This window comes from Pongo pygmaeus, chromosome 19 (genome assembly GCF_028885625.2).
Source record: "Pongo pygmaeus isolate AG05252 chromosome 19, NHGRI_mPonPyg2-v2.0_pri, whole genome shotgun sequence".
In the NCBI taxonomy this organism is placed as follows: Eukaryota; Metazoa; Chordata; class Mammalia; order Primates; family Hominidae; genus Pongo; species Pongo pygmaeus.
The window spans coordinates 10,645,407-10,788,993 of record NC_072392.2 but is presented as its reverse complement, the minus strand read 5'-3'; the positions used below and the strand labels follow the sequence as shown (position 1 = coordinate 10,788,993).

Sequence of the window (143,587 nt, the reverse complement as noted above, 5' to 3'; positions counted from 1 at the left end):
GTCCAATTCTGAGGTGCTGGGGATTCAAATTTTACTACATGAATTTGGGGGCAATGCAGTTCAGCCCATAACACCCCTTAATCACAACTCAAAGTCCCTTTTGCCATGTATGGTAACCTACTCATAAATTCCAGGGACCTGGATTTGGACATCTTTAGGGGACCATTTTTCTGCCTATGACAAAAACCTTCACCTTAATGCCTCCAGCAGTATATACTCAACCTGCCTCAGACTGAATTCCTCCACTTCCTTCTTCTGTGTCGCCTGTCTCAGGAAACGACACCACCATTCAGTACCATTTGGCCAATTGCCCAAGCCAGAAATCTGGTTTTCTGGAGGAAATGTCAGAGACAACTACTTGCCTATTCAATATCCTTTTCCCCCATCTTCTTTGGTAATAAAACCTCTAGTTTTTTTGAAGGCAGCAATATGCCCGGCTAAAGTATGATCCTTCCTAGATTCCCCAGCCTCCCTCATGACAGCAGTTGACCAATGAGATGTGTCTGGAAATCCTTAGGTGGAGGCCAAAAAAGCTCTCCGTCTACCACAAGCTCTTCACCTGCCAGATGCTGCTGTTCCTTCACCCTTGCATCTTTGGATGCAGACTCAATGACTGGAGCTGCAGCTGCAATCCTGGGACCACTAACTGACCTTGAGAATAAATGCCATTTTCAAGGAGGGTAGAGCAGAAAGTTACAAGATGCCTGTGTCCTTCATGACATCCAGGGAGCAACTGGACTGCCCAACCCCAGGCTTCTCTTACAGAAGATAAACATAAAACTTTATCTTATGTAAGTCGCCATTATTTTGGGTCTGTTACTTGCAGCCAACTGCAATTCCTACTTATGTGACATGACTGGGAGAAGTTATTTTCTTCTTCTGAGTTTTGAATATGATTTGATTAGGTTCTGAACTGATATACTTAGAGCAAAGACTCTCATAAGTAAGTTCTGAATCAATGACATTTTATATTTGTCTGTCATCTATTTCAAAGCATTCCTCAAGTCTCTAAGGAAAGAGAAAATAGAGAAAAAAGTCAAAGCATCATGACTTTGATGGTTCCAGTCCTCTTCCCCTCCTACCTCTGAGGCTGCAGGAACTTTCTCACACCAGACATCCAGGTGGTAGACAGGGAAGAGTGGGGTTCACACAGGGCACCCAGCTTTCTCAGTGGCCTCTCAGGCTGGCCCACCCCTTCTAAGAGCTGAGGCAGGGGTGGGTGGGTGAAAGAGGATGGTGGGGAGGAATTGTATTGAAGGAGACACTGCTCTCTCTCTCTTTTCCAGGTCTCAATCTCTGCAGTTGTCAAAATTAAGATTACCTAACCTTACCGAATATACAGCATCATGTATGTTTAAGAGTTGACTCTGGGCCGGGCGTGGTGGCTTACACCTGTAATCCCAGCACTTTGGGAGGCCGAGGCAGGTGGATCACAAGGTCAGGAGATCGACACCATCCTGGCCAACATGGTGAAACCCCATCTCTACTAAAAATACAAAAATTAGCTAGGTATGGTGGTGTGCACCTGTAATCCCAGCTACTTGGGAGGCTGAGGCAGGAGAATCACTTGAACCTGGGAGGCAGAGGTTGCAGTGGGCTGAGATCGCACCACTGCACTCCAGCCTGGGCAACAGAGCAAGACTCTGCCTCAAAAAAAAAAAAAAAAAGAAAAAAAAGAGTCGACTCTGGAGGCGGCCCACCAGGTCTCACACCCCCTCTGGGCTTCCCAGCTGTTTGATAGTGAGTAACTTACTTACTACAACCTGGAAGAGGGCCCTCACCAAACTCCAGCCAAGCTGGCTCCCTGATCTTGAACTTCCAGCCTCCAGAAATGTGAGAAATAAACGACTGTTGCCTATAATATAAGCCACTCAGTCCATAGCAGCCTGAACTGTAACAGCAGCCTGAACTGACTAAAACAGTAGGTATTCAGTAAAATGCAGATGTTGTTATTATCTTTGTCATAAGAAGAGGGAATCTCAGGCTACAACCATAATGCAAGAATTCCCAAATCATCCGGAAAAATAGCTTTACGTTTGAACATGTAAAACCATATATAGACTCTTTCGGGTAGGACATAGGGACTGTTGTGGGGTGGGGGGAGGGGGGAGGGATAGCATTAGGAGATATACCTAATGCTAAATGGCGAGTTAATGGGTGCAGCACACCAGCATGGCACATGTATACATATGTAACTAACCTGCACGTTGTGCACATGTACCCTAAAACTTAAAGTATAATAATAATTTTAAAAAAAAATTCCAAAAAAAAAAAAAATAGATATCTGATTTCAAACAAAGGCTACAACATTTTGGCAACCAAGCACAGGGTCTTACCCATGACATTACTGTAATTATTAGAGATCCTCTTAAGACCCAGACTAATTTGCACACGCACATTTTTACTTAGAATTTTGCTCAGAATCCAAGTAAGAACCTCACAAAAGTCGGGTAAGAACTTCGAGTAAATAATTCTGGGAGCAATTGCCAAACTCCCCTGGTGCCTATGCACAGGCAAGAGGGAAGAAGAGGCCAGTGGAATGTGCCTGCAGGAATTGCCATCCCCCAAGGGAGAGGGCGAGGCTGCTTTCTGGGACAGGCGGGGAAACCAGACTAGCAACTGGCACCAGGCATGACCCATGGTAAAGGCCAGAGCAGCTGCTTTCAGGTTCACCCCAACAAACAGATGAAAGGGAGCGGGGCTGGCCCCTGGGAGAGCCTGTGTGTGTGAGAAGAGACAGGCCAAGATAGGCCTGGGTGGAGGCCACATGAGCTGCTGGAGAATGAGGAGTGGCTGCTCAGTCTGGAGGAGGAAGGGCTGGCCAGGCTTTGAGGCTGACACCGATGTGGGAAAGGCATGGGATGGCTTACAAAGCCTTCTCCCATAAGGCCTCTGAAAGACCACACTGTTCCATTCATCCACTCAGTGAGTAGCTGTGGAGCACCGGAGCACGGCCTCAGTGCTGAGCTGGGTCCTGGGGAGAGGAAGGGTGTGAACAAAACAGACAAAAGTTCCTGCATTCTAGAACTTCCCCCTGCCAGAAGCAGACAGGCCACAAACAAGGACACCATCAAATGAGGAAGATGCTGTCAGAGAGTGATGAGGGCTGTGAAGCCGAGAAACTGGGTGAAGGAGAGAGACGAGAGGGGGCTACTTAAGATTCTGGCTGCAGGAGGCCTCTCTGGTGAGGGAGCATTTGTGCTCAGACCTGAATGAAGAAGAGGCAGCCATGTGAAGATCTCGGGTAGAACATTCCAGAAGAGGGAAGGGGAAAACAAGGACAGAGGGGCTCCCAGCAGAGAGAAGGCAAGCAGTGTGAGTTGGAGACCACATCTCACCTCTTTCTACCTCCCCTCTCTCCTCTCCACGCTGCCAGATGAGCCTTGTCGGTCCACCATGTTGGTCTGACTCACAGCCCCATTGGGTAATGCCTGTCATTTGGTTGTTCTCGATCTCTTTGGTTCACATGGCTGAAGGGTGTTCTGTTCTGTTTTTTTCTAATTTCTTATGATGTCTAGTAGCTTTTAAATCAAGTTTGTAAATCAAAATACAGTGAAGTTGTAGCTCTACAAAATGAATAAATTCTAGAAGTATGCTGTACAGCATGGTGTATTGTGCGCTTAAAACTTTGTTAAGAGGGTAGATATGACGATAAGTGTCTCAGGAGGCACCATTAGCACCCAGCTTTGCAAAACAGAAAGCTGGTAGTCCACAATAACCCGTTCCCTTTCCCTCATCCCACATTGCATCCACCACTGTGTTCTGTTGACTTCATTTCCCTGCAGGCTCTCAAATTGATCCACCTCTGTGGAAAGAGAGGTTTCTTCACTGTCCTCACCTTCCTCCTATCAGCTCAGCTGCAACTGTGCTTGCTGCTTGCCACACTCTCCTCTGATCTCAGCCCCTTCCAATCTGTTCTGTATACAACAGCCTCCTTAAAAAAATATGGATTGCTTGGGTGGGTTCCAAGTCTGCTATTGTAAATAGTGCTGCAATAAACATGCGGGTGCATGTGTCTTTATAGTAGAATGATTTATAATCCTTTGGGTATATACTCAGTAATGGGATTTCTGGGTCAAATGTATCCTGGAACTTAAAGTAAAATTTAAAAAAAAAAATTTTTTTTTGAGATAGAATCTTGCTCTGTCACCCAGGCTGGAGTGCAGTGGCACGATCTCAGCTCACCACAACCTCTGCCTCCCGGGTTCAAGCGGTTCTCCTGCCTCAGCCACCCGAGTAGCTGGGATTACAGGCACACACCACCACGCCTGGCTAGTTTTTGTATTTTTAGTAGAGACGGGGTTTCACCATGTTGGTCAGTCTGGTCTTGATCTCCTGACCTCTTGATCTGCCCGCCCCGGCCTCCTGAAGTGCTGGGATTACAGGCGTGAGCCACTGCGCCTGGCCAAATAAAAATTTTTAAAAAAAATTTAAAAAATAAAAAATAAAATATGGATCACATCCCCTACTGATTAAAACTCTCCAACAGCTTCCCAACACTCCTAGAAGAAAGATGTTAGCACGATTCTTTGCCCCTTCCTCCTCTCTGTCCCAGCCACACGGCAGGGCCATCTACCACCATCAGTGCTTTCATACACTCCTGCCTTACCTGGGAGCCTCTTCACACCCCTTTCCCTGGCCTCACCTGCTCATCCTTTGAATCTCAGTTCCAACAGCAGAGCCTCAGGGAAGCCTTTGTCAGTGCCCTCTTTATCACATTCTCATAGATCGTGGTCTTTCACCTCTGACTGTTGATCTCTCATCTCTGTCATATTTACATGTTAATTTACATGATTAGTTCATGTCTGCTTTTCCACTGTCTTTTCCTCCCTCTCCCCACTTTTTTTTTTTTTTTTTTTTTTTTTTTTGAGATGGAGTCTCGCTTTGTCGCCCAGGCTGGAGTGCAGTGGCACGATCTCAGCTCACTGCAAGCTCTGTCTCCCGGGTTCACGCCATTCTCCGGCCTCAGCCTCCCAAGTAGCTGGGACTACAGGCGGTTCCCACCACGTCTGGCTAATTTTTTGTATTTTTTAGTAAAGACGGGGTTTCACCATGTTAGCCAGGATGGTCTCGATCTCCTGACCTCATGATCTGCCCGCCTCAGCCTCCCAAAGCCTCCCCCCACTTTAAGCTCCCTGAAGGCAGGCACCATATTCCTCTTGCTCACTTATACCTAGCTTTGCACATCTTTAAAGATGTCTTGGCAGCTTAGGAGTGCTGGACCCCAGCTCCACTAGGAGGTCATGGCTAGGGAGGCAGTTAGGCCTGAAGCTCTGGCTCTGAAGCTGTGGGTGGAGCTGCCTGGGCAGGGCCTCTGGAACTTGGCACTAGGCCTGGCTGCAGCAGGAAGGGGGTGACAGCCAAGACCTCTGGCAGCTTAACCTTGGAACTTTGCAAGCAGGCTTTGCACCTGATTGCTCCTAGGGCGATCCAGTGATGCCAGAAAATGGTGACAGAAAGATCGGCTTTAACGCCTAACCCAGCTGCTCTCGTGGTGGTGATGCCTCAGGATTTCCATCTCAACACCTTGTACAATGTGCCCAGCAATGAATTGGAGCTGAGTGTCAGCAGAAACAGGCAGCAAAAATAAACGGGTGTGGAAGGGACCCACATTCACAGTAGACCACTGAAGCGCTGGATTCCCCTGTGTCATAGGACTTCAAGGTATTATTGTGGAAGCAATTAATTTGCTTTGATAGGAGGTAGCTGGGAGACTACTTCCCCAGAAATGGGAGGAAGGAAGAGAGGAACAGCACAGAGGCACTTTGAGTAGAGCTGAGTAGAGTTGGGGAGATTTGGTGAAGCAGCCTCAGCTTTTACAATAAACTGGGAGTGTCCCAGGAATTATAAAGAATGAATCTACTCAATGAACACCAAGGTGCTGGGCTACCAAGGAGAAGGAAGAGATGCTTGTACTGAAAGGGATGCCCAGCCTCATGAGGGGGGCAGATAACTAAAAAACTACTTGAATCAATGTAACGAGGACTATTATAAAAGTAAATAGGAATCCAGTTTTCACTTTAGGATAAGATAACTATTATCAAGAAAATCGAAAACAACCAATTTTGGTGAGGATATAAAGAGACTAGAACCCTCCTAGACCACTGATGGGATTGTAAAATGGTGCAGCCACTGTGGAAAGCAAATGGGATCCTCGAATGAGAATGGGTTCCTCCAAAAATTAAACATAGGCTGGGCACGGTGGCTCATGCCTGGAATCCCAGAACTTTGGGGGAACGAGGCAGGTGGATCACCTGAGGTCAGGAGTTCAAGACCAGCCTGGCTAACATGGTGAACCCTGTCTACTAAAAATACAAAAATTAGCTGGTCCTGGTGGTGCACACCTGTGATCCCAGCTACTCAGGAGGCTGAGGCAGGAGAATCACCTGAACCCAGGTGGCAGAAGTTGCAGTGAACCGAGATAGCGCCAGTGCACTCCAGCCTGGGCAACAGAGCGAGAGTCCGCCTCAAAAAAAAAAAAAATTAAACATAGAATTACCATATGATCCAGCAATTCTACTTCTGGGTATATACACTCATACCCAAAGGAATCAAAAGCACAGACTCAAATGGATATTTTTATACCCATGGTTATAGCAGCATCATTCACAATAATCAAGAGGTGGAAGCAACCCTAGTGTCCATCCACAGGTGAATGGATACATAAAATGTGGTAAATACACGCAATGGAGCATTATTTAACCTTAAAGGGAAGAAAATTCTGACACATGCTACAACCTGGATGAACCTTGAGGACTCCATGCTAAGAAAAAGAAGCCAGTTACCAAAGGACAAGTATAGTATGATTTCATTTACATGAGGTAGGTAGAGTAGTCAAACTCATAGAGACAGAAAGTAGAATGGTGGTTGCAGGGGCTTATGGGAAGGGAGTCTGGGGGGTTAGTATGTAATGGGCACAGAGCTTCATTTCAGGACAATAAAAATGTTCTGGAGGTGGATGGTGGCGATAGTGGCACAATGCGAATGCATTTAATGCCACTGAACTGTACACTTAAAAATGATTAAGGCAGCAAATTGTTAGTCACATACATTTTCTACAATTAAAATAAATAATTTTTAATTAAAAACTTAATTAAAGGCCAGGCACAGTGGCTCATGCCTTAATCTCAGCACTTTAGGAGGCCGAGGCAGGTGACTCAACTGAAGTCGGGTGTTTGAGACCAGCCTGACCAACATGGTGAAATCCCATCTCTACTAAAAATACAAAAATTAGCCAGGTGTGGTGGCGTGTGCCTGTAATCCCAGCTACTCAGGAGACTGAGGCAGGAGAATCTCTTGAGCCTCTTGAACCCAAGAGGCAGAGGTTGCAGTGAGCCAAGATCATGCTACTGCACTCTAGCCCGGCCTGGACAATAGAGTGAGACTCCGTCTCAAAAAAAAAAAAAAAAAAGAACGATTAATTAAATGGGAATAAGAGTAAGAAAGAAACTAACTTGATTCTCTGAGGATTTGGGAAACAACTGGCACAAGGATGGGGAAGAGGAAAGGGAGAGGAGTGGTATTTGTATTTAATGCCCGTTAGACAGCAGGACCAGGTTCTAATTGCAGCTCTGTTACCTACTTGCTGGCTGAACCTAGGCAACTCTCTTAACAGCTTTCAACTCTGGAAGAGGAACAGGACTGCAGGGAGGAAAAGGAGATGCTGGATGTAGATTGATGTCCACTGTACATAAAGTGCAACACAAATGCATGGAAATATTATTATCTGCTGAAAGGGGGCAAGGTTACCAACGTGCAGAGAAGGAAGGTGATGAGCAGCAAGGAAGTGGTAATGGGAGGATGCTTTTGAGATCTGGACGGGAGTCATGAAAGTTTAGGTCAGCCCAGTGGGGAATAAGATAGGAAAACCAGAAAAGAGGGCTAGAGTTTCCTGAGCTGGAGGGAGGGTCCTCGAGCGTGGATTACAGAGGTCCAGGCAGCGCACTTTGGGGAATTCTTATAAGACCCTGTGGTAGCCTAACAGAGGAGGAATGAAGAGCTCTGAAAATTATGAGAGGTCACTAAGATAAGAGCGAATACATTTCTGAAAATACTGACCCTAAGTCCCACACTGAGAAAAAAGAGGAGTAAATGAAGATTGACTGGGGAGCATTGATCAGGGTTAACATTTTTCCAAATTCTGGCACTATATCCCGGCAGTATGGGAAGGGATTTCAGTTGGCACACAGGCTCACGTTAAAAGGCATAGCCATTTCAATTTTCATTCAATCTTTCCTATGACTTCCAGGACAAAGCCACTGGTTGGTGCTATTATGTTTTATGTACCTCTCTAAACTTTGTGAGTCTTGGGTCTTTATTTGAGAAAGAGAGCAATTTCAGTAGGCAACAATGTCTAGCTTGGAAATCAGCAAATCTGACCTGCTGCCTGGTTTTGTAAGTAAAGGTGTTTTGTTTTGTTTTGTTTTGTTTTGTTGGAGATGGAGTCTCCCTCTGTCATCCAGGCTGGAGTGCAGTGGTGCAATCTCGGCTTACTGCAACCTCCAACTCCCTGGTTCAAGTGATTCTCCTGCCTCAGCCTCCCAAGTAGCTGGGACTACAGGCATGGGCAACAACACCCAGTTATTTTTTGTATTTTTAGTAGACAAGGTTTCACCATGTTGGACAGGCTGATTTCAAACTCCTGACCACAGGTGATCTGCCCACCTCAGCCTCCCAAAGTGCCGGGATTACAGTAAAGTTTTATTGGAATGCAGCCACACTCATTCATTTACATATCATCTCTGGCTCTTCCACCATGCAGTAGTCCGTTTTCATACTGCTATAAAGACATACCCAAGCCTGGGTAATTTATAAAGGAAAGAGGTTTAATTGACTCACAGCTCAGCATGGCTGGGGAGTCCTCAGGAAACTTACAATCATGGTGGAAGGGGAAGGGGAAGCAAGGCACCTTCTTCACAAGGCGGCAGGAAGGAGAAGTGCTCAGCAAAGGGGGATGAGCCCCTTAGATCTCGTGAGAACTCACTATCACAAGAACAGCATGGGGGAAACTACCCCAATGATCCAATTACCTCTACCTGGTCTCTCCTTTGACAGTTGGGGATAATGAGAATTATGTGGATTATAATTTGAGATGAGATTTGGGTCGGGACACAAAGCCAAACCATATCACACTACAATGACAGTGTTGAATGGCTGTAACGGATACCAACAGGATTGCCTGCAAAGCCCAAAATGTTTACTATCTGGCCCAATACAGAAAAAGTTTGAGTACCCCTGGTCTGATTTAACTACAATTGTTTTGTGTTCAGTGTATTTATTCCCAAGTACTTTCTGTCTAAGTCACACCAGTTTTTCACTGATGGTGACAATAACTGATTGCACTTTTAACAAATCCATTTTTTTTTTTTTTTTTTTTGAGACGGAGTCTTGCTCTGTCGCCCAGGCTGGAGTGCAGTGGCGCAATCTCAGCTCACTGCAAGCTCCGCGTCCCAGGTTCACGCCATTCTCCTGCCTCAGCCTCCCGAGTAGCTGGGACTACAAGCACCCGCCACCATGCCCGGCTATTTTTTTTGTATTTTTTGAGTAGAGACAACAAATCCATTTTTAAAAATTAACAAAATAATACAATATTAACAAATGAATGTAATATTCTATAAGTAAGAGACATAAATTGCAGGGAATGGTACACTTATACAATAAGTGAGGCTTGATAAACACTGGATTATGAGAGTAGGGAGCATTGAGGGATTTGAGGATGGTGAAGATAAAGAGTCATTTTGGTAGAGGTAAGGTGATCTGAAAGATAAAATAGGTCTGGGAAGGGGATATCATGAAAATAAAGGATTTGTACCCATCAAAGAATGGTGAGACAGCACTGCACGTCCTAATAGATTTAGTGAGGGTAGTATGGGGAGGCCAAGGGACAGGCAGCTGCAACCAAGTGAAGTCGAGGTTGGTAAAGGGGAGAAAATGATGGTGCCAGAGAATCATGGATGGATGCCTTCCAACCTGGGGTTTTCCTTACATAAGCATCATGGCAGAAATGTAAAGATTCCCAGTGGCAACCACAACAATAACACTTGTCCCTGTTTACAGAGTGCGAGTTCTAAGCACTTCACACCCATGCACTCACTTAAGCCTCACAGTAATCCTGTGAGGAAACTGAGGCACAGAGAGGGTAAGTGACTTGCTCAAGGTCACATAGCAGGTGAGTGGCACAGCCAGGCACTCTACTAAGCTCTGAAAAGGTAGGCAGGCCTAATGAACAGGCCGGCATGGCTAGACCCGCCCAACATCTGAGCCTGCCACCCAGGATGTGACTGGGCCTTTGTCATTCATGGAGTCAGGTCTGGGATCTGTGACGCTGGGTCAGCTGAGCACCTGGCTAGTCCATCCTGGTGTCAGTCGGCTGCCCTTTAGGATCCGGGTCATGAAGAGGCTGTCATCTGGTGACATCATGGATGAAAAATTATGATGACTTTGCCAAGGGAATGACAAGGTCTCAGATGCCGAGAAGAGGCAGAGCTGTGAGACAGCAGCAGAAAGACAAACCTCTCAGAGGCACAGGGGTGGCTGCAGCCCCAATAGCCCAGCAAAATCGCAAAAGGACAGAGGCAGAGGGGCCCTCAGTGACCAAATTGGAAGTTGCAGGCCAGGGGCTAGGCATCCACCTGTGCCTTCCACACCATGTTATGTTTCAGAAAGCAAACGTCCAGAGGAGTGTAACAGATGCCTACTGTCTTATACTTCCCTGTTTTTGCAATTTTTTCTGAAATTATTAAATTGCAATATAATCTGAAATTATACCATTCATGTGTTAATTATTGCCTCCACTCTTAGCGTATTATCTCTGTGACATTAGGTCAAGATCAAGATCATACTTGATCTTGATCCTGCTGCCTGACCCATAGTAGGTGCTAATAATATTGGTTCAATTTAAATCCCACTTCAGCTCAAACTTCAAAATGTGTAGGGGTCACTTAGTGTTACCCACTCATGGAGAATGAGCACCTTGGCTTGGTGAAAAGAGGGGACAGCAGCCAGAACCCAAGCAGGGTGAGAAGACCCTACCTTCTCAGCCTCTCACCCAGGGACACAGACATGGCCAACAGCATCTCCGTGTCGCCAGGGGAGACGGGGAGGGGTTGAAGCATTTGTCTTGGTGTCTGGTGGCATGGTGGGCCACCTTCAGTGGGGTGCTGACTTTGCAATTATGTTTTTTCTGAAAACTTGGTTTGAGAGTCTAAATTTTCTATCTATACTACTAGCTAGAAATCAAAGGATGTCCAAATAAACAAACAAACTTTTTAGCTGTTGCTATGGGCTGTGGTTGAATTCTGTCCTCCCAATTCATATGCTGAAATCCTAACCCCCAGTAACTCAGAATGGGACTTTATTTGGAAGTAGGATCTTTGCAGATCTAGTTAGGATGAGTTCATACTGGAGCAGGATGGTGCTTCTTATAACAGGGGAAATGTGGACACAGACATGTGCACAGGGAGAACGCCATGTGAAGATAAAGGCAGAGATCAAACTGGTGCATCTACAAGGCAAGGAACGTCACAGATGGCCAGCAAACCACCCGGAGCTAGGGCCGAGGCCTGGACCCCATTCTCCCTCACAGCCCTCAAGGGAACCAACCCTGGAGACACCTTGATCTCAAGACTTCCAGGCTCCAGAACTGGGAGATGATACATTTCTACTGTTCGAGCCACCCTGGCTGTGGTGCTTTGTTACAGCAGCCCTGGCAAAGCATGCAGCTATTTCCAGCTGTGGATCCAGCCTTGGTAAGTGAGCAAGTCACAAAGGATCTCTGTGAGAAGAAGAGGGTGGTGGTGTTCTTCTTGCTAACGGGAGTGCAGCAAACTGCTCTCTGATCACCTGCCCCTCATCCATGCCTGCCTCTGCCCAGGCAGTTTCTGGTTCCCATACTTGGAGCCACCCTCCCTACTCACTTTCATCTCCCTTTTCTTTCTAGCCTGCCCCACTCCAGAGCTCCAGACTCACCTGGCTTTGCATCAAACGTCCCAGTAGGTCTCTCCCAGCTGTGCAAATACCAAGGCTGCCTCAACACACAGGAGTGGTTACTTTGGGAAACAAGAGTAAGAAAGATACACAGGGGCAGAGGTGGAGAGGCACCTCACAGCCTGGCCAGTCACCTGGAGTGGGGCCATGGTTAGCGATTTGCCAGAATGGCCAGGTATCATGAGAGAGAATGCAGACCACAGAACTGAGAGTATGACGTGGCCCATTTCTGTAAGGAAGAAGGATGTTTATGGTTCTGGGACGCATCCTCCCAAGGATGCGTCCCAAGGAGTTCATGCTAATTAGCTCTGGATACTGAAATAGCAAGTGGTTTCAATTTTCTTCCTTTTGCTCATAAATAGGGCATAGTATTTTAGCAGGAAACGTGTATGTGAGTGTGTTTGTGTGTGCAAAAAGAGTAATACAGTCAGCCCTCTGTATCTGGGGGTTCCAATGCTGCAGATTCAACCAATCATGAACCTAAAATATTCAGAAAAACCACAAATATAAATAATAATGCAACAATAAAAAACATGAATAAAAACATAGTGTAACAACTATTTACATAGCATTTACATCATATTAGGGATTATAAGTCATCTAGAGATTACTTAAAGCATACGGGAGGATGTACATAGGTGCTTTTTTGTTTGGGTTTTTTTTTTTTTTTTGAGACAAGATCTCACTCACTCTGTCTCCCAGACTGGAGTGCAGTGGCATAACCATGGCTCGCTGCTGCAGCCTTGACCTCCTGGGCTCAAGCAATCTTCTTGCCTCAGCCTCCTGAGTAGCTAGGACTACAGGCATACACCACCACCCTGGCCAATTTTTGTATTTTTTGTGGAGACGGGATATCCCTATGTTGCCCAGGCTGGTCTCAAACTCCTGAGCTCAAGCAATCCGCCCGCCTCGGCCTCTCAAACCTCTGGGATTACAGGCTTGAGTCACTGCACCCAGCTGCGCATAGGTTCTATATAAGGAATTTGAGCATCTGCGGATTCTGGTATCCCCAGGGGTCCTGGAGCCCATCCCCCACAGACAACAAGGGACAACTGTACTGAAAATCTTGAGTAGATCCAGAACCTAAGGAATCAGCATTTACCTGGATGCTCAATGTCTATGTCGAGTGAGGCTGACCTGAAGTGCAGTAGAAGGGGAAGCTTTCTTTGTTATCTGCTTCTCTTTGACCCAGCGTGTTAGGTGGGACTACATTGACCAACCATGCCGGTTGACCCAGAAACAAAGGATTTTCCAGCATGCAGAAATTTTAGTGCTAAATTGTTGTCCGTGGTGGACTAGAGCCACACACACAGGACTCTGCAAAGGGACCTGGGAACCTGTATATGGCTAGACCGGGACTCATTAGCCCGGCCCTGTGCAGACACAGCAGCAGTGCTTGTCTTGGCACTGGGAAGAGGCCATTGCTGTCCATCAATAGTTTTTCCCAAGAGACTCTCTCCTACACAGGGAACAATAAATTGAAAGAGTCATGGCTTCCCCAGCAATGCGAGGTGTTCCTGTAGGTACCTGGCCCCTTCCGAGGACCTAGTGGGACAGGAGGCAAGTACTGAGACGGAGATTGGCCTCAGCTACTTCCCACTTTGAGATGCTCCAGAATGTTCACCCGGCTTGGTTCAAGTCTCGTGGCGTTTCAGATCCTAAGAACTATGGTTTAGGTCATCCCCTGCCACCTTCCCCAAAATATTTTCTGAAAGTTTCTTTCTCATCCTGGCTTATTTTACACATAGAAAAATGAAGGCCGGGCATGGTGGCTTATGCCTGTAATCCCAGCACTTTGGGAGGTGGAGGCGGGCAGATCACCTGAGGTCAGAGTTCAAGACCAGCCTGGCCAAGTAGAGTTTGAAACCCCATCTCTAATACAAATACAAAAATTAGCCAGGCATGGTCGTGGGCACCTGTAATTCCAGCTACTCCAGAGGCTGAGGTGGGAAAATTGCTTGAACTTGGGAGGCAAAGGTTAAAGTGAGCCAAGATCACACCATTGCACTCCAGCCTGGGCGACAAGAATGAAACTGTCTCAAAAAGAAGGAAATCAGATCCACCTACTTATTCTCACCCTCTGGGGAAGGCAAAAGTGAGAGTGTAAATTATTTTCTTCATTTATCTGGGGAAACTGAGGCCCAGAGAGGTTTGGTGCCTTGTTCGAGCCTCCCTGTGAATCAGGGACAGAGGGGTAGCTGTCCGTAGCCCTACCAAGGACTGCCGCTGCATTTTCCTCATTTGATCTTCACCCCCACACCCACTGTGAGTAGCCACAGGGATAAGATCGCTCCATTCCATGCAGAAGGGACACAAGCAGTGTCTGGAAGGGCTTACAGAGTCATCTATCATGAGAGAGAAAACGAACATAAAATGAGTTCATGTAGAAAACACAGAGGCAACAGGCCCTGGAAACATCCCTTGACTTTTGCCTGGGAATTGCCCTTTGATCCACACAGAATCCACTGCAGGAAGAGGCCAGAAGTTTCTTCTCACCCTGTTGTCTTCTCTCTGTCCCCTCTCTGTCCACTCTGTCTTTTCCATCTCTACCCCTTTCCTGCCCTTATCCTTACTGTCCATTATCCTAGGGAGCTCAGATCCTTCTGTCTGCAGAGTGAGGACTCTACAAGGAGGCAAATCTTCTCTTGCTAATATGGACCAATTCTTACAGCAACACTTCAAAATCGATTGATGTTACAAACTCTTGTCTATATCCTTTACATAAAACCTTTTCCCCCAAGGAAGAGAGTAGGGCAGAGAGGTGAAGAGGAATGGAAACTCCACCGCTCCACCCCACTATATTAGATGAAGCAGCTGTGTCTCAGTAACAGGGCACTCAGGCTCTCTGGCTCCCAGGGGTTAGAGAAAAAGGCACAGAACAGCCCCTCCCCCAGAATCACAGGACCGCCAGCTTGGCAGATGCATCCAAGGGCACCCTGACTCCTCTGCCATGTGGATTGCAGGTCCCAGCGACGAGCAGCCCAATTAACAGTGATGTCAGACTGTTTGGGTCCAGATCATTCCTGAGCCACGAGACAGTCAAGCAATATCCTGCCCCACTGGCTGCCGTGCTCATAAAGGTAGACCCACGTGTACTTCCCTGTGGCTCCAAGACGCACCAGCTCGCTCATTTGCTCACACCCAGCAGGCAGAGAAGGCAGCAGCAGGCAGGACCGCCACCCTCCCATGCAAATCACCCCTGGGAGTGCAGCTGGGCTCCTCCCGCTCCTCCTGGGCAATGTTCCTGGGGAGTCTGTGGGGAAGATGCCATCCAGGGCGCTGTGCACTCTTCCTCATCCTCGCCCTCCTGCTGGACGCAGTCGGCCTGGTCCTTTTGCTGCTGGGGATCTTGGCCCCCCTGAATTACTGGGACTTCTTCGTCTACACAGGTGCCCTGATCCTGGCTTTCAGCCTACTGCTCTGGATCATCTGGTATTCCCTCAACATCGAGGTGTCTCCTGAAAAACTGGACGTGTAGTTTCGCCATGGGAAGAGGAGAAGAGACGCAGGTGCTGTATGCAGACATGTCTGTGAACCTGGGGCCCTTGGGCAGCAACGCGTTGCAGCTTCCACCTAGCAAGCCACACCGGGACCAGGTGAGTGCGCACAAGAACTACCTGGCAGGGTGGCCGGAGAGGCTTAGACAAGCAGGGGCAAGACCAGGCCTCCTGAGGCCGTATGAGCAAATAGCCGGACACTGCACCTTGACTGGGGATCCTGTGGCCTCAGGTCCTGCTGGGGTGGCCAGCCAAGAGGACGTGGGGCAGGTGTTTTCTCCTCTGGGCCCTTTTCCCTGCAGAGGCTGGAAAGAGAGTCTCAACAGCCCCTTCCACCCCTGATACGCCACGAACAATCCTGGCTTCCAGGCACAATGGGAAGTTATCCCTTTAGCTTGGAACCTGGGGAGAAAAAGACCCCATCTGGGTTCTCTGTTGGGAAGAATCTCTGCTGGGGAGAAAAGTCTTTAGCACGGGAGAGGACGGAAAGTTCCCCAATGACTCTTGTGCCCTTGCACGCATGAAGGGGTGTGAACTGGGCTACAGTAAAAGCAAACAGAGCAGAACCACCCAGAACGGCCCCTCTCATTCACTTCCTCCCTGCACCTGCCCAGATGGGATACATGAAGGGGGGTAGGGACTACTCGCCTCCGTGCCCACTCAGTGCACACACCTCCTCTCTCTGCAGTGTTCCCACCCCACCCTCACTCACACTCACACGCAACCAACACATGTGCCCAGCCAGTCTCCAAGACCCAGAAGTCAAGAGAGTTTGGCTTCATGGATTTCATCCGCTGAGTTGCACGTCACAGCTCAGTCTATTGCGTGCAACCAAAGAAGCAGAGAGTTGTAAGATTTTTTCACATCAATACAGAGTCCCAGAGATAGAGTGGTCTGGTCCTTACAACCCTGAATTAGAGATGGACAGCTGTCTCCAGGGGACTGAAGTCAGAGCCATGGTCCATTGGGCAGCCATACCCTCCTCCCCAGGTGGGCCCAACCTGCACGCAGGTGTATCCAGGCACTCCAGTTTCTTACTCCCTTACAAGAAGTAAGAGCAAAGGTCGTTGCTGAGTTGAAAGAAGGAAATAATAATTGTGTCTTTTGTGGGGGATTACACCTGACTCTCAGAACTCAGAGAAAAGAGAAGCAAATTGAAGAGGTCTCAGTAGAGTAAGGTAAGCCCATACCTAGGAAATGATGTAGAAAGAGATGAGAAGTCAGTCCCACTCTGATCTTCAACACTTGTTAGCTGGGTGATGTTGGCCAGGTTGCACACTCTGAGTCTCAGGATTCTCATCTGTAAGATGAAGAGAATATTTCTGGCCCTTATTGCTGCAAGGATCGAAAAGAGATAAGGCAGGGAAAGGCTGTACAATTGATGTGGTTCTTACACCAGATGTCACGCATACAAAACACATAATCTGGGATGAGTTAACTGACCCAAAGTCCAAATGTGAAGTACCTTGGTGTCTCTCAAATTGGTAGTGATGGGGGTCAACTCACACTTTGCATCAGGAAACTTCAGAGCAAAAAGGGTCCCTGGTTTGTGTGCTGGTAAGTTGGAATGTGTCAGGCACCGTGCAAGACACTGGGGATAAGAAATGAGACACATGGACCAGGCACAGTGACTCGCACCTGTAATCCTAGCATTTTGGGAGGCCGAGGCGGGCAGATCACTTGAGGTCAGGAGTTCAAGATCAGCCTGGGCAACATGGTGAAACCCCACCTCCACCAAAAATACAAAAAATTAGCCATGCATGGTGATGTGCACCTGTAATCCCAGCTATTCAGGAGGTTGAAGCAGAAGGATTGCTGGAGCCCAGGAGACACAGGCTGCAGTGGGCAGAGATTGCACCACTGCATTCCAACCTGGGCAGCAGAGTGAGACCTGTCTCAATTTAAAAAAAAAAAAAAAAAGAGACACATGACATGGGGGCTCTACTCTCAGGGAGTTTACCATCAGGTGAGAAAGACAGACACTCACCAAAGATTCACACTTACAGAAGTACAATAACAAAGTCAGGTCTGCTCTAGGAAGGAGAGGAGCATCCTCCCACAAGAATATTCAATACAGAAACTGACCCAGAAGATGGAGTCAGGGAAGGCTTCCTGGAGGAGGTGATGTTAGGCTGAATGCCAAAGGAAGAGTGGGAGGTGAATGGAAAGTCTTTCAGGGAGAGGCAATGGCTTGGGCAAAGGTCCTGGGATAACAGGAAATAAAAGACGACAGGGAGATTGAAGGGCAGAGAGCAAATGTCGGTGAGGGTTAGGGCTCTGTGGTAGACAGAGGCCAGATCTGGCAGGGCCTTGAGGGCCCTCTGAAGGATTTTGGTCATTACTTGAAGAACGATAAGAATCCACTGAGGGCCGGGCGCGGTGGCTCACACCTGTAATCCCAGCACTTTGGGAGGCCGAGGTGGGCGGATCACGAGGTCAGGAGAACGAGACCACAGTGAAACCCCGTCTCTACTAAAAATACAAAAAATTAGCCGGGCACAGTGGCAGGCGCCTGTAGTCCCAGCTACTTGGGAGGCTGAGGCAGGAGAATGGCGTGAACCTGGGAGGCAGAGCTTGCAGCGAGCCGAGATCACGCCACTGCACTCCAGCCTGGGCAACAGAGCGAGACTCCATCTAAAAAAAAAAAAAAAAAAGAAAAAAGGAATCCATTGAAGAGATATAAGCAGAGGTAGGGGCCTAACGTAATTGGACCTGTGTTTCCAAGAGACCACCCCGGCCACAGTATAGATTATTATGGTTATGATTATTACCAGCTGAAACCCATTTAGGGAGCCAAGACAAGTACCCAAACAACACAGAGTCCCCAGTGTGAGGCTCCGTGCCCTGAACAGCCTTCCCTCGTTGAACAGAAGTTCAATAGCCCGGCGTTGAAGAGCATGGGCCATACCTAGACTCTCTGGCTTGAATCCAGTTTTATTCCTTTCTAGCAACGTGACTTGGGGCAAGTTACTTCACCTCTCTGTGCCCCATTACTCCAAATATGTAAAATGGAGACGGTGCTAATAATAGCCACTACATCATAAGGATGTTGCCCAGATTAGATGGATTAATATTTGTTCAGCACTACGCAAGTGATGACTAAATAAAGCGTCAGTCACGATGCAGGTAGCCAGCATATTACAGAGGGTGAGGTCCTGACACATTATGATCAGTTCTAATGGCAATGTACAACATTAGGATTTTTCGGTAGATATGAGACTGAATGCTGCTCCAGAATGCTAGAGTTTTGTCCTGGTTCAAAGAAATTTTGGAAGTTTTAATATGTTCTTTATTGTATTCCTTACTGAACCTCCATCCCCTGACACATTTCAGGGATGGCCCAGAGTGACAGATTCGTGTGTGCTGAGACCTGCTTTTCAGGACGTTGCTCACTTATGGGGCTGCCCAACCCTCCTCCACCCCATGGCCTTGGGCGGGTCATTTTACTTCCCTTTAGAGTTAAACATGTGGTTTCCGGCTGGGCACGGTGGCTCACGCCTGTAATCCCAGCACTTTGGGAGGCCGAGGCGGGCGGATCACGAGGTCAGGAGATTGAAACCATCCTGGCTAACATGGTGAAACCCCATCTCTACTAAAAATACACAAAAATTAGCCGGGTGTCGTGGTGGGCACCTGTAGTCCCAGCTATTCAGGAAGCTGAGTCAGGAGAATGGCATGGACCCAGGAGGCGGAGCTTGCAGTGAGCCGAGATCGCGCCACTACACTCCAGCCTGGGTGACAGAGCGAGACTCCATCTCAAAAAAAAAAAAAAGAAAAAAAAAAAAAAGATGTGGTTTCCAAGGGAGGTTTCAAACTGTGTTCTGCCAATGTCCCTGGAAGGGAATTGGGCCTGGGGTGAGGGGCAGAGTGAGGGGACAGGAGTCCAGCAGCCCTACCCACCCCATAACACACATTTCACCCAGAACAGTGGAGCTCTCAGCAGCTTTGCACATTAAACTGGCATGTAAAACTTCACATGAACACAAGCTTCTGACGCCAAAAAAATATTTGAAAAGCAGCTCGTCTCACTTCCCCTACAGCCTACGACCTTTGGCCTATATGTCAATGCCAGACACATTCACGATTTACGGGCGGATTGTAACTGGCTTTGCCAGCTCTCTCACTCTCAGAGCGGGGTAAAAGGAAAGAATGTGGGCTCCCTGCATTCAGAGCTGATGCTAACATTCCTAGCTCAGGCTTCAGAGGCTCTGTAAGATGAGGTTGAGGCCGGGCACGAAGGCTCATGCCTGTCATCCCAGCACTTTTGAAGGCCAAAGCCAGAGGATCACTTGAGGCCAGAAGTTGGAGACCAGCCTGGCCAACATAGTGAAACCCCGTCTCTACTAAAAATACAAAAAATAGCCAGGCATTGTGGCTTGTGCCTGTAACCCCAGCTACTTGGGAGGCTGAGGCAGGAGAATAGCTTGAACCCAAGAGGCGGAGATTGCAGTGGGCCAAGATCATGCCACTGCACTCCAGCCTGGGCGGCAAAGCAAGACTCCATCCCCCAAAAAATAAAAAAAAAAATGAGTTTGATAGGACCTGCCCCGACCCTGCCCCAGAGATGAGGAGGTCCCATGCCGGGTCAGGACAGGGCAGGGGCCTGGCTGCCCCGCAAGCCCTCCACCCACAGCCTGTGTGGTTCTCTAGAGACAGAGGGCAGGGTGGCTGCTAAACCTCAAAGGCACCCCCAGGAAGTTTCAGGGTGAGTGGCTGATTTTTATAGATCAACTGTGCTCCAAGAGAGACAGGCTGCCGTTTGATTTTATCACCTGGTCGCTGTATTTTCAGATTTTTTTTTTTTACTCCATTTTCCACTGCTTAGTTATTTCCTGCAGATAAGGATAAGTCCCCAGGCAAAGTCAGAAGAAGACTCTTGTCCTTTTTTAACAGGGTGTCCAAGACTACACACCCAAACAATACACACACACCAACACCTTGCACACGTACACACACATCCCTCTTCTACTGCACGTGTTCATGCACACACAAACACACCCCCCACACACTCACATCTACCACACACACACACCCAGAAACACACATTCACAGAAACAAACACACCCACTCTCACACCAACCAAAGCCAAAAGGCTCACAGCCTTGAGCCTTGGAAAATGAAACTTGTTCCTCCACTTCAACTTTTTCCAACAGGCAGCCTCTCCCCTCTGCCCACAGAGGAGGCCAGTGGAGTTGCCAAGTCAGCTCAAAGGTGAGCCTGGTAAAAAGCCCTCCTCTCCTGCTCAACGAGTCTGTGCCCCATGCAGACATGGTGCCAGGGCTGTGTGGAGGAGCAAACATTTCTCTAATCTCTCCAAGGATTTTTAATCTAAGGGGAGAGATAAAGCATGTGCACGATACTTCACAAAGTTTCCAAGGGAAAATGCATTGCGGGAGATAAGCACAGTCTTGCCAGGGCTCTGAAAGCTGAGAGGAGGCACAGAACCTCCTGGTTGGGGGAAGCGTGCCGTGTGTGGTTCTGACTGAGCTGCTAAGGAACAGGTAAGAATGTGACAAGCAGAGATGGCACAGGGACAGCAGCGGTAGGTGGTGGGTAGGGGGGCAGTCCAGGAAAAGGAAGGACTGCAGAAACGAAAGAATTAGGGTGTCTAGGAAAAGCTGAGCAGGCACATTTGCCTGGGGGCTGGGGTCTTCTGTGCTGGCTGTGCAGGACTTTGAACACCAGGTGAGGATTCTGACACTAGGCGAGGAGGGAGGAGCCTTCAATGGTGTTAGATACTAGAGAGCAGCATGATCAAGCTTTGCCTGTAGAAGAGTAACTAAGCGTCCTGTGCAGAATGGATGAGAGAGAAGCAGCAGAGAGACGGCAAGGCCATTCAGCAAGCTCAGGTGGCAGGTAATAAAAGGGCTCAAGCTGAAATGATGGCCACGGAGGGGAGGGGAGAAGAGCAGAGACTGCATGAGTGGAGAACAGCCTGTCCTGTTCTACAACAGGTCGGGGGTGGCGTTGTCAAAGACTTCAGAAAGCGCCCCTGGGGCATGGAATGAGGGAGGTCAGAAGCAGGCATGAGTTTGTTTAAAATGATTCATTTTCTTTTGAACATGCAGAGTTTGATATGCAAATCGTATATGAGCAGAACTACCTAATTGGCATTGAAGGTGCAGATTTTAAACTCAGAAGAAAGATCAGATGTGGAGGGAGAGGTTAGGGGTTAGAGACATGTGGATGAGATTACAGAGGGTGAGGATGTAGAGAGAAAAGGGATTGGGAGAGTGAGAAAGGAAGGAAGGAAGGGAGGGAGGGAGGGAAGGAGGGAAGGAAGGGAAGCAGGGGAGGAAGAAAGGAGAAAAGAACACTAAGATTCACTGAACCAGGCCCTAGGGTTGCACATTATCCCATTTCACCCTATCAACAAGGCCATGAGGAAAGTATTATTATCATCATCATCATTATTATTCCCCTTTCTTACAGATAAGGATAATAAAGTGTATGGAGGTTAAGTAACTTGCCCAACATAATGGAACTAGGCAGTGATCGAGCCAGATGATTGTAAAACCAGGTATATCTGACCCTATGGTTTATGCTCTTTCCATAAGACCAGGGGTAGGCAACTACAACCTATGGGCCAAATCTGGCCCACCTCCTGTTCTTGTAGATAGTGTTTTATTGGAGAACAGCCTGGCTCATTCACTCTCATATTATCTATGGCTGTTTCATGCTATAGTGGCAGGGCCGAGCAATGGTAACAGAGACCATGTGGCCTGCAGAGCCGATGACATTTACTACCTGGCCCTTTACAGAAAACATTTGCCAGACCCTGGCCTAGTCACGTATGTTTCCTATAGGAGCCAGGTCAGAACCTTGAGCCATGCCTGCATGTGGGGAACGGGAAAAGGAAAGCAGATGGAAGAGCCCAAATGGAAGTTCCCAGTAATAGTAAGGAAGAGACGTTATGCCAATGGCAAAGAGGACAAAGAAGGACAGTTATTAAGAGTGAGGGGAACTGACCATCAAAGTGCTTCAAAGCCAACAAAAAAAGGCTGAAGCCAAGGAAAGGCAGTTAGGCAGATCCGGCAATGTGCCTTTCTCAGTAAATGGTGGAGACAGAAATCAGATGATGCTACTCATCGGGTGGCTGAAGATGGGTGAGGAGTGAGTGCAGATTCATCTTCAAAGTATTTGGTGATGAGATTAAGAGGGTAGGGCAGTCACCTGCTGGCATAACCCTGCTAAGGTGGGAATTTTTAGAGAAGGGATGTAGAACATTGAGCAAGACAGTAAGTGGAGGAGAGAAAGTCAGCAGAGAGGAAAAGAAGATGCTGAAGTGATAGATGAAGATGAACCGTGATCACATCCAAGGTGGAGGTTGAGGCAGAATCCAGAGAGCAGAGAGAGGTAGGCATCAGCTTTGCCTGCAAGGAAGGGTAAGGAGAGGGAACTCAGATTTGATGAGAATCTTGATATTTATTAAGCCAATCACTTATTTTCATGATCTCATTCAGTGCTTACAACTCTGTAAGTGAGGGATTCAAATTTCCATTTTCCAGGCAAAGGAAGCTGAGTCTCATGTGGTTTCAGGGCTAGCCCAAGGTAACAGTGCCATGGAGAGGCTGCTCTAGGATTCAAACCTACATCTGGCAACTTCAAAGACTATGCTGGTTTCACCACACACAGGCTTGAAATTGATGGATTTGGGTTGGGGGCTGATCCATTTTATCTTCCTTTGTTCAATACAGGTCCCATCTGATGGAGGAGACTCAATTCAAGGAGATGCCCTCCCTTTACAGCACACCCTTTAACAGCATCCAGGAGGAATGAGAGGCTGCAGTGCTGAGGCTTTCAAAGTACTCACAAGGATGCCCGAGAACGGCTGCGATGCCAGGCTTCTGGCAGGTTCCAGGCTCCATCACAAGCCCAGCATCCCTGCACCAGATCTGACATCACTGCTGCTGTGCCAGCTGTTTATGAACGGCCTGAGTAGCTAGCAGATTTTTATGGCAGGAGCCCTGCCGGGGGCTTAGACACCAAAAGAGAAGTCTCATCCTCTGCAGTTCTTCTTGTGAATGTCCTTTTAGAAAAACAATTAGAACCAAGCACAAGCCCCAAAGTCCAAATGGGATCTCCTGCGAGCACATATCAAGCAGGATTGTTGCTATTTCTCCTCACGGGCTCTTTGGACAGACTGTGTGAGCTCCTGGAGGGTTCCACTATATCTACCCTTTGATACTGACTAGTTGGCTCATGGTGACATATTCCAATGTGTTGATTGCAAACATGAACGTACAGCCAGTGCTGTCTGCGGGAAGACTCTCTCCTCCTCAGTGGGGCCATACTGTGCACTATTAATGCAGCCCCACTTGTTTGCACAGCCTGGCCATGCAGTGGCTCATATTGAGCTTTTAGCCAACTGAAACCCCCTGTGCGTTTTTCTGACAAGCCAGCTAGGCCTCTGCTATGCTGTCCTTGTGTCTTTCATTTGATGACCTTAAGGGCAGGACTGTTTTTATCTTAAGTTACAGCTGGTCAAGTCCAGCCCAAGGACAGCAACTCTGAGGGTCAAGCCTCATAGGCTAACCAGAGAGATGTGCCCTGCTTTGTCACCCACCAGAGCCCGACCTGCCCCACTAATTTATATTTCCCCTGGTCTCAGTTTGTACTTTTTATTTATATTTCGCCCTGAAAGTGTATGTGTCTCCTATAAGCTGCCTCCGATCTTTCATGGTACGAGGAGGTTACCTAAATAAAGGAGATTTGGCCTTTGTTTTTATGCAACAGGACACATTTGCAAGTCTTCGTGATCTCATAATAGTTCTCCCAGTTTTAGGATATCCTTTTCCCATTTGTTTAACCTGCCTTGGTGCAAATCCTGTAATTCTGCACTCAGTACAGTGCCTCCAGGGAAGGGACACGTAGAACACAGTGTGATAAAGACAGAGCAAGGATGGGCGTGGTGGCTCATGCTTGTAATCCCAGCACTTCGGGAGGCCAAGGCAGGTGGATCACGAGGTCAAGAGATGGAGATGGTCCTGACCAACATGATGAAACCCTGTCTCTACTAAAACTACAAAAATTAGCTGGGGGTGGTGGCGCACACCTGTAGTCCCAGCTACTTGGGAGGCTGAGGCAGGAGAATCGCTTGAACCCGGGAGGCAGAGGTTGCAGTGAGCCGAGATTGTGCTACCGCACTCCAGCCTGGTGACAGAGCGAGACTGTGTCTCAAAAAAAAGAGACAGAGCACAGGTTATCCTGACACCATGAAGTCTTCTGGCATCTCTGTGCTCTGCCACCAGCCTACTGTCTCTGAATTGGGCTGGACTCAGAAATCTGAAGAGCTATCAGAAAAGAACATTTGGAATTAAGAAGAAAGATCTCTTTCCTATTCAGAATCTCCCCCAACCACCTTCACTTGTAATCCTTTCCATCTTCCCAGTTGGAAGTTTCTTTCTATGTCTGAGCTGACTATACACTGTGAGGGGCCAGAGCCTCTTACTTGGGGTTCTAAAGTTCAGGGAAGGAAAAGTCGCATGTAATCAAAATCACTCTGAAAAATTCCTTGGGAAGACATTGTGTTGGAGGCCACATGACTTCTCTTAATGAGACCAGCATAGTTGTTTGTTTTGTTTTAATTCTAGAAGTGGAACCATTTTCTGTTTTCTTTGGCTGGGTACCAAATGCAGTCATTGGCTCTTAGTAGAAGCCATATGGTTCAAAATATGCAAATCTTGAAAAACTAGGATCACACTTAGGCCAGAGCACATGTTCACGTCTAAGAGAGACTGAAGGAGCTCAGAGTGGCTGGACAGCAGATTCCGACCTCACATGTCACACTCACTCTAGGGAGTCTCCCGCACTATTTACATCGTCGTCTCTCACACTTGGGCTGTTAGTCTGCAAGTTAAATGCACATATGGTGGTTCTCCATATAGAGCATTTGTTCGACCCAATTAGAGGCCATGCTGCTTGGCAGAATGACTATAGAATAAATCTGTGATAATAGGAGTAAGGGGTGAATTAAATGCAGTCCCCGCTGATTACTTACTAGTCTTTAGATTAGCCTGCAGGAAGAAAAGGGAGGCCCACAGAGGAGGATTTCCTGGAATTTATCATTGACCACCCAGCAACCACATTTAAGAACTGAAACTGAGAGGGCCACCTAGACAGTGCATGCGGAAATTGCAGGGCAATCCCTCCAGGGCAAGGCTTGCTCCGTACCTGAGCATCTACAAGGACACCACTCAGAGAGACTCCTTACAGTACAGAATTGGAGGACATGAGCCCTGAAGCCATCTTTTTTTTTTTTTTTTTTTTTTTTGAGAAAGAGTTTCTTTCTTTCACCCAGGCTGAAGTCGAGTGGCGCGATCCTGGCTCACTGCAACCTCCGCCTTCTGGTTTCAAACGATTCTTCTGCCTCAGTCTCCCAAGTAGCTGGGATTACAGGTGCCCACCACCATGCCTGGCTAATTCTTTTATTTTTAGTAGAGACAGGGTTTCACCACGTTGGCCAGACTGGTCTCGAACTCCTGACCTCGAGATCCGCCCGCCTCAGCCTCCCAAAGTGCTGGGATTACATCTTAAAAACCACGGAGCCACGCTTATCCAACTGTATGCAAATCGCTTGGGGATCTTGTTAAATGCACATTCACTGTAGCTCATGTTGTAATCCCAGCACTTTAAGAGGCCAATGTTGGTGGATCACTTGAGTCCAAGAGTTTGAGACCAGCATGGGCAACATGATGAAATCCAGTCTCTACAAAAAATACACGAATTAACTGGGCATGGTGGCACATGCCTGTAATCCCAGCTACTTGGGAAGCTGAGGCGGAAGGATCACCGGAACCTGGGGTAGTTGAGGCTGCAGTGAACCGTGATTGCGCCACTGCACTCCACCTGGGTGACAGAGTGAGATCCTGACTCAAAAAATAAAATAAAAAAATACAGAGAGAGATTCAGATTCAGTAGGTCTGGGGAGGGGCCTGAGACTCCACATTTCTAACAAGCTCCCAGGCCGTGCTGCTGCTACTGGTTCCTGAGACACTTTGAAGAGAGAGGCTGTCAAGCAACCCCATCATTTCAGGGATGGGGAAACTGAAACCGCAGGTAAAGCGGCTTCACCAAGTTCAAGCAACTGAAAAGTGACAGATCCAGGTCTGGAGCCCAGGTCTCCAGGCTGCCAATAAAGGCCTCTTTCCTCTCCATAAATGGCTGACTGGCTTCTCCCAAGCCCTGCTGAGCCTCAGGCAGAACAAGCAAGGAAGCAGGTCAACAGCTGTGGAAGTGAGGCATGCTCATACTGCAGAGGAGTCATGCACCTTTCCCCCTCGGGCCTCACCCTGGCTGTGCCGCGTGCCCAGGAATGAGCAGGCCTCCACGCTGCTCTGTGTCACTTCAGATGCCACTTCAGATGCGCTGAGCCCATGGGTGCCCCTCACACAGGGCAGGGAGCGAGGAGGAAATAGGAGGGGCCACAATGCCACCAGGCAGCTCCACATTGAGCCGGACTACATCTGATCTGGACTTGTCCTCCCAGAAAGCTCTCCACCAAAGGGCTGGGCATGGTGAGCCTCCTACTGTTCCCCAGGCCCACCTCATGGCCCCTTCTCCTTTTCATTCCCTCTGGAGGCAATTGGGCCTTTTCAGTGACCTGAACTCTGTCCACCCTGCCACTTACAGGCTGAGTGACTATAGGTAGCCCTCTCCTGTTAGGAGGTAATAATAATGACATCACAATCACAAGTGATCCAGCGCCAGTCTTCAGGACTTCTGCAGCCTCCTGAATTGGCAAATACCTGAGAAGGTATCATGCCTCATGTCTGTAATCCCAGCACTTTGGGAGGCCGAGGCAGGTGGATCACCTGAGGTCGGGAGTTCGAGACCAGCCTGACCAATGTGGAGAAGCCCCTTCTCTACTAAAAATACAAAATTAGCCCGGTATAGTGGTGCATGCCTGTAATCCCAGCTACTCAGGAGGTTGAGGCAGGAGAATCGCTTGAACCCGGGAGGCAGAGGTTGCGGTGAGCCAAGATCGCGCCGTTGCACTCCAACAGCAAAACTCCGTCTCAAAAAAAAAAAAAAATCAAAATGTAGAGCTGTAAATCTTAGGCCATCACCTCCTGATTCTAGGGCTATAAACCTGTTGTTTTCAAAGGTATTTAAAGGAAGGTTTGCCATAACGATCAAGTCCACATTTCTCACAACCTCATCCCCATGGCTTATTGCAGAGACGACCAACAGGACCCACAAAACCAGGGGAAGGTGGTCATACTAGGTGGAAGGGCAGCCCACCCCCCAATCAGTAGCCTCGAAGCCCCTCAGATTGAACTCATCTCTCAGTGAAATTACAGTACGATTGAGGAAGGGGAGCTTATCCTGGCTGGATCACAAGCTGACCAGCACCGTTGAGGCAGGCTCAGAAATGTATTTGCATAAAGGATCGAAGAGCCTCCTGGGTAAAAACAAACCCTAAGGGTACAGGGAGTCAGGCAAACAGGCTTGGCCTAGTAGCAGAAACTTCACGCGGGTATGTTCAGCTTCCTTTACCTTCCAACTGTGTTTGTTCTCAGAGAAAAAGGGCTGCAAGAAGGAAGAGACTGAATTGCAGAGGAAACATACTCTCTATGATACTGGGATATACATCTCAGCACTTGAAGGCATCCAGCATACACTTGTGTTTGTTCCTGGTAGACAGAGTAATAATCTGGTGGAAAAATAAAACAATAGATGCCAACTAATAGCTGACTGAAATTGTTTAAGAGCTGAATCAGTTCTTCCAAGACTCCCAGAAGTTTCTTGGCAGGGCAGGCACACAAGGGGAATAGGTGCTAGCCGGGAAAACAAGGACAACAAAAAAGCCATTTCTTGTCAGGGGTATTGGGAAGAAAGGCTCAGAATACCAGAAGCTGAATATGAATCTGGGAATACCACAGTTTGCTGTGTGAGCCAGTGCTATGCACAGATCCAAGGACAAAACAAAGGGAATGGCCAGAAGTGGGTGCCTCTGACTTTACAGTAGCCACATGGTTGCAGGCTTATATGCGTTCCTTTATTCAACAGATGGTCACCTTGGGCCTCATTCCAGCCTGGGTCCCAAAGACTGCCTCAACTGGAACGTGGAAGGTTCCTTAGCATTTGACATTGATAACTTTTAGAAAAGGAAGGGAGAAGTAAGGTACAGATTCCCACTGGAGCCACCCTGCCATCGGACATCTCTGCCATACCCCATACTGCACTGGTCTGTGTGTACCCAAACCCCCCAAGTCAGCATGCAAATAATTTGAATGCCATTTCTACACACTATTTTATATGTTAACACCTTAAATGCCGAATTTGGCCCACCTCTGCTTTCCAAGTTTCGGCACCCAGTTTACTATTATCTCTTTCTTTTCTTTCCTTTCTTGTTTCTCTTTCTTCAAACTGGCTGCGTCTGCACCAGCCCCAGCCCTCGAGAACAGCTCTTACCTATTTCACCCACTTCACTTCCAGCCAAAGCCACAGGCTTATCCCACAGTGAAAAGGACAGAGGCCGTCCATCAAAACTTTTTTCTGTGTTGGGCATACACCCAACTCACACAGACTCAGCTTGGATGTCCTCTCACCCCTTGACCCCATCTTTCTGACTAATCCCCTCCACTCCCCATCAATCTGGGGCTCTGTGGGCCTCCCTTCCCAAGTTCACATCTACCTCCCTGGCTGCAGCTATTCAGAATCTGAACTCTGACCGCTGCCCAGAACCTCTCACTCTGAAGAAGAGTCCAGGGCTACAACACCCAATGCCAGGCCTCTAGCTCCCTGGGAACAATAGAGCAGTGATTCTCAAAGTGCAGTCCCTGGACCAGCAGCCTCAGCCTCCCCCAGGAGCTTGTTAGAAATGTAAAGACTTCAGCACTCCATAGAGTGACAAACTCATCCCAGTTTCCCCAGGACTTTCTTGGTTTCAGTATTGACAATTCCACATCCTGAGAACCCTGATCAGTCCTGGGCAAACCAGGCTGGCTGGTCATCCTAACTTTATCCTAGACCTGCTAACGGAGCAGCTACAGGGGTGGAGGTCAGCAATGGGTATTCAACAAGCCCTCCAGGGGATTCTGATGCCCACTCAAGTCTTAGAACTTCACCTTAAAGGGTTTTTGATACTGAACTTGTGCCTGCCTGAAGGCTGCCCTCTGGGTGAACCCCTCTTGTCCATCTTCTCTCTGGGTACAGGAAAACAAACCATGTCACTTGGAGTCCTCCCAGACTGCACCAGCCCCAAGCAGCTCTGTCAGCTGTGAAGAACCTCAAGTCCTGTCCAGCTCATACCGTCTTAAGTCACCTGCAACAGGTGTCCTCGCCAGCTAGGGGGGTGTGCTCATTTTTCCTCCCATCTCTTTCACATTTCAGTTTTCAAGAAAATCTAGTTTCCCTTTGTTTGGGGAAAAAGTCAGGTGGGATGGGGGAGCTTGCTGGGCCTGGTGTACAAAAAAGGAGGGAAGAGGCAGGAGAGGGGTCTGGGTGGGATGGGGGAAGGGTGAAAGGTACTGAGGGAATGGCGTTGATGAAGGGAGGATTAAAAGAAGGCTGGGATGGAGAACAGCGGTGGCAAAACCACGGAAGACAGAAAGTGAGAAATGGGAAAAGGTTTCTCAAAGTGCAAAGTGTGGGTCCAGTGGACCAGCCGCGGCAGCAGCCCCTGGAACCTTGTGAGACATACAGATTCTCAGTCTCACCGCAGACCTACTTAATCACAAACTCTGGGACTGGGTCCCTGTGTGTCTGCAATTTAAAAAGTCTTCCCAGCCAGGCACAGTGGCTCACGCCTGTAATCCCAGCACTTTGGGAGGCCGAGGCGGGCAGATCACGAAGTCAGGAGATGGAGACCATCCTAGCTAACACGATGAAACCTTATCTGTACTAAAAATACAAAAAATTAGCCAGGCGTGGTGGCGCACGCCTGTAATCCCAGCCACTCAGGAGGCTGAGGCAGGAGAATCGCTCGAACCTGGGAGACAGAGGTTGCAGTGAGCCGCGATCACACCACTGCGCTACAGCCTGGCGACAGAGCGAGACTCCGTCTCACAAAAAAAAAAAAACAAAAAAAAAAAGCTTCCCAGTGATTCTGATGCCAGCTACAGTCTGAGAACCACTGGGAAAAACAACTGTATTTCTTTAAGCAAGCACCCTGCTCCCCTTGAGGCTGGATTTTCTCATTTTCAAATTTCTGCTGGTCACAGTGGCTCAGGAGAGAGATGGGGATTCTCCTGATGTGGCTTTCTCAAATAACACCTCTTGCTGCTGGCCTAAAAACTTCCTGAGTCACACATGGGGACAAATGGCTGTGACACCTGCCTTTCCCTCCATGGTTCTCGCTGTGCCACTGGTTCCGCCAGCCTAGGGCAGCTCTAGACTGGGCTGCCTCTGGTGCTGTGTCATTTCCAAATCTAGTCAATATCAAAACCCTCCTTTATAGTTTTATCTCCTCTCTCTCTTGTCTTGACATAGGTTGTCTGCCAAAGAGACTGTAATCATTAAGGAATAATTAATTCATTTCCCCATGATTTATTAATCAAACATATCCATAACCCCATAACTGGGTATACAAAAAGCATAAAACAAGTGTATTATGATTTCCATTAGAGTTTTTGAAACATTTAAAACAATCCATTACAATTTCCATAAACCCCTGGGGATCTGGGAGGAACAAATGAAACCAGACATCCAGATCTCAAAGGCCTGTGTGAACAAAGGTAGCAAAAGACGCAATTAACTAAATGCCTGTTGGTGCTTGTCACTCTCCCCCAACCCTCAGCTACTCAGGACTTTGTACCCTTTCACAAACCCCACCCCTTCCCTTTTCTGGGAATCCCCAAGTGGCTTCTCATGTGGGCTGACAAACACACCCAGTACTAACTCAGTGGGGTCTGTGGGCTGGCTGCTGCTTTGCCTGTCCCCAGCTGCTCAGCCTTTCCCAACCTGGCAGCCCCTACTAGACCCCACCTCCACCTCCTGCTTCATTTTTCACCATTAAATTCACCATACGGCTTCATTTTTCACCATTAAATCCACCAGAAAATGCCAGACTGCGTGGCAGTGTGGCAGAGTAGGGAGGCAACGCCCGGTGCCCCAGCGGTCCCCTCTGTCACAGCAATCTCAGCGCTGTGCTGCTTGGGCCACAGTATGATATAAGGTGCTAGAAAATTATATTTCCCATGTCCACCGCCAGGGCCCTGCTCACACAGGAATTCATGGCAGAATGGAGCTGGGAGGCAGGTGGAGCAATGGAGACCATATGCTCAGGATCCCTCTCCCCATCCCATGACAAAGGCTTTGCCCCTGCTTCTGGCTGGAGGGGCCTGCCCTCTCCTTGCTTGGGACACTTGTCAATCAACACATCTTAATGACAGAGGAGAGAAGAATCAAGACCTGGGGATGGAGCTGGGAGAGGCCGGCCTCGAACAAGGAATATCTTGAAAGCCTCTTTTTATCATTAAAGTGTGTATGAATGTTACCTTTTACTCCATCATACACTTGTGTTTGTTCACTGTGTTTTAAATGTCCTCAGATCTTTAAGTGTAATGGCATCGTTCTACCTGAGGATTTAACTTTCCTCCGGCACAACGATGTGGACCCCCAGACAGCCACACAGCACAGCTGAGAAGGAATTCTCATGGCTGGCAGCAATTCTCTGTCATAGGCTGGGAGGCTCTTGATTAATAAGTTTAAAATTAGTCAGGGCTCAAGATCAAGATGCACTACTCTATTTTATTTTATTTTATTTTATATTTTATTTATTTATTTATTTTGAGATGGAGTCTCGCTCTGTCGCCCAGGCTGGAGTGCAGTGGCGTGATCTCGGCTCACCACAACCTCTGCCTCCCAGATTCAAGCAATTCTCCTGCCTCAGCCTCACGAGTAGCTGGGATTACAGGCACCCGCCACCATGCCCTTCTAATTTTTGTAATTTTAGTAGAGGCAGGGTTTCATCATGTTGGTCAGGCTGATCTCGAACTCCTGACCTCCAGTGATCCACCTGCTTCGGCCTCCCAAAGTGCTGGGATTACAGGCGTGAGCCACCACACCCAGCCGAGGCACCACTCTTATGCAAGCTTCACGTGAGAAAGCTGAGATGTACAATGACTCCGGGGTGTAAAATGACTCACCCGAGGCCACGGGGCCTGGACTGGAACAAACACTTTCTGACTCCTGACCTACTGCTCTTTCTGCCATTCCGTTCTCTCTCTCTGAGTGAAAGCAAAAGTCTGGTGGTGAAACAAGGACCTCCTCTACCACTAAGCCAAAGCACCTGGTCAGCCTAACAGGGGAATGAGGGTGTGTGCCTGGGCAGCCTCTGTGTACCTCTTCTATGGAATGGGAACACTGATGCCAGAACTATAGACTCCAGAGGATGGCTGTGAGATATCTGCTGGGTAGTAACACCCATATAAGGCTTTGGAAACATGTAAGTGTGGAACAACGTGGGTTGTGGCTCTTGATTCCCCCGCTGGGAAGGCTCAGGTGAAGCTTTGCTCATTCTAACCTTCTCCATCCTCTTGCCCTGTTTACTGCACTTCAGCAGACACACATGGTGGAGCGTGGGGAGCTCAGGGAAGCCAACTCTGTAACGAGGAGGGCAAACACCTGGCCCATGAACCAGAGCCACCTCCACACATTCCAATGCCAATGTAAGTCATCAACATAGGATCCGTACTTCTGGGCACCAGCATGGTCTCCATCCATGACTGCAGAAGCCACCACCAGGCCATTGAAATTGGCTCCAGAGGCCGGGCGCGGTGGCTCACGCCTGTAATCCCAGCACTGGGAGGCTGAGGCAGGTGGATCACCCAAGGTCAGGAGTTCAAGACCAGCCTGACCAACATGGAGAAACCCCGTCTCTAGTAAAAATACAAAATTAGCCAGGCATGGTGGCCCATGCCTGTAATCCCAGCTACTTGGGAGGCTGAGGCAGGAAAATTGCTTGAACCCAGGAGGTGGAGGTTGCGGTGAGCCGAGATCATGCCATTGCACTCCAGCCTGGGCAACAAGAGCGAAACTCTGTCTCAACAAAAAAAAAAAAAAAGAGAGAGAGAGAAAAGAAATTGGCTCCAGAGATGAAATCATTTATCTTCGCTATTTCTTAGAGTTCAAAAAAGCCAATTCTCAGGTGTCAATTATGCAGGTGAACTTAGACCAGCTGCCATAGCAAGGGAACACCTACAAATCACTCCTCCCACTGTAGCACAAGTGATTCAAACTGGGAAGAGCCCTGATTAGTTTGAAACTTATTAATCAATGTAGTCCTACATTCCAGGCATAAGGCTAGTATTTGTACTGTCCTTCATTCCAAATTCTTCTCGATCTACCTTACATGGGGAAAGTCTTCGTGCTTTATAAGCACAACTTTTGAAATGGGCTTGGTAGACCCTGTATTAAAGTAAAAAAAAAAAAAAATACCATTCTCCCCATAAGCCAAAGAGGCTTAAAAAGAACTCAACTCAGAGAAGATCTAGAGATGGAATTAAAGGGTAAAAGCACAAAAGGGTAATTAAAGAGGTGGATTATTTGAAACGGGCAGTTAAATGCTTCAAACCTGAACCAAACAGGCAAGTTGAGTGGCTCAGGGTTGTGTGACTGTAACTTACCTTATCTATAAATAGATCCTACTCTGTATTATAAATAGCTTTACACTTGAAGAGCTTCTGAATGTGCCGTACTGGAGCAGATGGGACTGGGGGCCAAACTGAGGGACGTGGCAAAGGAACCAGATCATAAATCCAGAGTCCTACCCTCCCTGCATACATACACATACTTCCAATTTCCTAAATGTTGAAGGCAGAATAAGAGGCATGCGAGAGACATCAGTGAAACTCCAGCAACAGGGGATTTAATTTGGAGTGTAGTGAGGACTTAGCAAAGCATAAAACCCCGTAGTTTGGAGGAAATCTCCACAAAGTTAAATGACAATAGCTGACTTGTCCCTCTTGCAAAGTGTAATGCAGTTTCCCCTTATTAATGCAAACACACACACACACACACACACACACACTCACCTGTGGTTCCTCTCCCCTTGCTGGTAACCCTCCACCTTGATATCAGAGTCAACTGAGGAAAGAGAATGCTTTGTACTAGAAGTCAGACCCGGGTTTCTGTTTCAGCTCTGCAACTTGCTGGCCAAATGACCTTGTCACTATACCTTCCTCGAAGGCTCCAGTTTCATCTGTAAAATGGGCTCTTATAACTATCAAGAGATACAATACATACAATAATAACTAACATCTACTGAGGGCTTACCATGTGCCAACATAATTTATTCCTTATCGTAACCTTACTTGTCACCAGTTGTAATCTCAGACAAATTTCTTAACTTCTCTGGGTTATCTTTTTATGATAGATAGAAGATTACAGTAGTGACAAGTAGAGATGGAACTGGAACCAATCAATCTGACTCCAGGGCACTTTGAAATCTATAAAGAAGACTACAGTTGTAGGCCAAAGATGGAAGGATGTCTGAAGTCAGCACTTCTGAAATTGTGGCCAGAGTACCTCACTGAAATGCAGATTATTTTCTCCCTCTCCAGACACCATATTGCTGTGTGGCAGCATCTGCATTTTAACAAGCCTCATCAAGCGATTCTTATATAGAACAACTCCAGAACTTCTGAATTACGATTAGACCCTAAAGATTCACTTCTGGCTAAGATGGAATAACAAAGACTGGATTTATGCTCCTGCCTGAAATAACAAAAAATAAATTAACAAACAAGACATATAAAATGACAGTTTACAAAATTGTGGAGGCTGGGCATGGTGGCTCACGCCTGTAACCCCAGCACTTTGGGAGGCTGAGGCAGGCAGATCACCTGAGGTTGGGAGTTCGAGACCAGCCTGACAAACGTGGAGAAACCCTGTCTCTACTAAAAACACAAAATTAGCCTGGTGTGGTGGCGCATCCCTGTAATCCCAGCTACTTGGGAGGCTGAGGCAGGAGAATTGCTTGAACCTAGGAGGTAGAGGTTGCAGTGAGCCGAGATCACGCCATTGCACTCTAGCCTGGGCGACAAGAGTGAAACTCTGTCTCAAAAAAAAAAAAAAAAGTGTGGACATCAGGCAATGAAATACAGTGATAAATGAAAGATGGGAAAAAAGAGATTAGCCCAACCGTTGCCCCAGCTTACGGCATTAGAGAGTTTCCAGACCACGGTATAAGGAAGGGGAACATAAATGGAGGCTGGAAGACTCCCCGAGTTAAGAAGGAAGTGATAGCCCAGAGAGAAGAAATCAGCTACGGTCTGAAGGGCAAAATATCAGATAGGAGGAGAGAGCTGCACAGACAGAAATCTGCAGAGAATCCCAAAAGATTATTCAGCAGAGTACTGATTGGCATGTGTGTGTGAGGAAACTATCCAAGGCTGGGAAAAGAACCATGGAAACGACTGGAGGGGAAAGTGGAAGGTGTTCAGCAGGAGTAGGAAGGATGCCTGGTCCAACAAAACACTATAAAATCCCACGTGGTACATGCATTAAGTGAAGTACTCAGTACTTAGTAGTGCAGAATAATTACCCCTAGACTAAATGCTACTCTAGTCTTGCATAACAAGTCTAAAAACAACTCCCCACCCAAAGGATTAAACTATTTCCAAGTAATTTAGTTGTGTCCCAGGACAAAGCTCCAAGATGTTTACAGAAACACAAAAATATCTAGCATCACCAAACAAGTTAAAATTCACAATGTCTGGCAACCAAAAAAAAGATTACCCTGCATGCAAAGAAGCAGGAAAATGTGACCCATAATGAGAAGGAAAATCAACCACAAGAACCTGAAGCAAACTATACTAAGGTACATCATAATGAAATTGTTCAAAACAAATAAAGGGAGAAACTTGAAAGCACCAGAGAAAGAGAGAAAGATATGCTACAGAGGAACACAGATAAGAATGGCAATGTATTTCTCATCAAAAACAATGTAAAAAAGAAGACAATGTAGCAATATCTTTAAAGTACTGGGGAAAAAAATGACAACCAAAATTTCTTTACCCAGCAAATATATTTCTCAAAACCAAAGGCAAAATAAAGATTTCTCAGATATTCAAAAATTAGAACAATTCATCACTAGCAGCCCCACACTACAGAAAATAATAAAGGAATTTCCTCTGGCAGAAGTAAAATTACAGATGGAGATACAGATCTACACAAAGTAATGAAGAATAGCCAAAGGGTAACTTCTTGGGTAAATACAGAAGATTTTTCCTTATTATTTAAATCCCTTTAAAAGATAAGTAGATGTTTAAACAAAAATAAGAGTAGTATATTGTGGTACTTATAATATATGCATAAACCCTTCTATATCTATATCTGTATCTATATATACATCCTAAATAAGTGAAAACTAAATAACACACTTTTTTGAATTCATGAGTCAAAGAAGAAATAAATAAGAAATTAGAGAAATTGGAAAGTATTTTGAATTAAATAAAAATGATACACAGTTTATCAAAAGTTGTGGGATGCAGCTAAAGCAATACTTAGAGGGAATTTATAGTTTGAAATGCTTATTTAGAAAATAACTTCTTGAAGCAACAACCTAGAATCCCATCTTTTAAAAAATCAGCACAATTACTGCAAAAGAAACCCAAATGAAACAGAAGAATGGAAATCAGATCAGAGCAAAAACCAATAAAATAGTCGATTAAAAAAATAGAAGAAATCAATGAAACCCAAAGCTGGTTCTTAGATAAGTAAAATTTGTAAACCACTAGCCAAACTGATTAGAAAAAAAAATGAGACACAAATTACCAATATTAAAAATGAGAAAAAAATAAAAATGAGAAAGGTGACATACTGAAGATTCTGCAAATAGTAAAGGATACTAAATGAATATTATGAATAATTTCATGCCAATAAATTAGATGAATTAAATGAAATAAACAAATTATCTGGAAAATACAAACTATAAATGCTTATTCAGGAAGAAATAGATAACTATCAATAGCAACTATCGATAATAGTAACTAACTATTGATAGTTATCTATTGACAATACTTAACTATTGATAATAGATACCAGAATAGCTCTCTATATATTAAATAAATTGAATTTGCAGTTTAAAGCCTTCTGAAAAAGAAAAGTTCTTTACACTGAAAACTATAAAACATTGCTGAGAGAAGTTAAAGAAATAAATAGATAAATAAATAAATAAATGGAGAGACATATGATATTCATGTGTCAGAAGATTTAATACTTTTGAGATGTATTGCTTTCCAAATTGATATATAGATTCAAACAATTCCATTAAAAATCTCAGCAGGGTTTTTTAAAGAAATTGACAAGTTCATTCTAAAATTCACATGGAAATACAAAAAACTAGTACTACCTGATTTCATGATTCATTATAAAGCTGTATTAAATAGGATCATATGGTATTGGCATTAAGAAAGAAAATTAGATTAATTCAACAGAATAACAGTCCAACAATAGATCCACACATATTTGGAAAACTGATTTTTTACGAAGATGCAAAGGTAATTCAGTCAAAAAAGACAGTCCTTTCAATAATTGATATTGAAATAAGTAGATATCTACATTTTTAAAAACGAACTTTGATTTATACCTAACACCAAATACAAAAATTAACTCAAAAAGAATCAAACACCTAAATGTAAAACCAAAAATATGAAACTTCTAAAAGAATAGCAGAAAATCTTTGTGAACTGGGATTAGGCAAGAAGTGGTTGAATATGACATCCAAAGCATAATCCACAAGAGAAAAAAAATGATGAATTTGACTTCATCGAAATTAAAATTTCATTTAAAGTGTCTCTGCCAAAGTCTCTGTTAAGAGACTCAGGAGTTTGAGCCCAGCATGGGCAACATGGTAAAAACCCATCTCTACAAAAAAAAAATACACAAATTAGCCAGGCCTGGTCACATGCATCTGTAGTCTCAGCTGCTTGGGTGGATGAGGTGGGAGAAGGATCACTTGAGCCCAGGAGGTCTAGGCTTCAGTAGATTATAATCACGCCACTGCACTTGAGCTTGGGTGGCAAAGCAAGACCCTGTCTCAAAAAAAACAACAAAAAAAGAATGGAAGAGGAGATATCACTACAGATCCTGCAGACCTGAAAAAGGTAGTAAGATAATATGAAATACTATGAAGAACTCTATGGACATCAATTTGATAATTTAGAGGAAATGAACTAACTCCTTAAAAGTCAAAAGTGACCACAACTCATCCAAGTTTAAATAGATTATGTGAATCATCTTTTTTTTTTTTAATTAAATTTGTGGCTAAAAACTGCTTTAAAAGGAAATCCTGGTCAGCTGCAGTGGCTCAAGCCTGTAATCCCAGCACTTTGGGAGGCCGAGACGGGTGGATCATGAGGTCAAGAGATCGAGGCCACCCTGGCCAACATGATGAAACCCCGTCTCTACTAAAAATACAAAAAATTAGCTGGGCATGGTGGCAGGCCCCTGTAATCCCAGCTACTTGGGAGGCTGAAGCAAGAGAATTGCTTGAACCCAGGAGGTGGAGGTTGCAGTGAGCCAAGATCGTGCCACTGCACTCCAACCTGGGTGACAGAGCGAGACTCCATCTCAAAAAACAAAACAAACAAACAAAAAGAGGAAATCCTCAGGCCTAGATTTTTACAGGAAAATTCTATCAACCATTTCAAGAATACTACAAATTTTACACCTCTTCCAGAAAATAACAAAAGGAAAAAACACTCCCAAATCTTTTTATGAGACCAACATAAAAAGATACCAATGCTATACCTTATACCAATACCAGACAAAAACAGCATAATAAAAACCACAGACCAATAGCATTCATGAGCACAGATGCAAATATGCTCAATAAAATATTAACAAATTGAATCCAACATACAGAAGAATAATCCATACCTTGATACAAATGCCAGACATAAACAGCATAAAAAAGTGATAAAACCACAGACCAATAGCATTCATGAACACAGGTGCAAAAATCCTCAATATAAACATTAACAAATTGAATCCAACATACATAAGAATCATCCACTATGACCAGGTGGAGTTTATCATAGGAATGCAAAGCTGGGTTAGAAAAAAATTCTTAGACATGGCACTGAAAAAATGATCTATTTTTAAAATTTGATAGATTGGGCTTCATCAAAATTAAAAACATTTTCTTTGCAAAAGATACTGTAAAGACATGAGAAAACAAGTTATAGACAGGGAGAAGAAGATTTTTAAATCACGTGTCTCAACAGAAGACTTACATCCAGCATATATAAAGAACTCTCAAGTTTGAGACCAGCCTGGCCAACATGGAGAAATCCCGTCTCTACTAAAAACACAAAAAATTAGCCAGATGTAGTGGTGGGCACCTGTAATCCCAGCTATTCAGGAGGCTGAAGCAGGAGAATCTCTTGAACCTGGGAGGCAAAGGTTGCAGTGAGCCGAGATTATACCATTGCACTCCAGCCTGGGCAACAAGAGCAAAACTCTGTCTCAAAAAATAAAAGTAAAAAAATAAAGAAAGAACTCTCAACATTCATTAATAAGAAAACAATGACAACAAAAACAAAAGAATTTTAAAATGGGCAAAAGAGTTGAACAGACCTTTTAACAAAATACACCATATGGAAGGTGAACATGTTTAACATCATTCACCATTAGAGAAATGCAAATAAAAGCCACTCCGAGATATCACTACGTGCTTGTTAGAATAACTACAATAGAAAATACTAGCAATATGCGTGATCCAAGGAGTAACCAGAGCTCTCATTCAATGCTGGTGGAAACAGAAAATGGTACAGCCACTCTGGAAACCAGCTTGACAACTTCTTATAAAGTTAAACGACATATTCCTTACCAGATGACCCAGGAATACCAGTCCTGCACATATACCCTAGACAAATGAAAAGTTATGTCCCCACAAAAACACCAACGTTTATAGCAGTTCTGCTCACAACTGCCCAAAACTGAAAATTCAATTATGAATCAATAAACACACTGTGGTACATCCATACCATAAAATACTACTCAGCAAGGAAAATGAATGAGTTCTTGATACTTGCAATAACTTGGATGAATCTCAAAGGCACTAAGATGAGCGAAAGAAGTCAGTTTCATACCGTATGATTACAGAACATGTTTGAAAAGACAAATCTATAATGATGTGGAACCTCTCGGTGCTTACTGGGGCTTAGGGTTGGGGTGGGGATATGATCACAAAGGCATAGCAGGGGAGAGGTTTTTGGGGTGATGGAATTCTCTGCATGCCGACTATAGTGGTGTTTAAACGTATCTATGCATGGATTACAAGTCATAGAACTATTCATTCTCTGAAAGAACGTCAACTTTATTAGATGTTAATTTTTAAAATAAAATAAATTAAAAACTCAAGTTGTTTAGATTTTGTATTTTCTGAACTCTACAAAAGGGTCTTTACATGTGGGCCACAGCAAAACGTCTTTGAAATATGCTTTGTCTCCCATCTATTTACACAGTCTGTTTGTAAACCTGTCTCACACTTCATTTTCAAATCCCTCTATCTGGTGCTAAGGGGGATTAGGGGACTAGGAGCCTCCCACAATCTCATCCCTTCATTCATTCTTCAATATTGACAATAGGCATGCCTGATGTCAAATGCAGTTTCGAGTTCCTCACTGTCAACTTTTCCAACCTCCCACGCTTTCCATATGGAGAGCTGGAGCAGGCTACTGTCCCCAGCCTTCCCTTCTCTCCTGTATCCTCAGTCTGCACAAATTCAAAAGAATCCTTCTGGTGAAGCAGGACCTGCAGTGGGTGTGGAGGGACAGTGGGCTAAGCCAGCATCCTCTTCAGACAGCATAGGGAGAGCAGGATTTAGAAATCCACCTTAATGTGGAATGCGTGCATCCAAATGAGTCCTTCAAACAGCCAAACTGAGGCTGGGCGCAGTGGCTCATGCCTGTAATCCTAGCACTTTGGAAGGCCAAGCGGGTGGATCACCTGAGATCAGGAGTTCGAGACCAGCCTGGCCAACATGGCGAAACCCTGTCTCTACTAAAAATACAAAAATTAGCTGGGCATGGTGGTGGATGCCTATAATCCCAGCTACTTGGGAGGCTGAGGAAGGAGAATCGCTTGAACCCGGGAGGTGGAGCTTGCAGTGAGCTGAAGTCGCACCACTGAACTCCAGCCTGGCGACAGAGTGAGAATCCATCTCAAAAAAAAAAAAAAAAAAGCTCTAAGGTGATTTTACTAGGCAGTCAGATTTAAGGAGCTTCCCTAGGTCAGGGGTCAGCAAAACTTTTCCATAAAAAGCTGCATATTAAACATTGTAAGCCTCGCAGGCCACATACAGTCTCTATCACTACTTCTTTTTTTTCCTTGTCCTCTTCCTCATTCTCCTCTTCTCCTCCTTCTCCCCATCTTTCTTCTCCTTGTTCTCCTTTTCTCCTTCTCCTTCTTCCTCTTTCACAATCTTTTTAAAAATGTTAAAATCTCTTCTTATCTCATGGGCAGTACAAAAGCAGGCATAGTTTGCCGACCTCACCCTCAGTCAACAATTCTCTGACATTAGTCTTTGGACCAGAGATGAGCAGACTTGGTGGAGAGCAGGTAAACAGGCTCTCAAAAACAAAAGCCCTGGCCGGGGCCGGGTGCAGTGGCTCACGCCTGTAATCCCAGCACTTTGGGAGGCCGAGGTGGGCAGATCACGAGGTCAGGAGTTCCAGACCAGCCTGGCCAACATAATGAAACCTGTCTCTAATAAAAACACGAAAAAATTAGCTGGGCATGGTGGCACGGGCCTGTAGTCCCAGCTACTCAGGAGGCTGAGGCAGGAGAATCGCTTGAACCTGGGAGATGGAGGTTGTGCTGAGCCGAAATCACACCACTACACTCCAGCCTGGGCAACAAAGCGAGACTCCATCAAAAAAAAAAAAGCCCTGATTTGTAACATTTACTGATATCGTGGTGTAAATACTCCCACTGTGCTCAATTTCAAACTACCAACATGTTGTTATTGGACACAGAGTTGGCAGAAAATGCTCAGAAACGGCTCTCACCAGCCAGTGCCAGCCGCCTCCAGCACGTCACTGTATTGGAATCACCTGGGAAGCTGCTTAACAATACACCCCTGGAAATTCTGGTGCTGCCAAGTAGGGGAAACACTGTCCTTGGTTGCATGAGGAAAAAATAAATTGATGGAATCATTCTCCAAATGTTTGTACAAGGCACTGTGCTAAACTTTGGGGATCCAAAGGTGTACAACATACGTCACCAACCTCAAGGAGGGCATAGTCTAAAGGAGGAGACTTTACAAACAAACAGGCATCCACAAGATTAAAAGAGACTGTGACAAATAGGCTCAGGCACTATGGCAACCAGAAGGAGAGGCACTTACCTTGGGCTTGTGGTCAGGGAAAGATTTGTTTAGGGAAATGGCACGACTTAGAAATAAGAAAAAAAAAAAAGATTGTGTGACCAACCATCCATGCTAGAGCATTCTCTTTTATTATTATTATTATTATCATTATTATTATTATTATTTTACTTTTTATCAAGTGCTTTTATTGCATTTCTCTAGATGAGCATTAGTTTTTCTCCTAAATTATTCTGTTAATGTGGTGAATTATAGTAATCAATTTTTTTTTTTTTTTGAGATAGAGTCTTACTCTGTCACCCAGGCTGGAGCACAGTAGTGCGATCTCGGCTCATTGCAAGCTCCGCCTCCTGGGTTCACACCATTCTCCTGCCTTGGCCTCCCAAGTAGCCGTCTCAAAATAATAATAATAATAATATTATTATTATTATTTTGAGACGGAGTTTCACTCTTGGTGCTCAGGCTGGAGTGCAATGGTGCGCTCTTGGAACACTGCAATCTCCACCTCCCAGGTTCAAGCAACCCTCCTGCCTCAGCCTCCCAAGTAGCTGGGATTACAGGCACTCACCACCATGCCAGCCTAATTTTCGTATTTTTAGTGGAGATGAGGTTTCACCATGTTGGCCAGGCTGGTCTCGAACTCCTGATCTTAGGTGATCCGTCCACCTTCGCCTCCCAGAGTGCTGAGATTACAGGCACCCACCACCATGCCAGGCTAATTTTCGTATTTTTAGTGGAGACAGGGTTTCGCCACGTTGGCCAGGCTGGTCTCGAACTCCTGACCTCAGGTGATCAGCCCACCTTGGCCTCCCAGAGTGCTGGGATTACAGGCGTGAGCCACCATGCCCGGCGAGCATTTTCTAAAAATCCCACCTGAGGGTCATCTGACTATCTTTTATGCAATGTACCTTTATTTGATACATTCTTGGTAAGGGCCTAGACATAAAATAAAAAGTTAACTTTTATAAAATTGATAAAGCCCTTTTTTTTTCTGTCCAAGAAAGAAGTATAAAGATAAAAACTGACACTGAGACCTTCTAATTCCAGTATCATTGCATTCTTCTTCTTTTTTTTTTTTTTTTTTTTTGAGACAGAGTCTTGCTCTGTCACACAGGCTAGAGTGCAGTGGCATGATCTCAGCTCACTGCTGTCATTGCATTCTTTATCTACCATAGCTAGAAAAAAAAACTAAGCAAAAATGACAAGATCTCCCTGCCTGGCTCCGTTCACCTGCATCACAAAACCTTGGCTATTTCCCACAAACCTAGACTCTTTAACAAAATCATCTTTTCCTTGACTTTTGCTATGCTGATATCTGAAGATTTGCTGTGACCTTTGGGATTATGAGGATGATATGAGAAGTACGTTTTTCACCATGAAAAGGTTAATGTAAACTTTATGAGTTGGTCATTTTGCAGTTATTTTTTTCTTTAAATGCTCATTGTGTTTTGCATTCGGCAAGCCAGCCCTTCTGAAAAGACTGACTCCTTGACGCTCGTTACAGATAAAAGTTTTCTTTCATTTCCTAAATGCCACCATCTATGAGTCTTTGAGATAACTCCAAAGGTTACTTTTTATTGCCTGGTTAGGTATTAACCAGTTTTACACTGAATTTTGCAGTCTTATTTCAGCATTCTTTTTTCCTTTCGCTGTATAAATCCCAGCTCCTCATATCTTCAAGGAACTGGTTTTTTTTTTTTTTTTTTTTTTTTCCTGCTGATTCTCTCACGTATCAGTCAGCCTCAGCTGTGTAACAAAGTATTCCAAAACTGAGTGGCTTAAAACAAGAAGCCTTTCTTTATTGATGATTTTGTGTGCTGGGAAGTTCTTCTGGTTGGGGTGGTTAATGTCTGCTGGTCTGCTTACACATCTATAATTAGCTGGCAGGACACTTGGAAACTTGGGTCTAAAATGCCCTCACCTGTATAAGGGACAACGAGTCCCTGTGTCTCTATCTGGCAGACAGGTCTGTGGTTTTTATCTGCTACTTGCTGGGTTCCAAGGACAAGAGCAAGAGTAAGCAACAACATGCAAGTACTTTTTGAGTGTCTGCCCATATTTTATTTGTCATGGCTCATGGGTCAAGGCAAGTCATATGGGCAAGCAGGGTGGGAAGCTGTAGACACAGGGAGGTGTGGATAAACTGAGGACCATTACTGTAACAGCTCACCACACCTCACTCATGAGTTTAATAAACTCATTAAACTCATTGTTAGCGTGTGCTAACAAAATACTTTGAGAATTATGCATTTACAGGATGAAGAGATGACCAAAAGGAGCCCTATAAAAAGAAAGGAGTGGGGAAAATGAAGGGACAGTGAAGGGAAGGGTGTTCCCAGCAGCAGGAATAGCAAGTGCAAAGTCCTAGAAATGGGGTGGGCCACGCCTGCTCCAGAAAGCTGCTCGCTATGGCTGGAACAAAAAGAAAAGCAAATACACCTTGATTTAAAACTTCGGTTTGTTGTTTTTTTTTTATACGGAGTTTCACTCTTGTCACCCAGCCTAGAGTGCAGTGGTGCAATCTCGGTTCACTGCAACCTCTACCTCTTGTGTTCAAGTGATTCTCCTGACTCAGCCTCCCGAGTAGCTGAGATTACAGGCACCCGCCACCACGCCCAGCTAATTTTTTTGTATTTTTTTAGTAGAAACAGGGTTTCACCATGTTGGCCAGGCTGGTCTCGAACTCCTGACCTCAGGTGATCCACCTGCCTTGGCCTCCCAAAGTGCTGGGATTACAGGCATGAGCCACGGCACCCAGCCAAAACTTGGGTTTTATTCAGATTTGCTTTTATTTAAACACAAAGAAGTAGACCATCAGTGGCCAGAACATTGCAATATGAAACTTAAAAGGTTGTGAGATTAAGACCTGCCTGCCTTAAAAAAGGAAGATCTGGTCTTTGGTGATTTCAGGTCAAGTCTAAGGGGTCATCATGGTCTACAATGAAAAGAACAAAGCCAGGCGTGATAGTGCGTGCCTGTATTCTCAGCTACTCGGCAGGCTGAAGCAGGAGAAGTTCTTGAGCCCAGGAGTTCAAGGTTGCAGTGAACCGTGATTGTGCCACTGCATTCCAGTCTGAGTGACAGAGCGAGACCCTGTCTCAAGAAAAAGAAAGAGGCCAGGCGCGGTGGCTCACGCCTGTAATCCCAGCACTTTGGGAGGCTGAGGCTGGCGGATCACGAGGTCAGGAGATTGAGACCATCCTGGCTAACACAGTGAAACTCCGTCTCTACTGAAAATACAAAAAAAAAAAAAAAAAATTAGCCGGGCACCGTGGCACATGCCTGTAGTCCCAGCTACTCAGGAGGCTGAGGCAGGAGAATCACTTGAACCCAGGAGGCAGAGGTTGCCATGAGCCGATATTGTGCCACTGCACTCCAGTCTGGGCAACAGAGCAAGACTCCGTCTCAAAAACAAAACAAAAAAAAGAGAGAGAGAAAGAAAAAGAAAGAAAGAAGGAGGGAAGTAGAAAGACTTGCCTCCGGAGAAAGGAAGAATTTCTCAGAAATGTAAAAGGACACTCCAGAAAGAAGGAAAGAGAGAAAGGCAGGTGTTATGAGAATGGATTGACAGAGAGCTGGGTCAAGATCCCACAGAATTTGCTCAAGAAGGGGAAGGGTATGCAGTTGGGAAGAAGTGAGGGTAGAGGGAAAGGGCGAAGAGGACCTGACAAAAGATGGCAGTCAAGGATCTTGTTCCAGAGTCCAGAAGCTACATGGGGTCCTGTCTACACTGGGTCACCACACAAGCTCTTCCTCCCACTGGGGCCCATGAGGACCTTGCTTTGACAGCATCTGGCATTTAGCAATTTGCCCAGGGTCCCCCTTCCTTGGTTTCTGAGCACCTCACCTGGAAAACCCACTCTCTATATTCCCATAAAGCTACAAGAAAGGATAGCTGGGAACCTGGTCTGCTTGCGTGACCGTAGGGTGAGAGAAGTCCCCTCCTTCTAATCCTTTTCTCTAAGGCCTGAGGGAGTGAAGATGAGATGGTATTGAGTCAGCTAAGGTACCCCAAGCTCCCTGCTTTTAGAAGATTTTATACGAGAACATGAACCAGCTCAAACATCCAGTCTCGTCCCCAGAGGCATTCATTGTTCATCGTTTCATGTGCATTGTTCCAAAAAGTTTGTTTGTATTTATACCAACTGACCCATAACATCGGCAACTGTGTATTTCAGATGTGTTTTCAAACACTTAGAAAAAGAGAAGAAAAACAAACAAACGATCTAGACTCTTAGCAGAAAATTGGGTAGCAGTCCCCGAGTTGGTTCTATGAAAATATTGAGTAATTTTATGCAAAATAACTTGTACCAGGGGTGAGTTTCAACGGCAGGGGAATGAATGATTTGGCTTAGTTGCCAAAGTCACGCTTCCCTAATTGCAGAAAGAAAAAGTGTCAGTCAGCTTTTACAATTCCCCTCCTTGACATCTACATCCGGCTTTCCTGATCACAGAAAGGAAAGAAAGCTAAAATGGCTTGCAAAGAATGGGCCCCTGGGAGCAGAAAATGAGATTCTCTCCTTAAAAGCAAGGGGGAGGGAGGAGCAGAGAAGGCCAGATTGACAGAAAGAGCAGCTCAAGAGCTAATTAAGTCTGCAGAGGAGCCAGATAGGCCTCCTCCCTGGTTCACCGCCAGCAACCAAAGCTTTTTGATGTTTCTCTGAAATCTGAGTGGGCAGGCCCAACTTCAGGCCCAAGAAGGATTTTTACTACAAAGGCCAGAAGAATCAAGAGAGGTGGAACATAGGAAGGGACCTCGGGCAGAATGAAAACCACCATCTGACTGCACAAAGATAGTGTGAGAAAGGCATTTACACTCTCACCTTAATATCTAAATGGTTATTTTAGTAAATTATTTTACTTTTATTTTTTTAAATACCATGTCTCACTCTGCTGCCTAAGCTGGAATGCAGTGGCATGATCATAGCTCACTGCAGCTTCAAACTCCAGGACTCAAGGATCCTCCTTGTATACAGCTGGGGACAAACAAGAGCAAGCCACTGAGCCCCGCCAAACTATTTTAACCAAACGGAACAGGAAATTGTCGTCAAATGAGATCTTTGCCATCCATGCCATGAATCAGGCACCCCCTAGTGTCAGCTTCTGGAATTACAAGCATAGGCGTTCTTGGCTTTGGCTGGTCTTGGGAAAACTAAATCAGAGTAGCAGGATGTGCCCCTCAGCTTTTCTTTCACTACGATCTCGCTGTAATTGTACGCCCACCTCTGGCCCCACTTTTTGGGTCTCTACAAGGGGCTAACACAAATAATGCTAATAATATTTTCTTGCATTCTTGTATCCTTTCAGAATGCATAAAGCCCTTTCACACATTTGACCTCACAACCATGGCCAGGAGGCATATCTATGTGGATAATGCAATTATCTGCATCTTACCAAAGAAAAAAAAATTAAGGGACCAGAAAGACAAAGTGACCTGTTCAAGGTCAAAGGCAACTTAATGATGGAGCCAGTACCAAAACCTCCAGGTCTCAAGTTTAGTGTGGTTCCCCCTAATCCTCACTAAAGGGTTTCAGAACACACCTCACAGTGGTTGCAATTACAGTCACCTGTCAAGCTTCAGAAACATACCAGTGCCCTGGTCCCACATCTGGAGACTCTGATTTAACTGGTGTGCTGTGATACCCACACACCAGTATTTTATAAAGCTCTCCAGATGGGACTAATATGCAGCCAGGGTTGAAAACCACTGTTACAGAAATAAAACAAAAGGACAGAAGGCAATTATGTTTACATCTCAGAGAGCAATATTGCCACTAAAACACCATGCACACCAGAGATCGTCTAGAATGCCATGGACAAAGAACCCAGAACTGCCCCTCAGATCCCCATTTATTCAACACACAGAGACACGAAGATACGCACATAAAGACACACATGTGGACACACAAACACACAGATACACAGAGACACACACAGAAACACACACAGCCATAGACACACACAGCCAACAACTTCATAATATACGAGGGACACAGTCTGTTTTCCTGGACTAGGACTCTCCCTCCTATAATCCACACCCAAATCTAAATGGGAGTGCCCCGGGTTCCTACTCTCCCACTCCAGGATTAAGGATCTCCTTCGTGTTTGTTGAACACTATTCATTACACTTGTCAGATATCAGAATTCAGGAAAATCTCCCAAACCTCAGTCTATTCCCTGCTGTCTCTGATCAGAGGAATGAAACACCCAGAATGATCTCAGGTCAACCAGCACATGTCGCCCAGGAAAATGCTCCCCCTGAGTTGTCCACACAGAAAACTGGAGCAACTGGATTTACAGAACTTCAAATTTCACTTGTGCAAGTCACACAACATTTTCTGTATTTGGCAAAGACTGGCTTAAATTCAAGTCTACAGTCAGACACCTGCCTTCCTCCCCAGACCTGTCTGGCCAGACCCCTGGCCAAGCTGGAGCAGGCTCTGGCCATACCTGCATTGAAGCCAGTGATGCTGGGGTTAAGGAAGGTAGCCGTATGTCCAAATTCAGGCTTACCTCCACACTCGAGGCTAGGATGGCACCAGCATCAAGGCTGCAGGTCCCCTGGGCATGAATATCGGGCATCCATGCATCCATTCAATAAATATTCATCAAGAACTCACTATGTGCCAGACACTGGGTGCATAGTAGCAGACCAAAGACACAATTATGGGAGTTCCATTCTGGTTGAATGGAAAGACAGAAAACAAGATAAATAACTGTACACACACACACACACATACACACACACTCCAGCTAGTGATTAATGCTAAGAAAAAAAACAAGAAAAAGCAAGATGAAGAGTTGGAATTTAAGACTGAGTGGCAGAGGAGATGTTGTCTGAGTAAAGGTGGTTAGGAGGCGGTATGCCAACATCTGGGCAAAGAATGGGGACAGGAGATGCACACCTGACAAGTGACCCCCAGACAACAGCATTAGGATAAGTGAATGGAAATTAAAGAGTGGAGGTTTTACTCAACACTAAGAAAAACACTCTGGGTGGGTGCAGTGACTCACACCTGTAATCCCAACACTTTGGGAGGCTGAGGTGGGAGGAGCACCTGAGACCAGGAGTTCAAGACCAGCCTGGGTAACACAGCAAGACCCCATCTCTACAAAAAATAAAAAATAAATTAGCCAAGTGTGGAGGCACATCCCTGTAGTCCTAGTTACTCAAGAGACTGGGGCAGGAGGATCACTTGAGACCAGGAGTGTGAGGTTACAGTGGGTTATGATAGCACCACCACACTCCAGCCTGGGCAACAAAGCAAGATCCTGGCTCTAAAAACAAAAACAAAACAACAACAACAACAAACATGTTCTAGAATCCTAATATCTGTGAGCAGGGAGGCAGCTAGCCCATGCAGTGCCCCTGTAGGAAAAAGGAAATGGTGCTCTCTGGGCAAGACCACTTACAAAAAGGCACCCCATCAGGCTAACACAGCCCTTAGCTCTGGACCAAGTGAGCCCAGAGCCTGTGCTGAGCCACAACCTGGGTGGGCAGCTCTGTGTGTGAGCATAATGGGCTGTACTGGAAACAATGAGTTCAGGATATTCCAGTTACTATGGCTGCATAACAAACTATGCCAAAACTCAGTGGCTTAAAACAATAACATCATTTATTTTGCTCAGAAATCTGCAGGTTGGACAGGGCTCAGCAGGGATAGGTTGTCTGTGCTCACTCAGCATCAGCTGGGACAGCTTGCAGGCTGAGGCCTGAAGTCACGTGAAGGCTTTCTCTCTCACGCATCTGGTGGTTGATGCTGGCTGATGGCTGAGATTCAAGCTGGCGTGCCCGCCAGAGCACTCACAGATGCTTCTCCATGTCACCTGGGCTTCCTTCCAACATGGCGGCTGGTGTTCCAAAGGTAAGTGGCTCAAAATAGAAACAGCCAGGTGGAAGCTGTGTTGCCTTTTAGGATTTGTCTTGGAAGTCACATGATATCTTTCTTGCCATAGTCTAACCATTGAGGCAGTCTTAAGAGGAAGGGAAATAGACTCCACCTTTAAACTGAGAGAGTGACCAGGCTCTAGAAGCACATATGGGACTGGAAGTATTGTTGCAGGCACTTTCTGGGAAATATAATCTGCCACAAGGAGGGGGCGATGTGATTACCTGTCTGGCAGGGGCCTGGGTGCACATATGAAGGGGCAGCTATTGCCTCAAACCACTCCACAAAGCCAGGTTCCTGAGAGATCATATTCTGATACTCCATTTTTTCCTATAGGCGATCACTGTGGGGTGCCAGAGCCCCACCAAAGCAATCAGTACTAAGGGTCTCTCCTTTCCCATGGACAGGAGGGGAGGGCTTTGAGTCCCTAGCAGTCCCCTGACATATAATCGATGCATCCTGATACCTCCACAGTTATTCCAAAAGTGTGGGGTTTGGAGATAGCCCAAATTGGGTTCAAATCCCTTTCTGCTGCCGTGTGCCTTTGGGAAAGCTACTTGACTACTCTGAGCCTATTTCCTTAGCCTATAAAATGTGGAAGATACAGAACTGTTGTGAGGATGAAATAATATATTCTGCATATACAGTGTCTCGCATCAGAGCCCTGATGAGGCCAGGTATGGCACTGAGAATGGTGCTGTTGGGGGGACTTCTGCAGAGAGGGAAACTGGTACCACCTGGGTGTACAGCTGCCACAGTGGTCCGTTCAGATTCAGTCCTGAAAACTTCTGCTCTTTTCACACCACACCCTGGCCACACTTGCACCATATCCAAGGAGCAGCTCACCCAGATGCAGTGTCCCTGGACAAGGAGCTCTCTGTTCCAGAAGTTTCCCCTCTGTAGTAGCCCCACAGGAGCTGAGGAGACCAACAGGATTAGGTTAATGAGGTCCTGGCCAGGGTGGCCTTCCTGTTTTTTAGGTGCTTGCTTTTTCCAGCTGGTGATTAAAAGGCAGGCCCTGCAGGGTGCAGGTTCATTCCTTCCCATGTAATTGAATCTCCTCCCAACGGCCAGCTAAGGCATGGAGAGGTTAACCACATTTCCCAAGATCACGAACCCAGCCAGGCTGCCATCTGAGTTCTTTGGGGACAGTTCCCAGATACTGGGAAGTATGAGACCCTTTGAAAGTGTGCTTGATTAGAAAGCTACTTCTGCCAATTGGTGGCCCACCCAGCAGCTGCTTTGAGCATAAACCACAGATGAAACCTCAGCCCCTTCTCCCCAGCATCACCCAGTGCTGTCCATAGCAGAGGCCTCAAGCTCAAAGTGCAGGACTTGGTGTCCTCACTGACAGGGGCTATGGGAATAAACTTGGAGGTAGGAGTGGCCTGGGGAGGGTGCCTCAGCTGAGCTGCTGGGGATCACGGGCAAGAAGGGTGGGGAGGCAGCATGACTAGGTGGTAAAGCACAGGACTCTAGAATCCAAACTCTGCCATTTACCTCAGTGACATTGGGGAAGTAGTAACTGCTGTGCCTCAGCTCCCTCATCTGTAAAATGAGGATAATAAAATTACTTATCTCATAGGTTTGTGGTAAACGTTTAAAAAGTAATTGATACAAAGCCCCGGCCAGGTGTTTGCTGCTGGACTCCTCTCTTGGTTCCTGGATTCCCAGAAGCTTTGCCATTGCAATGATCCACAAGAATCCAGGTTGCACTTCATCCCTTTCTCAGAACTGAGCAGACAGCAGGAGCATTAGCTGCTCGTGTCTGGGACTCCATGGAACATGTGATAAGCACTTACTATGCTCCAGATACTCAGCTAGGTGTTTACTTACAAAGTCTAATGTACATTTCATGACATTCAAGTCAAGTGAACTTTATACGGGAACAGGCTCAGACACTTGGGGAGGTAAGGACCTTGCCCAGGGCCTCACACCTACAGCCAGCGAGTGAAGGGCCTGACATTTGAACCCAGGTCTTTGGGACTCCCGTGTTCATGTTCTTGCCTATAATTGATGGTGGTCATATGTTCCAGGAGAGAATCAAAAGGAGAGTAGTATGAAGAGGTTTTATTCCTCTTTGTCAAGGGAGCACAGGTGCCTTAAGAAAGGAAGAACAGCATATACTATTAACGTGTAATTTATGTCTGCATTGCTTTGCTTTATTTCTATTCAGCATTGACCCAAGAGTCTGCATATTCCTCATAGCACTGTCTGCATCACTCTGTCTGTGGTAGACAATAAATTTCCAGGAGGATCTGATACATTAGGGCAAGCTGTCTTTAATAAATGAAGATCTGGTTTGCAACGAGAAAAACACAAAAAGCAAAAGGGACTTGCTGATTCCACTAATAGTTAACGCAAGTTTTCTTGATCTCAGCTCAACTGATGTTCTAAGCCAGATAATTCTTTGTTGTGGGTGACTATGCATTATAGGATATGTAGCAGCACCCCTGGCCTGTAGCTACTGGATGCCAGTAACACACACCCCTCCCTCCTCACTACTAGTTATGACAACCAAAAATGTCTCTACACATTGCCCAACATCCCCTTAGGGGCAATGGTGGTTGACAGCCACTGTGCTAAATTTTAACAATATAAGTATGAGCCATTGCAATTAGATAAGAAAATGAAATATTTATATATGAAGCCGGGAGAGGTGGCTCACACCTGTAATCCCAACACTTTGGGAGGCCGAGGCGGGTGGATCACCAGTGGTTGGGAGTTTGAGACCAGCCTGGCCAACATGGTAAAACCCCCTCTCTACTAAAAATACAAAAATTAGCTGGGCGTGGTGGCATGTGCCTGTAATCCCAGCTACTCGGGAGGCTGAGGCAGGAGAATCGCTTGAACCTGGGAGGTGGAGATTGCAGTGAGCCGAGATCATGCCACTGCACTCCAACCTGGGCAACACAGCGAGACTCTGTCTCAAAAAAAAAAAAAAAAAAGAAAGAAAGAAAGAAAAAAAAAAGAAAATGAAATAAAATTAGTTCACTTCCTTATATGACATATCAAATTGAATTTCAGATGAATTAAAGAATTTAAGGCTTTGGCTGGGTGTGGTGGCTCACACCTGTGATCCCAGCACTTTGGGAGGCCAAGGCAAGAGGATTGTTTCAGCCCCAAGGGTTCGAGATCAGCCAGGGCAACAATGTGAGACCCCATCTCTATTTATAATATATTCATTTTTAAACTAACTAAATAAATAAATATTTAAGGTTTAAAAATAATCAAAAATGTGAAAGATATACGTGAGTGTTTATCTGGCCCCATGGTCCTAAAAATTAGAACATCTGTAAATCAAAAACACCATAAATAAAAGATAAAGTTCAATATGACATAGTCTATATGACACATAACATATATGAATATCTGACAGTCTTCGTTCATATAAACGATTAATAATCCTGCATTATAAGTAACTTTTACAAATAGATAATAAAAACCACTGCTCTAATAGGGGAAAAATACAATGCAAAGAGTATGAACTGGTTATGTGTAAAAGAAGAAAAGCAAGTAGACATTTTGTCTGATTTTTTAATAATCAAAAAAATGCAAATTGAAACAATTGCAATGTACCCCTGCATAGACAGTTGGAAAAAAATTAGTTTTAAATAGTAATATCCCGATGCAGGAAAAATGTGCAGAATCTGGCACTGCAGATGTGAATTTATGCAGTTTCACCTTTGCAAAGGAGAGTTTGGGGTTAAAATGGGCACGTATTTTAACAAAAACATTTTACTTCTATAAATTTATCAGAAAAATACCATGAAAGTGTTCAAAATGTATCATCAAGACTCCTTATCACAGCAGGAGGCCACCTGGTGCATTAATGATGCTACATCCATAAAGGTAAATCCTGGCCAGACGCAGTTGCTCACGCCTGTAATCCCAGCACTTTGGGAGGCTGAGGTGGGCAGATCACCTGAGATCAGGAGTTCAAGACCAGCCTGACCAACATGGAAAAACCCCGTCTCTACTAAAAACACAAAATTAGCCAGGCGTGGTGGCACATGCCTGTAATCCCAGCTACTCGAGAGGCTGAGGCAGGAGAATCCCTTGCACCCAGGAGGCAGAGGTTGCAGTGAGCCAAGATCGCACCATTGCACTTCAGCCTGGGCAACAAGAGCAAAACTCTATCTCAAATAAAAAGGTAAATCCTATGCAGTCTGTTAAAGGGATGTGTAGACAGTGTTTTGCAAACTGGCCTTTTCTGAGTCCAAGCGGCTCCCTGAGGTGTTTCAGTGGTTATGTCTGGTGGGAAGGTGCCAGGGGACAAGAGCACATGAGACTGGCAGCTTTGCACTCGCATTTCAACCCATCCAGCTCAACTTTTGTCTATTTCACCTATTAGGCTTCTGGAAAAGCTCCCTGAATGCATTCCACAGCCAAAAAGTGCTTGCAAAACTCTGTTATAGCATAGTGTAATTGCGGGAAGAGCATGAGTTTGGAGTCAAACAGATCTAGCTATCATCCTAGTTCTGCCACTAAATTGGCTGTGTGACCCTAAGCAGTATACTCTCTCCCTCTGTGAACTAGGAATAGCAATGGTTTCTATCTTATCGTTACTGTTGTGAGAATTGAGATAATATGCGAAGCGCACAGAGTTTTTTGCACAAAAAGCAACAGTGAAGGTTATTTGTGATGATTTTTTGCAATAAAATGAAGTGCAAAAATGTTCACAGAGACACTTAGCAGGGATTATACACAGCATAATAATATGTGTGGAAAGGTATACATGGATCGTGCGTGACAGAGAATGTATATATAAAAGCTAGCATTCATTTTTCCTGGGAGGTTGACTTATCAGTGGTTCAGAGATAACTTTTTGCTTCCTCTCCCAGAAAGTACAGACCCTGCATCTCTGTATCTGCAGGGGAGGTCATCTGATATTAACCCACATTCCTTTTTGCTATGTCCCCACAGTCAGACAGAGCCAGACTTTACCTCTAGCCTACGTAAGAGGTATGATTTATATCATCTTCAGCACTCATCTTGTCTGCTAATGCTGGACGTTGAGGAGATGATATAGTCATGTCAATCTGATATATTTCGGGATTGCTTAAATCCAACAGAGAATTTCTCATGGGAGCTGATGGAAGGATGCTGTACATCACAGGATGCCAGCATCCCCTAACCTCTGAGGACAAATATCTCCAAAATGGGGTGGGGACAAGATGGCCAAATGTGCCAGTCACTTTTTCTGTCACCTTTGATAGAAATGCTTTTGCTTATTATGGGATGTCCTTGATATTATGATAGGAAAGGACAGAATAAGAAAGGAATTTTAGAATGTGAGAAAAGGCATGGCCCATATAAAACGATCTCAGTGTGGTGGCTCACACCTGTAATCCTAGCACTTTGGGAAGCCAAGGTGGGCGGATCACTTGAGGCCAGAAGTTCAAGACCAGCCTGGCCAACATGGCAAAACCCCATCTCTACTAAAAATACAAAAAAAAAAAAAAAATACAAAAAAAAAGCTGGTGTGGTAGCAGGTGCCTGTAATCCCAGCTACTCGGGAGGCTGAGGCAGGAGAATCGCTTGAACCTGGGAGGGAGAGGTTGCAGTGAGCAGAGGTCTTGTCACTGCGCTCCAGCCTGGATGACACAGTGAGACTCCATCTCAAACAAAAACAAAAACAAAAACAAAAAACGATCTCAGTTTTATATGAGGCTACATTATCTGGCAGCCATCAGGAGGTCAATGAAATGTCCTAAGAATCTTCAAATCAGACTGACCCCTGTCCTTTCCATGCCAGGAACACCACAACTACTGAGTACGGATGAGTGCATTTTGCAGAGAATTCAAGGGTTGAAAGGATCCAGGTCAGGTGTTCAGGCCTGGTGCAGAACTGTCCAACAGAACTCTCTGGGAGGGGGACATGTTCTGTATCTGTGCTATCCCACAGGGCAGCCACTAACCACATGCAGCCAGTGAGCACTTGAATGTAGCTCATGGAACTTGGTGCATTTTTTGCTGTTTTTCATGTTAATGATACATATTTAAGCAGCTGTGTGTAGCTCATGACTACCTTACTGGGCAGCTGAACATAGTGGTTAGGAACACTTTCTGGATCCAGATTGCCTGGGTCTGAATGGCAGCTACGCTCACACTTACTTTGGGTAACTTATTTAACCTCTCTGTGCTTCAGTTTTCCCAATCCTTAAAATGGGAATAATACTAGTCCCTAGGCTTCTTCCAAGAATCACATGAGTTTCCATACACACTGCTCGTAACAGCTCACAGGAAGCCTTCTCTATGCTGTTATGTGGATTTTCTCCATTTGCCCCTTCTGATCCACTCTCCACTCCTCTCTGCTCCATGCTCCAGTACGTTAGCCTTTATGGACCACATCAATGGCGCCCATTCCCTTAGACTTGCAGCTGGCCGGAACCAGTAAGAAGCACTGACAGGAAACTGGAGGCAGGAGGGAGGAGAAAGAGGTTAGGGTATTTACTCCCCTTTCCCTACCTGCTGGGTCCCAGTGGTGTACCTCTCCACTCAAGGCCACAGCCCCAGCCAGGCAGCCCTTTCCTCCAACAATCCTCTCCAGATTCCAGTTCCAGCTCCATCTCCTTGCCCCTGGAGACTAGAAGTGGTAGGGATTGGCTCCTGGTTATTGTCAGTCCTCGTGCTTCCTCAAAGCTGTTAACTGCCTTCTCTTCATCTTGTCCACACCCTGGTAAAGAGTTCCTTGACTGGACTCTCCACAATGGCTCCATTTGAGGGTGCTTGTCACTTTCTGCCAGACCTGACATGGAGTTATAGTTCTGCCACTGTTATCATTTCACCACCCCAAAAACAGCAAGGCAGCCAGTGACTGTGCAGGGGCCTTAGAGGTGTCCCCAGCACTGGTTGGTTTTCTCTTTCCGATGCACCTTCAAGTCTTATTCACTGATCTCAGCTGGTTGGCTGGGGACCGTTAGACGTGGGAGATGATCATCAGTGAGAAGAAAATGTGTTTTCTCCACAAGAATCCCTATCCCCAGAGGACAGTTGGATGCACTTAGTTAGCCAGCCAAAGCCACAGAACATTCTAATTGCTACATTTCTGAGTTTTACATGGGGATACTGAAAACCTAAATCCATTTATCCATTTTCTCTTCTCCAGTGAGAGCAGGTCTCTACCCCCTCCACAAGCCTGCCTACCTGTCACACCCTTACCCAGAGCCATCCTGAGGACAGATGGGATTAACTATGTCTCCCTAAAGAAGATACATAAGCTGTGACTCTGCCATTAGGCCTCATTGGCTGGAATGACAAAGCCAATGGCCAAGGTTAAGGGTTGGGTTGCCAGGTGCTCAGGATGGGGCCAAGGGTGTACTTAAATGAGATTGAGATGAAAGCTGGAATGGCAGCCCTGAGCCTTGGGGTGACTTACTCCTGTATCAGCAAATATTTACCATTTGTAGGTGCTGATGTATCTGTGGGGTTTTCATACTTGTAAGTGTCAAAGAAAGTCCACTCTGGTACATTTAAGGAGAAAGGTAGTTAACTGAAAGGCTATCAGGTGGGTCCCCAAATGGCCACGAACACTGGAGAGCCAGATTCTGAGAATGGGAAGCTGATAGGGAGGCTAAGCCGATAGGGAGGCTAAGCCAAGCTCATGCCAAAGAGCCAGCCACCCTCCCCCACCGTGTGAGTGCCGGGGTCCCCAGCTCACTGCACCACAGTTGCTTCTGGGAACTGGACCCTTGCAGATGCCACCACCAAAGCATTCTCCACCCTCTCTGCTGCTTTGGGTCACCAGCTCCTGATTCAAAGTCTTGGGTTAGTGAGACTGCATGACTGAGACAAGGCCACATGTCCATGTCCCCTGTGCCAGGGAACTGGGCAAGCAGAATTTTTCAGATGCTATGGAGAAATGGGTTTTGTCTCCCATCAAGATGCTACGGCAGGGTTAGATGCGCACGGTGGCACACACCTGTGGTCCCAGCTACGCAGGAGGCTGAGGCAGGAGGATCGCTTGGGTTCAAGAGTGCAAGCCTGCAGTGAGCTATGACCGTGCCACTGCATTCCAGGCTGGGTGACACAGCGAGACTCTGTCTCTACAAAAAATATAAATAGGCCTGGTGTGGTGGCTCATGCCTATAAACCCAGCACTTTGGGAGGCTGAGGCAGGTGGATCATCCAAGGTCAGGAGTTTGAGACCAACCTGGCCAACATGGTGAAATCCCATCTCTACTAAAAATAAAAAAACTAGCCAGGCATGGTGGTGGGTACCTGTAATCCCAGCTACTCAGGAGGCTGAGGCAGAAGAATTACTTGAACCCAGGAGGCAGAGGTCGCAGTGAGCTGAGATCTTGCCATTGCACTCCAGCCTGGGCGACAGAGCAAGACTACATAAAAAAAAAAAAAAAAAAAACCACACCATAAATAAGTAATAATTTTAAAATTAAAAAGTAAAAAAAAAAAAATGATATGGCAGGGAATTCCTCTAAAATAGGACAGGGGTGAGGTGCTGGAGAGCCATTACAACAGCATATACGTGGATAAATAGTATAGCCAGTAGCATGAAGGAACTGACATTCTAGACCAGTAAGTCACCAATGTTAATGTGCACGTGGATAAGATCACCTGGGCTGCCGGGAGAGGTGGCTCACACCTGTAATCCCAGCCCTTTGGGAGGCCGAGGCAGGCAGATCACAAGGTCAGGAGTTTGAGACCAGCCTGACCAACATGGTGAAACCCGGTCTCTACTAAAAATACAAAAATTAGCCAGGTGTGGTGGCGGGCACCTGTAATCCCAGCAACTTAGGAGGCTGAGGCAGGAGAATTGCTTGAGCCTGGGAGGCGGAGGCTGCAGTGAGCCTAGACTGTGCCATTGCACTCCAGCCTGGGTGACAGAGCAAGACTCTGTCTCAAAAAAAAAAAAAAAAAAAAAAAAAAGAGAGATCACCTGGGCTAGTTCAGTAGATGTCCAGATTCACCGCCCCACCTCAGTAGGCCTATGGCAGGGTCTGGGAATATAAATGACTCTGAGACAGGTGGTTCCCGACTCAGGCTCCTCTGAGAGTACAGAGGAGGCTCTAACCTATTCCAAGGAGTTAAGCTGAGTCTTGAAGAAGAAAGTGGGGGGTGGGGGGTGGTGGTGAAGAGGAAGAGGACAATTTGGGCAGATGGAATGGGGTGAGCAAAGGCACCAGCATGAGACCCAGCATAGGGTACATAAAGGAATTCAAAGAAACAGAAACTTACAAGAAACTGAAACGGCAAGAATAGGTAAGGTCTGGGAGGTGGGTAGAGGCTGGGTTACCAAGGAGCCTTTGATACCATTCCAAAGGAGTTTGGCTTTATCCTTTAAACCAATATTTTACACACAGATTGTGACCCTCTGTGGGTCACATGAAATCAGTGTACTGGGTCCTTGGTCATCAGTTTTTAAAAGTGATACAGAATATAAACTTCAACTCAGGTCAGTTTTTGTTTATTTGTTTGTTTTGAGATGGTCTCACTCCGTCACCCAGGCTGTGCAATGTCACCATCACAGCTGACTGTAGCCTTGACCTGCCAAGCTCAAGCGATCCTCCCACCTCAGCCTCCCCAGTAGCTGGTATTACAGGTACACACCATCACACCCAGCTAAATTTTGTATTTTTTGTAGAGATGAGGTTTCACCATATTGCCCAGGCTGGTCTTGAACTCCTGGGCTCAAGCAATCCTCCCGCCTCAGCCTCCCAAAGTGCTTAGATTACAGGCATGAGCCACCACACTTGGCCTCAGGTCAGTATTGATTCTTCTAAATGTTACTTCTGTTATATAAATAAGTGTACTGTAAAATGAGTTGCAATGTAAAATAAATTTCTTTCAGTGGGTCAAGGTCACAAATCTGCGAGCTTCTCTGTACCCTTCCTATACCTGTCCTTTTTGATTAATTTAGCCAAAGCCATTTTCTTACCACCAAAAAAAAAAAAAAAAAAAAAATGCCATTTGCTTATTTCCCGGACTAGTGAAAAACCCTGATTGATAAGCAACACCCACTCTGTTGACCTTGTGCCTCTGGGTGGTGATTAATGAGCTCAAGTTTCAAAGTGCCCTGCAACTACTTAGTGCGGGACAGGTGTAAAGAATTAGAACCAGACAACACTGCCATCTCCCTTAAGTCCTTAGGATGCCATTTATTCATTGGCTTACTCAGAAAATACTTACTGTAAACTTCCAGGGAGGCACCGTGGTGCTAAATTTGGCTATAAAGAGTACAGAGATGAATACTGCATGGTTCTGAAACCACGCACACGCACAACTGCGATCCACAGTCAACCACAATCTATGATCCTCCTTCACAGATGAGGGAGCATTTGTGTGGATGTGAAAAAGTCAAGGTGGGATTTGGATTGAGATGGGCCAGGAGACAGGAGGAGGACAGTGACCAGGCAGAGGGGACAGGCATGAGCAATGTCCCAGAAAGGGCATCCCTGCTAGACTACTCAGTTGCTGCAAACAGCCTGCCATGCATTCCTTGTGCTCTGGACAAGAGAAACGGGGTGGGGGCGGCTGAGGCCTCCTTGATGGGGGCAGAGGGCTTAGCTCAAGGAGGTATGAAAATCAGGGCACAGACTTGAGCTTGATACATAGCTGGAGCACTTAGTAAGGAACCTGGGGGGCGCAAAAGCTGTCCCATTAAAGGGAGGGGAACAGAGTAGACTAGTGGCTCAAAAATAGGTATTGAGTGTCTTGTCTTCAAAGCCCCCTCGAACCACACCAGCAGTGCTGGGTTAGAGCCTCCTCTGTGTCACCCCTGTGCTTCCCCAAGGGTAATCATCCCTTCCTTGCTTGTTTCCCCCAAACTCTGAAAATCCAAGAGGACAAGAACAGTATCTTGTTCACGGCGCCTTTTATATGGTGCCTTGGATTCAGCAGATGCTCCATAAATGTCGAATGAGTGAATGAACCAGCCCAAAGTCCCTCTTCTCCAGTCCTCCCCTTGACATATCAGACCCAAATGTTTTGTATATTTCCACTGTGCCTCAGAATCTGTCCCCTTGGTTCCTTCTCCCTGGGGCTGTGTGCAGAGCTCTTGTTTACCCTGTAGATAAGCAGAGCCCAGGTCTGGTCAAAGGGAGGTGACCACATGGCCGTGAACCAGGCAGTGGTGGAAAATCCCAGCCTGGCCCCAGGCTGCCGGGCCCAATGCCACCCCCAACTCCCTTCCCAGCACACATAGGAAACTCCTGGGGATAGAAGACCCCCTTTATTTAGCTTCAGCCTGGAGGACTACCCTTCCTTTGGATGGAAGAGAGTGGGTGGGCCCACCTGCCCCGGTCCTTCTACCACATCACATTCTACCAGACCCCTTCAGGGTCTGAAAAGGGGTCGACAGACTTTTTCTGAAAAGAGCCAGATAGTGAATGTCGCAGATTTTGCAGATCAGATGGCCTCTGTCGCAACTACTCAGTTCCACCCTTGTAGCAAGAAAGCAGCAGAAAGAAGATGACAATGAATGGGCGGGGCTGTGTGTTCCAGTGAGCCCTTATTTATAAAAACAGGTAGCTGGCCTGATTTGGCCTGAGGACAGTAATTTAGAACTTGGCCTTGCCAAGTCCCCACAGAGTCCACTCCACCCCCAGGACAAAGAGTTCTAGAGCAGGAGTTCTCAATGTTGGGGTGATTTTGCCCCCATAGGAGATATCCGGCCAGGTTTGGAGACATTTCTGGTTGTCGCATCTGGAGGAGGGTTACTACTGGCATCTGGTGGGTAGAGGCCAGGGATGCTGCCCAACATCCTACAGTGCACAGGACAGGGCACACAACAAGGAATTATCCAGCCCAACATGTCCATATCATCTGGGAGATTATTAGAATTGCAAATCATCTACTCCTCCCCTGCACTGGATAGGAAACCCTGGGGGTGGGGCCCAGCAATGTGTGTTTTGACAGGCCTTCCAGGTGACTCTGATGCTTGCTAAAGCTTGAGAACATGCTGAAAGAGACCGAGGGGGCTGAAGGAGAGGGAGGGAAGGAAGGCAGGACTGGCAAACTCAGAACCCCCACCATATGCCAGGTTCTGAGCCAGGGAGGGGCCTCCAGGGCAGTGAGACATTGACTATTAGGAGACACAGAGAGAAGCCTCAAGGTGGCAGCAGGTGGGGTGGAGGAGCATGGAGGGGGCCAACCCCAGACACAGGGCCCAGGCGAGGCTCCCAGGATGAGAGGGGCTCAGCTAAGCCTAGAGGACAGCAGTCTGGGTGGGGAGAACAGGGTGATATAGAAAGGCAGGGAAACCTGAGAGAGAGGCAGAGAGACAGAGAGAGAGAGAGAGAGAGAGAGAGAGAGAGAGAAAGGGAAAGAGGGGGAGGAAAGGAAAAAGAGGGGGGAAGGGGACAGAGAAAGGGAGAGAGAGAGAGAGAGAGAGAAGAGGGGTAGAGAGGAAGAGAGAGAAAGGGGGAGAGAGAGGGAGAAAGGGAAGAGGGAGAGAGAAGAGGAGGAAGGGTAACAGAGAGGGAGGGAGAAAGGGAAAGAGAGAGGGAGGGAGAAAGGAAAAAAGAGAGAGGGCGAGAAGAAGAAAGAGAGAGGGAGGGAGAAAGAGAGGGCGAGGGGAGAGGATAGAGAGGAAGAGAGAAAGGGAGAGACTGAGGGAAAAGATGAGGGGGAAAAAGAGAAGAAGAAAGAGGAAGAGACAGAGGGGGAGGGAGAGAGAGAGAGAGGAGAGGGAGTAGAGAGGGAGAGAGAAAAAGGGAGAGAGGGAGGGAGGGAGGGTGGGGGAGAGAGAGAGATCCCTCTGGGAAACTGTAAGACGTTCAGCAGCCTCTAAGAGGCAGGGTTGCAGGGTGGGAAGTGGAGTGAAGCCAGACAGAGTGACAACAGCCAGGACAGAGGGGCCCTGTTGTTGGCCAAGCAGCCCACAGTGGTTCTCAGCCCCTACTCAACCCACGAATCACCTGGGGAGCTTTAAAAAAAGTAGCCAATGCCCTAGTCTCATTGAAGATCCGCTGAGTCAGAAAGGCGACTGGGAGACCCGCAGGGCGGCATTAAGATGTTCTTAAAGCTCCCAGGTAATTCTTCCGGGCCGCCAGGGTGGAGAGCACCCGAGCTGTAGCTGAGGGAAGAGGGAAGACATTCCCTCTATTTCCTTTGATTCCTGAGGCGCTCCATTTTGTAAATAAGAAAATCAAGACTCAGAGAAACTAAGTGACTTTTGCAAAGTCACCGAGCAAGTTGGTGATGGGACCAAGATCTCAGAGACGCGAGACACAAAGATCCCGCAGCAGGCAGGAAGAGCCCAGCAGAGCTCCTTTATCCAGCTGGGGGAGGGGCTTAGTGACACTGCGGTGTTGGACTGCAGAAAGATGATGGAGGAAGGCTCAGAGGATCTTGACTTATATCCAACCACGGAGTGAACAGCATGGGCTTGCAGAGGCCTGGGCTCCCCAGTCAGTAGCCTTTCGGGACTCCTCTCCCCAGTGGCACAAAATGGACTCTGCATCCACTCCTTCCCCCAAGCCTCTTTCTACAGGCTGGACCCAGGCACGCTTCACTTTTTGGTGAGGTAGGTTCAGTTTTGCTATGATAAATGCTTCCCTGGATGATGACAGCTAAGGGGCTGTTGGAAGCTGTTTGCGGTTTGCAAAGCGATTCCATTCAACACTAAGAGGCCTCCCGTGTGCTGGCTCTGGGCTCAGATGTGGATTAGACAGGTGGTCAGTTTTCCAGTGTAAGAGATGGGAATGTAATGAGATAACAATGCGACCAAGGATAGCCCCAGGTGTTCCAAAGGGTACAGGTAGATGAGGGGGAGGAGCCCCCAGGAGTGCACGCAGACTCAGAAAGCTGCTGGGAGGAGGGACAGCTTGAGAAAGGAAGAGCAAAGCCCCCAGATGGAAGAGGAGGAAGGGGAAGAAAGGCCTTTTGCATAGTCTTATTTACTTCTCACAACAATCCTGAAATGTAGGGCTGACTATTGTCTCTGTTTTATGGCTGAGAAAACTGAGGCTCAGAGAGGTTATGTAACTTACCCAAGGTCACACAGCAAGGACCTGGCAAAGCTGAGACTCAGGCTCCTCAGGAAGAATCCCATGCCCTCTGCTGGCAGCAAGGAAGTGACTAGAAGTCAGAAGGGGACTTGGAGCATGGCTTTTACCTTAGGGGCCTGCAGAAAAGCAGATAGCCATCCAGTTACTGCAGTAGCCAGAATATCTCCAGCATCCTTCTCCACACCTCCCTTCCCCATCTTAAATTTTATAATTTCTCCTTCAGAGGAAAATCAGCCAACTGAGGCAATTATTCTAAGTTTCAAATAGACATAACCCTGGGAGGTGTTTTTTTTCTTTCTTTCTTTGAGACGGAGTCTCACTCTGTCACCCAGGCTGGAGTGCAGTGGCGTGATCTCGGCTCACTGCAAGCTCCGCCTCCTGGGTTCATGCCATTCTCCTGCCTCAGCCTCCCGAGTAGCTGGGACTACAGGTGCCCGCCATCACGCCCAGCTAATTTTTTGTATTTTGTTTAGTAGAGACGGGGTTTCACCATGTTAGCCAGGATGGTCTCGATCTCCTGACCTCGTGTTCCACCCACCTTGGCCTCCCAAAGTGCTGAGATTACAGGCGTGAGCCACCGCGCCCAGCCGAGAATTCTTGTATAAGTCTTTTCTTCATGAGGGACTTCAAAGGGGACTCCAAGATAACCACTCCTGTTCTTCTCCCCAGCCCTTGCCTGCCCCTGCTGATATTTTAAACTGGAAAATACTTCTGATTTGAATATTCTCCCTGTGTAAATTTTCTTCCCTGGCATACTTTCTGCTAGATTTCAAGAGGGAACCAAAGATGTGTATCTTTGCAATTTAATTAAAATGTTTTTGCTCACTGGTTAATAAAGACAAGCTTCACCAGGCTCACACCTTTTTCTGTGCACTTTCCCAGCCGTTTGAAGCATCCCCTCAATGGATAACTGGGCTGGGCAGTTATCCAAGGGAGTGGGGGACCTGTGCTGCCAGATATGCAGTGGCCAGAGCCCCCAACTGCCTGAATGATGTCAGTACAGGACTCCCTAGTTGGGACCCTAATTAACCAGAAAGGAGGACATGCCAGGTGCATTAGATGAGCAAATAGTGCAAATGTCATCACTCTCTGCACAGAAAGAAATTGCCCAAGTAGCAGATGGTTCCCTTAATGAGTGGCTTTGAGATTATGGGAGAGAAAAATGGAAAGAGTGAGGAGCCACTGTCTCCCAGGCAGCCCTTCCTGGCCAGCCCCACGGGGAAAAAAGCACAGACTCCTGGAAATAGCCAAAGTGCTGGGATCTGCACAGTTGCCTGGAACAAACAGGGTCAGAAAGGAGGTCAGCAGTCAGTGTCCCAAAACACATCCCTCCTGGATGATTTTCTTTTATCTAAGCTGACTCACACGCCCTCACCCAGCCCCACCCAACCCCACCCAGCTGCAAACCAGCGAGTCCTTTATGTGGTTCTTAGAGTGCAGGTGTTAGGGAGACAGAGCACCTCAAGCAGCCTGAGTGGTCCAGCCAGCCCCAAGTTCAAGTACGGCCTTCACTTCAGACTTGGTTCTTAAAAGAGCATATTTTCCAGAAAAGCAGAGGAGGAGGAAACGTGAGGCGAGCAACTAGGAGGCAAGTCAGAGTGTTTGGAGGCAGCCAGGCAGGTCCTAACAGAAAAGGGGGGCAAATCCTCGTGTCATCAAGCCCTCTTTGTCTTCAGCACAGGCAATATATTGGGGCATGTTCTTCAATTCTCGAAGCTCCACATTCCTCATCTGTGGAATGGGCCAGTTACAGTTCTTCCCAAGCTGTACAGGTGCTAAGGGGCTCCCACACCAGAGCACACAATAAAGGCTGCTCCTCCCTTGCTTCATCCTCCTCCATCACAGGTGCCCGGTAATTTCTCCCGCGTGCTTCTGCTTTACAGAAAATTCATATTAGTCCTTAGCTTTCCTGGGAGCGGATGGCTCTCCCAATCCAATAAAAAACTACTGGAGGCCAGGCGCAGTGGCTCACACCTGCAATCCCAACACTTTGGGAGGCCGAGGTGGGCGGATCACCTGAGGTCAGGAGTTCAAGACCAGCCTGGCCAACATGGTGAAACCCTATCTCTACAAAAATACAAAAATTAGCTGGGCTTGGTAGCAGGCATCTGTAATCCTAGCTACTCCAGAGGCTGAGGCAGAAGAATCGCTTGAACCCGGGAGGTGGAGGTCGCAGTGAGCCAAGATTGTGCCACTGCACTCCAGCCTGGGCAACACAGTGAGACTCTATCTCAAAACAAAACAAAACAAAAACTACTGGAGGTCAAGGACTGTGTTTTAAATTCCCCACTGTTGCACAGCATATTCAACCCATATCTCAACCAACTTAATATTCCCAGAGATGTACACATATTAGTGGCTCAATAGATAGACACAGTAGAGATACAAAGTATACCTATTGAATGAATCAGTGAATGAATGAATGAATGTAGCCTCCATGTAGCCTCCTCCCCAGGGTCCTTTCTCTGGGCCTTTGTAGCACAGAGCTCTGAGTAATGGCTCCAGTGGGGTGGGCAGGGGCCAGGCTAATGTCCTCCAGAGAGAAGGGTCAACAGCACATCTAGGAGCTTCCCAGGGTAAACGCTGACACAGTGCCCACAATGAGCACGGAAGACTCTTTTGTCTCATCTGCCCTCTGTCTGTGGTTCATGTGCCCTGGGGCTGCCCTAGCCTGTGCCGTTGCTAGGGAACCACCTCATTGAGCATCCAGGAAAGGAGGACCTACAGTCACCGGGGGTCAGAGGCCCAGACCTGCTCCCTGCTGCTGAGAGGACCCTGTGGGGATTTGTGATAGGACCAAATGAGCCCTCACCTGGACCATCCCTTGTACTAACAGAGCTTTGTCCAGTGCCCAACACAGTTTACGCACGGGATGAAATTAGAAGCCCAGGTTCTCCTGGAAAGAAACAATGGCTGCCAGTCCCTCCCCTCCAGGGAGAGAGAGCAGTGGGTGCTCAGTCCTGTCTAATGAAGAAAGGGATGGCCAGGCCGCAGCCTCAGGGAGGCTGGGAAGTGTTGAGTGGTGTTTGTGCCTTGATGTATAATCTCCAAGGGAAATGGATAAATGATTTTTCCCGCTCCGTTTTCTTCTTTAAATATTTTTTTAAGAGACAGCCTTGCTCTGTTGCCCAGGCTGCAGTGCAGTGGCATGATGATCATGATTCACTGTAGCCTTAACCTCCTGGGTTCAAGCAGTCCTCCCACCTCAGCCTCCCTAGTAGCTGGGACTATTGTCATGAACCACCACGTGCAGGTAATTTTTTAATTTTTTGTAGAGATGGGGTCTCACTGTATTGCCCAGGCTGGTGGTCTTGAACTCCTGGCCTCAAGTGATCCTCCTGCTTCTGCCTCACAAAGTGTTAGGACCGCAGAAGTGAGCCACCATGCCCACCCCCCTCTCCCTTTTTAAAACCACTAATTCTCCACCAGGGGTGATTCTGACTCCCCCTCCTCCCCAGGGTCATTTGGCCACATCTGGAAACATTTTTGATTGTCACTCAATGCTGGTAAGATTCTCCAAGTCATGATGAAACACAAATACTCTTATAAATGATCCCACCACCAGGAATTTGTTTTTTAAATCCTTTCAACAGCCTGAAATGTGGTCATTATTATGCCCATTTTACAAATGAGGAAACTGAGGCACAAAACGCTGAAGGGGCTTGTCGAAGAGCACAGTTGCAGGTTGGGTTCCTGGAGAAGCAGAACCTGAGACAAAGCTCCGTGTACAGGACTGCCAGGAAGAGATGGGAAACATTGAGCTGTGATGCCATCTTCACGAAGGTTTCTGTCAACCCTGAGAGGAATTTTGGAGCTGAGCTGACCCCTTGGAGTTATCTCAAGTTGGGTAGAGGGAACTTGAGATATACCTTTATACCCTCACTTGGATCAGTCCCTAATCACAGGCTGCCTCTGGAAAGAGGCATGACTTTGGGACAGGCTATTTTTTTTCAGGTGAGGCAATCCAAGGCTGATAGCTGAAAGCCACCTCTGGCGGCACTCCCAGGAGCTGGACAAATAAGTCCTTCATTCCTGAAGAGGTGTCTGGGTGCATTTCACAGCATCTACCAGTCACCTCACTAATAAGGCCAGAGGTGGAATTGTGTCCAGATCCTCTGCTCACCCCCTTCCCTTTGCCATCAAGTCTCTCTCCTCAGTCTCTGATTTACAAGGGGACCAAGAGGCCCCAGAAAAGAAGTCAGGTAGTCTCCATGACTGGAGTTCTAGCTGGACTAGAACTCAGCTGCAGGAGTGAGGGCTGGGCAAGAGAAGCCCAATTGTAGGGCTTGGGACGGTGCAGCTGCAGGGCCCAGAAAGGAAGAGAACTCACTCCTGGTCACAGGATGGAACCACCCTTTATACCCTCAGACCCCATAGTCTGACTTGGCCCCCTGCACTCTCTCCCCTTCCAACCCCTACAGACCGTTGCAGGATGGTTCCATCTCATTGCTGCAGGACTCAGAACCTAGAATTTACATAATCATGGGATTTTTCGCACTGGAAGTTAGTAATCTCCAGTGTTTTCCCCCGAGGAGTTGAAACCCAGGTGTGCACCATGTGTTCTCAATAACACGTGAGTAACTCCTCTGGGGACACAAAGCTAGAGGTGCCACTGGAACCCAGGTCTCTCAACTCCAAGGTCCTGGCACCGGGCACCACGACACGCTGCTGCAGGCAGCAAGACAGAGAGACAGTATTGCTTTACCGGGCACCACCCTGCCCTTTCCTCTCTGTGCCCAGCCTCCCGTACTCCGCAAACAGTGCGGAGGTGAAGAGATCCCCTTCGCTCCTGTGCTCTGCTCATTACTGCTCATTCTCAGGTCTCCTGTTCCCTTGGAGGCTTTTTCTGACCCCGTTCCCCAAAGGCTAGGTCAGTTTCCACCCCACTCCTCGTTTTATTCTCTCATGACATCCTGTAATGATCCATCATGCATAGTACTGTTGTGGTTAATCAACCACTGTGCAATTGCTTAGTCAATGTCTGCCTCATTAGAACATAAGCCCCCATGACTGTGGGACCAGAGCTGTGTTATCCACCAGTGTGCCCTCTACCACCAAGAATGACTGAACTAATGAAGAGTCCATGCTGTCTTGTATGTTCTCCAATTCTTTCATTTCTTAGCCACGGTTGTCCTGACTTCTAAGACAAATGTCAAATGCCTCAAAGGCACAGAATGAGATTTAATGAGTGTCCCCACCTCCTCAGCACCTAGTCCAATGTCAAGCACAGAGTGGCCAATCGCTGATTGATGATTGCTTGCTGCCTGAACCTCCAGAACTCCCCTGCTGGGAAAGGGAGTGAGGGATTCTTGTGCTTCTCCAAAGACTGAAGGGCAGAGGCCTCAGTAATTTCTGGACTGAGCTTTGCAGAGAGGAGGAAATTAGCTCAAATCACATTAACATGGTTCTCAGGAAATGGCTACTGAATTAGACATTCCAGCCACAGCAGCCACCTCTTTTTAATAGGACATTAATGCTCATTCTGAGCAATTACTGTATTTGCAGTGGTTTCTTAATGTTCAGCTTCTGGAGCCCTGAAAGAAAAGGGCTTTGTGCTTCCAGTAACCAGCTCTCCACCGTAAGGCAGAGGAATGAGCTGGGGAAATGCTCCTGGCCAGATCAGGGAGCCAATGCCCCAGATGGTCTGGAGAAGGGGCCAGGGACTCCAGGCTCCTGTGCCTGGCTTCTCTGACCAGCTGATACCCCCAGGGCCTCGCTAAGGGTGGGCCCATAGAGGCAGAGGCAGGAAGGTCTCTATGCACAAGGAAGCCTCACTGAACCTTCTCTACTGCTCCCTGCAGTTATGCAGCTGCCTAAAGCCAGTCCCTGTTAAGTGCTCCTAACAGCATCCGGTACCTCTCTCAGCACAATGCTTACCATACTTATCATTTTGATTCTAATAGCATTTCCCCCCTTGATTTTAGAGTAATTAAGGTTCACTGCAAAAATAAAGCAAAGTGTAAAATAAGCCAACAGATCACATCTCTAATGTCTTCCTGTGCTTAGGCGCACATAAACATATGTAAAGACTGGCTTTAAAAAAATGGAGCCAATCCAATCATCCACTCTCTGCTTTGGGACAATGGGGTGATCACTTTGTTTTAATTGCTTACGTAATTGTCTGCCTTTTCCTATGAGATGTAGCCTCAGCATGGGCAGCACCCAGCCAGGCTCACTACTGCTTGTTGGCAGAGTACCTAGCACATGGCAGTCACCCCACAAATGATAGCTGGCTAGATGGCGTGTCAGGTAGGATCCTTTGGGTTGCAAGCAACCCAATTAAAGCACCCAATTAAAACTGGCTAAAGGAATGTAATAGCTAAAAAATCTTGGATGTTCAGGAATAGTTCTAGCTTCAAATAAGACTTGATCCAGTAACTCAAACCATGTCATTCAGTACCTAATCAACCTTTCCCTCTCTCTCTGTACCTGTCTCCCACTCCATCCTACTTTGTGTGGCTCCTTGGGTTGGCCCAGAACACCCAGGCAGACAAGACCTTGTTCTTACACCACATGGTCCAGATAAGAACCAGCTGTTCTCTCATTAGCCTAAATTGGGGCACACGACTTTCTCTGAAGCCATTCCAGTGGCCAGTGCAATGGCTAGATCTGGGGTGGGGTCCATCCCACCAAAGCCCCATGGGAGGAACTGGAGAAAGGAAAGGAAAACAGATACTCAGTAGCAACGAAAGATGAAGAGATGGGTGGACACATAGGCAGGTGGATGGAAGAATGAGTCAGTGACTGAGAAGAGCAGCAAGAGGAGCTAGATCAGTGCAATGTTCTCTCTCTTGGGAGTCTGACCATGACTAGCAGTATGGGAGTGCGGTGGAAGAGGCAGAGAGGCTGCAGGCAGGAGATGGGCAGAAGGGTACAGAAGAGAAGCAGCAGCAGAGGGAGCGAGGAAGCCTCCCCATATCCTACCTGATACACCATCTAGCCAGCTACCATTTGTGGAGTGACTGCCATGTGCTAGGTGCTCTGCCAACAAGCAGTAGTGAGCCTGGCTGGGTGCTGCCCATGCTGAGACTGCACCTCACAGGGAAAGGCAGACAATTACATAAGCAATTAAAACAAAGTGGTGACCCCACCGTCCCAAAACAGGGGCATGAGAATGAGTGGACGATGGGCTGTTCCAGCAAGAAGCCACCAGCTCCTGCTTCTGAAGACTGAAGGGGGCGTGGCTGTTCCACCTGCAGAAGCCACATCACATGGGATTTTGCATTCAAGAACCCATTCTCATCCTGTTCTGAGATTTTTGTCTCCTCTTTTTGCCCATTATTATGCTTATAATAATCACTATGTTCCCTATCCTATTTAATTTGTTTCTTGAGCGATCCAGAGTAATTTTTTCTTCATTTCAACCAAAGGGGCTAACCAAATAAAATGTCTTTATTAATTTGACCAAGCATCAATATTAAAGAATGAAGTGGAGTGATAGAACTAGTTATTGAAGGGAATTTTGACTTCTCCCTTGATTAGCAATTAGCAACAGCTGCTTAATCTAACCTGGGTTTCCCATCCCCGAGTTAAAAGCTAAGAAGGTAATTACTGAGTGCATTTTCTAAGTGTGTCACGTACATCCACTCATGTAACACTCTCAACCCTAGGAGGTACAACTGCTTCCATCTATCCATTTTACAGATAAAGAAATGCAAATCGTATGAGGCATAGCTAGGATTTGAACCCACGGAGTCCAGTTCTAGAATCTGTGTTCTTATTTACTAGGGTTTCCCAGTCTTTCAGTGTGGACTACCCTTTCTAATGTAGCCTACCTTTGTTGTATTTTCAAATCTCTTTTTTTCTGTCAACCTATTACAAGATCCTGAATGTAGAAAATATTCTGGCTTTTCAATCTGCCATCTGCAGTGGAACCGCCACCAAAATACAGATTTTTTAATAAAAATCTTTATGGGGAAGACCGTCATCCTCAAGGTTGAACCCTTGGATATGACAGAAAATGTAAAGGCCAAGACCCAGAATAAGAAAGGAATTCCTCTTGATCAGCAAAGGTGGATTTTTGCTGGAAAGCAACCGGAAGAAAAAGACGGATGTACTCTGACTCTTTCTTCTTTTCTTTCTTTCTTTTTCTTTCTGTCTCTCTTTCTTTCTTCCTTTCTTTCTTCTTTTCTTTTCTTTTCTTTCTCTCTTTCCCCTCCCTCCCTCCCTTCCTTCCTTTCTTCAGAGAGAGTCTTGCTGTGTCACCCAGGTTCCCAGGTTGGAATGCAGTGGCACAATCTTGGCTCACTGAAACCTCCACCTTCTAGGCTCAAGTGGTCCTCCCACCTCAGCCTCCCAAGTAGCTGGAATTACAGGCACACATCACCATGCCTGGCTGATTTTTGTATTTTTAGTAGAGACAGAGTTTCACCATGTTGCCCAGGCTCGTCTTGAATTCCTGAGCTCAAGCAATCCCCCACCTCGGCCTCCCAAAGTGTTGGGATTACAGGCATGAGCCACCGCGCCTGGCTAAATTTTTTTATTTGTAGAAGAGACTGGGTTTCACCATCTTGGCCAGGCTGGTCTCGAACTCCTGACCTCGTGATCCATCCGCCTTGGCCTCCCCAAGTGCTGGGATTACAGGCATGAGCCACCGCGCCCAGCTGACTACAACTTTCAAAAAAAGTCTACTCTTCATCCTGTGGTAAGACTTCATGGTGGTGCTAAGAAAATGAAGAAATCTTACACCACTCCCAAGAAGAATAAGCAGGAGAGAAAGAAGGTTAACTGGCTGACTTGAAATACTAGAAAATGGATGAGAACGGCCAAATTACTTGCCTTCTTTGGAAATGCCCTTCAGATGATTGTGGCACTGGAGTGTTTATGGGCCAGCCACTTGGAGCGAAATTACTGTGGCAAGTTGTTGTCTGACTGATTGCTTCAACAAACCGGAAGACAAGTAGTTGTGTATGAGTTAATAAAAGACACGAACTAACATTTTTTTAAAAAGTCTGAGCGGAGCTGCTCTGATTAAAGATGGGCGCGAGAGTCACAGCTGCCTCGGCAACTCCCTTCTCCCTCTCAGGGAGCGTGGTTTCAAAATCTCCTGTGTATGTGTGGACAGAAGCAGGGGGGCTGAGAGTCTGAACTGTAAAATTCCAGGGGGGGTCCCCACTCCACTCGCTCTGAGATCCTGGTAAGCCATGTCACCTCTCAGATTTCAGGGTAACCTCCTACAACTCACAGGGGACCAAATGCTGCTGCCCATCTCAGGGCTCTGTTTGTTGGTTGGGCCAGGCTGGTGACAGATTATTTTCTGCCCAGATAGGCTAGAAGCTAAAAAGAGAAAAATAAAAGGAAGGAAATGATAACTCTTACTCTGCCCCTAGCTCCTAGCTCACCAACTAGGTGCAGAAGTAAAATACAGTAACGCCCGTAGCTGTCATCAGCTGGAATCCTTTCCATCTCTCTCAAATTTGAAGAGTTATTTTGTCTCTCTCCCTCCCTACCACCTTTTTCCTCGCCTTCTCCCCCTCTTTCCCTCTCTCCCCTCCTCCCTGTCTCTCTCCCTTTCTCTCTTTCCCTCTCCCCACAATCTATGCCTGTGTGTGTGCGCGCGCGCGCGCGTGTGTGTATCAATATCCTCCTCTGTTTTGCTCCTTTCCATCAAGTATTTGAACTTCATCAAACAGTCACTGTATGACCAGCAGAGTAGGCACCGTATATTTGTTCTGTGATTGTAGAACCTACAATCTCCTTTCTGATAAAGGAATCCTACTTGTTTCCATAGAGTATGACGTCCTCAAAATAAACTTACACAGAACATAATTCGATTTGTTAAACTGCTATAAAGCAGGTCTCCCCACAGAGATCAAAGGCCCACTTCCTGCCATGGTACACGAGGCTGTATCTATTTGTCTGCGGAGATAAGAAGGTCCAATATCTGAGCAGAACTAATTTCAAAGCCTGCTCAGCAGAATTCTGAGAAATGTCTTTTAACCGGCTCTGTTGAAATGTGTAACAGCGCTTTTTTTTTTTTTTTTTTGGAGACAGGGTCTTGCATTGCAGCCACTAGAAAGCTTTATGCCTTAGGGGTGGAATCACTGGGTGGTAGCATGCTCAGGGTCATTTCAAAGAAATGCACGCAGGCCCCATAGCAAGACCTCATGTCTACAAAAAATTTAAAGATTAGCTGGGTATGGTGGTGTGTGCCTGTAGTCCCAGCTGCTTGAGAGACTGAGGCAGGAGGATCACTTGAGCCCAGGAGGTTGAGGCTGCAGTGAGTTATGATAGAAGCACTGCACTCAAACCTGAATGACAGAGTATGACCCTGATTCCAAAAAAGAAAGAGAGAGAGAGAAAGAGAGAGAGAGACAGAAAGAAAGAAAGAAAGAAAGAAAGAAAGAAAGAAAGAAAGAAAAAGAAAGAAAGAAAAAAAGAGAAAGAAGAAGGAAGGGAGGAAGGAAGGAAGGGAGGGAGGAAGGAAGGAAGGAAGGGAGGGAGGGAGGGAGGAAGGAAGGAAGGAAGGAAGGGGGGGAGGGAAGGGAGGAGGGAGGAATGAATGCACCCTAGGCAGAAACAGGGAATCTGGAGTCAAATGAAGAAGGAATTTGGGCAGGAGAACAGAACTATTGGCCAGAATAGTTCTGGGCAGTAATTTCTGGATCGTATGACAGTCTGTCTTGCATGCCAGAAAAGGAACCTCTGATTCATACTAACGATGAAACTGCCCAAGGTATTAAGTATTTTTCCATTCAGGATCTAACTTTAAGATCGGAATCAAGTCCTTCCCCTCTAATTTGGCCCATTTTCTCCATAAAGGACCATTATTATGATACAATAATCATTTTGTGGGTGCATTTTCTAGGCTAGGCACTAAGCGAGCCATTTTTTTTTTTACTCACTCATCCATCCTACAAAGCTTTATTGGCAAACCACCGGGCGCCAGGCTCTGTCCTAGGTGTTGGGGACACAGCGATAAGGAATATATTTGAAGTCCCTTTTGTCATGTGGCTCACGTTGAAGTAGGAAGACACATAATCTTTTTAATGAGCAAATAAATACACCAAGCCAAGCAACAAGGAAAGCAAAAAAAAAAAAAAAAAGAAGAAGAAGCAGAATAAGGAGATTGAAATAGCATGCAATTTCAGATAGAGGAGTCGAGAGAGACTCTAAGATGAGGTGCAATTTCTACAACCCTGGCCAGCTGCCTTGCAAAGAAAGACAAGCGACCGGTCACAAAGGAAACCAGATCAGGGGCAGATGGATCCGGTGAACCTGTCATCCCTACTACAAACATGTGTTCAGCTGGTAGCAGATCAGTAACATCTTCTCCAGGAGTAAAGCAGAATTTATTTACATGCTCATTACATATGCAGAGCTGTGACCAAATTGCTGCAGGTGACAGGTCCAAGTTCCTATAAGGATGTTCTATGGCTTAATACCCAGACTTTGTTCCGGACTTCATCTCTTAAGTGCTGTAATTTCTTCTGTATAAGCTATGGTTACTTTGGTTTCTTTTCTTCCTCTTAGACAGAAGATTCCAGCTATTATCACATAGCTTCCTCATTTATACTAAATAGAGCAAATTATGGATGTAAGAAAATGGGTTTCATAAGTGAACCCACTGTGAAGGTAGCCTGGACAGGTGTATTAGTCCGTTTTCATGCTGCTAATAAAGACATACCCAAGACAGGGTAATTTATAAAGAAAAAAAAAAGATGAGGTGCAATTTGAGCATGAATCTAAAAGCGGTGGGAGAGTCAGCCTTCTAGATATCAAGGGAAGGGCAATCCAGTGGAGGGCACGGCGCAGGGAGAGGCCATGAGGTGGGGGCGCATTGGTATGTTGGAGGGGTAGCTGGGAAGTGAGCGGTGATGGAACAGAATGAGCAGAAGTAGGGCATGAGTCCAGAGGGGTCACAGGCCCTGGGAGCATCCTGGGGACATGGATTTTATTCTGAAGCTGTTGCAGAGCTTTGAGATGGAGAGTCATGATTCTATGCGTTAAGAACAATTCTAGTTACCGTGAGGAAAACAGGGTTTAGGCAGACAAGAGTGGAAGCTGAGAGACTGGTTAGGCAGCAGATGCCACAGTCCAAGTACGAGCTGTTAGGGTTTGGGTTAGGTCCTAACCGTGAGGGTGGACAGGAGTCGCCCGATTGCAGATATGTTTCCAAAGTGGAAGCAGTGAGATTTGTTGTTGAATTAAGCATGGAAGAGAAAAATGGGTCAAAGATGATTCCAAGATTTTGGCTGGAGCAACCGGGAGAATTGATGGTGCCATTTAGAAAGAGAAGACTTACAAAGAAAGGAACTGGTTGTGGGGAGGGTATCCAAGATTTGGCTTTGGACCTGTTTGAAGAGAAACTGCATAGGAAATGGGGCAGGGTGAAAGGAGAGCCCAAAAGAGGGCTGAGGACTGGGCCCCGGGGTTAGCCCAACTTGTGATTTGGGCGAAGAGGAGGATTCACCAGAGAAGGATTCACCAAAGGAGGCTGAGGAAGAGCAGCCTGGGAGGTTAGGAGAGACCTAAGAGAGAGTGATGTCCCCTGGCAGAGAGCACCAGGTGTTTCAAGGCAGAGGGCCTGATCAACTGTGTCACAAGCCACTGATAAAGGGAGCAACAGGGGACTGAGGCTTGACCTCAGACTTGGCAACACACAGCTGACCTTGATAATGCCATAATATGTAATTCTGATACCAGCCCTGCCAGCTAAATATTATTGTCTTCATTTTACAGACAGGGCAATGGAGGCCAGAGGAGGTTCAGTGACGCGCCCAGAGCCACATAACCAGTGAATGTTGGGGATCAGATTAGAGTGCCCACGTCTCCAGCCTCCTTCTACCATTGATGCCATCACACTGACCATCTGAGCAGGACCCTCCCACCACCCCTGAGAGCACAGGCTTCATTTCACTGCCAAACCAGGAGTGTCAGCAACAGCACTTATGGTGCTGGACCATAAATGAAAGAAGTTTTCAGAGCTAACTGCCACCCTAGAGGCCTCAGGGAGGAGGTGGCTGCCCTCAAAGGCTCAGTCTCGTATTCTGTAACCTCTCTACCCTGAAGAGGATCCCACCAGCTGCCTCTTCTTCCAGATCCTGCCAAGAATTAGGCATCTCCCAACCCCACTCCCGGGCCCCTTCTCCACATTCTCCCTGCCAATCATCCCCTTTAAACTAATAAAAAACGGTGAATAATTTTCTATCATGCATCTTTGGATTGTTTACTGATTACCATAAACATTAGCTGCTTTTGAAATGCATTTTTTCAGCTTACCGTATTTTTTTTGACTGATTTTTTTTTTTTTTTCTTTTTGAGATGAAGTCTCACTCTGTCACCCAGGCTGGAGTACAGTGGCTTGATGTCAGCTCACTGCAACCTCTGCCCACCAGATTCAAGGGATTCTCCTGCTTCAGCCTCCCAAGTAGCTGGGATTACAGGCACCTGCCACCACGCCCAGCTAATTTTTGTATGATTAGTAGAGACGGGATTTCACCACGTTGGCCAGGCTGGTCATGAACTTTTTTTGACATTTTATAATGAAAATTTTCAAACATACAGTAAAGTTGGAAAGTTTTGAGCAGTGAACACCCACACACCCCCACCACTAGACTCTACATGTACCATTTTACTCTCCTCGCTTTACCCCGCGTCTGTTCATGCATTCCTCCCTCTGTCCACCAGCATCCATCTTATTTTCTAAGCAAGCTGCAGACGTCAGTACGCGTCACCCCTAAACACTTCAGCATTCGTGTCACGAACTAGAGTTCAATATTGGTTTAAGAGTTTGTTTGGTTTTCTAGATACACTTTGCAAACAGAGAAATTAACATATGTCATGAGTATGGATGCTGAGTTTGGACAAATACATACACAAATAGGTTACTGAAATCTCCATCAAGATACAGAACATTATCATCACCCCAGAAAATCCCCTTATTCTCTTTCCCAGACACTCCCTGTCTCACCCCAAAGACAGCTACTGACCTAATAGCTCTCACCATCCGGTTTTTGCCTCTTCTGGAATTTCACATAGAGTCACACAGTATGTAGTCTTCTGTGTCTGGCTTCTTTGGTTCAGCATGTTTTTGCAATTTATGGATGCGATAGCATGTTAGTAGTCTGTTTCTCTTTTTTGCTAGTGGTATTCCATTATGTAATTATATCACAGTTTGTTTATCTATTCTCTTGTTGATTGCAATAATTATTTTAATAAAATAAAATTATTCTTTCATGAATTTCTAGTTAGGATGCTTCTGACTTTCTGTTAAGAATTCTCTCATCATCATCTAAAGCAAACTGGGCTTGAGTCGTGGCTGTTTAGAGCCTGATCTTTGAAATCAGAAAGCTCTGGATTTCTACTTCAGTCTCCACTGTTACTAACTGGGTGACCTTGGGCCAGTTACCTAACCACCCTGCACCTGCACCTTACTTTTACATCTATAAACTGGGCACAAAAATATCTAAAGGATAGGAGGGGCTTATTAGGATTTAAATAGTTCATTTATTCCTTGGCTCTTTCCTGTAGCAATAGTTAATAAGAACCCACCGCGTTCAACCCAGCTAAGCCTGGGAAGGTAGCAGGAACCAAAAGCAGAGAGAGAGAGAGACATTGTTCTCATGGGCCTGTCGTTCTGTGGGCTACACAGACACTAAACAACTAATTGTACAGTTAATTATTTAATGGCCATTGTGATCAGTGCTGCAAGGGAGAAGTGACAGCTGCTAAGAGCCTGTGACAGGCTTACGTAAGGAGGCTAAGAGTGGAAAGAGGACAAAGTAGGCAAAGGGGGACCCTTCCCGACAGAAGGAAATGCAGTGTCTGAAAGCTCTCTGGAGGGAAGAAGCACTGCCCTTTGGAAGGACTGAAGAGGCTGTGTAACCACAGGGCCGGGGTGTGTGTGTGTGTGTGTGTGTGTGTGTGTGTGTGAAGTGGTGGAGAAGGAAGGTGAGCTGGAACAAGTGGAGGCTGACCAGGCTGGGCAGTGCTCTGAGTATGCAAGTCTTCGCAGACCAGATTCAAATGTTGGTTTTTAACCCCAGAGCCATAGGCAGCGAGGGGTGCTGGAAGGTAAGCGTCACACAAGAACATCAGGTGGGAGTTGTCTGTTTTGTTCACTGCTATATCCCTAGTGCTTAGATGAGTGCCTTGGATCCATTTGTGGGAGGAAGTGAGGGAGGGAGGGAGGGAGGAAGAAAGAAAAAGGGAGGAAGGAAGGAAGGAAGGAAGGAAGGGGAAGGGGAAGGGAAGGGAAGTGAGGGAAGGGGAGGGGAGAGGAAGGGAGGAAGGGAGGAAGGGAGGGGGGAGGAAGGGAGGAGAGGAGAGGAAGGGAGGGAGGGAGAAAAGGAAGGGAGGGAAGGAGGAGAAAAAGGGAGGGACAGAGGAACGGAGAGAGGAAGGGAGGGAAGGAGGAAAGGAAGGGAAGGAGGAGAGGAAGGGAGGGAAGAGAGGAAGGGAAGGAGAGAGGAAGGGAGGGAGGGAGGAAGAGAGGAAGAGAGGAAGGGAGGAAGAGAGAGAGGAAGAGAGGAAGAGAGGAAGGAAGGGAGAGAGGCGGGGAGGGGAGAGTGGAAGGGAGGGAGGGAGAAAGGGAGGGGAGGGAGGGAGGAAGGGAGGGAGAGTGGAAGGGAGAAGAGGAAGGGAGGGAAGGAGGGAAGGAGGGAGGTAGGAGAGGAAAGGAGGGAGGAGAGGAAGGGAGGGAGGAGAGGAAGGGAGGGAGGAGAGGCAGGGAGGGAGGGAGGGAGGGTCTTAAGCAGAAGTTGGAGATTTGTGTCTCATACAGTCACTGGCTGCAGTATGGAGACTGGGTGGGAGGGAGCACAGAATAAGTATTCTTCTGCTCAGTCTGCCAGAGCACTACAGACTAGGATGATGCTTAAACATTGACTTCCTCACAGCTCTGCTGGCTGTAAGTCCAAGATCAAGGTTCCATCAGGGTTGGTGTCCAGTGAGGCCTCTCTTCCCGGCTTATAGATGCCCTCTTCTCCCTGTGTCCTCACATAGCCTTTCCTCTGTGTGGGCCAGGAGAGAGCCAGCTCTGGAGCCTCTTCCTCTTCTTGTAAGGACACCAGCCCTGTGGGATTAGGGCTCGACCCTTACTACCTCGTTAGCCTTCATTATCTCCTTAAAGGCCCTATCTCCAAATACTCAACTTATGAACTAGGGAGTGCAGGGGGAGCACAAGTCAGTCCATAATAGGGTGGATGCCATCCATAATAGGGTGGGAAGCCAGTTAGGAGGTTAATGTGTTCAAAGGGGGGAAATGCTGATCGCTGGGACCAGGTGTCAGCAATAAAAATGGGGGACTACTGAGCAGAAAAGTTCACCAGAATCAGTGGTGGACTGAGAGAGGAGGAAGGACGAGGTGTCAGGAATAACTTCCAGGTTTCTACAATGATCATGGTAGCTCCCATAAAGAGATGTCTACATCCTAACCCCCGGGACCTGTGAATGGGACCTTATTTGGCAAAAGGGTCTTTGCAAACATTACATTGAGGATCTCAAGACAGACATCCTGGATTGTCCAGGTGGGTCCTGAATCTGATGATACATCGCCTTATAAAAGAAGAGCAAAAGGACAGACACAGAGAAGGTAATGTGAAGAGATTGGAGTCACGTGGCCACAAGAAGCCACTGGAAGCTGTGAAAGCAAGAAAAGACTTTACCCCAGAGCCCTCAGAGGGAGTGCAGTCCTGCTGACACTTTGACTTTGGGTGCCTAGCCTCTAGAACTGTGAAAGAATAAATTCCCCTACTTCTAAGGCAAGTTGGTGATAATTTGCTAAGGCAGCCCTAAGCAACCGATAACAAGGAGCACTTGAATGGGTGAGAGAGGGAAACCGGAGGGGCTCAGGTCTTGTGGGATAGGAGGGTGGGTATGAGTTTACACGTAGAAATTCAGAAATTATGGTGGCTTTCAGATGTCAGGAGGTGAAAGGGCCATAGCCGGGCTTACAGTAAATACTCATCAATTCATAGTTGTTATCATCATTTACTTTTAGAGTACGCCTACATTAGAAGTGATTGCTCCTCTCAAGCATGTCTGAATTTCCTGGAGTACTGGGGTGGCAAACAGTTTCAAGCTCTGCAAGCACCACAGCAAAGCTTAGCTCTTTTCTTGCAACACCCTTGTTTGGGCATGAATATTTCCTGGTACAAAGTTCTATTTGAATCACTTCTCCGCCTATTGGTTAAGATCAAGTGTAAAGCTCTGTTTGCACTTCTTCACCTCCAGCTGATACCAACCTCGTACCCACCCAGAAGTCTACATCACAGGCTTCCTGGGAGAGCCAAGAGGAGGCACAGCCCACTCTTCCCTCCTCCCCTCCTTCGTTCCACGCCCACACGACTCCATTCCCAGCAGAAGTCCGCCATCTTGTGGACACATACAATTCCAACAGCCCAGACCAAAATCAGAAAGTCAAGATCAGAGAGAAGATGGCTTCAAAGTCACTCAACTTCTCTTCCTACCTACAAATACAGCTTCATCTAATTGGCTCTAAAAGTCAAGGGTATGAGTGGAGAATCTTCCTGGTCTTTAAAATAGCTAAGACATAAGAAGAATGGCATCAAAGGAGGCCCTCAAACATCGCCCCTTCAGCCTTTGGAGAATTGAGCCCCTGGTCTACAGATGACCCCTTTCACCCTCTCCAGTTCATGGAAACAGGGCAGCTGTTGAATGAAATGCTCCACTCTTATGGGAGAGAGAGCCCACTTCACTCACTCCCTTCGTAAACCTGCAGAAGGCCTCACCATGAGCTTGAAGAAATCTAATTTCTGACTCACTTATTTCTTAACCAGGGTACTTAAAAGCTAGTGTATGCCTTTGTTTCTCTATCCATAAAATAGGGATGATAGTACTATCTACCTAACAGATCTGTTGTAGGCACAAGATGAGTTAATATATATGAAGTGATTAGAATACTGCCTAACTAAGTAAATTCAAGACGCTACCTATTACATCCCCCACCACCAAACCCAATATTCCTACAACATTTCAATGTATCCCCACTCATCTTGGATATTGTTTATATCCAGGTATGTCAGGTGCTACTGGAGAGAAGAAAAAATTAACAGGTTATAGTCCTTACCTTCTGAAATTTGTGGCATAGTCTAGGAGCATGAACAACACACATAGACACAGAACAATTATTGCGAGATTAAAACTAAGAATTTCCAGCCGGGCGCGGTGGCTCACGCCTGTAATCCCAGCACTTTGGGAGGCCGAGGTGGGCGGATCACCTAAGGTTGGGAGTTCAAGACCAGATTGACCAACATGGAGAAACCCCATCTCTATTAAAAATACAAAAAATTAGCTGGGTGTGGTGGCGCATGCCTGTAATCCCAGCTTCTCGGGAGGCTGAGGCAGGAGAATCGCTTGAACCCAGGAGGTGGAGGTTGCAGTGAGCCAAGATCCCGCCATTGCACTCCAGGCTGGACAGCAAGAGCGAAACTCTGTCTCAAAAAAAAAAAAAAAAAAAACACAAAAAAAAAACAAAGAATTTCCATCAAAGGAAAAAAAAGTGAAAGTATAAGGAGAAGAGCATCCACGTTCCCACCTAAGGAGATCAGGCGACTCTAATCGAGGCCAGGTAGGTGCTAGCACAGGCTGACACTCAGCAATTCTGGACGGAGCAAAGGCAACACTGGGAAGGACTTTGCCATTCCCTTGAAGCGCTCACCTACCTTCTGCAGTCTGTTCTCAGCCATGCAGGATCAAAAACTTGTTTTTTTAAGTACTTTCTATGAATTATTTTTTTTTATTATGTAATCTGCCATGTATGATTTTGAAAATCCTTTTTTTTTTTTTTAATGGGGTCTTGCTGTGTCACCCAGGCTGGAACGCAGTGGTGCAAATCACAGCTCACTGCATCCTCGAGCTCCTGGACTCAAGCAATCCTCCCGCCTCAGCCTCCCAAGAAGCTAGGACCACAGGCACATACCACCACACCCAGCTAATTTTTTAAATTTTTTTTGGAGAGATGGAGTCTTGCTCTGTTGCCCAGGATGTCTTGAACTCCTGGGCTCAAGTGATCCTCTCACTTTGACCTCCCAAAGTACTGGGATTACAGGTGTGAGCCACCACGCCCAGCCTTGAAAACTTAACTTTGTCATAAGGAGTGGAGGCATTTTTTTATTCCCTGCATACAGTCTGATTGACTTTAGCTCCCCCATGTCACTCATTCATGCTTCTTTCCCTCCATGGGCACGGCTACCCTGTTAGCCCTGGCCGGCGTCATCTCTCTCCCGGCCTACTGCCAGCACCTCATGGCCAGTCTCTGCGTCTTCTCTGGGCTCTCCCCGGTGCATCCTCCTCCACGGGGCAGCCCAAGCACACCTCCCATCATGCGCTCCCCCCTGAGTGCTCCAGGGGCTCTTCAGCACACTTGGGATAAAACCAAACTTTTTGGGTTTTTGTTGTTGTTGTTGTTGTTGTTTTTTGAGATGGAGTTTCACTCTGTTGCCCAGGCTGGAGGGCAATGGCATGATCTCGGCTCACTGCAACCTCTACCTCTCGGGTTCAGGTGATTCTCCTGCCTCGGCCTCCTGAGTAGCTGGGAATACAGGCATGCACCACCATGCCTGGCTAATTTTGTATTTTTAGTAGAGATGGGGTTTCACCATGTTGGTCAGGCTGGTCTTGAACTCCTGACTTCAGATGATCCACCCGCCTCGGCCTCCCAGAGTGCTGGGATTATAAGCATAAGCCACCACACCCAGCCGAGATAAAACCAAACTCTTTACCTGCATCGTGCCAGCCTCATCTATGTCTGTTTGTACTCTCATTCCCTGCCAGGCCTTGAAGACCTTCAGAATTTGGGGTCTTCTCATAAGCACTTCTCTCTCAGCCTTAAGCACCGGTCCATAAAGTCTTCACCTGTCCTCACCAATTCATCTTTCAGGGCACACCTGAAAATCACCTCCTCAGGAGGTTTCTGGAACCCCTGGGAAGAGGTCAGATTCTCTGGTTTCACACATTCCCATAGCAGCCTCACTTCTCCTTTGCAGCATCAACACCATTGCTGGCTGGAACCCCTACCTATTCGTGTAATTATTGTTTGGCCTGTAAGCTCTACAAGGGCAAACACTGTGTCTCTCAAGGTCACAGTCACATCCTCAGTTATTAGCATAGTGCCTGACACGTAGGAAGTCTTGAATAAATGGACAGAATAAATGGATAGAATAAATGGCTCACTGAGTGTTTCATGCCAATGAATAGGGTGGATATAAATACATGCAGAGGGTTCATTTAACCGTATTCTCCTTCCAGTGGCATAAGGGGATATTTGAGGAATATTATTCAAGCCAAGTGTTTTTCGTTGTCCATCAATATGTGTAAGCTTTAAGACTTTCATGACACGGGCTATATTTTGCTAACAGTAGAAACCCGAGTCCTTCATAGAGACTAGATGGGTTTTGTAGAAGCAAATCAATCCTTGCCGTGGCGAGGTACTTTTCTGATTTCAAATATCTTAGCAGAAGGCTGTCTAGCTCCTAGTAGAATTCGTCCACTGCTCCCAGTAGAATTCCTCCACTGTTCTGTTCCAACCCTTTCCTGCCCCAACACTTCATTCACATGGAATCAGCAGAGCCTGGAGACAGCATGGCTTGGCCTTTACTGATCTGGTGTGCTGGACAGACGGAGGTAGATGGCATGGGCAGCAGTTTCTGATCCTTGTAATCCTTGTTCCCAATATGTCACCTTGGGAGCATCACCAGCACACACACACTCTGGACACCCAGCACAGGCAGGAGCCACTCACTGGTGATGACCCTGTTTCAGACTTTGTCCGGGCTCCACCCCTGCCACATTCCGGAATAGCTGACCACACCTGGCAGGATAGATAATGGAGACTGCTAAAAGGAAAACAAGTCTATAAAAGAGAATGGCACGGGCATTCCATCGATACACACTTTGAAATGCACCTGGCTCAGAGAGCCACATGTTCTCCACTCTGCAGGCCAGCTAGGCGGGAAGCCAAAGTCTCCAAAATTGGCCTTCTGGGATCACAGCAAGGGGAGGGTTGAGCCTGTGAAATTTTCAACCCACATAAGCCCCCAAGAGGTTGGCCCGACCAAGAAATGTGAGTGTCCACATCTGGTGGAGCAAAGCACTCTCTCCAGTCTGTGTGAGGATGGAGTTGGTCTATGCTTGTCTTTCAGATGACCTAACTTGGAGCCTCCAAGCCCATCAATCCTCCTTTGCTGACATTCTTCTTTTACATACTTTCATGCATTCATTTTCTCTCTCTCAATCCTGTGACCCTGGGAAGCCATTTGTGTCTTTTTATGAGCTTCCTGTCTGTTCTCCAACTCTTAGCATTGGATTAATAACCCTACTCTCAGGGAACAAGCAAGCACCTCTATCTCGAAGTTCTCAGAGGACAGATGTCCAGCCATTCTCAGATTCCAGTGGGGAAGTGAGTCCAGCTCACCTCGCTCTTGTGGTTCAATTGCTTTTATGATGCTGTCACTGACTGGGCAGCCAGGGAGGGCCCAGCAGGATGAAGGGTCCTTTGTGCTGCCCTTTCTGCAGAGGGAAGCCAGCTTTGACAAGACCCTACTGCCTTTAAAACCTCATCTTCTCTGCAGTATTGTATCACAGCCTTTTGTTAAAAAGGAAAACGAAATTACTCTTCAAGCAGAGCTGTCTGAGATACTGGGTTCGTTTAAACGTATTTTTCATTACTTTTCAGACTAAGCCTTCTCTTCCGTATCTCTGCAAAGTCTGGACAAACCTATAGCAGGAGGTTTCAGAGGATTTCACACATTGCCTTAACTATTGAATCGTGACTTTACAAGTCATCTTTCTTTGTTGCAAATTACAAAAACCCAATTCACATGGGCTTACATAAAGAAGAGACTCTGTTGGTTGTGAGATTGTTCCAGCTTCAGGCATGGCTGGATCCAGGCCTTTAACTCAGGTCCACTTCCTCTACAGTGACTTCACCCATGGAAAGCCTTTCTCCCTGCGAGGCTTTCTCCTGACAGCTCCAGGCTCACACTCTACCAGCTCTACACATTCATCACAAAGAAAGCTTCTCTTTAATAGTGTGAGTAGGGTTGCCAGATTTAGCAAATATTTGGAACACATCACTGATGATCCAAAATTCAGTTCAACTGAGGTTGTCCTTTACTGACAACCCTACATCCCATATAGGTCCTAGGATTGAATCTGGGCAATCTGGATCCTATGCCCACCCTAGACCCAATCACAGTGGTCAGCAGAATGGGATATGTCAGCTGGCAAGCCAAAGTCACTTGCCTATCCCCAGAAGGAGGGGAGCATGGTCAGCCCTGTAGTCCACATCCACCCATAGTGCATGTGGTAACCCACAGTACTAAAGACACTGATCCTAAAAGAAAGGGGTCTGAACCCTGCAAAGGCAAAACCAATAGATGCTCACTAAGGTGACTTTGAAAGTCCCAGCCGGGCACAGTGGCTCATGCCTGTAATCCCAGCACTGTGGGAGGCCGAGGCAGGCAGATCATGAGGTCAGGAATTCGAGACCAGAATGGCCAATATGGTGAAACCCCATCTCTACTAAAAAAATACAAAAATTAGCCTGGCATGGTGGTGGGCACCTGTAGTCCCAACTACTCTGGAGGCTGAGGCAGAAGAATCGCTTGAACCTGGGAGGCGGAGGTTGCAGTGAGCTGAGATCGTGCCACTGCACTCCAGCCTGGGCAACAACAGAGCAAGACTTTGTCTCAAAAAGAAAAAAAGAAAAAAAAGAAAAGAAAGAAATAAAGAAAGTCCCAGACAGCAGTGAAAACTGTAAAACTTCATGGTGGTTGTACGGCATTCAAGAGCTTAAAAGGACTTCCATGCCATTGTTTCCTTGTGGGTATTATAATCATTCCCTGTATTAATTTGCTAGGACTGCCCCAACAAAGTACCACAGAGTAGGTGGCTTAAACAACGGAAATTTATTTTCTCACAGTTCTGGAGGCTGGAAGTCCAAATTCAGGATGTTGGTAGGGTTGGTTTCTCATGAGGCCTCTCCCCTTGGCTTGCTTGCAGACGGCCGTCTTCTCCCTGTGTGCCCGTGTGGTCTTCCCTCCGTAACTGTCCCCTCTTCGTATAAGGACACTAGTCATATTGGATTAGGGTCCAGCCTAATAACCTCATTTTAACTTAATCATCTCTGCCAAGTCCCTGTCTCCAAATACAGTCCCATTTTGAGGCATTGGGGGTTAGGGCTTCAGCATATGAATTAGGGATGTAGGGGAATGCAAGTCAGCCCCTAGCACCCTCGCTCTCATTTTTTTCTTTTATGTAAGGAAAAGGACAGTGAGAATAGTCTTGGCTTGTTTCCAATCCCAAGGCTGATTTAGTGGTGGAACTCCACCCAGTGCTGGTCCCCGTTGTCCCCACCCTACCTCTGCAAACACGGGTGCCCACCCCCCGCCAGCTGCCAGGCTCCCTAGCTGGTCCCGGCACCGGACCTTCACGGTCCCAGCACCAGGCACAGAGCAGACAACGTTCTTGAAATAAGTGTTTCGTGAAAAGAATGAAAGTGAGAGGGAAAGAAAAAAAAACTAGACAGTTTTAGGAGATTTAGCTCAAAGGAAAGGAGGACAGGCACAGAAGCTCCTGATTTGAAGCGATAAAGACTCTTTAGAACAGCAGAAATGAGGCCTATGGATGTGTAAATGAGCCCGGGGAGGAACTAAGCAGAAGGGCGAATTACAAAACAGAAAAAGACGAAGACAGACTAGGAGAGAACAGTGAATATTTCAGTGTCTTCGGTTCATAAGAAATTCATGAGCAATTTTGGAAATTTTGTTGGTTTTGGTGGTGGGAGAGAATTGTAAATATGTATAATATGTAAATATCTTTTATAATAAAAGCCCATGAAGATAAATAAGTCTGTCTGCGGAAAAGCTGTGAGCCGTATAAGATGTTAATATAACTGTCGTCACTCTAGAAATTACCATAATGCTTACAGGGATTTGAAAGTTCCTGAGCTTTGGAAGGAAATGCATAAATACTAAACAGAACACACACACACACACACACACACACACACACACACACACACCCATCTCTTTTTCTTTCTCTTTCTTATTTTTGTAAAAACAATTTTTTTCCTTTTTTTTTTTTTTTTTTGAGGAGCCTTGCTCTGTCGCCCAGGCTGGAGTGCAGTGGCACAATCTGGGCTCACTGCAACCTCCGCCGCCCGGGTTCAAGCAATTCTCCTGCCGCAGCCTCCTGAGTAGCTGGGATTACACGCCCCCGCCACCACGCCCGATTAATTTTTTTGTATTTTTAGTAGAGAGACGGGGTTTCACCATGTTGGCCAGGCTGGTTTCGAACTCCTGACCTCAGGTGATCCGCCTACCTCGGCCTCCCACAGTGCTGGGACTACAGGGGTGAGCCAATGCGCCTAGCCCTTTCTTTCGCGTGAGTCACTGCGCCCGGCTCTTTCTTTCCTTCTTTCTTTCTCTTTCTTTCTTTCTCTTTCTTCCTCTCTCCCCTCCCTCCTGCCTGCCTTCCTTCCTTTTTTCCTTCTTCTCCCCCCGCCTTTTTTTTTTTTTTTAATATGAGGAAGGTAGCTTTAGTGAAAACAGGGCTTGGAGTTGAACCTATACGGGTTCAAATTCGACTTCCGTCCACCACCGAGACCTGCGCTCCCCTGTGGGACTCGCTTTTCCATCCGCGAAACCGGGACGGCGCCGCCTACACCCCGCGGCGTTCGGGGCGGGCTGAATGGGACGCTGAGTACGGGCTCCAGCCACGCCCTTCGCTCCCCGCCCCCGGCGCGGAGCGGTGGCTACAGCAGTGTCCCCAGGTCACCGAAACCGAGGCGGGGTCTCGGTCCCTCCCCGGAAGGAGGGAGCAGGGCCGTACGTGGCAGGACTCACCGCCCCGCGCCGCGCTGTCCGACCCATGGCGCCGGCCCTGTGGCGGGCCTGCAACGGGCTCATGGCCGCCTTCTTCGCGCTGGCGGCCTTCGTGCAGGTCAGGCGGCCGCGGTGGGAGTGGGACCCGCACGGCTCCCGGCTCCGCCCCCTGGCCTAGCGGGCCGTGTAACTGACTAGCGGGCAGAGTCGCAGGGGCGCACAGTTAATGGGGAGGACGGGACTTGGGCTTTCTGCTTGGGGAGCCCCCACTTTCTCCCCAGTCTAAGAGACGCGGATGTGTTCATGGAAGCGAGTCCCATACCAGGGCTGACACCCTGGAAGGGGCTGGTTCCACGCGTGGAACTTCCCGGGTGACCTCAGAAGAAACGGCCCTGGCCCCTGCCTTAACTTCCAGCCCGCGGACGACACTGAACCTATCTCAGGGCCTAGGAGACGGAGCAGACCAAAACCCTTTATAGCATCATTAAACTTTCTAGTCGGCTTGGGAACCCCCTTCATAATAATTTCCCTCATTTCTTGAGACTGGTGGGGGGTGGGGGTGGAGGGCCCTTAAAATACCCATTCTGGGTTTGGCGAGTCCTCTCCAGAGCTCCCGTGAAGGCTTTTCAAAAATGTGTGGCTGCCTGTTAAAAACATCTGTTGTGTCAGCCAGAAACCCCTTCACCCACCCTCATCTGCTGGACTATATCCTGTTCAGATTTTGTATCCTCGATGCCTATTGCAGTGTCTGGCACTTAACAAATTAATTTAAAAAGTACTTAACAAATGAATTCAAAAGGAATGGAACAGCACAGGATGTCTGCTAACACCTTGGTATTCTGGCGTTCCAGGCAAATGACCCAGATGCAGAGCTGTGGGTGGTGAGTATGAGCCGCTTCCAGGCTTTCCTCCATTTGGAAGAATTGGGGAATGGCACAAAACACACGGTTTTATGTCTTTACTTCTCCTCCCTGCTTAATTTTTTTAGAAACTTAAAAATCAAACCCTTGGGAAGCTCTTTTTCCTAAAATATTAGTAGGCAGGATCAGAGTTCTAGTGTAATGTGTGTGTGAATTTCTAACTTTCTGGAAACAGGTCTTTCTGCAGTATTCCCTTTGGTTAGATGGCCCAACTGAGGACTTTCTTGAGGACCTAGAGTAGGCCTCTCAAGACCAGTTGAAGAATTCCTTGAGTTTCTAGCCAGACACTCAGTGCAAACCTTTGACCGGAAAATAGCAGGTTTAAGTTCTGAGGTTCTGCTAATTCAGTGACTTATATTTCTAGAAAGTATTAACTCCTGGCTGGGCAAGGTGGCTCACGCCTGTAATCTCAGCATTCTGGGAGGCCAAGGCGGGTGGATCACTTGAGGTCAGGAGTTCGAGATCAGCCTGGGCAACATGGTGAAACCCCCGTCTCCACCAAAAAATACAAAAATTAGCCAGGCATGGTGGCATGCGCCTGTAGTCCCCAGCTACTTGAGAAGCTGAAGCAGGAGAATCGCTTGAACCCAGGAGGCAGAGGTTGCAGTGTGCTGAGATCATGCCACTGCACTCTAGTCTGGGCGACAGAGTGAGACTCCATCTCAAAAAAAAAAGAAAAAAAAAAAGGAAGTATTAAATCCTGTAAAACCTACAGTCTTCATATAAGCAATGCTCCGATTTGAACCATTTGGAGGAGGGGGACATTTTATTGTTTTTATTTGAGATGGAGTTTTGCTCTTGTTGCCCAGGCTGGAGTGCAGTGGCGCGATCTCAGCTCACTGCAACCTCTGCCTCCCGGGTTCAAGTGATTCTCCTGCCTCAGTGTCCTAAGTAACTGGTATTACTGGCATGCGCCACCACACCCAGCTAATTTTGTATTTTTAGTAGAGACAGGGTTTCTCCATGTTGGTCAGGCTGGTCTTGAACTCTCGACCTCAGGTGATCCACCTGCCTCAGCCTCCCAAAGTGCTGGGATTACAGGCATGAGCCACCATGCCCGGCTCTAAATATCTTTTATCTTCTAAAATATCTGAATTTTGCCCAGTTTCTCTCAATATAGATACACAAGACTGTACAGTATCACCAAGGAGACGATTCTTAGGCTTTAGAATAATACTGACAGAGGAGCAACAGGGATGATGGTATTTGGAATTATAACATGAAATTCTATCCAGGTTTTGTGTTTTTAGTGCAGTAAAACTACATTCTGATATTTGCTATCCAGATCACTATGCCTCTGAATCAAATCAAACTGCCTTTGCCTTGGCACCCTGGTCCATATCTTGAATTCCAAATATTATTTCCCTGCAGACAAGTCTCAGACATCCAGCTTAATGGTGAATTTCCAAAAGACTGCTGGGTATATTCACCTGCATGTCACATTGCTCCTCAGATATGCCCAAGGACCTACCTAGCATCTTTCCCTCCAAAATCTACTTCTGACTCACCCATTTCTGTTATCAGCAGAATCATTCTCTGCATCGTCCTTGTTCAGAATCTCAGTCATGTTTAACATCCCCTTTTCCTTACCACTGCCTTGGAGAGCCCCTCAAAACACAAAATAAATTTGAGCCAGGCATGGTGGCATGCACCTGTAGTCCCACTCAGGAGGCTGAGGCAGGAGGATCGCTCGAGCCCAGGAGTTTGAGGCCAGCCTGTGCAGCATAGCAAGACCCTCATCTCTAAAAAATTAATTAATTAGGCCAGGCGCGGTGGCTCATGCCTGTAATCCCAGCACTTTGGGAGGCCAAGGTGGGCAGATCACCTGAGGTCGGGACCTGACCAACATGGAGAAACCCCAACTCTACTTAAAAAAATACAAAAGTAGCCAGGCGTGGTGGCGCATGCCTGTAATCCAGGCTACTCAGGAGGCTGAGGCAGGAGAATCGCTTGAACTCGGGAGGCAGAGGTTGCCATGAGCCGAGTTCGTGCCATTGCACTCCAGCCTGGGCAACAAGAGCAAAACTCTGTCTCAAAAAAAAAAAAAAAAAAAAAATTAGTTAAGCAATCAGGTCTAATTGCTTGTCTTCATAGTACCAGCACATTTTACCTTTCACTCATGCTCAGATGATATAATAGGAAGAATAGACCCCACGTCCCCATAGACATCCTCCCTCATTCACAGTTCAGCCCTCCACTGCCCTCACATGGACCCCTGGCACCTGCCTTAACATCTTCTTCTGACATAAGCACAGAAATTGATGTGATTAGACAGCTACATTGCTCAGAAAGTCCCCATCCTTCTTAGAAACCCACCCTCCCTACTTACTCTCTGCCAACAACACACAAAACAGTAAGTTTGGCTAGAGCCTGCTTGTTATGAACAAGGCTTAGGAATAGGGCCTCTTTAGGGCCAGTCTTCTCATTTTCAAACAACTTATCAGCAGTTTCCAAGATGAAGAGCCTGACCTTATTACTGGGCACAGCTGATTGTGTATGCATTAATAGAAAACTTTCTGTGGTCTCACAGAGATGCAGTACTGGCCTGGATGGTTCATTGGGTCCAAAGCCAGCAGGGCCATCTAGCATCGTGGCTGCTCCTGCCCTACTTTTCAAAGAACATTTTCCTTTATGCAAGTGGGGAAAGGCCATTTGGGCATGAAAGTTGCTTGGGAGAGACTGGAAAGTTAGTGTGTCTTAAGATCCAAACCCTGTGCTCAGTGTTAGAGCTCGAAGATAAATGAGCTTCTGGAATAGCCTATAGTCTAGGAGGAAGGTAGATAAAATTGCAGGCAGACATGCTAAGTGCCACAAAAGGAGAATCTACCACTTTCTCAATCACCATTGAAACTTAGAGGCAAATCATGGGGCACAACAGCCCCTGATCTCATCTTTCTTTACTTCCTGTATCTCTGAACATCTCATATATTGGGCATACGTCTTAACTCATGTAATTTCCTCCCTTTTTCCTAATAGGTGGTGTACACAGTCCCTGCAGTACTGACCCTGCTTGTTGGACTTAACCCTCAAGTCACAGGTATAAGCCTTGCATTCTAAATGAAGAGACAGCAAATCAGATTTCCTCCTAATAATGAGGGTCTATCTGCCCAACTCGCAGGAGTAAAACGGGGCTCTCTAGGCCTTTCTTCTTATTTCTGATAATAAAAGGGGCTAATTCTTATCATCCTTACCCATCTTCAGGAAAACGTCAGAAGGATCTGCTATAAAACAGCATCTTCTGTTTTATAGAAGTAACAGGACAGATTCTTCTTCACTTTCTTTAAAACAGTTTCTCCTAGTGGGGCTCAAATGTTCTCAGGGGCCTTAGAATAAAGACTAATGAGTCCCACCTTGGTGGGGAAAATTCTAGTTCCCTAGATGCCTGGGCTGCTTGTATAGGCAGCTAGAACTCCGTCTGCATCTTTAAGGTAGATCAGTTAGGGCTCCTTTAGATAACAAGCTAGAAAATAACTCAAATGTGCTATGAGCTAAGAAGAAAAGGTATTGGTACAGTGTACTGAAAAGGTGAGGGGTGGTGCTGGCTTCAGGCTGGTGGACTCGGAACTTTAACTTCTCTCCACCTCTCAGTTCCACCATCTGTCATGCTAACTTCACTCTTGGGCTCCACACAGTGGCCCTGCAGCCCCCCGTTCACATCTTTACGGTGCCACGTCCAGTGGAATATGGACTGTGTTTCTTCACTCCACCAAAGTCTCAGAATGCAGTTGCTGGCTCTGATTGCTTGTCCGTTTGTGCTGATCCAAATCACTGTGCCTGAGGAGATAACATGTATTGATTGACCTAGCCAAAGTCCAGTTCGCTGGGAAACATGGACTGTGAGTGTGGACATGGTGGATCCCCAAAGAAAATAAGGGTAATCGTCCTAGGAAGGGGAGCTGCTGAACAACCCAAACAAGAAATGGCCAGTGAAGTTTATAATTAGTGCTATGACCTCTGTGTTGTCCTAAAACAAAAAGGGGCGATGGGGGTGAGGGAATCTGAATGTCTTTTCTGAAAGCAGACTGGCAAAACATACAAAAAGATCATTTTTTTCTGTGGGCTGTGATTCCATGATTAACATCAGAACATCTATTTTTAGGTAATGTTGTTTGGAAAAGTATCTCTGCAATACACATACTCTTTTGTATGGTGTGGGCTGTTGGCTTGGCATCCTACCTCTTGCGTCATACACAACAGAACATCTTACATGAGGAAGAAGGCAGGTGAGCGGTGACGTTTGCCCTGTGGAGGGATAGAACTAAGGAATCGTGTTTGCAACACCTCATCTGTGCACAATGATAACTGAATTCCCCCAATGTACCGTGCGGAGCAGGGAAGATATTATCTTCTTTATAAGCTGATGAAACTGAGGGAATAATGGATCCAGGATTCAAACCCAGCCCCATATATCAGACTTCATTATCACTGCTAGTGGCAGTCACTACATATTACATTATATTACTGTCAGGCTGTTGGACTTTGGCCCCCTTGTAACTAGCAACGGTATGATACAGTAATACTCAGTCCGATCTAATATGGTGATAACTCTGTCAGCCTCTGATTCAGTTCTGGTTTAAGCCAGAATCTTATCTACAAGTATGATCAGCCATCTCAGAGGTCAGTACTTTTTTTTTTTTTTGAAACGGAGTCTTTCTCTGTCGCCCAGGCTGAAGTACAGTGATGCGATCTCTGCTCACTACAACCTCCGTCTCCTAGGTTCAAGCTATTCTTCTGCCTCAGCCTCCTGAGTGGCTGGGATTACAGGTGCGCACCACCACAGCCAGCTAATTTTTGTATTTTTAGTAGATATAGGGTTTCATCATGTTGGTCAGCCTGGTCTTGAACTCCTGACCTCATGATCCACCTTCCTCGGCCTCCCAAAGTGCTGGGATTACAGGCATGAGCCACCGTGCCCAGACGAGAGATCAGTACTTTAAGTCAACCTGTTAGACTTGCCCTGGTATGTCTTGTGTCATTTCCTTGTCGTGACCACTTGCTCCTATTTTAACACCTCTTCCTTTGCTTCCTTCCACCCTTGTCTCTAAGGACTTATTAATAGGTCCTTTTGTATCTTTTCTACTCCTACTGCCATCTGCCAACAACAAAATTCATAGACCTGTAAGTTAAACATCACTGAAAAGGTGTTTCTTTGTTATAACCCCCAATCTTTAGAACACTGGAGAGCCAAACTATAGGTTGGGTCTGTAGATAAGAATGTAGACCAAATGGGTTGAATCACTTCCAGCATGAAGCCCATGGGTTATAGTGAACTCAGCCTGGGGCTTCTAGTGGTATTATGGCTGAAGTGATTGTTTTTTATTCTATGTAAAAGATATGTGCATATAATACATATTTTTAGAAGCAGATACCCACCCCCAAATTATTAGTCTGATTTGTACTACAAATCATTCCTCTCCCCTGAGAAGTGACCCAATCTCTTGTAGTATATACACAAATCATGTATTGGTTTGGGCTCATTCTGCTTCACACTGAAGCCTCTTTAAAAATGTGAAAGTATTGACTGATCAAATCTGGGATTTTCTTAGTTGCACTGTTTCTTCCAGCAACCTGAAAAAAGTGATGTATCTGTGGATTTTTAAAAAATATTCATTTCATTTTGGGGGGATCCACTTATAAATCAGGGCATAGTCAGGGATCTCATACCTGCCTTTTAAGATGAAATGTATTTTCATACAAGGCTTTAAATTCTCTGAAAAAAGTAATTTATGAATCATGGTCAGATTTGAAAATATTCCATCGATGCCATAGATCTTGAGGGAGAGTCACTCGATTAAGTGACTCTACCTCCATGATATCAAGTAGTCATGGAGAAAATGTGCTGATATGCATCTCACTTATAGCCACTTCCAAAACCTGAAATGTATGCCCTTTTATAGGGAGCTGTCTGGTCTGGTGATTATTACAGCATGGATTATCCTGTGCCGCAGTTCCTCAAAGTAAGTATTCAACTCATTAGTTAAAATCACATCTTCACTTTGGGAGGCCGAGGCAGGCAGATCACGAGGTCAGGAGATCGAGACCATCCTGGCCAATATGGTCAAACCCTGTCTCTACTAAAATACAGAAAATTAGCCCAGCGTGGTGGCACGCGCCTGTAGTCCCAGCTACTTGGGAGGCTGAGGCAGGGGAATCGCTTGAACCCAGAAGACAGAGGTTGCTTTGAGCCAAGATTGCACCACTGCACTCCAGCCTGGGTGACAGAGCGACACTCTGTCTCAAAAAAAAAAAAAAAAAAGAAATCACATCTTCAAGGCTGACAAAATCAGGTAGTAAGTGAAAATACTGCCATACAAGTAAAAACAGGAATCTTTTGAAAGAAATCTTCCCTTTTCTTAAGGGAAGTTAATAATAGTTGATTTAAAGTGTCATGGTCACTCTTGTCCACCAAAACCATAGTTTTCTACAAGGCCCAGTATAGTCATGGGCAGTTGTCAGCCTAAAGGGTGTTCTTCAGGGTGAAGGAAAATGATCTCAGGAGGAAACTTAGAGATTCAGAAAAGAATGAAGAGCAAAGACAATGTAAATGCCTGTGTACATATCAATGAATATTAACTAATTAAACATATACAGGATAGAAATACATGACAACAGTGGCATAAAAGCTGGAAAAGAGTAAATGGAGTTTAAGCGTTCTAAGGTCCTTTAATTGTGTGAGAAGAGATAAAAGTATCCATTCATATTATACTTTGATAAGTCAAGGATTCATGTTGTAATCGTTAGGGTAACCACTGATAGCATTAAAATGAGTACAGAAGGCAAGAGAAGGGGAAGGGGAAACAGAAACAATGGGACAAATAGGAAGCATGTGTTAAGATATAGATTTAAACCCAAAGATATCAGAAATTACATTAAATGTAAAGATAAAGATTTCAGTTAAGAGTCAAAGAATTTCAAGGTATATAAAAAGATTAAAGACCCAACTCTAGGCCGGGCGAGGTGGCTCACACCTGTAATCTCAGCACTTTGGGAGGCCAAGGCAGGCAGATCACCTGAGGTCAGGAGTTCGAGACCAGCCTGGCCAACATGGCAAAACCCCGTCTCTACTAAAAATACAAAAAAATTAGCCAGGCGTGGGGGCGGTCGCCTGTAATCCCAGCTACTCGGGAGGCTGAGGCAAGAGAATCACTTGAACCCGGGAGTTGGAGGTTGCAGTGAGCTGAGGTAGCGCTATTGCACTCCAGCCTGCGCAACAGAGTGGGACTCCATCTCAAAAAAAAAAACAAAGAAAAACCCAGCTCTACACTGCTTACAAAAGACAACCCTTAACTGTACTGATATAGAAAGATTTAAAGTCGAAAGATGAAAAAAAACTACAAACACCAGCCAAATGAAATACAGTATTGCAATTTAACAACAAAGTAGAATTTAAGGCAATTATTGGAGAAAAACAACTTTTTGTGACTATTTTTAATTTTTTTTGTTTTAACTTTTTATTTTGAATTTTCAAACATGTATAAAAGCAGAGAGACTAATACAGTGAATCAGATGTACTCACCACCCAGCTTCAACAATTATTGGTGTGTCCAATCTTGTTTTATCTAAACCTTATCCACACCACACTGCCAAACTATTTTTTTTCTTTTTTTTGTTTTTTGAGACAGAGTCTCGCTCTGTTGCTCAGGCTGGAGTGCAGTGGCGCGATCTCAGCTTACTGCAACCTCTGCCTCCCGGGTTCAAGCAATTCTCCTGCATCAGCCTCCCAAGTAGCTGGGATTACAGGCGGGTGCCACCACGTCTGTCTTAATTTTTGTGTTTTTAGTAGAGACGGGGTTTTACCATGTTGGCCATGCTGGTCTCAAACTCCTGACCTCAAGTGATCCGCCTGCCTCAGCCTCCCAAAGTGCTGGGATTACAGGCATGAGCCACCGCACCCGGCCAGTTTAAACATATTTAATGTGTTTCAGTCCATGACAGTTATTGTCATTATTGATGCTCAGACTGTCCAGTGGCACTTATTCAGTCCAGTGACTGAATTCTTTCTGACATGACCCTAGTAAACCTTTGATAGCTTCCTTGCTTTCTGGTATGACAAGATGTTCCAGGCGCATATTATACCCAGGATCACGTTTTAGGCCACAGACCTGGAATCAACAGTGTTTGCAATGTTTGTGAATTTGTATATATGTCATCAATGTATATGCATACATAAATATATACATGTACACATATACATTTAAAGTTAAAATGTCTTATGAGTTTATACTAACTACTCAAATTTAGAGGTACCAGTTCTTATTAACCTTATTGGACATTTTATATCTGTATCTCCTTTTAATCATGGCAAAATTTCTAGTCTCAGTGACCTCAACATAATCACCCATTTGATTTATTCTACAATACAAATGCAATCTCCAAATAATAATATGACTACTGAAAACAGGTTCTTTTGTTTGTTTTTGTTATTAGGATATAACCTACTAAGGGACGTACACTCAAATTACTGGGCATAGTTGTTCTGTATGCTAATCCCACCAAGTAAATACACAGTTAGATTCATTTATTTCTAGGGCTAATTGTATTGAAAATATATTGATATTATTTTATAATTATGTAAAATATCTACATGGCTCAAAAGTCAAATCTATAAAATAAGATATATTAAAAGAAATCCGGCTTCTCCAGCCCCCTGACCCTATAGCTTCCCTTTCCCTATGGGGGAAAATTTTTTCAGTTTTACAGTTTATCCTTCCACGATTTTTCAGTGGAGCAAATGTGTGGCTTAGTTGTATTCCTGCTTATCTAAGGTAACTGGCAGTGTATTGTACACAGTTGTATTCCACTTGCTTTTCCAGTTACTACATCCTGGAGATCATTCTATAGTATAGAAAAACTTTCCTTAACTCTGCTGATGGCTCCATAGCTTAATCAACCAGTTCTCTACTATTTAGATAGTATCCAGGCCTTTGCTATTAAAAATAGTGCTGCAATTAATAGCGATATGCATATATCTAACATATTTTTACCAGTGTGTCTTTCAGATGAATTCCTGGAAGTGAGACTGCTGGGTCAAAGTGTAATTGCATAGTTCATATTTCTATATACTCCCAAATTCCCCTCCAGATGGCTCTTCCATTTTGCATCCCCACCAGCCATGGCTAACAGTGACTGTTTCCCCATAGCCTTGCCAACAGAGTATGTTATCAAAATCTTGAATTTTTACTAATCGGATAGTTGAGAAAGGGGTAGTTTTAGCTTGCATTTCTCTTATTAAGAGCAAAAGTGAGCACATTTTCATATGGTTCAGAGCCATTTATATTTCTTTTTCTATAAAAATCTTGGTCTATCTCTGAGCAATGTAGGTTTAACCTGATTCTAAGGTTGCTGGTCTTCTCTATTTTTAGAAGCTCTATCTGTGATGTAAGCTGAAAGTATTTCTTTGCAGTTTGTTATTTTCCTTTAACTTTGCTTATGCAAAGTATACTTTGCCATGAAAAAGTCTTTTGTTGTTGTTTTTTCATGTAATTGTATTTATCAGTCCTTTTCCTTATTGCCTCTGGATTTGGAGTTATAGTTAGGAAAACTTTCTCTCTCTCAGGTTGTAAAGTAACTTACCCAAGTTTTCTTCTAATACCTGTATGGTTCCATTTGTACATTTAAATATTTGATCTGTTTAGAATTTATCCTGGTGTAGGCTGGTCGCGGTGGCTCACACCTATTATAGCACTCCCAGCACTTTGGGAGGCTGAGGCGGGCGGATCACAAGGCCAGGAGTTCGAGACCAGCTTGGCCAAATGGTGAAACCCCGTCTCTACTGAAAATACAAAAATTAGCTGGGCATGGTGGCGTATGCCTGTTGTCCCAGCTACTTAGAATGCTGAGGCAGGAGAATCGCTTGAACCTGGGAGGCGGAGGTTGCAGTGAGCCGAGATTGCGCCACTGCACTCCATCCTGGGAGACAGAGAGAGACTCCGTCTCAAATAAATAAATGAATAAATAAATAAATAGATAGATAGAATTTATCCTGGTGTAATGGTATGAAGAACATGTCTAATTTTATATTTTTCTATGTGGCTATCTGGTTATCTCAACACCACTTGTTAGAAAGTAGATTCAAGATGCCAACAGAAGACACTTTTTAATGACAAAAGATTCAATTCATCAAGAAGATATAACAATGCTAAATTTGTATGGACCTAATAACATAGCTTCCAAATAGAACAAAAACTGACAGAGCTAAGAAGAAAAATGGAAAAAGCCACAATCATCTTGGGAGACTAACACACTTCTCTCAGTTACTAACAAACAAACACAAAAAAGAAAAATAATGATATAAAAGATTTTAACCCCACAATGAACCGAGAATGGCAGGATACACATTCTTTTGAAGTGCACATTGAGTATTTTACAAAAAGACTATAGGTTTGGCCATGAAATAAGTACCAACAAATTTCAAAGGATTGAATCCTACAGAGTATGTTATTCAACCACGGTACAATTAAGCTAGAAATCATTAACAGAAAGATAATTGGGCAATTCCTGTATATTTGGAAGTTAGGAAATACACTTTCAAATAACACTTGGGTCAAAGAAGAAATCACCATGGAAATTAGAAAATATTTTGAACTGAATAAGGTGAATACTACATATCAAAATATGTGAGATGCAGCTAAAAATCATGCTTAGAGGGAAACATATAGCCATAAGTACTTTTTTTTAAGCTTCCAGGAAGTTAGGAATTTTTCATTTCAAGAAGTTAGGAAAAGAACAGCAAGTTAAGCCCCAAAGAAACAAGAAGAAAATAAACTTAAAAGCAGAAGTCAGTGAAATAAAAAATCAACATAAAAATAGAGAATTAACAAGGTCAAATATTGATTCTCTAAAATGATTTATAACATTGATAAGCCCTGACAAGACAAAAAGGAAAAAAGAGCACGAGGAAGTACAAACAACAAATTATCAGGAATAAAAAAGAGAATACTACTATATATCTAATAAGTATTGTAAAAATCATTAAGTGGGTATGATGAAGAACTTTACACCAATAAATTTGAAAATATAAATTAGACAAATTTCTTGAAAAAATAGTTTACCAACATTTACACAAGAAGAAATACTCAGAACAGTGCCGTAACTATTAAAGAAATTGAGTTCATAGGGCCAGGCGCAGTGGCTCACGCCTGTAATCCTAGCACTTTGGGAGGCTGAGATGGGAGGATCACCTGAGGTCAGGAGTTCAAGACCACCCTGGCTAACATGGTGAAACCCCATCTCTACTAAAAATACAAAAAATTAGCTGGGCGTGGTGGCGGGTGCCTGTAATCCCAGCTACTCGGGAGGCTGAGGCAGAAGAATCACTTGAACCCCAGAGGCAGAGGTTGCAATGAGCCAACATCACACCACTGCACTGCAGCCTGGGTGACAAGAATGAAACTCCGTCTCAAAGAAAAAAAAAAAATCAAGTTCAGAATTTAAATTTTTCCTAAAGGAAAACTCTAGACCTAGATGGTATAGCTGGAGACGTCTACATAATATTTAAGGAAAAAAATAATACCAGCTTTCAATAAATACTTCCAGAGAACAGAAAAAGAAGAAACACTTTCCAACTAATTTTATGAGGACAGGTAACCAAAACTTGACAAGAACATGACAAAAAAATGAAATTACATGGCAGTCTCACTCATGACCACAGATGGAAAACTCCTAAACAACACGTTAGCAAATCAAATCCTGCAATATATAACCCAACCACCAAGTTGGGTTTATTCTAGGAATGCAAAGTTAGTTTCACATTAAAAAAAAACCAGTGTTTTCCACCACATTAATGGAATGAAATAAGAAAATAAACTATCTTCTAGAGCCATACAGAAACAGCATTTCATAAAATTCAGCATCCATTTATGTTAAAAGCTCTTAGAAAATGGGCATAGGAGGGAACTTAACCTGATAGAAGATATCTACACTGAAGCCTGAGACTTAATGGTGAACAGTTGAAAACTTTCCCTCTGAAATCAGGAATGAGATGAATTTGGCCATATTGCCACTTGTACTCAATGCCATGCTAGCTGTTGTCCCAGCCGGTAAAATAAGGCAAGAGAAAAAAATAAAATGCCCAGGGATTGGACAAGAAGAAATAAAATTTTCATGATTTGTGGGTGATATGAATACATGTATAGAAAATAAAAAAGAATCTAAAAAATTACTAGAATAAGTGAGTTTTGTATGATCACTGGATCAGGATACAAGAATTAACTGCTTTTCTATCAGCAAGTAACAGAAAGTGATAAAACAAAAAGTTAACATTTATAAAAACATTAAAAAATCAACTCTGTAGGAATAGATCTAGCAGAGGTATGCAAAATCTCTACACATAAAACTATAACACATTATGGGAGAAATTGAAGAAGACCTAAATAATTGGAGGGCTAAACATGTAATGACAAAAGGATGAATAAATAAAATGATAGAACAGTAGAATTTAGAAACGGATCTATACATATGTAGAGTTTTGACTTATGACAAAGATGGTACTTCAGGGTAGCAAAGAAGGCAGTCTTTTCAATAAATAGGCTTGGATAAATTCAATGTCCATTTGGAAAAAAGTGAAACAACCCCTACTTTACAACTTTCATAAAAATCAATTCCAAGGGGATCATAGATCTATTATAAAAAAGCAAAACAGAGTGTTGGGTGCAGACCGCGGTGATGTGGCTTTCTTTTAGAAGTTCAGTCTCAGTTGTCTTTTGCAAGCCATGGAGAGTGACTTTTATCTATGCTACTACGTGGGGCACAAGGGCAAGTTCAGCCATGAGTTTCTGGAGTTTGAGTTCTGACCAGACGGGAAATTAAGATAAGCCAACACAGCAATTACAAGAATGATGTCATGATCAGAAAAGAGGCTTATGTACATAAAAGCATGATGGAGGAACTGAAGAGTGTAATTTATGACAGTGAAATTACCAAACAGGATGATGCGTTATGGCTTCCTCCCAACCGAGTGGGCCGGCAGGAGCTTGAAATCATTATTGGAGATGAACACATTTCTTTTACAACATCAAAAATTGGTTCCCTCATTGATGTCAATCAATCCAAGGATCCAGAAGGCTTACAAGTATTTTATTATCCTGTCCAGGACCCTGAAGTGTTTGATCTTCAGTCTTATTGGATTACACTTCAAGATTAAACCAATCTAAACTGAATATTGGTGTGGACATTGGGGGGGGTGGGAGTAGTTTTTAATTACCATTATTAAGAACATTTTGTGTCTATCAGGGCAGTATTTTTTTATAAACTATAAATGATTGTCTTTAATAAATGTGTGATAAAATCCAAAAAAAAAAAAAAAAAAAGCAAAACAATAAAACTGCTAGAGAATATAATACCTTCAAAACTTTGGTGAGGGAAATTCTTAAACAGAACACAAAAAACATTAGGAGAAGATCAACTTTAACATTGTCAAATTAATCAATGACTTCTCTTCCTGAAAAGACATCAAGTGGGACAAGGTATTTGTAACACATAAAAACAAGGATTTATGTTTAGCATATATATAATGAATTTCTACAAATCAGTGAGTTATATTTCAATAAAACAACTGAGATGAGAACATACTAAAATGTAATTATGTGTTTTTATCAATTCAGTCTTTATACTTGTTTCCAAAGCAATCCATAATTTTTATTTGATTTTTATTTATAATAATTTTTGTGTCTTTATAGGAATCCAGTTGGTGGAAGAATTCAATTGGCTATTGCCATTATAATCACACTTTTCCCATTTATCTCGTGGGTCTACATATATATTAACAAGGAAATGCGGTCCTCCTGGCCAACTCATTGCAAGACAGTAATTTAAATAAATTCAAGAACTTCGTTTTTAAAATGAATATTTTCAATCAATTTTTTATAAACATTAGAGGAACAAGCCAGGAGTTTATTTCAGGTAATTTGGGCTAATAAGAGTTTTTTAAAACTCCAAATAACTTTTTAAGGGTGCATATAATTCGATATAAGATTGGATGGGACAAGTAAGAGATGGTCTGATATTTTCTGGAAGACTTTCTGCAGGGTCTTGTGTCATAATGTAGTGGAAAAGGCTAGAGAATAGAAGTTTAAAAATACGAGTTCTAACTCAACTTTGTAACTATGTAATTTGGGCAAATATATAAACCTCCTGGTGGATATTTATCTATAAAATAGGATTAATGCCAGATCTACTTAGTTAGACAGTAGCCAGGATCAATCTAGATAATGTAAGAACACTCTGAAGATATAAAGTGTTCAGAAAGATTACAGAGGGCTGCCCATGATTAAAATAGAGGGGAGCAGGGATTGGGTAATATACTGAAAATAGACGTTCAAGAGAGGGCTATACCCCGATCTTTCTTTTTTTTTTTTTAGACAGTCTCACTCTGTCGCCCAGGCTGGACTGCAGTGGCGTGATCATGGCTCACTGCAGTCCTGACCTCCTGGGGCTCAGGTGATCCTCCTACCTCAGCCTCCCAAGAAGCTAGGACTACAAGTGTGCACACCATGCCCGGCTAATTTTTAAAAAAATTTTTGTAGAGACAGGGTTTCGCCATGTTCTCCAGGCTGGTCTTGAATTCCTGAGTTCAAGTGATCTGTCTTTATAGGCCTCCCAAAGTGCTGGGATTACAGATGTGAGCCACCATGCCCAGCCCAGCCCTAAACTAATCTTATCCGGAACTAGCATAGTGCAGTGAACTCTAGATGAATCAAATGAGCAGGCATGTCTTGGAAAGAAAGGGAAGCTGGGTAGAATAAAGGAATTAGGGACCAAACAAAAAGGAAATAGGGAATATAACTACATTCTAAATGAGAAATAAGGTCAAAATCTATACACATTCTTTATAAATGTATGTCCAAAGTAACCCTAGGGAGGAGAGCTTTTTTTTTTTTCATTTCCATTTTCATTTAAAAATGGATACTTGATTATTAGAAAACTTATAATTGTGTTTGGAACAACTTGGGTATTTGAATCTAATTTTCCAATTGCAAATTTTATGATACCTAAATACAGATAAAGTATTTCCAATGAAAATTTAGTGTCCAAATGAGTGGGGCTATAAATGTAAAATACACTGGATTTTAAAGACATGGTAGAAAAAGAATGGAAAATATTTTTTGTATTGATTACATGTTGAAACAATATTTTGGCTATACTGGTTTAAATATACTATTAAAGTTGATTTTATCTGTTTCTGTTTCCTTTTATTTACGTGGCTTACATTGCATTTCTGTTGGACAGTCCTGTATTTCAGTATCTAGATGGCAACTTTTTACATATGCAAGCATCAAACTCTGGTCAGATACTGTTTTGTCTGATCTAGGAAAGAGAGATCTGGGAAATACTTCACTCAAAAAGAACGAGTAGTACCTTCCACAGGTTAGGAGAGTGTAAATGAGTCTGGTAGTTTGTCTGTTTTTATTGTCTTTATTACTATAGTAAGTATTCTATAAATATTTGTTAAAGGAGGTATGTGTATTTTGTTTTTGTTATTGGCACAGTGGCCACTGAATGGGAGAAATTCTCTAAAACTAAGACTTGAATTGAGTAAAAAGGGAGAAAACAAATCTAGTTGATATTAAAACAGTCAAAGTGAAACTTAAGGGTCAGTAAAATACAGGTAAAGGATTTGAGTTTTCCAGTGTACATTTTGCTTACATATTTGTGGCTTTTATACCTCTTTTAGTATTAATTAACTACTGAAGTCACATGCAAAGAAACAGACTCATTTGCAAATTCCCTATGGGCTCTACCCATTGACCAAGTCATGTTTACTTCTGTGCTGAAAGGCAGTAATGTTCAAGATGTGCTTTCATCACGTATGCCTCTCCCATATCAGACTACGAAATTGTGTGAATATTCAGAGTCTCTTTTGCATCTCGAGTTAAGCATATAAAAGGCACTTTTGGTGGAATAATCTTTTGAAGAGTATTAATGAAATTGAATTTAAGTATTATTATTAAATTTAATATTTCTACTATTAAAATCTGTTTTTTTTTTTGACATGGAGTCTTGCTCTGTCCCCCAGGCTGGAGTGCAATGGCGCGATCTCAGTTCACTACAATCTCCACCTCCCGGGTTCAAGCGATTCTCCTGCCTTAGCCTCCCGAGTAGCTGGGTCTACAGGCACCTGCCACCACGCCCAGGTAATTTTTGTATTTTTAGTAGAGACGGGGTTTCACCATGTTGGCCAGGCTGGTCTGGAACTCCTGACCTAAGGTGGTCCACCGACCTTGGCCTCCCAAAGTGCTGGGATTATAGGCGTGAGCCACCATGCCCAGCCTCTATTATTAAAATCTTTCACACCTTCACATTTTTCTTCCATTGTTCTCTATTTCACACAAATCTAATCATGTATTCCCCATCCCAGAAAGCTCTAAGGGCTCCACACTATCTGGCAAGTTAAATTCTAACTCTTGGCTCATCATTCAAGGTTCTCCATAATACGGCCCCAGCCTGTCCTTTTCTGCTGTATTTCTTGCCATATCCCCCTGCTCCCAGCCCGGCACCCTTCTGGTGAATCGTCACAGCATGACTTGTCATGTCTGACTTTGGCATATCCTTCGATGCCTCTGCTTTTGCTATTCTACTTGATATACTCTTCCCCACTTATTCAAGCCATTTTTCTTCATTTTGCATTCATCCCCAATCCCTTTGAACAAAATTAAATTCATCTTCCATGTTCTCTCTGTCCTTTGTGTGACAGCAAATTTCACACACTTGAATCATGGATGTCTGTCTAATTCACGGTAAGGTCTATGAGTGCAAGAGTACATTATAGTCACCTCTGTGGTCAGCTGAACAGTGGCCCTCAGAGAGATACATGTCCTAATCCCTGGATATATGTTACCTTCTATCACAAAATAAATTTTACAGATGTGATTAAGCCACCCTGAGATGGGGGTTACCTGGATTATCTGGTTGGGCCCTAAATGTTACTACAAGTGTCCTTGCAAGACGAAGGCTGAAGTAGATCTGACTACGGACAGCAGAGAATATGATACGACAGTGAAGAAAGATTTGAAGATGCCGCACTGCTGGCTTTGAAGACAGAGGAAGGGGCCGTGAGCTGCAGAATGCAACAAGTACAGCTCTGGAGGCTGGAAGAGGATTCCTCCTAGACCCTCCTCAGGGAGCACAGCCATGCCAACACCTTGGTTTCAGCCAAGTGGAAATGATTTCAGACTTCTGACCTCCAGAACCGCAAGAGAACAAGTGTCTGCTGGTTTAAGCCACCAAGTTTGGGGGAATTTGTTACAGCAGCCATAGAAAGCTAACACTCCTTTATATCCCTATAGTGCCCATGTATTCAACAGGCATGCTTATTTCTTATAGTTGTTTAGGCCCTGAATCAAACTTTCTCTACACCTGAATAGTCCCCATTTGCCATCTAATGTTTCTGCACATAAGCCTTAGCATATATGAAAACTGTGTTAAACATGTCCCATTAGTGTATAAAGGGAGTCAGTGTAAATGTATTTACCTGCTGTAGCTTCACACAGCAATGGCTGGTGGCCCAAACAGACCAGGCCGGGTGGCACATGGCTGCACTGCCACTTGGTCCTACGAATCCCAAGAGGACTACATGACTTTTCTGGAGGCCCTTCTTACAGGGATGGGAGCACCACACGCTTACCCGTGAAATAACTTGGTAATTTTGTTTACAAAATGGGAATACAAGCCTATAAAAATCCAAGTATAGGTGTTCTGAGCAAAAACTGTCCAAAGCTCATTTACACAGCAGGGTGAACAGAAAAAGCTTACCTGAGCTTATATGCTGAACTTGAAGTTACATAGTTAACACATGTGAATACATTCTCCTCATAAAAAGTTAAAAAAAATCAAGTAAGGCCAAATAAAATCCCTCATGAGGACTATATGCCCCTTATGAGGACTATACACCCCTGCCTCAGTTTCCTCCCTGGTTTATTTTGTTTCTAACTTACAATGGATACATGATCCAAAATAACATTTCTGAGTATTTTATCAACCATCACACACTGAAACTATAAATACATTTTGTTATGCAAGCTGAATACTGAACAATGAGACAGAGGATTTTTATTTTTTTGTTTAGGAGGGACAAACACAAAGCTCATTTTCTATCAAGTTAAAATAAATTAAACTAACAATGGAAGGCTCTTTCTTTCTTGTAATTCATAATTCTGTCTGGAACTCTGCCTCTCCCTTTCAACATCATTTTGTCAGGATAGACATGAACTGTGCCAAAGGCTTGGCTGTCTGGAGCTGTTTCAATAACTCCTTCTAGGTTGACGTGGTATACACCAAAAGGATCCTCAGAGTAGCCACCATCATGGGTGTGACCAGCAAAGAAACACACCACACACTCATGAGACCAAATGACTGCCAGGGCATCTCTGTAGTTCCAGGCCAGGCACACATTGTCAGAGGCGTCCGGGTAAATGGGAAGATGGCCTGTTAGTTAAAGAAAAGAAGAGTTATGAGCCAATTAAGAAATATCTCTTCTATAAAAATAAATGGCTAAAAGCTAGTACTCACAAAAAGAAAAAAAAATTGCTATCTCATTATGCAAATGAACTGAGACCAGAGAGAATTCACACACATGAGAAAACTAGGCCATCTACAGCCACATCTCTGGAGCATAGAAGGGTAAGACAGTTCACATGAGGCACGACAGGCTGCTGTAGAGGCAAAACCCTGAATCTCTGAGGCCTACGTCATCTCCAGTTGCCCAAACACCGAGGAAGATCGAGGGTGTCCTATGCAGGGCAGTCTGCAAAGGCAGCCTGAAATTGGGCAGATGCTGTGCTGGAATCCAATCCAATTGATTTCCTTAAATATGAATGTTATATACACAGAATGATGTAACACTAAATAAAAGAACAGGCCGGGTGTGGTGGCTCATGCCTGTAATCCCAACACTTTGGGAGGCCAAGGCAGCCGGATCACCTGAGGTCAGGAGTTCAAGACCAGCCTGGACAACATGGTGAAACCCTGTCTCTACTAAAAATACAAAAATTAGCCAGGTGTGGTGATGTGTGCCTGTAGTTCCAGCTACTCGGGAGGCTGAGGCAGAAGAACTGCTTGAACCCGGGAGGTGGAGGTTGCAGTGAGCCAAGATCACACCACCACACTTCAGCCTGGGTGACAAAGCGAGACTCCGTCTCAAAAACTAAAAATGTAAATATAAATAAATAAATAAACAGTTTAGGCATGGGCCATGGATTATGTGTCATTGACATAAACAATGCCTCCGAACTGATTTATGGGACTTTAAACACCCATGAGATCAAGGTAGCCATACCCACTTTTCAGATGAAAAACTGAGTTAAAACAGGGAAGATTTATACTGGCATCCACAGGAGATATGTGGAAGTAGAGTTAGGAGAAGTTCGAATTTCTGACAGCAACACATCTATCATCAAGCCACGGTTATCACTCTGAAGTACAGCTCACATTGCATCTTCCCATTAAATCACTTTTTTTCTGTTACTGTTCATTTTTATTCTAAAATTTAAACATGCTTCTATTTAATATCTGTTTGTAATACAGTTTTTTTTTTTTTTTTTAAAGTGCATACACATGCTGATTACCACCTAAGGGCTAAGCGTCCAAAGGCGTGTGCTGCCTTCCAGCACCTCAAAGCCATATTGACTCATCTATCAAGTCCCTGCAGCATTTGACGCCATTAGTTGTTCCCTTCTCCCTGAAACACTTGGATTCCAGGACACCACTGTTTCTCCCAGTGGTGTCTTTCTAGTTTTTCCCCAGCTTCATTGGCCACTAATTTCCAGTCTTCTATGCTGGTTTCCCCTCATTTCCCCAACGTCTTACCAGGAGTGCCTGAATGCTTGGTCCTTGGACTTCTCTATTTATACCTACTGCATTGGTGATCTCTTAGTGATTTACATGCCTTAAATGCCATCTATACTCTTTCAACTTCCACGTTTATTATCTAGCCCAAATCTCTATTCTGAATTTCAGACTTCTAATGTCCAAACTGCCCACTCAACATCTCCACTGATGTCTAGTAGGCATCTGAAACTTCTATTTCCAAACCTGAACCCCTGCCCTCTCCGCTCGCACCCCTCATCCTGCAGTGTCCCCTATCTCAGCTAATGGCAATTCTGTCCTTCCAACTGCATGGCCAAAATTCAAAAAGTATAGGATGACCTCGGAGTAGCCATAATGAAAGTTAAAAAGCAAAAGAAAATGTTTATTACACTTTAACTTTTAAACTTTACTAAAGAAAACTTCAATCATTCCGTTTTTAAAATGTTTGCTTTTCCAGTTTCTAGGCTTACATCAAATGGTAGAAGAAATGTCAGAGACTGCTAAATTAGATAGGTGTACCGCCATGAGTAAAAAGAAAAGGGAAGAACACAGGATCACATGGGAAAGGGGATGGAGACACAAAGCGTGGATTCTAGTCTCAGTGCTGTCAGCAGCTCCATGATTCTGCTATGCAATTCAGTCCCTTTGGGCTTCAGTTTCCTTATCTTTAAAATTCAAAGGTTTGGCTATATGATCTCTAGCTTCCTTTCAGCTCCAGAACAGGCTGGCAGTGGAAAACTTAAAAGCAGACACAAGTCAAGAAGTATCCTAGTTTCTGAGACCACTTATTATAGAGCCCAAAGGTGTCACATCATTCCAACAACCCAAGGGCACTCATCTCTACCAACACTTGAATGACACTTGGTATTTCAGTGGTAGCAGAACACTTCTGCTCCTTCAACGTGTTTTTACCACATCAGTGGAAGATTAATAAGTAAAAACTACCTTTACAGATAGAAATATAGTTTTATATAATCAACTATCTGAATGGCCTATCATTTTCAAAGGGGTTTTTTTTTTTTTTTTGGAGACGGAGTTTTACTCTTGTTGCCCAGGCTGGAGTGCAGTGGGGTGATCTCGGCTCACTGCAACCTCCGCCTTCTGGCTTCAGGTGATTCTCCTGCCTCAGCCTCCCGAGTAGCTGGGATTACAGGCGCCTGCCACCATGCCCGGCTAATTTTTGTATTTTTAGTAGAGACGGGGTTTCACCATGTTGGCCAGGCTGGTCTCGAACTCCTGACCTCATGATCCGCCCACCTCAGCCTCCCAAAGTGCTGGGATTACAGGCGTGAGCCACCGTGCTTGGCCAGGGGTTTCATATTCATAATTTCATTAGATACACTATTGAGAACACTGCAGTTTGTAGGTTTGCTATTTGCCCAGGACTACACAGTTCAAATAAACCAGAGCCAGAATGGCATCCTGTCCTCCCAGCTCTCAGTCTAGCCTTCTCACCTGTTATCCCACATCAGTTCTAACTCTAAACCAAGGGCTCTAATCTCAACCTCCAAACCAAGTCTCCCAGCCATGCTGCAAATCCAAATTCAGTTCCGTGTATGTTTTCACGTGCCCGTGCGCACACGCACGCGCATGTTTTAAGCACCCCTGGATTCCTACAATCTCTGATGGCAGTGTACCCATCAAAAATGATTCTAAATGAAAAGAATACAAATCTAACTTCCTTGTGACTGTGTGGGAGGCACAGCGAGAGAATGCGCAGTGCTCACTGCCAGCCGAGCCTGTAGCACGCATGCCCTGTGCTACCAGTTTTGCTGCATCTAAGCAGCAGTGGCCTCTGTTTGGTGGCCACTTTGCTGATAGGAAGGTCTCTAAGGCTGAGATTTGGTATGGTCCCTGAACTGAATTTCTCATTTAGAAATTAATTCATTAGAGTTTAAGAAATTCAGGGCTTCCTACCTTGAGGAAAGGATCCAAGCCCTGGTACTGACCTCCACTAACAAATTGTTTAGTGTGGCGTTAAGCTCCTTTATAAGCTGATTGCAACCTGGATTCCACTCTTCAGAATTCAGCTTGGTGTTTTTTGTTTGTGCTTGGTTTTATTTATGTATTTATTTATTTATTTTTGAAATAGGGTCTTGCTTTGTCACCCAGGCTGGAGTGCAGTGGCACAACATTGGCTCACTGCAACCTCCACCTCCCGGTTCACGCAATTCTCCTGCCTCAGCCTCCCAAGTGGCTGGAACTACAGATGCGCACACCATGCCCTGCTAATTTCTTTTTTGTATTTTTAGTAAAGGGTTTCACCATGTTGGCCAGGCTGAATTCAGCTTGTTCTTAATTTTGAGTCAAGTTTCTTGGTAATTTTTATGTCTTAGTTATCATGGTGAAGTCCTCTCACCTTTGGGTTCTTGCTTCTCTTATGGAGAGAAGGTTTAAAAAAAAAAAAAAAAAAAACTTAGAAAAAGCCAAACTTCTGGAGTTTTTATTTTTGTATTAATGTCAATATTCTGCTTGTGATATTATACTAAAGTTTTACAAAATGTTAACGTTGGGGGAAACGGCAAAGCATGCAAGTGATTGCTCTGAATTATTTCTTACAAATGCATGTGAATGTACAGTGATTTCAATAATAATATTAATGTTTAAAAAAGAAATTACTTCATAAACTGATCTCATTTGAGGAAATTTGACTTTGAACCTAAAAGGCCAACTCACAGGCTCCAATATATGGCAAGATGTTTCTGTTATTTACATTTTCCTGGTTCGTCCTTAAATGTTAATCTTATATTCAGGTGGTTTCTCAACAGAAATTTTTAAACTAAGTGTCCATTTTATAGAAAGAGGATATCAAAACACAAATATTGTTAGTATGCTTTAACGCCTAACTTTTCCCAATCTCTAAAATGTTAGTGTCATCAGATAATTTAAATACTTACTCACAATCACCACCTTTTCTTGGTTTGTGTCAGAGAATGTAAGTACTTCATTCAACCAGTTTAGCTGTTCTTGGCTGAATCCTCCATTAAACTGGACAAACTGGGGCTCAGAAAGTCCTGAAATGAATTCAGTGTGTTAGCCCCATCAAAAGTCATTATTCCCCTCATTTGGACATTCAAATTTAGTAAATGTAGGGACACTTGTTTTTTCTTTAGGAATATCTGATTAGCAACAATCAAAATAGGAAATCACAAGCATTTAGAGAAATAGATAAATAAATCACACTGCATCTCACTCTTGACAGTCCCCTGCTTAATTCGCTGGCTTTCCATTATATTAAAAATGCAAACTTCTTAAGTCCACTGAGCCGCTACATATTCTTGGCCCCGTTTACCCTCCAAAATCACCTTGTACCCCACTGGCCCTTTCCTGTGCTCTTCAACAGTGCTCAAGTCTTACTCCATTTAGTGCCTTTGCATGTTTTTCCCTCAGTCTGCTAACTCCCTATGCCCATTCTTTCCAAGGGAGACTCCTCCTCGTCATTTAGGTCTCAGATTAAATATCTTTCTCCTTGGAGAGGCTTTCCCTAATCACCTAATCTAAAATAGCAACCCTAATCCTTTTCCATAACACTCTATAACATCATACTCTATTTTCTTGGCAGCACTTATGACAGTGGAAATAATCTTGTTTCTGTTTCATTTATCATCTGTCTTGCCCACTTACTGTGTTTGTTCCCTCCATTCCATCCATCAAAAAAGTAATATTGTTAGTATTGTTTACAGCTCGGAATATCTACCCCTAGAAAAAGTGCCTGGCCTAAAATAGGCATTTAAAATATCTGTTAAATCAATCAATCTTGAATCAACTGTAACCAATCCATGTGAGAGCAAGCTTGTCAGAAATCCTGACCCTGAACAAGTGACAATATACTTTTACCTTAATTGTCCATCTTCCTGCTGAATAAAAGGTAGCTGAAGAATTTAAAGACAATCTATTAGATTCTCAGCTCAAAGGAATAATTCACCTTGAGGACTATTCAGTTCCGTATTTGGATTGTGCTCCCTCAATATCTTCATACACTGCTCGTATTTTGGAGAAGACTGATCCACGCCCAAGACACTCAAGTCATATCCATCAAGTAAAATGAACCGGAATTTAGGGAATGGTACAAAATGATAAGCATAATAATCCTCTGAAGGCATGGTCTCAGGATGATGTACAATCTGATCTTCTAGAAACTTAGTGTTAAGTTTAGAGTGTGTTAAATACTCTCTACTGAAGTTATAGAATTCATGGTTTCCCCATGTATGATGAACTGGAACTTTAAGCCTCTTGAATGTGTCCATAACAAGTTCTAGGGATTTTTCGGATGCATTAAACTGTGCATTATATCCATCGATGATATCTCCAAGCTGAAGGACACAACAGGGCGTGCTGCTTTCATTATTCCAGTCTTCAATGGCACCCTGTAAGTGAAGAAGACTATGTCTGTAGTATCGCCGCCTGGTTCCTTGGAAATTAAAGCCATCTTCTAAGTCAGCATATTGAACATCTGCGATAATGCCAAAGGAGAAAAGACGCTCTGAACTGTCACTTAGGGCTTCAGGATTGGGTTTATCATCCATAACCTCCAAACAGGTTTCTAAATAAAGTAAAAAAAAAGATAACTAAATTGTAAACGTTTTAATTTCCCAATTTTTCTGAAGAAAATGATAAAGGGAATGTTAAAGTTTAATTCATTAGGCAGCTTGGTACAGGAATAAGTACATGGGCTTTAGAGCCCAACAGTCTTAGGTCTAAACTACCAACCCTCTAAAACACTTGCTTTCTCTTCTGTAAAATAGATGATAATCTCTTTCACAGAAGTAACAATTTACAAAAGGGTCCTAGCCTATCAATAAATAGATATTCTAATGCTAATAAAGCCCAATTTAAATCTGGAATAATTGCTAATTTTTAAGAAATACTCATTTTAAACACACACGCACCCGCACACACACCTCTGTCCCACAAACACCAAATAATTCTATCAAAACAGCAAGATTTTTTTTTTTTGGAAAGCTGTGTATTACATTCATTCACTGTATGTACTTTGTAAAAGGTTCCTATTATGGGTTATTTTGTGTCAGGCTGAATCTTTTCTCTTCCTTGGTGGGTAAGTCACCCAAAATAAGTTTCTTATATTTTATATCTGAAGTAATAGGTGAGGGGGAGGCAATGTAGATATGAAAGGAGAGGAATAATTTTAAACAACAACAACAAAAATCCAGCACAAAAACTAACTGACGTGACTATTACCATTTCTGGGAGCAGTGGTTCCTGGTTCTTCAATAGTTGGGATTAAAATTTGCTTTTTTGTTTATTTATTTATTTATTTTTTTGACAGGGTCTCACTATGTCACCCAGGCTGGTCGTGGACTTCTGGGCTCAAGCAATCCTTCCATGTCAGCCTCCCAAGTAGCTGGGATTACAGGTATGAGACACCACACCCAGCCCTGGATCCTAATTTGAACCAGGGTTTTTTATTTTCTTTTTAACTTGAATATTAACCTACCCCACAATCAAAACCGAAAATATGAAATATTTTCTTCTTAAAAATGATCTCTGCCCTGCCTCAGTGGCCAAAAAGAGCAAGATTTAAACTTGAAAAAACTATTATTCGATTGTTTAAACTGTAAATTATAATCTCTTAAAAGAGCCCATAACGCTAATGATTCAAACAAAAATCAAAGGCCAAGATCCTAAATTGTCAACGATTTTTGTCATAAAGACTACAGTGATAAACTGTTGCTGTGGTATCTGAATTATTTAAAACCTAAAAATTCATTTGACTTTCTAAAATTACTTTCAGATTCCTCATCTCTAGTCATTTGACAAATATATCTACAGAGTGCCTACTTAATCCTCTATGGACATGTAAAATCCCAACTCTAAGAGTACTCCTGTAAGAGATGAAAACAACAACTCCACAATTGGAATAAGGACTTCAATTTGACTTATTTGAGAATTAGGGGCCTCTTTTCATCCTAAAACTGTTGTTACTAATGATACACTCTTTAATCCACCTAATTATGAGTTTCAGCTACTTTCTTCCTTAATCTGGTTGGGTATAACTAGCCCTAAAATAGGTGATAGCACCAGAAAGAGATGGAAATCCTTAAACATGGTGTTCTCATACTTTTTTTTATTTGCCCATTTCTTCCTGCAGCCCCTACCTGAAAATCTCATTAGATATCAAGTCAGTAAGTATGTATGAGGGTGTATAAATGAGGTAATCTGATTTGAAAAGCGGGTAACTTCAATACAATTACAGGACAAAAATCCATCTAAGTCAGTTTAAAAATCTCTAGCCTTATGTTAGGTTTCAAATATTTGCGATTCCAAGTTCAGATTAATAGAAGAATCAGATCAGAAGATAACTCAGCAAGTATATAACATGAATATTATCACCAAGGTTAAGAGAAAACTATTTCTGGGGGTGATCTTATCCCCTACCAAGTGAGCTTGTTTTTATCTTTAAACTCAGAGCCTTTATGGTGATAATATGTATTGTGGATCTCCTAGAGGGGATTTAGTCCCAATGAATTGCATCTTCTCTCCAGTAGACAGCTGTTACTTTTGCCTACCCAGCATTCATTTCCTGTTCTTAAGGTGACAGCACCCCAATTTTTCTCTAGGCATTTATCCAGTTCCCCACTCTCAGTTCTTGTGGTCTAACCTCCATCCCCATTCACTGGCTGGGGAAGTGAAATAGCAGACACACAGCCCAGACCTGGCCCATAAAAGCCCAGTTTCCTCTGTCCAGTTAGGGGTAGGCATGTAACTCAAGCAAGGTCACAATAAGCATCAGCCCTGGGACAGGCGCTGGCACTTCCAGCAAAAGTAGTCGCTATGTCTCCTACGCTGATAAACTGAGGCTTCAATTTTTGGAGAAAAATGAACTGATAAGAAATCCAACACAGAAGGAAACAATTCTGAATGATGGAAAGACGGAGATTTCTGAAAACATTAGTTGAATACCTAAATTCACCTGTCCCTGCTAGAACTATCTCTGGTCTTTTAGTTACACATATCAGCACATAAATTCTCCTGGGCTTAAAGTTAAATCAAATTGATTTTCTGTCATTTGATACCAAAATCCTCTCAAATATACCTTCCACTGGAACACAGTTCAGTTTAGAAAAACTCGAGGCTATCCTAAGAACTGGCAATTTTTAAGGAAAGTTAATGTGGAGAGAAGCACCAAGGGGCACACACTTCAAAATAGCAATGTGTTCTGGGGTAAAAAGAGAGATCCAAAGTGTTGAATATACACGGCTTTTGAAAATAAGGTTAGTATCCCCTTATCCAAAATGCCTGGGACCAGAAGTGTTTTAGATTTCGGACTTTTTCAGATTTTGGAATATACTTAACAGTTGAGCATTCCTAATCTGAAAATCCAAAATCCAAAATGCTCCAATGAACATTTCCTTTGAGCTTCATGTTGGTGCTGAAGTTTCTGATTTGGGGGCATTTCGGATTTCAGAAACATATTCAGGGAAAGACAGGATCAGAAGTGAGTACGGCAGGGCAAAAAGAACCAGGTGGTCAGAGAATTGACTCTCCTAGTGAGTTTAGCCTTCCCTTTCTTGGTTGAGGGAGATGTTGGGGGAGCTCAGAAAGATTGGTCCTGGTGAACAGCGAGATCAAAAACTCAAAGCCACCTCCAGTGAGGAAACTTGGAATTAATAAGCATTCTAAGGTCAGGAAATTTTTTCAAAATAGCTCCCTCCCTCCATCAAATACAGACACAAAAAAAATCAGTGAGTAGAGGATAATTGTTGAAGCTAGGAATGTGTGCATGAGGTTTATTCTAACTACTTTTATGTATGTTTAAAAATGTATATATAGGCCAGGCGTGGTGGCTCACACCTGTAATCCCAACACTTTGGGAGGCCGAGGCAGGCGGATCATGAGGTCAGGAGATCGAGACCATCCTGGCTAACATGGTGAAACCCCGTCTCTACTAAAAATACAAAAATTAGCCGAGTGTGGTGGCAGGCACCTGTAGTCCCAGCTACTCAGGAGGCTGAGGCTGGAGAATGGCATGAACCTGGGAGGCGGAGCTTGCAGTGGACAGAGATCATGCCACTGCACTCCAGCCTGGGCAACAGAGTGAGACTCCATCTCAAAAAAAAAAAAAAAAAAAAAAAAAAAAAAGTATATTTGAAGTTTTAAAAAAAAAAAAATTCAAAAATTTAGAGAAAATCAAATCTGGAAAAATTAGAAGACCTAAGGAAATATTTTGCTTTTGAATAGAAAGGAGAATGGCAAGTTTTTAGTGAACTTTGTTTTCAAAGTCTGCCTGCACCATTTATTATATGCTACGTTAAGTTTTAAAGAGGTATTATGAAGTGCTGAAAGCTTTGAAATGAAAGACCCAGAACTGAATTATAGTCCTCGTGTCTCCTGGAGCAAAATAACCCTCAACAGGTTATTGTGAGCTTCAACTGAGTTATGATCACATTAAACTATTACTTTGTAAATCTCTGTAAACCATAAAGTACTATATGCATGTTAAGAAAATAATTTTAGAATTATGTATCTGAAAATATGTCCAATGAGCCTCAGATAACTGAAACTACAGCAACATTTTAACAGAAGAGAATAATGTAGAAAAGTTTATAAGAGTTGCTCTCAAAATTCCTATCAAGTCATGGTACAGGATAAGCAGCCAGCATTTTGAGAAAACCACCTTAGGCATAAGATATATATATATATATTTTTTTTTTTCCTGAGACAGGGTCTGGCTCTGTTGCCCAGGCTGGAGTGCATGGTGCAATTATGGCTCACTGTAGCCTTGACTTCCTGGGCTTAAGTGATCCTCCTAATTCAGCCTCCCTGGTAGCTAGGACTACAGGCATGTACCACCACACCTGACTCTTGTTGGCTTTTTTTTTTCTTTTGTAGAGATAGGATTTTGCCATGTTGCCCAGGCAAGCTGGTCTCAAGCTCCTAAGCTCAAGTGATCCACCTGCCTCAGGCCTCCCATACCCAAGGATGCTTAATTACTGAAAAGTTGCTACAAGATCATACTAATAAAACTTCTCCAATACTTAAGATTGGCAGAAGCCTGAAGTTCCTTGTGGAAAGCCTTCAAGCATCAATAATGAACTTGTAAAAGAAGTAGCTCTACCCTGAAAAAAGTATGTTTCCTTCACTCTATTGTCAAAGGTGAAGGGGGCAGCAGGGAAAGTCTAGAGATTAATAAAGAGAGACTTTGTTAAAAGAAACTATTGTAACAGAGGCTCCTAGCCTAAGGGTGCAGCAAATGTTTTCTAAGCAGAGACCATACCAAAAGGAAAGTTAAGTTGGGGCAGGAAATGTTTGTGGTTAGGAGTTAGGCACAAGGGGCAGGGGTCTGGAACAAAAATGAAGTAAACACATTATGGCGCTGGGAATTTCACAGAAAGTTAGGGCCTAGCTGTCCCAGTCAAACCAGCCTAAAGTTATGTCAAGAACAAAATCTGATCACTTGATACAACCAATATCAGATGATACTAATCCATGCCCTGCTTCTCTCCAGAAAAATATCTAAATTGGGGCCGGGTGCTGTGGCTCAAGCCTGTAATTCTAGCACTTTGGAAGGCCGAGGCGGGCAGATCACGATGTCAGGAAATCGAGACCGTCCTGGCTAACACGGTGAAACACCGTTTCTACTAAAAATATTTTTTTTAAAAAATTAGCCAGGTGTGGTGGCATGCCCCTGTAGTCCCAGCTACTCGGGAGGATGAGGCAAGAAAATCGCTTGAACCCAGGAGGTAGAGGTTGCAGTGAGCTGAGATTGCACCACTGCACACTCCAGCCTGGGCGACAGAGGGAGACTTCATCTCAAAAAAAAAAAAAAGAAAAAAGGAAAGAAAAATATCTAACTTGGAAAACAAAACATAAACCTCATTTGGTGACTTTGGTGGTTTCACAGCAGTTAATAAAAGTGATAAGGTTTATACGGGATAACACTGTAGGCGCCTTCTGGCACTAAAGTTTCATGGGTCCTTGCCATCAGGCTCAGGTGTTACTAGCAATTCATCCAAAATGCAGTTATAAAACACTTACTTTGAGCCAGGAACTATTTTATTTTTATTTTATTTATTTTTTAGAGGCAGAGTCTTGCTTTGTTGCTCAGACTGGAAGGCAGTGGCCTGATCACAGCTCACTGCAGCTTCAAACTCCTAGGCTCCAGTGATCCACTCACCTCAGCCTCCCAAAGTGATGGGATTACAGGCGTGAGCCACCACATCTGGCCCCAAGAACTGTTTTCAATGATAGTATTTTATTTAATATTACAAAATTAATATGAAGAAGTTGCTACTAAAAGAAGCACTTTTGCAAACAAAATTTAATAGATCAGCTAGAAACATTGACTTCAATCTTAATTTGGGTGTCTGATCAGGTAACCTACAATTGGGCAATTAGAGATGAACAATAATTTTTGTATGCTACTTGCCTGACTACACAAGGTACTTTTATGTCTTTTTGTCAGAGGAAAAAATTATCCCTGGGCAAACAAATACACAAAGATAAAAGTGTAAAAATCGCTGGGCGCGGTGGCTCACGCCTGTAATCCCAGCACTTTGGGAGTCCGAGGAGGGTGGATCACAAGGTCAGGAGATCGAGACCAACCTGGCTAACACGGTGAAACCCCGTCTCCACTAAAAATACAAAAATTAGCTCGGCATGGTGGCGGGCGCCTGTCGTCCCAGCTACTTGGGAGGCTGAGGCAGGAGAATGGCGTGAACCTAGGAGGCAGAGCTTGTAGTGAGCCGAGATAGCACCGCTGCACTCCAGCCTGGGCAACAGAGCGAGACTCTGTCTCAAAAAAAAAAAAAAAAAAAGAGTAAAAATCTTACCCACAGGCAACTATAAGATAGAAAAAAATAGTTTGATTAACGACTTGAAGTGCTGAACAAACATTTAAGAACTTTGGCATAAATTTCTGAAAATTCTAGTCCAACCGCGCATCAAGAAACACAGGTAACACTATGCTCCGATACTGGGTTAGAGAACAGAACAGCTGGCTAGTTTGGCCAACTCATAGAAAACAAGCAAACCAACCATGCTCTGGTCCAACAATCATCAGAGCACGAGTTTCTCCTACTCAGTGTCGGTCCCATGGGGGAAAAAAAAAGTCACACAGGAGCGGGATCTGTAGTTAAGGAAGATAATTAGAGGACGATTTTCCTTTTTTTTATTTTTCTGTATTTTGCAAAGCAACCACCGAGGTAGGGGAGGGGAGGGAGTGGTTAATATTGCGGATATTAAGATATAAATACAGGCAGATGGAATGAAGTTAAACTTTCACAAAGAACGAAAAACCTACGAATGCTCTTGGCCTCATTAACAAGGAACATAAGCAGTCCCAAATGAGGAACCCATAACAAACTTCAAATAACGAAACTGTAGGGAGCAAGGGAGTCCGTGAGAGTATTTTAAGAAACTGGGGCCCAGGAAGACTAAGTTAAGGGATGGGATATCATGCCGGCTATACTTCTTTACACACTGCTATGCTTTATTAATTAGGTTACATTATAATGTTAAATAACTAGAAGCGCTGGGCATTTAAAGTTCTTCCAGACCACCCTAACCACTCAAATTATCCTAATTAGCCTTTTTTTTTTAAGTTAAAGATTATTTCAGTCGCAATGGGTCGGTTTCTATTTCAGAGATGTAAAGGGGTCAATATTCTTGCACTTCCTCTTGGCCGGCAGGACGAGGGTGACAAAAGTCGGCCAGACAAGGTAGGGTTATGGTGGCTGCCCAGTCCCGTGGGTCTCTAGGCAGTGTGTTCTCTCTTCCGAGGTGGGGGTGTCCCCGGGGCGAGGAGCTAGCTGTGGTCACCGAAGCCCACGACCAAGGCGGGGCGCCCCCAGCGCTTGGGGCCGCCTTGCCTCGGCCCAGCCGCGCACCTGGACCCCTAAGGCAGCCCCCTTCCCGGGGCTCCGCTGTCCCGGGGCTCCGCTGTCCTGCAGCCCCGCAGCACCGCCCAGCCCGCGCCAGACCCGCCTCCAGCCGCAGTGAACTACCTACCGTGCGCCGGCCCCTGGGCTGAAAAGCTCCTGACTACCGGCTGTGTAACCGCGCCACCAACGAGCGGGATGGACAGAGCGGCTCCTTCCGACTTCCGGAGGAAGCGGAACTACCGGAAATCGCCGGGAGGGTCAAAGGAGACCCAGTCTCCGAGGCTTATGGCGATGCTGGTCCTAGGACCCGGACGAGTTATGCGACCTCTGGGTGGCCAACTTTGGCGCTTCTTGCCTCGCGGACTCGAGCTTTGGGGCCCAGCCGAGGGGACTGCGAGAGTCTTGCTGAGGCAGTTCTGCGCGCGGCAAGCGGAGGCGTGGCGTGCCTCGGGGCGCCCTGGCTACTGCCTGGGAACCCGGCCCCTCAGCACGGCGAGGCCGCCACCCCCGTGGTCGCCGAAGGGCCCCGGAGACTCCACGCGCCCCTCGAAGCCCGGGGTGAGTGCACACCTGGAACCCTCCTGGTGCTCGTCGCGGCTGTCGGCCAGCCCAGCGGCCACATCCCACTTGGTCGTAACCTCAGACACTACTCCGCCTCCCCTAAAGTTGTCCTTAGCTTTCGCGCCTTACCTGGGTCATGGAATTTCATTCTCCATTTCCCGTGCCTTGCGGATAGTCCCAGTTCTCCACAGAGAACTTACACCCTCTCCACGTGGCTGGATGCCCCGACTTGGATTTTATGTTAGCGTTTCCACCAAAAAAAAAAAAAAAATTAAGTTTCAGGTTTTCTTAAGGGTGTGAACCTGAAGTTTACAGTGATTGAGAAGTCAGAGAACTTTTATAATTTGTCACTTGAGTCCCATTCAGAGTTCCATGTATACGCTGAAATTGAAACAAAAAGTGGAACTTAGTTATGTGTGGATATGCCTTTTTCTTGGGGTTCTCTCGAGTTCTAGTTCTGACCCAGAAGTAAGGAGAGCCACTACCCTGTGGTAAGAGAAGTGGGTTTTCGGAGCTACGGGAAGGTTAATGAGTTAGGCCTAGTTGGCCAACATCATCTTCATTTGGGGAGTTGAGTACAAAGAAATAATGGGTGTAATTTGCAAGAAGCTCCACTTTTAGATTCCTCTTCTACTTTGGCTTTGTTACTTCTGGAAGCCAGACTTAGGTTAACCTCCCAAATTTCGTTTGGTCTATTTATCTCAGTATCAGCATAAGCAGATAATTGTTTTTTTGTGTGTGTTTTTGGATTTTTGGTTTTTGTTTTGTTTTGAGACGGAGTTTTGCTCTTTTCCCCATGCTGGAGTGCGGTGGCCCGATCTCGGCCTACTGCAACCTCCGCCTCCCGGGTTCAAGCGATTCTCCTGCCTCAGCCTCCCGTGTAGCTGGGTTTAGAGGGGCCCGCTACCACGCCCGGATAATTTTTGTATTTTTAGTGGAGATGGGGTTTTACCATGTTGGCCATGCTGGTCTCAGACTCCCGACCTCAGGTGATCCACGTGCCTCGGCCTCCCAAAGTGCTGAGATTACAGGCGTGACCCACCGCACCGGGCCATAATTGGTTTTTAAGTCGTTACTGGAGCTAGGGTCACACATAGTAACAATCGTGGTACTTGAGTTTTTTTTTTTTTTTTCAATTTACATGAAGAGAACTGACTTAGGGAACTTTCCCCTGGAGATGAATGCCTTTGTAGTTCAGATCCCAGACCTAACTGCATCCACAGAAACTTTGAGCATTTTCTCATCCCTGAAACATTTTGCACATTTAACAACATCATGGCCTGTGTGTATGTATATTAAAAACTACTGTCATAAGTTTGAATGGTTAAATGTTTGCATCTTACTAGAATTTTTATGTTTGAAATCCCTGCCCCAGTAGCCTGTTTCCTGGAAGTCTTTAGCAATCACATTTGCTATTGGAGGAGCTTTGCTGGCTGGAATGAAGCACGTCAAGAAAGAAAAGGCAGAGAGTAAGTAGATATCATCTGCTCAGCCCTGTATAAAGTTCTTCCTGGCTATGGACTAGCACCTTTTTTGTTGTTTTTTAGCTTTTTGTTTTGAAACAACTTTAGATTTACCAAAAAAATTGCAAAGATAGCATAGGTTCTACATACCTTTCACCCAGCTTCCCCTAATATTAACATCTTATATAACCATGGCACATTTTTCATAACTAAGAAATTTTAAATGGCACACAACTATTAAATTACAGATTGTATTTGGATTTCACTTGTTTTTCTATCAATGTCTTTTATCTGTTCCAGGATCCAAGCTAGGATACCACTGTGTAACAATGTTAAAAGATATACTGTGGTTAGATTTGACTGGGCAAGATGAAATCTGGAGGGCACGAAGATGACTAAGATGCAGTCCAGCCTTTGAGGTGCACACAGCAGGGAAACAGACACAGAAGTAAAGGATTTTACTAGATGCGATTCTGCCAGGCCAGAAGGAAGCTTACCATGTTCTGAGAGCAAAAGCAAGGCCCAGCCTTGAGATTTGAGAAGGCTTCCTAGAGATCAGGCAAGGAGCATAGTGCGGGTAGATATTGCATGCCCTCTGTGGATGAGGGGGAGGTGCAAAGAGCCTGGTCAGGAAATGCCAGGAACTGCTCTGGATTAGCGTCTTGAAATATTTAGAAATTATTTATAAGAACTTTACATTTTAGTGAATATCCTAGGACTTTTAAGATTTGGTTTAGAGGTTTTAGGTAAATCTTTAAAGTATTGCTTAAATCTTTCCGTTCTTTGGAGTCTCTTTTCATAACATTATATACAAAGGTTAATGACTAAATCTGGGAATTCATAGGCTTTAGGAACTTAGCAGTGTTAAGTTTTGTACTGACATACGTATATATATGAGACTCTTTGGCATAATAAGTAGTATTGGTAAGATTTTCATAGTCTAATAAGCAGTAAGTTCCTTTAGTTTCACAAAGAAACAAAAGCTAGGAAAGTTGTGGCGGGAAAATTCTAGAATATGGAAGCTTTTTTTGACTTTAGTTTGGAATTTCAAGTGCAATTCTAACAATTGTTTTATTTAAAAAATGTATTATGAAATAATCTGAAAAGTCTTCCTAAATAATTTGAGAATATTTATTTGCTGACATGTTGCCTCATTAGCTCCAAACACTTTTTGGTGTATTTCCTACAAACAAGGACCTACTCTAGCATAACCACAATACAACCATCAAAATTAGGAAATTGACGCTGATAATTTTGCTGCTGTTCAGTCTTCAGACAATCTTCAGGGTATTGTTTATTTGTTTGTTTTTTGAGACAGAGTTTCACTCCTGTTACCCAGGCTGGATTACAGTTCAGTCTTCCAAGTTTTGCTACTTGATGTCTTTCAGAGCAAAAGGATCCGTTTCAGAACCACACCACCTTGTACCTAGTTGTTCACCTTAGCCTCCTTCATCTGTAACAATTTCCCAGGCTTTAACTGACTCCCATGACCTTGACAGCTTTGACAGTTACAGGAGAGTTATTTTGTAGAATGCCCCTTAGCTTGGATTTGTCTGATGTTTCCTCATTCAGGTCATTCGGGTTGTGTACCTTTGGCAGGAATATCACAGAAGTGATGCTGTATTCCCCTTGCATCTGGTCAGATACCACATAGTACCAGTTTACCATTACTGATAATGTCTCTCCTTGCATTTGGTCAGATACCACATAGTACCAGTTGTCCTATTACTGATAATGTCCAGTTTGATCACTTGATGAATGTGTGTCTAACAGGTTTTCTACTGAAAAGTTACTCATGTAATTAATGGTCTTTTGTGATTTGTATTGATATACGTATACTTACATATTCTGTTCCCCATCACACTATCAATGTATTCATTTATTTATATCTGTGGACTTGTTTGCTGTATATTCATTCAGTTTAAATCCATATTCTCTTTATTTTGATGCCCAAGTTGTCCCAGATTGATCAGCGGGAGCCCCCTTGGAGCAGGCTTCTGTGTCTTTGACACATCTCCAGTATTCTCTAAGTTCTGCTTTCCTTCTGCCACAACAAGAGGTTCCAGCCTCATTTTACACTTTCTTTGCCGCAACCCTGGTATCAGCCATTTCTCCAAAAAGCTGTTTCCTTTTAGTGAAGAATGATATTTAGAAGTCAGGTTCTGGGCTCATGGTTCTTGGAGCGTGTCTGCTCCCTAGTCCTCTCAGTGGACATGGTAAGAAAATAGATGTATTTATGTACATCTATATTTATTTTATATCTATATAGATAGAAGTCCACACTAGTACCTGCAGTGTATTTCCAGTACTACAGGGTTCAGCCTAGCTCTCTTTCTCTCCATAATTGACTCCGTCTCCTATTGTAACTCTCTTGTCTTTAATATATTCATTTATTTCATCAATTTCCTGTGTGTAACTAAGGTCTCATCACCACTATCACCTCCCCACGCAGCTGCCCTCCTTAGCACCCTCAGGATCAGACTCCCTATGCCAGGCCACCCACCGCACCCCACTTGTTCAGACATTCAGCTCTAGGCCACTGCGGCCCCTCCCTGCCCCCAGCATGGACACAGCTAATGGCTTAGGACTGAATTGTTCCTGAAAAAGAAGAAATATTTTTTCCTTTTTTACAACATACCATAGCACTTCATTTGATTTTGTTTTAATGTTCTGTGCTTATTTTTCTGAAAAGATTTTTTTAGCTTCTTGAAAACTGAAACTTTTTTCCACATTTGGTGCCCCCACCCTGAGTAGCATAGTACTGGCCATATGTCAGGTATTTGAGTACCTCTGGTTAAATTGACTTTTTTTTTGGTGTCTATGTTTGTGTCTCCTTAAGCGTTAGAGAAGGAACGGCAGCGACACATCGGCAAACCTTTACTTGGGGGACCGTTTTCCCTCACAACTCATACTGGGGAGCGTAAAACTGACAAGGACTACTTGGGTCAGTGGTTATTGATTTATTTTGGCTTCACTCATTGCCCTGATGTCTGTCCAGAAGAACTAGAAAAGATGATTCAAGTCGTGGATGAAATAGGTAAGAAAGCCATCACTAACTATACAAAGTATATGTTTACTTAATGTTACCAGGTTTGTCACATCCTTGTATTATTGTTAGGTGGGGTTTTGCCGTTATGTGATTTGTGGGAACATAAAATCTCAGCATTTGGCTTGTTTGTTGCTTTGAATCTTGTGACCTTATTCTCCACTGAAAGAAGCTTGTTTTGATGTTAAATGTTAGATCACTTAAAAATGTCAGTGTGGTCTCCCTTAACTCTGCTTTTGTGTCCCTTCCTTTGCATCACTGATGCCGCCATTGCCTCTTCCCCACTGATTCTGACAATTAAATTAGGAAATCTTTGCAATGGTCGGCAGTCTGTGGCATTTTACTAGTACCAGTAAGAAGGAAGGGTGCCTTCTCCATACAGTGAATTATTTCAGGATATTCAGTTCTTATTAACAATTTACCTTCTTGCCCTTGAGATATGGTGGGATTGAAAAAAACTACAGATGCTGGAGTGGATTAAGAGATAAGATAGCCACATGACATTATCCAGGGGAAGAACATTTATGTGCTGGTGCAGGCATTTGATAGGATATGTAACCTTGTGTTATCCACCACAGATACTACTACTGTATATGGGTCTCCTCCTCCTAAAGGCCATCCCTTCTCCATCCCCTTCCCCGTCCTCCTCTTCACCTGAATGTTAAGATGTCCATCTGTTTCCAAAACACCTAGCTGTCCAGCACGTCCTATACTCTCCTGTTATTGCTGGTTTTCTTTGTCTTTTCCCTTAGGGTGTGAATACGGACTAATTGGAACTCTCTTTCAGATAGCATTACAACTCTGCCAGATCTAACTCCACTTTTCATCAGCATTGACCCAGAGAGGGACACAAAAGAAGCCATTGCAAATTACGTGAAAGGTATTTTTTTAAATAATATTTTACATTTATTTAGCCTTAAAGCTTTTGGAATATCAGTTCATTTGAACCTTACAGTGCCTTGTGAAATAGAACAAATGGTATTATCACCAATTTTATGGGTGAATAAAAAGGTGAAGCTAGGAATTGTTATTATGGATAGTTAGTGCGTAAGTAAGAAATGGGTTTCTCAGTTCCTGATGCTCTTTCTATTTTGTCACAGAGAAAGGATTTGAACTTGGCCTTCATGTATCAACTAAGTTAATCGAGCCTTGAGTTGAGAGTAAGGACACACGGCTTCTAATTCAGCGCCGTAACTCATTCTCTGCTTTGTAAAATTAGAACAAACATATATTCTGGAAGTATGTTCATTGGGAGATGAAAGATGAATAATTAAATATAAACATATTTTGAACTCAGTGCATGTTTTATAAATTTAAAACATTTACTGTTAACAGGCCGGGCATGGTGGGCCTGTAATCCCAGCACTTTGGGAGACCAAGGTGGGTGGATCACCTGAGGTCAGGAGTTTGAGACCAGCCTGGCCAACATGGTGAAACCCCGTCTCTACTAAAAATACAAAAATTAGCCAGGCTTGGTGGTGCACACCTGTAATCCCAGCTATTCGGGAGGCTGAGGCAGGAGAATTCACGTGAACCCGGGAGGTGGAGGTGGCAGTGAGCTGACATCACGCCACTGAACTTCAGCCTGGGCAACAGAGCTAGACTCTGTCTTAAAAATAAATAAAACATTTACTATGACAAAATAACTGTTGTTTAATTGACACATAACAGTTGTACATATTTATGGGGTACAGAGTCCCTATCCTCCCCTACCCTTTCCAGCCTCTAGTATCCACAGTTCTTCTCTCTACTTCTATGAGATCAACTTTTTTAGCTTCTATGTATGAATATGAATATGCAGTATTTATCTTTCTGTGCCTGACTTTTTTCATTTAACGTATTAATAGTATCCTCCAGGCTCATCTCCATTGCCACAAATGACAGGATTTCATTCTTTCATATGGCTGGGTAGTATTCCATGACGTATGTATACGCATTTTCTTTATCCGTTCACCTGTTGATGAGTACTGTTGGATTTCATATCTTGGCTATTGTGATTAGTGCTGTGGTAAACATGGGAATGCAGACGTCTCTTCAATATACTGTTTTCATCTCCTTTGGATATATACCCAGTAGTGAGATTACTGGATTGTATTGTAGTTCTGTTTTTAGATTTTTGAGGAACCTCCATACTGCTATCCACAATGGTTATACTAATTTACATTTCCATCAACAGTGTGTGTGAGGTATCTTTGTTCTGAATCATTGTCAGCATTTGTTATCTTTTTGTATTTTTGTTGATAGTCATTCAAATTGGGATGAGATACCTAATTGTGGTTTTGATTTGCATTTCCCTCGTGATTGGTGATGTTGAGCATTTTTTCATATACTTGTTGGCCATTTGTATGTCTTCTTTTGAGAAATGTCTATTTAGATCATTTGCCCTTTTTAAAAATGTTATTTGTCTTTTTGCTGTTGAGATGATTGAGTTCCTTGTACATTCTGGATATTACTCCCTAGTCAGATGAATAGTTTGCACATATTTTCTCCCATTCTCCAGGTTGTTTCGTCATTCTGTTTATTGTTTCCTTTGCTGTGCAGAAGCTTTTTATATTGATATAACCCCATTTGCCTATTTTTGCTTTTGTTGCCTGTGCTCTTGAAGCCTTATCTATAAAATTTTTTCGCAGACTAATGTCCTGAAGTGTTTCCCCTATGTTTTCTTCTACTAATTTTATAGTTGCAGATCTTCCATTTGTCTTTCCTACATTTATATTTGATTTTTGTATATGATAAAAATAGGGATCTAGTTTCATTCTACTACATAGGGATATCCCATTTTCCTAGCACCGTTTTTGAAGAGACTGTCCTTTCCCCAGCTTATGTTTTTGGTGTCTTTGTCAGAAATCAGTTGGCTTAATTTCTCGGTGCTCTGTTCTGTTCCATTGGTCTGTGTGTCTGTTTTTATGCCAGTACCATGCTGTTTTGGTTACTATGGCTTTGTACTATGTTTTGAAGTCAGGTAGTGTGATCCTACCAGCTTTGTTCTTTTTGCTTAAGATTGCCTTGGCTATTAGGGGTGTGTTGTGGTTTCATAGGAATTTTAGGATTGTTTTTTCTGCTTCTAAGGAAGGCATTACTTTCAATGGAGGAATTTCAATCAAACACCTCTGCTGGTTAAAAGCTGTTAGGCACTTTTAAAGACTACAGATTATAGTAGAATTGAGAGTGGATGCTTAGGTTCTAATTCATCTGTGAGAATGGGCAAGTTTAATTTCTCTAGACTCAAGTTTCTTCAGCATATGTGCTTAAAAATCAGGAATCTGAATTTTAATTATGTTAACATTGATTTAGTAACTGGTTAAAAGCACTAAAGAATAGTTTTACATTTATATTTATTATATGACACATTCAAATACGTATCTTCTAAACTTTGAGGTTATTTAAAAATATGTTTTATGAAGGATCTGCTGTATGTATAATTACTTTTAACACATTTATTAAGGTATAATTGACATGCAATAAAGTATAGATATTTGAAGTATATAACTTGTTGACTTTTGTAACTGAAACCATCCCACAGTCAAGAAAATGAACATACCTGTTACCCTCAAAAGTTTTCCTTTGCATTTGTTAATCCCTCCCTTTTTCCCTCCCCAATCTCCCGTCTGCAGAACTGCTTTCTGTTGATAAAGATTAGTCTGCACTTTCTGTGTATCATAGTTCATTCCTTTTTGTTGCTGACTAATAGTTCACCGATGGACATTTGAGTTTTTTGCATTTAATGGCTGTTACAAATAAAGCTGCTAAGAACATTTATGTACATGTTTTTGTGTCGACACATGCTTTCATTTCTTTTGAGTAAATAGGATAGGAATGGTTAGATCATATGGTAGGTGTATTTTAACTTTCTAAGACACTGAGAACCTGTTTTCCAAAATGATATATTTCTGCATTCCTGCCAACAGTATATGAGAGTCCCAGCTCCTCCACAGCATCACCACTCTTGGTGTGGCCAGTCTTTTTAATTTTAGCCACTCTAGTAGGTGCTTAGTGATATCTCATTGTGGTTTTAGCATACATTTTCTTAATGACTGTTAATGTTAAGCTTCTTTTTATGCTCTTATTTGCCATCTGTATTACCTTTAGTGAAGTGTCTGTTCATATCTTTTGACCACTTTTTATGGAGTTCTTTGTTTTCACATTATGTGTATATGTATTATTTATATTCTGGATACAAGTTAGGTATGTGATTTGCAAATATTTTCTGCCAGTCTGTGGCTTGTCATTTCAGTCTCTTAACAGTGCCTTTCAAACAGCAGTTTTCAGTTTTAATGAAGTCCAAATTTATCAGTTTGTCCTTTTAATATAGTGCTTTTGGTTTGGTATGTAAGAAATCTTTGCCTAACCTAAGGTTACAAAGCTTTGTGTTTTCTTCTTGAAGTTTAGAGTTTTTACTACATATACTTAAGCATAATTTATATCTACAGTTTATAGGTTTGTCAGAAATTTGGGCAATAGTATAGTCATTTCATGAAGCAATAAAAACCAGATATTTATGAACTCACTGAGTTATGCACAGTCTTCAATTTAAACATGTGTTATATCGGCAAAAATCACATATTACTAACCAAACCGTAATATCCCCAAATGAGTAGACATTTGAGTTGCTGTACCTAACCAAAACACCAAACTTTATAGTAATTTTCAGCAGAACGTAGCGATTGATGATGTAGTCATTACTAGTTGCATTTTGGGGAGATTTTTAAAACTTTAACTTGGTATTTAGAAAAAAATGCAGTTTCAGCAATTTAGTTTTAAAAAAAGTTTGAATGCGCAGCTAACTCAGGCTTCATTCACCTTTCTCTTTATTTACTCAGAGTGGGGAAAAAAAAGCCTGTCTTTTCAGAATCTGAACAATTTCTCATTTAGAATGATGAGTTCATCCAAAGAACAAAAATTGGCTTCTGTACCTTTAGAAAAAGGAACTGCTGTTGAATGTTGGGCTGTCATTTCAGTAGTTTGATGAATCCAGTTGTTTTAAGTGACCTCTACCAGTTCACTTACATGAATTCCAAAAACTTAATAGCAGATACACGCTGTGAATGATTTGCCCTTGTTTCAGAACTTTGTTATGATTGCATTTTGGGGATGACTAGTATTAATTAATTGACCAGTTTTTTTTTTTACTAGAAGTAAAGAGTAGAACTTGATACCAGTGTTGAAATTATTTGCAGGAAAATAAGATACAGGTATTTTGACCTGGTATGCACTTAGTTGTGAAGCAAATTTTTTTCCCCATATGATGCCATGAAAAGTTATAGTATTTAGTTTATGATAATATTTTTAAGCTTTAGTATATCTCAGAACTACATGTGACTACTTTTTAAAAATCAATTTAAGATGTGATATAAGTGATTAGAAAATATTCCCTCCAGGTCTTAACAAGATAGTCATAAAAGGATTTGACTTATATATTACAAAGGAGAATTTTCATTTGTTCTTTGTGAATTTCTTCTCCTTTTCCTTTGAATCGTGAAGAAATGTTTGGAGACTCACAGGAAGAAAGTGGCAGTAGAGCTGCTTTACAACTGATACATTTTTTGAAGTACAGATGGTTGTTTTACTGGCTTCTCATTTTTCACTGTCTCTCTCATTTTTTATTTAGAATTTTCTCCCAAACTGGTTGGCTTGACTGGCACGAGAGAAGAGGTCGATCAAGTGGCCAGAGCATACAGAGTGTATTACAGCCCTGGCCCCAAGGACGAAGATGAAGACTACATAGTGAGTAAATGTTCCGGTTTTAACCCATGGACCAGCTCCCAGATCCCAAATAGTCATAAGGCTTTCAATGACTGACTGGGCTTCTGAGAAGAGAGAATACCTAAGATTATTGCAAAGTCCTTAGGAATTTTTTTTTTTTTTTGAGATGGAGTCTCATTCTGTCGTCCAGGCTGGAGTGCAGTGGCACAATCTTGGCTCACTGCAACCCCCGCCTCCCAGGTTCAAGCAGTTCTTCTATCTCAGCCTCCCGAGTAGCTGGGATTACAGGTACGCGCCACCACACCTGGCTACTTTTTTATATTTTTTGGTAGAGACGGGGTTTCACCATTTTAGCCAGGCTGGTCTCGAACTCCTGACCTTACCTGCCTCAGCCTCCCAAAGTGCTGGGATTACAGGCGTGAGCCACCGAACCCAGCCTCCTTAGAAATTTTGAATATTTGAAAGGATAATAGAAACATGTTTTTTACTTTTTATTTATTTTCGAGATGGAATCTCACTCCGTCACGCAGGCTGGAGTGCAGTGGTGCGATCTCGGCTCACTTCGACCTCCGCCTCCCGGATTCAAGCAATTCTCCTCCCTCAGCCTCTCGCGTAGCTGGGATTACAGGCATGCGCTCCCATGCCCGGCTAATTTTTGTATTTTTAGTAGAGAAGGAGTTTTGCCATGTTGGCCAGGCGAGGCCAGGGGGTCTCGAATTCCTGACCTCAGGTGGTCTGCCCTGCCCACCTCAGCCTCCCAAAGTGCTGGGATTACAGGCCTGAGCCACTGTGCCCAGCCAGAAGCAGTTTTTTAAAAGATGATTGTTTGATTTATATTCACTGTTCTCATAATTCAATTGCCTGTTTTTCTCTTATAGTGGCATATAGGATTTTAGGGCAATTTAAAACCAGATACTTGGGTGCCATGTTGGAAATAAAGAGAAGCCATCATTTGGAACAACACTTATTTTAAAGAGATTGTATTGGTTCTCACTGTGTCCCCAGTAGAGGTATTAGAAATTGCTCTTTTGGAGAACCAGTTTTAGGCCATGGAGAACTGCATTTTTAGGTTGAATGAGAATTCTGAAAAGCAAAAGATAAAAGGTTTATTTGCCCATTGACTATATGCCTTGGACAGTTAGGTGTTAAATATGTGCTTTTTAATGATAAGGAACAGAAATTGTGTTGTACTTGTGTAGCTCTTATATTAACTATCTTCATATTCATCAGCACTGCCCTAGAAGCCTTAAGGTCATGCCCAAGTTACTGTGTTTCTTTTCTTGTCAGTGGTTTCACAGTGAAGCACCAAAAGGCATTAGCACCACCACTATCCACCAATTTTCTTCTCAATTTGGACATTTTTCTCTTATCACATGAAGAGTCGGCATTGTTTTTTAGCATTATTTCAGTTTTTTTCTTAGTTGTCATACTCTGTTTTTTCTATAATATTGTTTGGGCAGAGTAATCCTAAGAGTCTTTCTAGCTGTGAAGCTGTCTTTGTAGAAAGAAAGATGGCCAAGACCCTGAGTCACTGATCCAGCAGCTCCCCATGGCCCATCCCAAGACTTGAGATACAGAGGGGATAGGATGTCTCACTGCACTGCTTTGTCTCGACAGCCAACTGTGGTTTCTCTGTCCCTTTGAACCTGGAACACTTGTGCCCCTGGAGCCTACAGCCTAAATTAAAAGCTAGCTTCTGGCCCGTTTGCCTTAATTAAGCCTACACAGTAATCTTGTCTTCCAGATGGTGCTGCCTCGTAGCATTAGGGAAACTTGGATTCCTTGGAGTAAAAGATGAGAAAAATGAGCACTTTTCTTTAAGCCTTAATTGTAAGGAAAGTAGAGGGAGCCTCCTCTGTTTTCCTCTTGCCGCTGCTCTAGCAGAATGAGAGAAGAGCAGACAGCCACAGTGGCCAAAAGAGGAAACCATAGGAAAAGGACTTTCCAGACTTCTTTCTTTATCGAGAGTTGTATTAACTGGTTTTGAGTTTATCTGATGATGACAGCAGTAATAGATGAGCTCATCAGTCTGATTTCCAGCATTAAATGAGTTACATTAAATTGTTTAAATGTATACAGTCCTAAACTAGGTAACACTCCATAGTCTGATGCTTAGAACTCATAACTCAGAGTCAGAAAGTCAAATCAGAAAGCAGTTGTACAAATAAACCCAAACAGCCTGCAAAACTTAAATTGAAAACATTCAGTTATATTGACAAGAGATTTTGCTGAATCCAAAGTGCTGCTCACGGCAAGAAGGGGGTTTTGGTCAGACTGCTATCACATACCCAACTCTACTCAACTGCCCCTCTGCGTTTTCTATTTAAAATAGTTTGAAACCTTTAATTGTGTAGCCTGCCTTGCCTGGTTAGTGTTTATTTGGCAAGAATGTATCATATTCATGTCTGCCTGTAACAGCAGCGGGCAGCTAGGTGCCAGTGAGATCATGGAGCAAACACAAGCCTGGGCACTGAAATTTATACCCACAACACAGATAATCCAGAATATGGATATTAACGTTTTTAATTACAAATGAAAACGAAAATATGTAAGTCTTATGGAGACTTCTTGGACCTTGTAGAATGTGTCTTTGGCCCCATTTTGAGAAATACTGGCCTACTGCCATAAGAATTTGACTTTTGATGAGATTCGATGAGGAATTCATTGCTGTACATTTACTAAATCATCCAATAGGGGGAGACACTCTCCAGCTTCTTAGGTTTTTCATTAGTATGACTTCAGTCCCTTGAGGTCACAGATTTTCATCCATAGGATGGTTTGGGAAACTTCTGTTAACATTTAAGGACCTGCAGGAAGTAAGGGGGTACCTTTAAGGTTAACATTGAGATATAATGGAATGAAGTTTTCTTAATCCCAAACAACAGCAACAACAGGCAAGCTTCTGGCTTTTGAGCGGACTCTTCAGAGTGATCGAACTGGGTATACCAAATATTTGGGATTCCATAGAAAGCTGGATCTGCACATTACTGTATTTTATATATATAATACTATATTATTATATAGGTATTAGTTAGAAAATACTTTTGAAAAAAGAATACAAATAGCTTTCAAACCTAAATGTTCAGTTTCATAATAAAAGAAATGTGAATTGTATAATGAGGTAACATTTTTCTCTTGGCTCAGCAGTGGTCAGAAAATCTGAAAATATATTGTCGAAATTGGAAAAGCAGGAAATAAACTGTAGGAGTGAATTTGGAACAGCAGGCACACTCATGCATTGTTGATAGGAATTAAACTCATACACCCTCTTCAGAGGGCAGTTTAACAGTATTTCTCACATTTAAAGTGATACACTTTTTATGCAAGAGATTCTACTTTTTGGACTTCATCCTACAAATACACCCTATGGCATTGTTTTTAAAGAGAAAGAACTGAAAATCCAGTAACCATTTTTTAACTACTGTGTATAATCTAATGTAGAACAATGTCCAATATATTGTTAAATGAGAAAGCAAGTACTGTATAATATATTGTTACTTGTGTATAAAAAAAAAAGTGGTAGTGGATATATACACGTGGTAGATGGAGAGAATTTCTTTGGAAGGATACAGAAGGAACTGGTGGCATTGGTTCCCTCTACGGGGAACTGAGGCACTCTGGGTATGAAGAGGGGGAGGGACATTTTCATTGTATACATTTACTGGATATTCCTTTTCTATGTGCATATATTACCTTTTCAAAAAATAACTCACACTAAAACGTAACTTGCACACTAGAAAAACTGAGTTGCTGCTCTCCATTAGAATTGGAGCTAGAGGCAACATGGTGATAAAAGTTTGTGGACTTTGAAACTGGACAGATTGTAGGTTTTAAAGTTAGGCCTGGCACTTACCAGTTATATAATTTACTCTCTCCAGCCTGTGATATCATTTGTAGAGGAGGAGAATACCTGTTTCATGGCTTAAGATGACATGTGAAAGAATTTGTCAGTTAATGCTAGTGTCCGTTTTCTATACAAGGAAGTACTAGAACTTGGAAGACCTCTATATTAGAATAAATGTCAATGTGCTCTGTCACAACCCAAAGGAATATTGAGGAGTGACCTCTGACAAGTTCGACAGATACAGATAAAACAATATTTTTGTTGTGTACTACAAGGTAATTTATATTAAGAACACTCAGAAAATAAGTCCCACATACTGTAATTTGTTTTTTTTTAACAGAGAATAGAGAAAAGGAAGAAATAGGGAGAAAGAGTGATGTAAGCTACAGAGTAAGGCTTGAAGAGAGAACTGGAGACTTAATTCTGATTTCTGTATCAAATGTATGGAGAAACATAGCCCCCCGTCTTGCTCCTGCAGTAAACTATCCCACAGCACTTGGAATCCAGTTGTTGGCACTCTTTTGGTGTACATTCTTTCCTTATGTGGGTAGGCAAGTGCTCTTTCCATTTGCTATCTTAAGAATGTGTGTATAAAAAATAATACCCTCACAGACATATAATGCGTGCTGGGGTATGTTTGGGAGGTGTCTCCAGTTTGGTATTTGTAATCACATTCCTGTCTTTCTTTGTCTTGCCAAATAGCAATCAAGCCTGCAATAAATTCCAAGGACTCTAAGTGCCAAATCCCACTTAAATTGGATTTTATGGAAGTGTCTAACTAAAAAATCTGATGACTAATCTAAGTTAAAGTTAGAGCTGGGACCGTTTTAGGACTTTGCTGGGAAAATGGATGCTGAGTTTATGATGACTCTGTGGTTGAGGGGGCAGCATTTATGCTCCCGAGGATTTGCTTTCTGGGTGATTTTTAAGATGGCTCCGTGAGTTGGGGGGCGGGGCGGGGAGGGCAGCATTTATGGCTCCTGAGGATTTGCTTTCCAGGTGATGGATTGATTTCAGATAGGATTATCAGTGGAGGAGACAAAAATTTCCTTGGGGAGAAAAATGTTTCTTTTCCTGTTTCTGTTTGAATTACTAATATTAAAACTAAATATTGTTCAAATTTTTATAGATTATTTAAACTAGTGATTAGTTTTCTGATTTCTTCTCATAAAGCATGGTAAGCAGAATTTTGGCAGTAGTGAATGACAACCAGTTATTTCTAAAACATAAAGGAATAAACCCAAGAACTTACTAAAGAAAGCAGTTTTTCACCAACACTTAATTCCATGTGATGTCTCTTTGTAACATGTTTAGGGTCTGAGGAGATACCTTACTCAAAAATGAAGGTATTTTTCAACAAGCATTGCTATTCCACAAACATTGACTGCTTTATGAAAGCCTGCAGCAGCTATTTCTTACAAGGTGAATTCTTTTCTCAAGAGAGTGTGTGGGTAAATATGTTAACGATTAAACCAAAAGAATTTCAGGTTCTAGCTGATGTGACAAGCAATAACCAGTGCAGATGTTTAGGACACAAAAGATTTTAGACAATTTTTGTTAGGAATTTGCTATAATAGACTTAAGGCTATTCCATAAATAATAGATGCTGCAAAGGTTATTTAAACATTAATGTAAAGTTCTCTTATCTTACAGCATACATTCAGTAAAATAAGCAGCTTATTTTGGTAATCTTTGTCACACTCTCCTCCCTTTTCTCTGCAGGTGGATCACACAATAATAATGTACTTGATTGGACCAGATGGTGAGTTTCTAGATTATTTTGGCCAGAACAAGAGGAAGGGAGAAATAGCTGCTTCAATTGCCGCACACATGAGGCCATACAGGAAAAAGAGCTAGCCAAAGCAGTGTTGCTGGATGCAGTATTCTCTTGCTAAGAGGAAGGAAACTTTGTCTCGCAAAGGAGCCTATATAAATATAAACATATATACATGCACTCTACAGAATGGCCTTCATACCATGAGAACATTTCTGTTTTGGATGGGGATGTTACCCTTGCATTCAACCAAAATTGATTCTTGGAACTGTAAAGATTACAACCCAAAGTCTCCCAGGAAGCTGTGGGGAGACCAGAGGACCAAGTTAAAGTGAAGCCAGTGAAGAGCCCACCTGCGGAAGGACACAGCGGGGCGAGGCACAGCCAGTGCATTTCTGCCTGCGAACAGGCTCTCCCCGGCAGCTTTGCTGCCTCTCCATTGTCTTGGACCCTTGCTCAAATAGCTGTGGGACTGAATTTCACGGAAAGGAATATGATTTCCATAGTGCTCTTGCTTGCCTCTTCTTGAGTTCTTTGCTCTTCTGAGTTCATGGTGGCTAATAATAGTCAGATTAGGGTCTCTGCCCTTCAGAGTTGATGCTTGAAAACTTGAGTTTTCCTTATTAATGAATGTCACTATCAGATTTGACTAATGAAGAGGAAATCTATTGTTTGGGGAAAAAAACATCAGTTTGATTTCTCTAGGGGTTCTTTTATGTGATTTTTAGCTAAGTGGTGTGCCAAGTTTTCAGTGACATACCAAATGGAAATAAGAGGATATTGATCACGAGTGTGATGCTGAGTACCTTTCTGCATATACTGGATTGTACTTTGTGTAAAATAAACATACTCAGTTTTGCTGTTCCAACAAGCATGATCTTTTTCATGGGTGATGATTGGGTGCATCGATGGCTGCACACAGTTCTCAGGAAAGAGACCCACAGGCTCCAGCGGGCAGGTGGGTGGGACGCCTGCTGAAGTGCAGGTTCCCAGACCCAGAGCTGCATTCACTGAATCTGCAGTATGATGCAAAGACCTGCTTCCATGACAGATATCCTAGGTGACTCAGATGCTGGCGGACCGGGACCATCCCTTAAGAAAGCGTTTTTTGGGGAAATAACTTCCCTGGCACAATGGCTAATGCCTATAATCCCAACACTTTGGGAGGCCAGGGCCTGAGGATTGCTTGAGGTTAGGTGTTCAAGACAAGCCTGGGCAACATAGTGAGACCCCCACCCCCGCCCATCTCTACCAAAGATTTTTTTGGCATGGTGGCACATGCCTGTAGTCCCGGCTACTCAGGAGACTGAAACGGAGTATCACTTGAGCCCAGGAATTAAAGGCTTCAGTGAGCCATAATCACACCACTGCATTCTAGCCTGGGCAACAGAGTGAGATCCTCTATATATTTCCATGTAGAGATACATAAAACGAATTTAAATAAATTTGACCCTTCTTTTGGTGTGTCAGCCATTGAAGAAAATGATTATTGAGTGATAGAATGAATCTTGGCTTTTGTTTCTAAATTTAACTGCCCTAGAATCCCGGGTTTGGCCTTTTTCTGCCAGAAGCTGCGGCCCTAGGGGCAAAGTTCTCCAAAAGTTTTTCAGTAAATCCTAAGATGCAACAAATATAATGCCTAGATAGACAACAGATTCTTTTTACATGATATGTTTCTACAGGCACATGATAGAGGTCTTGGTTTTTAAATTCTCAATACTTAAACCTAAGTATTTATATCAAAGTAAAAGTATGTGAAAAAAAGAAAACTATGCTAGTTATAGGTGAATAATGTCCCCCAAAATTTATTCATTGAAGCCCTAATCTCAGTACTTCAGAATGTGACTGTAATTGGAGATAGAGTCTTTAAAGAGATAGTTAAATTAAAATGAGGCTGCTAGGTTGGCCCTAATTCTATGACTGGTGTTCTTAAAATAATAGATTAGCCGGGCACAGTGGCTTACGCCTGTAATCCCAGCACTTTGGAAGGCCGAGGTGCGCAGATCACCTAAGGTCAGGAGTTCGAGACCATCCTGGCCAACATGGTGAAACCTCGTCTCTCTCCTAAAAATACAAAAATTAGCCGGGCATGGTAGCGAGTGCCTGTAATCCCAGTTACTCGGGAGGCTGAGGCAGGAGAATCGCTTGAACCCAGGAGGCAGAGGTTGCCGTGAGCCGAGATTGTGTCCTTGCACTCCAGCCTGGGCAACAAGAGTGAGTCTCTGTCTCAAAAAAAAAAAGGGGGGTTGGGGGGGCCGGGCGCGGTGGCTCACGCCTGTAATCCCAGCACTTTGGGAGGCCAAGACGGGTGGATCACCTGAGGTCAGTAGTTTTGAGACCAGCCTGACCAACATGGTGAAACCCTGTCTCTACTAAAAAATACAAAAATTAGCTGGGTATGGTGGCAGGCGCCTGTAATCTCAGCTACTCAGGAGGCTGAGGCAGGAGAATCGCTTGAACCCAGGAGGCAGAGGTGGCAGTGAGGCAAGATTGCGCCATCGTACTCCAGCCTGGGCAACAGAGCAAGACTCTGTCTCAAAAAGAATAGGAGACGCAGTGAGACGACCATGAGAAGCCAGAGAGAAAACAGCCATTTTACAAGCCAAGAGAGAGGTTGTGAGAAAAAAAAAAAAAAAAAAAAACCCTGCTGACTCCTTGATTTTTGCCTTCCAAGCTCCGGAACTGTGAGGAAATAAATGTCTGTTGTTTTAGCCACCAAACCTGGTAAGGCAGTCCTAGCAAGCTAATACAATAGCCTGTTCCTTAATAAACAACTGCAAGATTTAGTTTATAGAAACCAACTCGGAAGCAGTTGGTTTGGAATGACTTTCCTAGGAATCTGGTCAAGAAAGGAACTTACTAAAAGACTATTCTCATTTAACAAGAGAGATATTAAGTATCTCAAAGGCCAAATCTTTAAAAAGATTATCTGTTTTAAGCCACAAAACATTTGTGTGGATCCCTTTGCAGCAAGTTCGCTCTTAGATAAAATTCAGTCTTAGTTCTCAGCTGTTGCAGGTTAAGGCTTGCGCAATGACCCAAAAAGGGAACAGCAGCTTTTGGAGAAAACTTTTATTTGTTCTTCATTCTAGTGTCAAGTTTAAAGGCTTGAAGTCAGAATGTTAGAAGCGGGGAAGGGGACCTTAGAAGTGATGTCTTCAGATGTTCCTGTTTATGCACAAGGGGACAGTCTCAGAGAATTAAGGTGCAAAACTCGAGTCCCAATTTCTAGGTAGGTTCCTGTTTGTTATGCTCCTATCGTGAGCTTATGGTGACTGTGTGAATCCAACCAAAACGGAGGTGCCGTATGCCAGTGAGGCAACCTTTTACAACTGCAAATCTTGGGAAATCAAAAGCAAGGCTGTTGTTTTGTTTGTTTTCTTTTTTGAGACAGAGTTTCGCTCTTGTTGCCCAGGCTGGAGTGCAATGGCGCACTCTCAGCTCACCACAACCTCCACCTCCCAGGTTCAAGCGATTCTCCTGCCTCAGCCTCCCAAGTAGCTGGGATTACAGGCATGTGCCACCACGCCCAGCTAATTTTGTATTTTTAGTAGAGACTGGGTTTCTGTCTGTTGGTCAGGCTGGTCTTGAACTCCTGACCTCAGGTGGTCCGTTGCCTTGGCCTCACAAAGTGCTGGGATTACAGGAATGAGCCACCATGCCCGGCCGCAAGGCTGTGTTTCAGTGAAATATCCCTTGCAAATCTTTACCTGGGTGGGTTACAGTGTTTTCACTAGACTCTTCAATAGAATTAATATTTTCAGAAATGCCACTTGTTTATTTGAAAATTACAAGAATCATATCAATGCAGTAGGCATGAATGTACTTCATGTGTCTGGCTGTTCATGAAGCAGCTGATATCTTAAGTGTAAGAGGTGAGATTTACTGACTACCAGTAAAATATGCGAGTTGGGAGGCTAATGATTTTAAATTGTAAATGCATCTGCATAAGATCCTTTAAAATAGCTTTTATTGTTCTTAAATTTACGTTTGAAAGAAATTAACATTAATATTTTCAAATCATCCATAATCTCCCAAACCTTTCTTGGTTTTCTATTTAGTACAATTTAAATCTTTGTGTATGTGTATATGAGCTACCTTTAAAAGAGCAGTCACCCATGTGAGCATTTTTTACCCAATTAGTTTGTACTTTTTTGTTTGTTTTTTTTTGTTGTTGTTTGTTTGTTTGTTTTTGAGATGGAGTCTCGCTCTTCTCACCCAGGCTGGAATGCAATAATGGTGTAATCTCGGCTCACTGCAACCTCCACCTCCCAGGTTCAAGCGATTCTCCTGAGTAGCTGGGACTACAGGCATGCACCACCACGCCCAGCTAATTTTTTGTATTTTTAGTAGAGACGGGATTTCACCATGTTAGCCAGGATGATCTGGATCTCCTGACCTCGTGATCCACCCGCCTGGGCCTCCCAAAGTGCTGGATTACAGGTGTGAGCCACTGTGCCCTGCCTAGTTTGTGCTTTTTACTTACCAGTTAGAGGTTATATTACTCTGTAACAAAATGGATGGTTATTTCTATTCATTAACAAGATGCAAGTAATAGCCTCTTTAGCCACATATTCCTTAATAACGCCTTTAGACCTTATGGGGGTAATTACTTCCTATACACTTTTCCAATGTATTTGAAAGTTTGTTGGCTCTTCTTCCATAATTATACCATATCCTTAGGAAAGAAAGTTTGGTATACAGAAAAGTTGAAGGAAGAAAATTTTGAATCACTGTTGTTCCACTACCAAGAAATAATACTTGGAGGTATTTCCTTTCAATCTTCAACATGAGGATGCTCATTTCCCCCCTCATAAGGGGCCTTAAAGTCACTGACTTTGTGTACTATTTCAGGAGAACATTTATGTGGGTATTTAACTGAAAGAAAACTTGAGTTTTCTTTTTTTTCTTTTTATTATGGAAATTTTGAAACTTATTCAAAAAGTAAAACAGTTAACTAATTAACTTGATGTACCCATCAGCAAGCTTCAGTAATTACCATCATTTAATTTTGTCTGCACCCCCCACCCACTGCCACCCCAGCCCATTCCCAGCATGTGCCTCTGAAAGAGACCAACTCTGTCCTTAAAAACAACCACAGTTGGCTGGGCACGGTGGCTCATGCCTGTAATCCCAGTACTTTGGGAGGCGAAGGCAGGTGGATCACCTGAGGTTGAGAGTTCGAGACCAGCCTGACAAACATGGAGAAACCCGTCTCTACTAAAAA

The 143,587-nt window shown here is 44.3% G+C and overlaps 4 protein-coding genes and 1 pseudogene across 7 annotated transcripts; 4 read left to right on the top strand and 1 right to left on the bottom strand.

Annotated features, from left to right (window-relative positions):
- The first annotated feature begins 15,114 nt into the window (after positions 1 to 15,114).
- TMEM238L (transmembrane protein 238 like) lies at positions 15,115 to 15,463 on the top strand. Its single transcript, XM_054457184.2, has one exon. It carries the CDS (start codon positions 15,224 to 15,226, stop codon positions 15,461 to 15,463), a length of 240 nt encoding a protein of 79 aa, XP_054313159.1. The 5' UTR covers positions 15,115 to 15,223.
- Positions 15,464 to 70,858: 55,395 nt separating this feature from the next.
- On the top strand, positions 70,859 to 73,524 carry LOC134738706 (ubiquitin-ribosomal protein eS31 fusion protein-like; annotated as a pseudogene).
- Positions 73,525 to 88,936: 15,412 nt separating this feature from the next.
- Positions 88,937 to 139,228, top strand: TMEM220 (transmembrane protein 220). Of its 3 annotated transcripts, XM_063656189.1 has the most exons (13): positions 89,226 to 89,527; positions 90,261 to 90,290; positions 93,306 to 93,366; positions 94,429 to 94,552; positions 96,227 to 96,286; positions 106,342 to 106,459; positions 121,733 to 121,807; positions 122,039 to 122,527; positions 123,909 to 123,999; positions 126,833 to 127,030; positions 127,827 to 127,919; positions 132,648 to 132,763; positions 138,309 to 139,228. In XM_063656189.1, the coding sequence occupies exons 1-13, from the start codon at positions 89,456 to 89,458 to the stop codon at positions 138,441 to 138,443; spliced, it is 1,662 nt and encodes a 553-aa protein (XP_063512259.1). In that variant the 5' UTR covers positions 89,226 to 89,455; the 3' UTR covers positions 138,444 to 139,228. The 3 variants fall into 3 exon arrangements, with proteins under 3 accessions (XP_054313156.2, XP_054313153.2, XP_063512259.1); XM_054457178.2 differs by lacking the exons at positions 106,342 to 106,459; positions 121,733 to 121,807; positions 122,039 to 122,527; ... (3 more) ...; positions 132,648 to 132,763; positions 138,309 to 139,228 and adding an exon at positions 104,006 to 105,505 and having other exon boundaries at positions 88,960 to 89,527; XM_054457181.2 differs by lacking the exons at positions 96,227 to 96,286; positions 106,342 to 106,459; positions 121,733 to 121,807; ... (4 more) ...; positions 132,648 to 132,763; positions 138,309 to 139,228 and adding an exon at positions 104,006 to 105,505 and having other exon boundaries at positions 88,937 to 89,527.
- On the top strand, positions 98,180 to 103,650 carry LOC129017094 (protein mago nashi homolog). The gene has a single exon (XM_054457183.2). The coding sequence runs from the start codon at positions 103,171 to 103,173 to the stop codon at positions 103,468 to 103,470; it is 300 nt and encodes a 99-aa protein (XP_054313158.2). The 5' UTR covers positions 98,180 to 103,170; the 3' UTR covers positions 103,471 to 103,650.
- ADPRM (ADP-ribose/CDP-alcohol diphosphatase, manganese dependent) lies at positions 108,358 to 122,186 on the bottom strand. 2 transcript variants are annotated; one of them, XM_054457173.2, is made up of 4 exons: positions 122,097 to 122,186; positions 114,055 to 114,672; positions 113,027 to 113,143; positions 108,358 to 108,749 (listed from the first exon to the last, which is right to left on the bottom strand). In XM_054457173.2, the coding sequence occupies exons 2-4, from the start codon at positions 114,653 to 114,655 to the stop codon at positions 108,439 to 108,441; spliced, it is 1,029 nt and encodes a 342-aa protein (XP_054313148.1). In that variant the 5' UTR covers positions 114,656 to 114,672; positions 122,097 to 122,186; the 3' UTR covers positions 108,358 to 108,438. The 2 variants fall into 2 exon arrangements, with proteins under 2 accessions (XP_054313148.1, XP_054313149.1); XM_054457174.2 differs by having other exon boundaries at positions 113,031 to 113,143; positions 122,097 to 122,172.
- Positions 139,229 to 143,587: the final 4,359 nt, after the last annotated feature.

Bases quoted from the DNA above. Each gene is read 5' to 3' on its own strand.
- TMEM220 (XM_063656189.1), top strand. From the start codon at position 89,456: ATGGCGCCGGCCCTGTGGCGGGCCTGCAACGGGCTCATGGCCGCCTTC. The intron at 94,553-96,226 runs GTGAGCGGTGAC...GCCCTTTTATAG, and splicing joins TTACATGAGGAAGAAGGCAG to GGAGCTGTCTGGTCTGGTGA. The intron at 127,920-132,647 runs GTATTTTTTTAA...TTTTTTATTTAG, and splicing joins CATTGCAAATTACGTGAAAG to AATTTTCTCCCAAACTGGTT.
- TMEM238L (XM_054457184.2), top strand. From the start codon at position 15,224: ATGTTCCTGGGGAGTCTGTGGGGAAGATGCCATCCAGGGCGCTGTGCA.
- ADPRM (XM_054457173.2), bottom strand. From the start codon at position 114,655: ATGGATGATAAACCCAATCCTGAAGCCCTAAGTGACAGTTCAGAGCGT. The intron at 113,144-114,054 runs GTGAATTATTCC...AATTCATTTCAG, and splicing joins GGAACTGAATAGTCCTCAAG to GACTTTCTGAGCCCCAGTTT. The intron at 108,750-113,026 runs GTAAGTATTTAA...TTTAACTAACAG, and splicing joins AGAAAAGGTGGTGATTGTGA to GCCATCTTCCCATTTACCCG.
- LOC129017094 (XM_054457183.2), top strand. From the start codon at position 103,171: ATGATCAGAAAAGAGGCTTATGTACATAAAAGCATGATGGAGGAACTG.